A 121066-nucleotide genomic window follows, 5' to 3' on the forward strand; every position below is an offset into this window, starting at 1 on the left:
ATAATTTTTGGTTTTATTTATGAAAGTAAAATACAAAATACATTTGAACTGAAAGAGGGACCGCCATTGAATAACCGGAACGGAAATGAAAAATTAAGCCATCATGTCCTTATCATATCAACCTGTCAATTGGAAAATTAGTTCTCCAGACGACAACGAAGGCTTTCGGTGGCGTATCGTGTTTCCACGATTTAACACAGAGTTGACACTTCTCTCTAGTTAATTATTTTATGGGTTTGACGAGTGCGATTGCGCGATGATTTCTGACTCAACTGGCCAGCGCAAAAACAATAATGGTGGGTTCATACAGCCAAATAAAATAAAATAAGAATAAAATAAAATAAGAAATAAGGAATTCTTATTTGTGTGCGTTCATACAGTCAAATAAAATAAAATAAGAAATATATATTTGCTCACAAAAGTAATGATGAGGTTGATAAAAGTTAACTTCCTTTACGATTGTTTATAGTAATTTTACTATTTGGGTATATTTATTTATTCGTTGCCCACTATATTATACATTTTATTCTATGTGTGAAATTATAAAATAAATTAAACCCAAACTGAAAATATTTGTAGGTTAGAATTAAGCAAAACGCAAAGCCGTTTTCACATAAAATAAAACAAGAAGTTAAAAGATAAAGACTTCTTATTTTATTTGTTATTTTATTTGGCTGTATGAACGCATGTACGGTATCCCATATAACCAACTTTCTTATTTTATTTTATTTTATTCTTATTTTATTTTATTTGGCTGTATGAACCCACCATAATTCGACTTCCTCAATCCTTTGAAAAGTCTTGCTTTTGTTAGTTTGTCTATGTTTCGAACGCACCGTAACTACGAAATTTTTCTACGATTTCTACGACTAAACAATCTACGATTGACAGGACAAGTCAAGTGTCAAAAAATTGATGGCTTCTTTAACGCTACCCGAATATTTCTGCGGCATTTTAATAATATAATTGGAGTATATTTTTGACGACGAATAATAATTAATTGATTTGTCTACCAAATGTATTATAGCAATTTAAATAGTGATAGTTATTTGTGAATAATATGAGTAGCGATGAAAGTGAAGTGTATCCTCATAAGCGCAAGAGAAAAATACGTCGCTTGCCTGATGACAGTCCGGCGAGTACTTCCAGCGGAAGCCCTATCCTAGGAAGTACTTCTTGTAATAGGAGAAACAGGGCAGCCGTTTTAAATATTTCATCCGATTCCAATAACAGCGATATTTCTGAGCTTATCGCGCAAAAGAGAAAAGTAAATGTATGTAATTTCTATTCAAACAAGGTGCCCTTAAAGTTAAATGAACATTTTCAGAGATTAATTAGCAACTCAGATTCATCCCTAGTTGAGAGCGACTCTAGCCCTTTAATTTCCAAAAGAAGTAAAAAACTAAAAAAAGTCATAATAAGCACATCTGATTCTAGCTCTGATAGTGATTCTGATATTATAACGGTTAGAAAAACAAAAAATATTGCCCCATTATCAATGACCGATTCTGAAAGCGAAAGCGAGTGGGAAAGCGAGTCTGGAGATGAGGTATTCTGAGAAACAAGTAGAGAAATAATTTATAGTTAAATATATAATCTATATTTTTAGATCTCAAAAAAATCTGGTAATTCGAATAATATAGTACCTGAAGAAAAATGTATTGATTCAGATTCCAGTGATGGACAATCAGAAAAATGTCCTATTTGTCTATTGTCATTTCGATTGCAAGAAGTATATTTTGGAATATGCAATAATTTAATATTTTAATATGCTTTTATCTTTGTAGATAGGAATCCCGGAAAATTGTGAGCATAACTTTTGTTTAGAATGTATACAAGAATGGTCAAAAAATATGAATACTTGTCCAGTTGATCGGAAGGAATATAAGTAATTGAATAATTTTACCCCTCTATATAGTTTTTACAAGAACTATTATTTTAGCTTGATTATAGTGAAAAATTCTCTTGCGGGTAATGTAATTAATCAAATATATATTGAAAAACCGGAGATTCAAAATGAAATGAACATAATAGAAGATCCAACATTTTGTGAAATATGCGGTTCAAATGAACATGAGGACAGACTGCTTCTGTGTGATGGTAAAAAAAATGATGGTAAATAAGAATGAAAGAAAGTTATTTGTTTTTATATCTTAGGATGTGATCTTGGATTTCATCTTTATTGTCTTAATCCACCTCTTGATGAAGTTCCTGATGGTGCTTGGTACTGTAATGAATGCGGCCCTGGTGTAAATCTGAATATTGATATGGAAGAAGTTGCAGGTTTATATGAAGATGCTGAAGAACATTTTGGTCAAATTGTTATTGGACATCGAAGACAACCATCAGCTAGGTGAATTTTATGTTATATAAATTTAACTGTTTTAAAAAAGTTTAGTTGAAAAACAATTTTAATTATATACTTATAGACAATATAATTTGAAATGCAAATATATTAAATACGCATTAATATCAAATCTAAATGTCTGAAGAGTTTTCTCTCCTCAGAAATGTTTCTTATATGCAGATAATATCTATGATCTTTGAGGTAAAATTCGTTAATGCTTTAGTTAGTCTCCCTTTATTTTCTCATATTTTTTAGAATCCCTATTATTAATTGTTTATAATTCTTTTGTATTGTTTTTTGGTTACTACTGGTAAGGGTGTATATAAAATCTTGTTGGAATGTTTATTTTCTATGGTTCTATCTCCCTCTATCTCTACTTTTCTTTTTGAAGTTAATAAGAAATGACAATTCTAATTTTTGATAATGGCAATAGAAATTAGTAGAATAGTTCTTATGACAACTTAAATTATATAAAAGTGTTTTTTTTTCTATTTCTGCAAACTTGTCAGAGCTTATTTAGAATGTCCAAAAAGTGGAAGACTATTGAATGGATGTTGATGTCATACCTTAAAAACTTTCATAGTTTGTTAGTATGATACTATCATCTTCTTTTGTGAATCGAAGTATATGTGATTCTTCAAATACATAATTTTTTTTATTTGAATTTAACTCACCACTTATTTCATACTCTGATAATCAATTTATTTTATTTCTATATCTACAGTATAAAAAAATCTTATTTTTAATAAAAATTTCGCCACCAAGAGGTATAAAAATTTTATTACTTTCAAATTCAAATGCTTTTCAAAGATCGTAAGAACTTTTACAAGTCTGATATATGTATAATCAAATAGTTATATTAGAGATATGAAAATTTCAATTTTTATAACAATTTTCACATATATTTTAATATTTTTACACAGCTTGGTGATGATTCTTGACGATTCATTATAAACATTTTTAAAAGGAGTCAAGGTGCTTTAGAAAAATGACTGACATTACAATCTTCACTTTCAAGCGAACTCTGACGCCGTTTTTTAATTTTATTTATTATAGCGGGTGTGTCTAGAAAGTGGCTCACCCCTATAACTTTTTTATTTTTTCAGATAAAAAGAACAAGATTTGGCATGCTAGTATATGACATAAATTAGGATTGATTGAAATATTCAATAATTGTTTTCGGTCACTTCCTGTTTCACCGGAAATTATTACAACTTTTGATTTTTAATTGACACACTCGATATTTTTTACTTTATTCGGCTATTTTTTTTAATTTATTATAGAAAATGGCACTCTGAATAGAGCGACATATCATATGTCAACTTTTGACATTTTCGAATATGGTTTATTTGAAATTGCATGAACATGCCATTCATAATGACAATATTTGACACGAAATACCAAGCGTGTCGTAGCAAATTATTCATAAAAAAATGCTTTTTCCAAATATAATGAGCCACCCTCGTTCCATTTGAAAAAACTGAGATATGATTAAAAATACGATTTGTGCATCTTTAACTGACCAGGACAAGACACTAAAAACATTAGATCTATTCTATTTTTCCAAGGCTCCTTGATTAAAAATTAGTGTTTTTAACATAGCTATGGCACTCTAGATTGAAATTTAAAATACAATTTTTTATTAAGCGAGAATGTCAAAAGTTGACATATGATATGTCATTCTATTCAGAATCCCACTGTTTGTCTGAGTGATTTCAATGTTTTTTAAATTTATAAGTTTTTATTTTTTATATAAATTTACCTTTTATGATCAATGTAATAAGTGACAAAGGTGTAATGATTGTCTAAATTTTGTATTTTTATATTATTGACGTGTGTGTATATTTATTATTTTCACCAATAAACTTGATTTTGAATGTCATTTTCTATTGAATAAAGTAATAAAAAGCCGAAGGTGCTATTTAAAAATCAAAAGTTGTACTCATTTTCGGTGAAACAGGAAGTGACCAAGAAAAATTGAATACGTCAATCAATCCTAATTTATGTCATATACTAGTATACCAAATCTTGTTTTTTTATCTGAAAAAATAAAAAAGTTATAAGGGTGAGCCACTTTTGAGACGCACCCGGTATAGTTTGATTGATGTGCATTGTAAACGTACATTTTCCTGGAAAGAAATATAAATACAATAGGATTATTGTACTTATTACTTTTATATAATTTTTGATATGTTAATAAAAAAAATAATATACTGAAGAATTACAGAACCATTGTACCGTATGATCGAAAAAAAACGGCGTCCAGTTGGCTTGGAAATGACGATCGATGTCATTTCCCATATAATTTTAGATATAAAATGATAGCGATCTTCATTTCATAGCCATCGTTGACGCCGTTTTTATTCGATCATACGGTTATTATATACTGAAAAATTTGATCATGTATTTTTAGAGAAACAAAATGTTTGCCTTTGAATTGTTAATTTACTTTTAATTATTAATTATAATTAAGCTCTACTCTAGTTCTATGTTCTTAAAATCTACAATTAGAAGTTTTTTGATTTTTAAAATCTGCTTACTTTTTATTATTAAGATTTTTAAATTCTCCACAATTCACTCTTCCTTTAGTTTATTCAACAGTCATTTTTCTTAAACTGAAGAAAATATTTCCGCCATCGTATTTTTGCCACCGCCTCAAGGCAATGGCGAACTATCTTGAGTATTTGCTTAGTTAACCTGTCAATAGTGCCGTTCGGATTCGGCGATAAAATGGAGGCTTTGTGTATCTGTGATAAAGTGATTACATACAAGTGCATACGTCAGGTCACTGTAAGAAGATGAGAAGGAAATATTGAGAGGATATACACTCAGAAATGCAATAAAAACGCAACGGAAACGTTTTTGATCTAGTTTAAAGTTTTATATTTTTTTATTTTTAGCCCTATTTCCTTGATTTTTTTACCAAACTGTATATAAAATATATCAACTTTAATTTGTAAACTCAATTTACTATAAACTTTAATATTTGACTTAACAAAGTATTTGAGTATTTTTTTACAAGTTTTTGGTTATTTTAGTTATTACAGTTTTTTCAAATATCCTTAGTTCTGTTAGTGTTACTAATATTTATTAAAATCAAGCCTGTATCTTTACTTTTGATTTTTTTCAAAAGTTATTCACGAAATTAGTTTACCAGTTATGGTAAAAAACAATCCTTCAATTAACCCTGTTTAATAGGTCAAATACTAAAGTTTATAAAAAAACTGAGTTTATAAATTAAAATTGATAGATTTATATACAGTTTGCTAAAAAAATCATTAAAATAGGGCTAAAAGTAAAAAATGTAACACTTTAAACTTGACGAAAAAATTCTCTGTTGCGTTTTTTTTGCATCTGAGTGTATTTTATTTTATATATTGATGATAATTTTGATGCCCATCATCTCAGAAATTACGGGAGTTACAAATCGGTTTCACGTTCAGAAGTTGTGTCATGCTGAATGATGAATACTACGAATCGGGTGATTAATATCTCATTATACAAATTTAAAAACTCATTGATAAACTAAATTATTGTAAATATTTGCAGAGTGGTGCTACTCTATCCTCATTCATATTAGAGTGAATCATAGGGTTACCAGATGAAAACTTGTCCACCCCGGGTAAGCCTTCCCAAAAATGCGGACAAAATCGGGACGTCGCGTCGTGATTTTTTAGCGATATAAGAGTAACAATAGTATATTGTTTTATTAGGAGTAAAACGTTTGTACGTTTGACATACAGGCGAGTCTCCGACACTCTGAATAGCGCATGCTATTGTTTTTTTCAACGGCAAGTAATAATTTTTTAAACGATTTCAAACGTTTCAAATATAAATATTTAAAAGTAATACCTTGTAAGTAATTATATTATATCGAGAAACAATGGTTATGCTCGTTGAATTTGAGACTTTATCAATTAAATTATCAGTTAATAATATATATTCGTCATTTTGTGCTTAGACTTAAAAGTGCTTTACTTTTATATCTAGGCATTAAAATGACTTTTTTATGTTGTCAATTCAGGTCGCAAAAATGTTTACTTTTGTGACGTTTGAAAAAAAGTACATTTTTAACTTTTAAAACTTAGAACTTACGAAATAAAACAATGAATTTACTCTACTGAATTTATCGACGATTTTTTAAGTAACTAAATTTATTAAAATTAATATATTATTTTGCATTATTGCGACATTTCTTAATGGAACATTAAAATCCGGACGGTTATGAAATATTCGCCCGGATCCAACCGGAGGTAGTGAAAATTCGGACGTCTGGTAACCCTAGCGAATCATAATATAATAATATCATATTACCATATATTTCTAATTATCGATAATTTTCGGAAATCTAACAATACTGGGTATCTAACAATACTGGGATAAAATTCGGGTGATTGCTTAATAAAAATAAGGTTTTTTTTCCAGGGTTGGCACGATTTAAATCAAGTGATTTTTTTAATTTTAATCATGTGATTTAAATCAAAAAAATAATTTTATTGAAACTTTATAATAAATCAAAAAATAACTGTAAAAGTTATAAAAATCTTTCCTAGAAAACTATAAAAAATATTTCTATAACAGATAATAAATCGAAAAATAATTGTAAATTTTATAAAACTATATAAAAATATCTATTCATCAATTTAAATGTTGAACCGATTTTTGTAGTAATTTCGTGTGAATCCATAAGACCGCTAAACGCAGGAATTTACTTTAAAATTTATTTATAAGTGACAAAAATTCGCTTTTCGAATACACATTCGCCGACTAGTGCAGAACTAGGTTCTTCTGATATAGACTATATCTTTATTCCCTAAAAATCTATAATCGTTGTCAGAAAATATGTTGTTTTATATATTTTTTTTTTTGAAACGTTGGTATGTTTCCAAATTCTTACCGACATTTTGATTTGCAGTAAGTACTTTACACTTTGACATTAGATAATACTAATATCATTCTCGACTTAAGACTATTTCCGAACAATAGTGTATTGTTTTATTAAGAGTAGAAATTATACTTTTTTTGACGATGCTGTACATTTGAAGAACCATCATAAAACTATTCCGACGTTACAAGGAGGCACAAAAAGTACATTTTTACTCCGAATAAAACACTATATTTTTAAAACATTACAAATAATTTTTTAATCAATTTTAAACATTGCAAATAATACAACCAGTAATCGAGAAACGATTTGTACACTGGTTGAATTTGACACCTAATATCAGTTTAATAATATATTTTTGTACTTTTGTGCTTAGGCGTAACAGTGCTTTACTTTTATGCCTATAGCCGTTAAAATGACAGAAATTAATACTTTTGAGACGTTTGAAAAAAAATCCTTTTGATCTGAAGCGAGCGACTTTTTTGCGGAATATATTGGTGACCGATGTGGAAAAATGACACGGCCCCGTAGAATTGTTAATGTTATCGATATCGCTTAGAGTTATTAAGATTTAGCCATTTAGGATAGGACTTTAATTGGAAATAAGTCCTAGTCATTTGGAAATCTGATTTAAATATTGTTTTGAATTAAAATTAAAAAAATCTGATTTAAATCAAAAAAATCCGATTTAAATAAAAAGAAAATAAAAAATCAGATTTTCTTTTTTTTTAAAAATCATGATTTTTTCCAACCCTGGTTTTTTCCCTCGCGGTAGACATTACAGTTTGGGTGGTCGGACTATCTAGTCCAGAGATTGCAATCCTTTTTAAGACGTGGGTCAAATTTTGTTCATATTTTTTTAGTACTAGCTCTTAGGTCACTAATTTGTACGTATGACGATACAAGTGCTATTGAAGTCTCTACATTACGTAACTGAGCATAACCTTACAAAAGTGCATTTTGTCTGAAGAAAATGCATTAAATATAGTTATTTTCTTTGGTTTGTCGATTTTTTTCAACAAATCAACAAAAGATGTATGAATTATACACTTTATTTAGAGCTACCGCAGCCAAAAAAAAATTGCCGACAACATTTTATCCACCCAAATTAATAAAATATATATACAGGAAAGTCCACAGACTTTGAGACATCGGAAAATCAAGTTCATTTAGCGTGTGTCCAAATTTTGACAAGTTTTCAAAAATGACAGTTTTATTCATAGATAAGATACTATATAATATAAAATAGATAGGAAACTAAATACATTTTGTTCGGACCGAGCGGTGGCGCCATCTCGTGTGTCTAATAACGAAATAAAACATAAATTTAAAACGGGTAGTTTCTATGTTTTTCGGATTTTTCCATTTATTCAAGTAAATTAATTGATTCAAGAAAGAACCAATTTACTCAAATAAATGGATTTAAGTTAAAATGACAAAGGGGATATATCAAAAACACAAAAAAAACTATAGGAAACCATCTTTATTGAACTGAATATATTAACAAAAAAACAATACAAAACATTATAATAATAAAATATATCTAGATCTATAACAATTAGGGCAACCTATTTTACAATTAATTAACAATCTTACAGGAAGGGAAACTATCTTGGTTTATGCTATGTAACACGTGTTAACACTTACTATTTATGCATTTGGGCATCTTTTAGGTAATTCTTACAGCCAGTAACACAATACTTAAAAACCACTGTCTACGGTTAAAAAATATGAAAAAACACAAGAACAGAGCCATATAAAAATCAAAAACAAATTTAAAACGCGATCTACGGATAACGGGCAAAATAAAATATAAATTAACAACTGTTGACAGGTAAAATTTAAAATTTTGTATTTTTTTGCTAATTGCGCCCCCTCGTGCGTCTAGTACTGGACCTACGGCTACAACCTGTCACTTCCATTCCTAGGCATGGTTTTATTTAGACTGACGTTTAATTTCATTTTATTTATACTTGATAAGTTCGAAATTATTTATCTCAGATTCTTGAATCGCATTTAAAAATGGATGTGTATCACGTTAATGAAAAAATTCAGATAATTAAGTGGATTTATCAGAACAAGCCGATTGAAGAAATAAAATTGGGATTCAGACCAGCTTTCGAGAAAACATTTCTTTTATCCTGTGAATGGAGGCTTTTGAAGGCACCGGTCTAGCCTTCAAAAGCCTCCATTCACAGGATAAAATATTTTTTTTTAAAATATGGCTGCGTTACTCCCCACATGCATAAGAAACCAACAATTGAAGATAATTCTCGTGACGAAACAGAAGTCTTAATATGCGCTGCAGTCGAGGAAAATCCAAATAGAAGCTGTGTACAGTTTGCTGAAGCAGTAAATTCAAGTACAATAACAGTTAAAAGGGTCCTCAAAAAACATGGTTATCGTTCAAGAAAAGCTAGAAAGGTTCATGAAATTTTCCCCGACGATCAATTTCGCCGTATGGAGTTTTGCGAAATAATGATGGAAAAGGTAAATCTTGACGAAAATTTTCTTAGGAGAATTGTTTTTACCGATGAGTCGTCCTTTTCCTTATTAAATCGGCAAAACTCCACGCAAGTGCGATATTGGTCAAGAGAAAATTTGCATAGGTTTTATAATGTGCGAACCCAATATCCACAAAAACTAAATGTTTGGGCGGGTATTTTAGGGGAACACGTTATTGGACCATTTTTTATTGAGAGCATTTTAAATACTGCGGAATATTTGGATTTATTGCAACAGCAAATTGTACCGGCGGCGGCGATTCGACGATTATTTGGCGAGAGATTTGGTGATATTTGGTGCTAACAAGATGGATGTCCAGCACACAATGGTCGTATTGTGCAAGAATATTTAAACAATACTTTTGGCAATAGACTAATTAGTGGGCATGGAACTATCTTGTGGCCGCCAAAGTCACCTGACCTCTCGGTGAATGATTTCTTTTTATGGGGGTACATAAAATCTAAAATTTACGGCCATGAAGAAATTCAAAACATGAAGAAAAACAAAACAGAGCAGTTAAGGCAGAAAATATTTAATGCCTTTGACACTGTCACCCCTGATATATGTTATTCAATGTGAGAAGGAGATTTTATAATCGTTTGGGTTATTGTTTAATGCAAGAGGGGGCATTTTTGAACAATTTTTGTAATTTTTTGAATTTCATTATCCTGTTTTTTACCGTTTACCCATTACCTACCTTGACGAACATGGGAAAACAAAGGTCCTTTTCAGGACCACGAATGATTGAGAAATTTGTTACTTTAATTTTTTTTGGATTAAAAAAAATAAAAGTTGTTAATATAATACCAATTTAAATTAATATTCACCTTAAATGTGGAAATTTGACTGATACAATTTTTGAATTTGAATTGTTTTTAATGATACTAACAATTTTAGTTCAATTTTTAATAAAATTTATTTAATATTAATAGAAATCCAAGAGATTTGAAACCTCTTTTAGCGATTTATAACATTCTCAAATGAATTACAGGTGCCCTTATTTTCTATGAAAACCACACAGCTTTTTTCATAGCCGCTGCAGTTGCGATAAAAAACATAAATAAATTAATAGGGACACTCTTTATTCTCCTAGTTTCATAGTAATTGCGTTTTTAAAGAAAAAGTCACAGTTATAACTCGACTTAAGCTTAAGAAGACCTTAAATATCGCGGTGCAATTGGCCATACATTAAGGTCAAAACTAATTTTTTAAAGTGTAAAAATTGCGACACACTCTAAATGGACTTGATTTTTCCTATGTCTCGAAGTTTGTGTATCTTTCTATAAATAAGCCAGGTAAACAAACAAATAGTTGCCTAGCAATCGTGGATCGCTTATGGAGCGGACCGACCGCGCTGATTTTGTGTATTATTAAGGTCCGACGGAGTACTTTCGCCTGTGCGGTCAATCTGTGCATGTGAAACAACGTTTTTAATCATATAGAACGTCTGCGCGCTAAGTATAGAAGCAAGGGCTCGACGGATGGCCATCGGATGAAATCCGAATCACCCACTCCTATGTGAAAATATTCATATAAACTCATGTTCAGTGTGAAACTGCAAAACAGGTACAATCAGCGCAGACGATCCGCTCCATGTGAAACAGCACTTAAAAGCGTTCTTGCGTGTGTCACCCACGAATTATAGGTTCGTCATCACTGATGTAGTATATACAGGGTCGCTGGTTCGATCCACGAGTGATTGGTGTGCATTTGAGTCTGTCTTAATTTAAACGTTATAAAAAGTAGATAATTGGTTGGCTATTTTATTTTGATACACGAGACCATAAACAAGGAAAAAAAAGGAGATTTTTATATAAAATTTTGTGATGTAACGTTTCTCTATTAAAGTTATTTGTTTATACAGGGTCCGGCAATAGTGCGTCGGGCATCTGTAGCTCCTAAAATAAAAAAACTTGGGAATTTTCTTTAAGTGCAAACCTAAAGTATGTACTAGGATGTATTTTAGGAAAATATTTTAACTTCTATAGGGTGGCTCAAAAAAGTGTGAGTGGATCGAGATGATTTTTTTTAAATTGAACACCCTGTATATTATTGCATTTTTGGGTTCCTTTCAGATCGCTTTACATAATCCTAAGACATGAGTAAATATATTTCGATAATTTCAGAGATATTAATAAATAAATATAAATTATATATTTTTCAGCCTTTCTTAAAAAAATTATTAATAATACAAGAACTGTCCTGAAATCAAAACTATATTAGATATTTACTTTATATAGTCTGTTCTTACTTTGCTATAAATATGGAATTCGTAAATCATAGCAGGATGTTCAAAATTCTAGGCCAAACTTTCTAAAATATAAAATGATTTTTCTTTGTTTTTTTTAAATGGAACACCCTGTATATTATTTTCTCAATAGATGGAGAATTAAAAAATGAACATTTCTTGCGTTTAGAGTATTTCAAAATTTTTAACGGTTTCGCAGATATTCCCGGTTTTGTATTTCATATGGCATTTTCCACAGTAAATTTTTATCAAAGCCACCCAATAATTTTTCTCTCGTATTTTGCCATTGAAAGCGCCATATGAAATAATACTGCGTGTATCCGGAAAACTATTAAAAATTTTGAAATACTTTAAATACAAAAAATTTTCATTTTTTAATTCTCAATCAAATAAAAAAATAATATACATTTAAAAAAAACGAAGAAAAATTATTTTATATTTTTGAAAGCTTGGCGTAAAATATTGAACACCGTGTATGATTTACGATTACCATATTTATAGCAAAGTAAGAACAGTTCTTGTATTTTTAATATTTTTTTTAAGAAGGGTTGAAAAATATATATTTTTGATTTATTTTTTAATATCTTTGAAACTATCGAAATAGATTTACTCATATCTTAGGATTATGTAAAGTGATCTGAAAGGAAGCCAAAAATGCAATAATATACAGGGTGTTCCATTTAAAAAAAATCATCCAGATTCACCCACACTTTTTTGAGCCACCCTATAGAAGTTAAAATATTTTCCGGAAATACAATCTAATATCTCATACATACTTTAGGTTTGCACTTAAACAAAATTCTCAAGTTTTTTATTCTAGGAGCTACAGATGCCCGACGCACTATTGCCGGACCCTGTATAATATGGTTATACTAAGGGCTGGCAAAGGTGAGTCTTGGGTCGAGATTTCCGTATGTAAGAAGAGTACACTGCGTTTATAATGTACTGAACAAAGAGACATCGCTAAGAGACGTGGAAGGGGATATAGCAGATTTGTCGCAGTTGACCGGTCGACCCAATCAATACCTCTGTCGGTACTTAAAGTTCTAGGGAAAGGTGTGCGTCATGCGTTCAGCTTCACGATTTGATTACGTCTCCTGATACTTAATTTGTTTATTTATTAACGAGCCGTTGTAATTTTCCCTATAGCTTGAATTTTTTTAAATGCAAGCTAGAAACACTTGCATTTTTGGTAAAAATAAGTGGAGTTGAGTGGGTGTTCGATAGTGGTCGCGCTATTAGAACTCTGAATTCAAAAATCGATATCTCGAAATCTATTAGAAATAATAGATTATAGTTTTTTCAAGAACTTTGTTAATATTTCTGCTGTATTTTCTTTGTAGACAGTATGTGAAAATCTTTATCAATAAAAAAATTACACGATTGCTGAAAATTGCTATGCTCTAAAAGTAAATGGATGGATTGTTTACAATTTTTGAATGGAAAAAATAACCTTATCGAATTTTTCTTATGTAAACATATTGTAAAATATCCGATCTTTAAAATAAAAAAAGTTTCAATATCTGAAGTGGTTCTTGAGTTATGGTATGTTATGTGTTAAAAAGTTGAGTTTTTAAATTATCGCGATTACTGACGTTTTCTCGTTATAAAAAAAATGACACCCTAACGATATCCTTATAATTCCATTTCAGATGCTCAGAAACATGTCTAATGATTTTATCTAGTTATCTCTTGAAAAAAAAGCCTTTTAAAAATAAACGGTTTGCGATAGTGATTTTACTTTACTTGATAGGGAAAGGCGTATCGGCAACGCCGCAACAGGACTCCGCCGCGTCGCGTCGGTCGGTCGCATTTCTCTCACTCCGACTTAATAAGATCCCTATGCGATTTACTTCCACACATGTAAATGCCGACCCAAAAGTAACAGTTGCCAGCACGGTATAGTTTATATAGGGGAGGAAAATGACAATATTGTCGACTTATTTATTTCAAAAACAATTAGCACTAGAAAATTGAAATTTGTTTTGTGGATGGCACTGATCAAATTGAGTGTAGTGGGTGTTCAAATAGCTATACAATAATACTTCACTTGAAATATTATAGTATGCGTTTTTATCCCATCAATAATAAAAATTATTTTTAGTAATAACGTTATAATATGCAATTTTGGAACTTTTTTGTCTATGCACATTTCTTTCCACATGAACGGTTTAAAAGGATAAAAATAAAATATTAGATTACCATTAAAACTGCACTATAAAGCACAATGTTATCGATTTATTCCAAAAATCGTTTGCGGTTCAATTTTTTATTGGGGATATTATTGGGTGTTTTGAACATTTGATTTCACTTGCAATATTTTTTTAACTTCTGACTAATTTTATAATTAAAAATGTCTAATGTATGTATAAAGCCTAATTTGCATTTACGAGTAAATTGTATATGGGTGCTTGTATAGGAGTACGAGTTTATTTGCATTTAAATTTTGAATCATATGGTATTAAAGTAGGCAAAGATAGCGCTGAAACATAGTGGAACTAATATAATCCAATTAAAATTTAAAACATCTAAAAGCGTTTTATAATCAAAATAATCATTATTAAACATTACTAATAGTTCAGTCATGAGGCTTAAACGTCAATGTTAGTGGTGAGTAGTAACTGTAAGTTATATTGTTAATGGCTATAGCTGTTCTTTGAATCGATTCATTAAAAAAATTTATATTAACTCATTTTCATTCAAATAGAAACCCATTTTTTATTTAACAAAACGTTTTTTATTCTTCATTTTTTGACATAATGTTTCTATACCTCAACTAACCAATTTTTAAGTTATTTATGACCAAGTTTATTAAACAGATTGCCTCGTAACTTGACATTAGTCGCCACATTGCGCGTCAGCATATATTAAGTGTATTATACGACAGTTTGTGGTCACACTGTATTTTTTTGAATTTTAGTGTATGTACTTAAAGTCTTATACTTAACTAAATATTTTTTTTAAATCATTTATCAAATCGTCCTTTGAAATAGAGATCGTTCCCATCTATAATGTTCAGTATTGTTTTTGCTGAGTGATGTATACGTATAATAAAAATTAAAAATAAAAATATTTTTATTATGTTTCTATATCAGCAGTTAAATGGCAAAAATCCTTATATAATTGTATTATATACCTATACTGCAAAAAAAATGTTTTTCATTTTATAATTTGGCTTGCCGGAAAAAAACCTTTTTACTATCAATAGTTGCGCCTCGGTGGTACGAAAGTACTACCGTTGCACGCAGGCCGCTCTCTCCCGTGCGGGACTTAATATCTAACCGCTACTTTTCGACGAAAGTAGGAATTAGGTACTCTGCGCTGTGTTTGTCATTTTGTGATATCGACCCAAGCTGACCTGATGATGGAGTAGGGCTCCGAAACCGGTAGTGAGAGCAGGTTGATCCACATTATGACAAACACAGTGTGGAATTAAATTTCTATATCAGCAGTTAAATGGCAAGAATTCTTATATAATTTTATTATAAAAATTATTTTGACTAGGTTTTGATATTTTTACATGGTAAAAAGCTGAAACTATTTTTGTTCAGAAAAAATGAGAATGAGTTTTTTTAAATGTTAAATTTCAGCTAAATTAGAGAAAAATAATAAAATATTATTGAAGAACAATTTAACTTGTGTAATTATTATTATTATTAAACCTTTGTTAATGGTTATTTTACATATCCCACTAGCTGACGTAATGGCGCCAACTACTGTGAATGGTGCAAAGTTACGAGACAACCTGTTTAATAACTTTGAGTTAAGACTTAAAGCGTGTTTTTCGTCTATTTTAACTAGTTACCTTTGGCATACATTTGGATAGTTGACATTTAATGAATTCTACACTCTCAATGCTACTATCAACAATACTTTTTACTTTTGTAAAGAGTGTACAGTAGACAAACGAAATTGTTATACAAAACATGTATTATTCAATTTACAAGTAGAATGCTAAGATGCAATAATGATGTTCCATAAAAAAGCGATTATAGTTACGAGTAGATCTGACAGAAAACCACATAACCAACCAAGGTTTTTTACTGTAAGCGATTTTCGTGACCGTGACTAACCCTATATTGGATATTTGAATTTCTATTAACATGCTTAACGCGCGCGCGTGCATTATGATTATTTAACATTGCTAACGGACTTTGTTGACCATTATCAATCGCCAACCCGAGGCATTACCTGAATAATTTGTCCCTCTGGTTTTTAGACTCGTTCTGTCATTCACTATTTATTCAGAAAATAATTGACATAGCACCCTGTTTCATTGATAGCTCTGGGTTTGTGCGATGACTCTTTTTAACGATGAAATTACATACAGCCCAATTAGCAATTTTGAACACATTTTAGGTAATATTTGTAATAATCGTGTCTGTTTCTTGACACAAAATGGGAACGGTATGCCACAAAGAGGAAACATTTTCGATACCAATATATTTTATATGGCTTTACTACATGTGTTTCCAAGAAGGTGGCACTAGCCGTTTCCTGAAATGTTTCGATGTGGAACTGCAATTTGTGTCCAAGATGTTCCCGTCTTCAGCAGCAACTGTTTCTAAATGTGAAGAAACAAAATACCAAACTAAAATAGTCTATGTCTACGTGTGGATTTCAAAATGAAAACAGCCATTAACAATGTCGACCTCCACCATAATTTTTTTGTCTTAAAATCTTTGTTTTTTAGGTTTTCTCTCACAAAAAATGTCTGGCAAAAACAAATACATAGTTTAATTTATTAATGTACTTTAATGTTTTTAATGCCTCTTCTATATATCAGTATTTGTTGCTACAAAATATTTTTGTTTGAAATAAAAAAAAATATTTTTATTTCTATATCATGGTTTTGTAAATAGAGATATATAAATCAATGTAAGTAGAACGCGTTCTTATGAATTTAAAAGCTCAACAGCCGATAAAAACATATATTTTTAGTTAAAAACTCTATCACTAGCCAACATGGCGGAATTTTAATTAATTATTTTATAAAATTGACATGGAGTAGGACACAAATCATCGACATTATCATATTTGTATCTAAAAAGAGAGAAACTCGTGTTTCGAAAATGAATCGACAATTAATGGAAACCTTGATTCTAAAATGTTTCGATTTAGCGCTATCTGTGTAAAAATTTCGAACTAGTCACCTGTCAACAACGCCAATGAAAACTTCTGATCAAAATAATTAAAACATTTTTATTTACTTGTTATAACGCAATTAAAACATAAAAACATGTATTCCATTGTGAAAAAATGATAAAAAAAACGTTTGCTGGTAACATTTGTCCACTATATGTCCTTCCTTCTACTTTTTTAATTATAATACTATAAAAACTTGAAGAATGCTTAAATGCAAAAACTGCAGAACAAAATCCAAACAATAATGTAAGGTTATGTTATCATATTTGACCAATGACTAAAGAATATAAGGACATGTAACGCCCATATACAGGCTGCAGCAGAATTTGTGACCTTAGACGCCATTCTTTTGATGGCTAACAATGCGTCATCAGCTGGTCACCAGCGACAATTTTAGCGATTTTTAATAGTTTGTGTGTAGTGAACTTTGTATAAACTTTATTGCAATGGTGATTAGTTGTTCAGCTTTCAAGTATAAAAGCAGCAGCGATAAGAAAGAGCCAGGAGTTACGTTTCATAGGTAAATAAACAGTCCGCTCCACCTTTTTAGTGTTTTCTTATTGAATTTGATAATTATTTTTCCGATATTATAGGTACTTGATGTGTGCTATACGTCGATACTAGTTTTGTACCTTTTGTTAACATTTTAATACGTTTTTTTCGTAATTAATTTGTATGATACCACCGTATACACCATAGGCGTAGTCAAAACATTTATCAAAAAATATAAATATCTCTTCAAACAGCTAGGTTAAGAAAAATATGTGCCACGGCACTGTTTGGTGACATGGTCACAATTTGCTCTCAGGTGCTATTTGTCCTTGGATTCTTTAGTCATTGTATTTGACAGAATACCAAATAAATTATGGGAAATTTTCGATACAAAACGGGTACGAAATCTGTAAATGCGAGTCACAACTGTTTCTTAAGTTTCGAAAAATTTGTAACGCTAAGATCTTTATTGTTATAGCTTACGTAACGAAACCATATTTTGGAAAATGTTTCCAAACAAAACGCGATTTATGTTACGAAACATATGTATTAAAAATGTGACGAAACTGTTTCGCAATGTTTCTCAGCAGAGATTTTGTTTCGATTTTGTGTCTAAAAATGCTACTTGGGAGATATTCGCCAACGTAGTTATAATAATACATCTGATGAGTTATTGCTCTTAAATTTTATTAGATATCTTAATAAACCAAACTGTGAGGTTGATACTAACTGAAAATTATATTTATACTGTACATATAACTTAATGAAATGGCAGAATAGTGTAAAATCATGTAATGTGTTGTAACAGAGTGAAACAAAAAAGTATAGATATAACATGTTTCACCAAAAGCAATAAACATCATGAATAAGAGTAATATAATAATAAAGCTAACAATATGAGTTTAAAAAATAAACAAATGGGCAATTTACAGAATAAAAAATATCAATTATCTATTCTCACAGTGCTATAACTCTTACAACGCATTTTTTTGGTTTTCTTCGCATATTTAAAGTTTCTAGATATCTAGAGTACTTCAATTACCTTCGTTTTGATTCAGTTTAGGGGCGCGTAATATAAAAATATAACAGTATAATTCCTAAACATCAAACAAAATATATTTTCAACAATGGTAATAAGTCACAATTTACATAAAACATATAATACAATGTTATTTTTGTTTTTATTATCAATTATATTTTGCGTTATTAATACACGTGAGCTAATCTTGCTATTAGGGGTGGCAATGAAAAAAGTTTTTTCCTTTTTTCGCAGATTGATACCCCGAACAAGACAGTCAGAACGAGTGAGACGACGCATTCTGAATAATAGAAATGAGAGATACCAGCTACAAAATTCTATGGAAGAAAGAGCTTCTACATCAACAGAACAACTAGCTGGAAACATTGTATCTAGTTCAACTGGCCTAAACAGGAAAAAGAAGCGACAAAAAAAGAAAAGAAGGAAATCAAAGAAACCTCGATATCAGACGGTGTATGTGTTAGATAGTTTGACTGGTGAGGCAGTGCCAGTTAAAAAGTTGGTGAAACGTAAATCTCGAAAAAGAAGAAATAAAAGAAAGTCATTACCATCAGTTGAACTTCTGAAGAACACTGTCAAAAAACGTTTATCAGCACAGTTAGGCATATGTGTTCCTAAGAATGTTCCACAGTTTTTACCTGATGTTAAGATTGCAAATGAGGGTCATAACAGTATCAGACATAATCGTCATGTTGTTGGCATTCCAAATGTAGATTTGTTTGGTACTCAAAATAGGCTCGATAATTATTATTCACATTCAGACGATGAAGATATTTTTTATAGAGGTAGTGGTGGGGAAGTTTCTACATTATCGGCCAGAAGAGTTCCGAACGCCAGCGATGCCATGGCACTCCGACGAAACCTTCGTAGAAAAACAGTCATAAATGTCCCAACAGTCTCTAGTTCTACAGATGTATTGGGCAGTATTATGCAGTCACAAGAAAAAATGCTATCACGGAATTCAATTATGACTGTAGACTCAGCAGGAAAATTAAAAATTGAAAATAAGGGTGGTAGTATTTTAAATAACAATACATTTACCAAGCCAAACTTTAATTCATATGTAGTAAAAAAGACACCATATGGGAATAGCACTAATACTGGAGGAGGAGGAGGATATTCTTCAAACCAAGATTGGTCAAATTCAAGAATGTATCACTCTGTAAATTCCCAAGACACTTACTATGGTGCCTCAAGTTCTAATTATAATCAAGCCAGCAACGTTTCAGGTACTGACAGAATTAATTCTGATGATCAAACAAATGATGTACCACAAGATTATACTCAAAGGACTTTATGTGAGGCAGAGTTACTTCAAGAAGCCGAGGAAAAAGGAAAAAATACACCAGATGGTAGTACACCTATAAGCGAATCAGAACTAGATATTTATAGTGATATAGAAAACGAAACTGTATCTACTAGTAAAGTAGATGATGACTTTAAACCTCCATCTCCTCCTAATTCCCCAATATTTCAAACCTCTCATATGCAGAGTAAAACTCCTAATACGGATGAAGATAATGATTCAGAGTCAGGTATGGTTATTGATACCGAAAAAGTCTCGGAAGAAATTAAAGAACCTGTTACATCAACGGTAGAATATTCTGAACAGTTATATAGCCCTGAACAACCCACTTCAAGTCCTGGATATATTACTTATAGTCCTGGTGAGCCAACCGATAGTCCCACACAGAGTCTGAATCAATCTACTAATGAAGAGCCACCTGATGATACAGAAATACAGTCAGAGACTGTTCAGTCCACAGAACAAACTGATATTAATAGCGAGCTAACTGAAAATAAACCACAATTAGAGAAACCAGATGATGATGAAGATTCTAATGATGGTTGCCCCAATTTTAGTATTTATTCTCGAACAAGTAAAACTGTTGCATTAACTACAGATATAACACTAGCGCCATCTACTACAGATATAACAGCACCAAATAGCACAAACGAGAATATTATTCAAAGTAGTATTACTTCTGCGAATGAGAGTGTTACGCAACCTTTTGTAACCGATTCTACCGTCAATGACGAATCAAAATCAACTATTAAAGAGAGCATGGAGAGTCATTTACCTCTCAATAGTAATGTTTCATTAGAGAAAGCTGTATTCAGTGCAGCTTTCAGCAGTATTGGTGTGTTATATAGCGATTCTGAAGATGAAAGTGTAGTTAAAAAGAATGGTTCCTTTGCAATTTCTGATATTAAAGATATGACGGAAGATATTCTAAGCGAGGAAGAACGAAGTTATACGCCCTTATTAGATGAGAAAACAGAAAAACCTAAAGAAGGTCTAGAAGGGCTTGATACGGAATTAATCTCTGATGAGGATCGCAACGATTTTGACGAATCGCATGATCTTAAAACGATTTCTGATGGTGATGCTTTAGAAATTAATGCTAAGGAATCTGAATTGGACTTAAGACCAGAGGATTTTGAAGAAGGTGAAATTGTCGATAAGAACAAAGAAAAGGTATCTATACCAACAACTAGTTCAGATCCAGATCAAAATAAAGAAATAGATGAGGACGAGGGAAAAAATATAGATGATGATAAAAAAGAGGAATCAGTTTCAAAAAAGAAAAAAAAGAACCCAATTAAAGATGTGAATGATTTAAAAGATAAGAATAGTAATAAGGAGAATGAAAATAAGCGGTCGTCATTTAAAAAGCTTAGTAGGACTAACAAAGACAGAAACTATAGAGATACTTATAAAAGCAGAAGTAAATCTAAGGATCGCGAACTTACTGAGTTTCGTAACAAAAGCCCAGACAAGAATGCAAGAAAGGAAACTAAAAGAAAGAAAGAAAAGCGTAGAGAATTGGAAAGATATAATGTACGAGCTTTAATAGCAGATAAACCACGACCTCCACCAAAAGATCAGTTTGGCCGAGATTTACGTCACACTGTTTCGCGATCGCGCAGTCGCTCAAAATCTTATACACCCCCTATTGTTCATAGATCCCAATCTCCCTCTATTAATGAGATTCGTAGATCGTCCTCCAAAAGAAATTCTAGATCTACATCTAGAAAGAAATCAGTTTCAAAGGAACGCACACACAGATCGGTGTCTAGAGACCGCACTTTATCAAATTCTAAAGATAAAACTCATAAAAGAAAAGCGAGATCGCGCAACCGTAAATCAGAAAGTCGTTTGCGATCTAACTCAGGAAGACGACGGACGGACAGATCAAAATATAAAAAGAGAAAACGTTCGAGAAGTAAAACAAGAAAACGTAATAAATCTAAGGAGAGATACAGAACAAAGAGTAAGAAGAGGTTGCAAAGAAGCAAAAGCCGAAGTAATAGCAGAATAAGGTCTCGTTCACGTTCGTTGTCTACAAAACGAAGACGCCACGATTGGACACCTTCATTTTCAAGATCGCCTAGTTTACCAATACGACATATATCGCCTTCTTGGACGCCCCCTAGAGTTGATAATACCCAAGCACTTCGAAATCAGAATTTGACTGTAATTCTTAACAACAAAAACAACAATGCAGCTAAAAAACGAAAAAAAGACAAGCGTTCTAAAGAAAAGAAAGGTGCGACTTCCAAAAAAAGACGGAGGGATCGCGAACGTACCCCACCACCTTCTAAAGAGGTTTTTGCTTCTGGTGATAACATCCTAGTAAGCGTTAGTTTTAATAGCGAAAATGAAACCAGAGATGTGACAACTAGGGAAAGAAGACGAAAGGAGATTATATCAGAAGATCCAAAGAAAAATAAGGATAGAAGGGTACGAAATAAAAGAGATCTAACTGGTGTTAAACCCGTAGCAATTATTGATTTAGAAAGGTCACCATTTCAAGAAATTCTTGAGTCTCCTAAAGATATTATAGTATTAAGCGACAGTGATAATAACGAAACTGATAACAGGAATATTCAGAATATTTGCGATTCTTCTCAGCAAGTGGCAAGCCCAGAAAGAACTCCAACGTATAGCATGGGTCCAAAAACACCTCCTGAACCAAGTGTTAAGTTTTCTTTATTAGCAAAACCTCCTCAACTACGTGCAATTAGTAATCCTCTTCATGAACCTGATGAAGCAATAGAAGAGGATATGCAACCTGAAATGAGTAGTACAACTCACAAGGGTCCAAATACTCCTCCGGAGGAACCTCCCACCTCTCCTCCTAGTTCACCAGATGCATACGATCCTTATGAACCTACAAAAAGTAGATCACCCACACCAGAGCCTCTACAGCTACCCAATTGTTCTGGAAACGAGCAGTCTCTTCAAGAGAGCCTGGATAATAAAACTAACACAGATAATATTCTAGAAAAGACCGGGCAAACTCCAGATGTATTAAAATCTTTAACACCTCCTATTGCAGATATACAACCAGCTGATTCACAAAGTAGTATTCAAGAAATATCCGATTCAAAATCACCTGATCAGCAACAAAGGATAGGCGTTGTTATTAATCAGACTATTCAGCCAGCCAATAGTAAACCTGTTGCACAAACTATTCCATTTAGTTCAGTGCCAACTTCAATTGTAACCTCAACTCCTGTTTCAACTAGTCTGTCAACATCTAGAATAAATTTCTTAAGTTCAACGGTAATTACTCTGCAATCCAATATACCTCAAAGAATAGTATTACCAAACCAAGTTAAATCGAGTCCGGTAAAAATTTCTCCTACAAAAGCAGCTGTTAAGTCAACTCCTATCAAGCCAATGCAATTGAAGAGTATTAACAAATCCAAGAAAAACACTAGAAATCAAAACGGAACCAATTTAGAGGACGTGAATCTTGATTTTGATTCTCCGTATTCACCGGGCTCCAGTGATTATGACGATCTGTTTGAACCGCCTAGTGACCCACCTATTGCTGCTGTAAAGGCGAAGTCAATATCAAAACCAAAAAGTAACAGTTCCCAGAAGCATCAGTCTACATTTGATACCTTATTTGGTTCACCAAATTATAATAAAAAAAAGAACACTGAAAAAAGAATTCATGGTAGCAAGAAAAATGTTTTACCCACCAAAACAAAACAAATCGGTGTTAAAATAGATGAAGACAGTCTTAAAATTTTAGAGGACTTGCCAAATTCAGCAGTTGAAATGCAGGTAAAAGATAAGGTTAGTATATAAGTACCCCTCTTTCCAAAGTTAGAATTAATTGAACTTTGGATGTATTGTTTATATAATTCTTGATTTAGTACACACGCCCTTTCCATCTTTTGAATTGCTTCTTTTTAATATTCTTCAATAAAACATTAAAAGTATAGTCTGTCCAACGAGAGTATCCATGACAGCGACAGTTGGGTCAAACATCTTAATTCACAGGTATTTTCTCTCATTATTTACATGTCGTAATCTTCCCCGGTTTGTTGGACAGACTTTAGTTACAAAAACATCTATACCGGGTGCATCTCAAAAATGACTCACCCCTATAACTTTTTTATTTTTTTAGATAAAAAAACGAGATGTGGTATGCTAGTATATGACATAAATTAGGATTGATTGACGTATTCAATTGTTTTTGGTAATTGGCTGTTTTACCGGAAATGACTACAATTTTTGATATTTAAGTGGCACTCTCGGTATATTTATTCGATAGAAAAAAACACTCTAAATAGAATGACATATCATGTATCAACTTTTGACATTTTCGCTTAAAAACAAATTGTATTTTAAATTTCAATCTAGAGTACCATGGCTGTGTTAAAAACAATAATTTTTAATCAAAGAGCCTTGGAAAAATAGTTTTGATCGTCTAATGTTTTTCGCGTCTTGTTCTGGCCGGTTAAAAGATGCCCAAATCGTAATTTTAATCATAACTCAATTTTTTCAAATGGAATAAGTGCTCATTAGCATATTTGGAAAAAGCAATTTTCAAATAAACCATATGCGAAATTGTCAAAAGTTGACATATGATATGTCATTCTATTCAGAGTATCATTTTCTATCGAATAAACTAGAAATATACCGAGGGTGCCATTTAAAAATCAAAAGTTGTAGTCGTGAAACAGGAAGTGACCAAAAACAATTAAATACGTCAATCAATCCTAATTTATGTCATATACTAACATACCAAATCTCGTTTTTTTTCTGATAAAATAAAAAAGTAATAGGGGTGAGCCACTTTTGAGACGCACCCGGTATAATGTAACAGTTATAATTTATAAGGCTTATTATGAGTTTACATTTATTATATAGAAAATCGATCTTCTATATAATAAATACTAGTATATACCATACGATCGAAAATAGAAACGTCAAAGACGGCTGAGGAATGACAATTGATGATAATTTTGGCGAGGTCAAGCCCTAGATATTTTTAAAGCGCTTCCTGTCAGTTGACGTTAATAAGGTTGTATTTTATTTTTATATTGAGTAAAAATGTCTTTTAAATGGTGAGTAAAAATGATTTTTAATTTGAAAAAAAAATAATGTTTTAAAAATATATTTCTGTGTTAATCTTTCTATAATTAGTGTTAATTTTCGACAAGTTTTATATAAATTTTTAGTAAATGACGTCTATAGATTGACCTTGTCAAAATTATCGTCGACTATCATTCTCCAGCCATCTTTGACGCTTTTTTTATCATATGGTAGTAAGTAGAAAGTTATACTGATTTGTACGCTGGATACTCGATTCAGGGTTCCCTACCCGTAAGCAGTAACATTAAGATGTAAGAAATACACCTAAACTTTAACAATCAAAAAATGACCCAGTTCATATACAATATGATCGAAAAAATCCTTAAATTTGGCTTAGAAATAACCATTACAATCATTTTTTGTGTATAATTATATGGCAAATGTCATCGATTGTCATACCCAAACATAAAGCATTTTTTTAAATAAAAAGCCAACCATTCGTAATTATTTATGGTACGTCTTATTTAAAAGTGTGCTGTCAGGCAGTTTCGGTTGTGCTCGGTAACCTTTTCTACATTAGTATGACTTCTGTCACAGTAATGCGATCGTGCATGTTCATTTTAGTTAAATAATAATTGTATCAGTATAAATTAACAAATATATAGTTTTATTTTCCAAGCGTCACAACCGAATAAAATGGTTACATCAACTAATAGCTTACATTGCATCTTAATGTTACGGCTTTCGAAAAGGCGTCGTATGGTTACGGAGTACCGAACTTAGCTTTAAATATATCCAAAGAGTAGAGAACACGAAGAGAAAAAAGCCAGTAGAATTCCTCTCATCTTTAGTTATTTATTATGACCATACCCTTTTAAATTGGAATTAGCAGTGTTGCCGTCTGTTCCATTATTTCCAGAATAGCATTCTAGTAAAATATATTATCAAAATAGTTTTGAGAATCTCGTAACATTAAATGCCAATCTGATGTTCGTCTTTTACGAATAAATACGTGTTACTCAGTGCTTATTAAAACGTTTTTTTCTTCGTTTTTTTTCTAGTTAAATTTCTTCTAAATTTGTTTTTTCTGACTGGTACCTCTGTATTTTCTATTCTTTGGTACCGCTACACTACTAGTACTCTATATAATCAGTAGAAAGTTATATACTGTCATTGTCAAAAACATTGTAGTAGCCCTGTAGTATTATGACAAATAGTATTGATGACACCGACTGTAGGCATGTTCGGTCCTCCGGTATACCACTATTTTTAAAATATTCCGATACCGGTCTTCTCTCTTTGAAATCCAGTATACCTGTATTGGCACCGGTACTAGAAGACCGGTTCAAAATGCTACTGAATAACCGGTTTCAAAAGAGGAAGACCGCTCTAAAGCGGTATGGAAATCCAAAAAAGTTTCAAATGACTCTGGTACGCAAACCTGATTTTATTTGCTCCAACTTTAATATACTATATTATGTTTGTATTTGTATAAAACACTAGTTTAGCATTTTTATTTTATTCTTATTGATAACGACAACGCTTCTTAATTGTAAAATTTGTCGTATGGCGCATTTTGGTCCTACCGTTCTAATTATTGTTGGCATCGGTATACCGGTTGTAGGGCCGAACACCGGTAGTGAAATCTTAGGACCGAACATCTCCCTAACCCACTGTCCAAGAATGACACTCATGTATATGTTGTTATTCATTACGTAATTGATATCTAAAATCTCACATTTTAACCATTAAATTTGTCAAAATAATGAAATAATTATAAGTAATAATTCTTTAACCCGTTATGTAAAAATAAACTTAATTTTTAAAGAACAGTTTTAGAGTCACTGATTATAATGCCAATCAACATTTTTGATGTGGTTGTTTCGAAAAATAATTAGTATTTCCTAAATGAATAATCACAAAATGTAAGTACTTACAGTGTTGTATTAAAATCCTTCAGTCAATATTTGATTTGTTAACGTGCACGGTGGGATATTAATACCCTGAAATAATAGATATAAAGAAGTGTTAACTCAATGTTAAATCGCGGAAACAGGAACGCCTTGGTGGTCGTCAGGAGAACTAATTCTCTGATCGACAAGTTGACATTCAAAAAAAAGCCGGCTTCATTTTTATTTCCGTTTCAGGTTTTTCAATGGTGGGCCTTTTTTCAGGATAAACATATTTCATATTTTTTCTAATCGTAAATGAAACAAAACAGAGTGTTATTCAAAATATTTAATGTGTTAAAATTAGTGAGGTACTTTTAATTCCAAGCCATCTTAACGCCGTTTTCTCGATCACATGGTGTTTATATTCACTTATTTAAATCAAGTTAAATAACAAACGGCATATCAGTTTGACTTTAGGAAATTTTGAAATCCGGTGAAAAATCTTTTAAAAATATACACTTATTTTTATTTTGCATTACATAATTTTAGTTGTTTTAGCCTACTTTGCCCAATGAATAACAACATGTATGATTCCTATGTGTTAGTTTAGTGTGTTATATTTTGTCTAACCTGACACTTTACACATTTCCGCGTAATTAGAAATTAGATGTCAGATACTTATATCAACATATATTATATCGTCTTTTATTTGTAGTTCCTTAAAAAATTGAATCGACAAGAAAGGGTCGTCGAAGAAGTTAAATTAGTTCTTAAACCGTACTATAATAAAAAGAAAATTACAAAGGATGAATACAAAGATATCATGAGACGAGCTGTACCCAAGGTAATTTGGCCGCTAATATGTTTGAAGAATTGTTAATAGTAATTATATATTTTTAGATATGTCACAATAAATCTGGCGAAATCAATCCTATAAAAATAAGAACTCTCATTGAAGCGTACGTAAAAAAAATCAAACACAGCAAAAAAGTCACTTCATCAAGCTCGTTACCTCAGAAAGTAGTATAATAGCACATATTTAAGGTAATTTTTCATTCTCTATTGTATATAATTTTAGTATTTAAATTGATAAGGAAACTAGTAAATAGGAAATATTTATATTCATGATGTAATTATTTAATTAATATTATTGTAAGGATGTAGATTGGAAATAAATATGTATGAAAGTTTGCTCTCTTGCTACGAAATTGAATATTGCATAAACTCCCTTAACCCAAATTAGTTGTTACAGTAAGATTTAAAATGTTTCAAGAATCTTGGGGTGTGCGATTATTTTAAAAGTAGCCATCTTTATTATTTCTTTTAATATCTATAATAGAATTATCGAAGGGGACCAGAATAACGCCCATTTATGTTTTATGGTTAACTTCCATAAAAATTTTAAATGGGAAGCATTATACTTATTATACAGGGTGTCCCTGGCTGAGCTTACATTAGAAGTTCCTAGAGAACTGAAATATCTTATATAGTAGCCTTTTTGAACGTGGTGTTTCATAATGAGATCTCTCAATTAAAAATATTTTCAATTTATGGACACCGAAAGGAAGTACTGGATGTTCACAGCAAGTTCCTATTTTAAATGGTCACCCCTATTTTTCCTTTTATATTTAAATTCTCTATAAAATTTCACGAATTTTTATACTAACGAAAAAAAATTAGTGATAAAGTTTTGATAGAAACTCTGTACCTAGAATTTTGCGTTTTTGACAAAAAAAAGATTATTTAAAATTTTTAGAGGCAAAAACCAAAGAAAAGTCGTGGAGCTTAAATTTTTAAGTTAGTTGAATAAAAATACCTGAAACACATTCAATTATTTTACTTAACTTAAATCATTAATGAATGTTTTCGCCTTTGCTTCATGTTGCTTAAAATTCAGAAGTAATGAAATAATTTCACGACTTTTTCCAGTTAGCACTCGATGCTGTACTTTACTTTTTAATGGAATAATTAGAAAAATTAGTTTCCAATTAAAAAAAAATAAAAATATTTAAGCAGACCGTAGTAACGACTGGCTAGCGAGAAAGAAAATCTAGGAACTAGTGGGGTTGCAGTCGGAGGGGTTGGACTGAATTAATACACTTTGTTAATAGTCAAGCTTTCGGGATGTAGTACCGTATGATCGAATAAAAACAGCGTCAGCGATGGCTATGAAATGAAGATCGCTGTCATTTTGTATGTAAAATTATATATGGGAAATGTCATCGATCGTCATTTCCAAGCCAACTGGACGCCGTTTTTTTCAGTGGCGGCTCGTCAGGGTAGGCAAGGTAGGCGGCGCCTACCCTAAGATTTTGGCAGAATTTAAGCGATTTTTTAAGTAATTACATTACATTATTTACTATTAATGTTGCCAATACATAAAAATACTGTTAATACACGGAAGTGTGTTTTAATAATCAATATTATTTTAATATTTGTGGTCTTGTATAACATTATTTTATTTTTAACATATTCACTACCGCTGGCGTACGCTGATCGCTGACTGTGCCGCTGCGGTAGAAAACAAAATAATTTTGACCGTTGGAGTGCCGTTCTTCGGCGTTTTCTACATCGCCTACTATCAGAGGTGATGCACGACGTACGGCAGTCTTCTGTCTCTGTCTAACTCATCGAGCGGTAGCGACGCGACGTAAGTCGGGAGTTGTATCATATTAAGGCGGAACTTAGGCGAAATCTCCGGTCGCCTTCGCATGAAGTCGCGGAGGCTCGGTAGGCTTAGATGTAAAGGGGATATTCGGGATATTTCATAAGGAGATATATCACATTTCGTTAAGGGGATATTTCATATGATTCATTATACGTAGTAGTGATGGGCAAAACTGTTATTTTTAGATAACAGTTGAAACTGAAAATTTTTAGAAACGTAGCATTTAAAACTTTTATATGAAAATTCAAAAAAAAACGTTTAAAGCAAATTGGAAACATTTCTTCGGGCTTGTCCGAGATTATTAAAAGTGATATGACTGGTTGTATTTCAGAACACGCCACAGAAATAAAAGAATCCGAAATAAAAAAGCGCGTTATTTTATTCCGTGCAAGAAGACGATACAACAGATATTACAGAAAAGTCTCTGTGCTATTTCAATTCGATATGTTAATAAAAGCGGCAAAAAGTCAAATATCTTTGCGAATTTTATTTTATGAAATATTAGATAACATTGTGATACATTTAGAAATAAGGTTTGCTGATAGGTACTCGTATGTCTCAATTATTTTTATTTATCTCTTGCAGATCCGAAATTTGAAGAATCCTATAAAAATTTTCCATCGCATTTAACATCTAATTTAACAAACTTGTTATATTAATACATTTCCAACGCATTTAATAGTGATTTAACAAACAAAAAATGTTATTGACCAACATAAATTAATGAACAAATTGCAGGTATTAATAATAGATATGATAATTTCGAGCATAAAATAATTTAAGGAGAATAATCCTGGAAATATATTTCCAGAGGCTTTCAAATTGTTTGTTTTGGTTTGTTACTACACCATTTACAAGTACTTGGGTTGAGAGACATTTTTCATGTTTGAAATGCATTAAAATTTATAGCAGAGATTCCATGAAAAATAAACGTTTAGCGCCACTTGCCTTACTTTCAATCTAAAAAGATCTTGTCACAGCTCTTCAACAATCTGATGGTTTTACTGATATAATAATAAATAACACAGGCCGACAAAAAAAAATTTTTTCGATGTAACACAAAGCTCAATAGGATATTGTGGTAGAATGAACCTATCTAATCACGAAAGTGGCAAAAAAAAAGTCGTAACACGTAAGGTTTTTTTGTTACATTAATAAAACATCATTCAATATTACAATATTCAATATATTAAGATAGCTATTCAAAACATGATTTAAGAACTTCTTAAGCCTATATACCGATTATATTTTATAGTTTACACTCCTCAAACATTACTTATACCTAAAAAGTACAAAAACAATCGAAACGAGATCAAAACATAAACAAAAACTTTTACTTTTTCCTTTTATGAGGGACCGCGTCTTCTCTCTTCAAAAACCAACAGTAATCACCCATCATGGCTGGATCCCATCGTCCTTGATAACGATAATAACGAATTTCCATTGTCCTTATGTCTTGATGGAATCTCTCACCTTGCTCATCACTGACAGCACCCATATTTTCAGGGAAAAATGACAAATGAGAATGGAGAAAGTGAATTTTTAAAGACATTCGGGCACCAAGCGATTTATAAGCATCTAAAAGCTCATTAACCAATTGTTCGTAGTTCGCATCCTTATTGTTTCCCAAAATCCCCTCACTACACTAACAAATGAGGTCCATGCTCTGAGTTCCTGCCTGGTAAGCGTGTCTGTGAAATTTGTGTCGTCCAACAATTTCCTGATTTGTGGTCCAATAAAAATACCCTCTTTCAATTTGGCATCACTCAACTGGGGAAAGACTTGCCTTAGGTATTTAAATCCATCACCTTCTTTATTCATAGCTTTCACGAAGTTTTTCATGAGGCCAAGTTTGATATGAAGAGGAGGCAGGAGGACGTCTTTGGGGTCTACAAGAGGGATATACTTCACTCACTTCTTTCTGGCCAAATTTTCTGTACATAATGATGATTTACTGCACGACTGTCCCACAAACAAAGAAAACAGCAATATTTTGTAAATCCTCCCTGAAGTCCCACTAAAATTCCTATAACTTTCAAGTCCCCACATATCTGCCATTTATACCTGTTGTAGTTGATTCTATCTAAAAGCATGCGCATATTTTCATAAGTTTCCTTCATTGTCACTGAATGGGCAACTGGTATAGAGGGTTTTTAAATTTCCGTTATGCAATAACACAGCTTTTAGGCTATATTTCGACGAATCTATGAATAAGCGCCACTCACAGGGAGAATGTTCTATAGAAAGTTCCTGCATTAAGCCATCGATATCAGTACATGCACACAACGAATCCTCCATACTGTAGAATGCAGAGAACGGAGCATTTCTTTTCTAAAAGTGGTGATTTTTGTTTCATTGGCTAACAGATTCCATTCCTTAAGCCGGGATCCAAGAAGTTCTGACTGCTGCTTTGATAACCCCAAGTCACGCACTAAGTCATTCAACTCGCTTTGAACAATCAAATGTGGCTTGTCGGAACCGCCCTCTGGGGTAAAGGTAGGATCAGTACACTGGTCTCCAGAGCTGTTTGATTCAATATCTTCCTTATCTTCCAAAACAATACCTTGCCAGTCTAAGGGCGCGATCGGCACTGGGAGATCTGCACCATGAAGAACAGGTCGTATGGCAGACGGCAAATTGGGATACTCGATCTTGTGCTTTTGTTTTTGGAAAAACCTTCAGTTTTCGTCAGGCAAAAATAGCAATCGTCAAAATGGTTAGTTGGTTCTCGCCATACCATTGGAACCGCAAATGGCATTTTTTCCTCTTCCCTTTCATCCACTGCACAAGCGACACGCTACAAGTAACGCAGCACACATGAGGAGCCCACTGCTTGTCTTGATCTCCAACCAAAACTCCAAAATACTTGAAGTAGGCTTTCTTCACATTTTCAGAAAATGGTCTGGCTTGTGATTGCACCATAAATTCTCCACAAATGTAACAAAATCGATCAGGAGACACTTTACAACTGCGGCGCGTTTGACTTGACATTTTCGTACTATTTATCTACACGCATAGAACAACTCACGTCGAAAATCAACTGAAAACTGAACTCTCTTATGTTTTTCACAATATATTATAGTGCACAAAATGCGTCCCTTTCAATCATCCCATCATAAAATTTACCTGTATGTAAACGAATCTACCTAGACTTAATACCTGACATCTATAAAATTGACTACCTGCAAAAAAGAGGCGTAATTAGGCAACTGAAAAGTGGTACGTGTAGGAGCTTCAGGAGTATTTTTTCTGTTATTAGAAGCATATTTTTATGAAGAAATTCTGCAACTGACTCGTGTTACAAAAATCATGTCGGCCTGTGTAATTTTTCTTTGTTAAGAGACCGACTCATCAATTTAATATATAAAACATAATTATTCTTTCTCTAAATACCGTATGATCGAAAAAAAAACGGCGTCCAGTTGGCTGGGAAATGACGATCGATGACATTTCCCATATAAATTTACATATAAAGTGACAGCGATCTTCATTTCATAGCCATCGTTGACGCCGTTTTTATTCGATCATACGGTACTACCAATTTTTAAGTTTACGTAAATAAATAAAGATAAAATAAAATTCTATGATGTACTCCATAGTGACTCCACAATAATAAATAAAAAAAATAATAGATAAAATAGATTAATAAAAACAATAAAAACTATACTTATACATTATGTCAATCATAATGACATTACGTTGAATGCTGTTATTTTTGTTTTAGTTTTGTCCTAAATATTTTTGAGCTATATTTTTTAACCCAGAGATAACAAATATTTACAAACTGGGCTAGGGTATTATGTAAATTAAGGGGGGGGGACAAATAGAATAAATGAAACGCTAAATTTGTAAATAGCCCTACTTATTTTATTAAACGAAAGGAGTGCCGTACTCTGCATGGAATTCACAAGTAAAAAGCACGGCAGAGAAACCCTTGAACACTATTCCAAATAATCCAACTATGCTGTTCCGAAGTTTAATAAAAGAGAAATAATAATACAAATACTATTTTCATACCAAGGTTTGAAGTTTAAGACACTTAAAATGCACATACGCAATATTCAATTGCTGTGCACCTAGGGGAGGTTTTTACCACGTTGCTGTCATGAGGATGGAATAAATAAATTCCGAAAGTTTGACTATTAACAAAATGTATTAATGCAGTCCAACCCTTCCGACTGCAACCACTAGTTGACAGCGATTTTCTAAATATTTATCTATACTTTAATATATAAAATCCTTAAGTGACTGACATTCTGATTAATCACGATCCTGCTCAAACCACTCAACGTAAGAAGCTCAGTTTTGGCATACAGGTTGATTCTAGGGTGTAGAGGTTCGATAAAAAAGAGATTTTTCGAAATTCCAGTTCCAAGAGGGTGAAACCACCCCTCAAATATTACAATATTTTTTATTTAAAAAACGGTCAAGTTTATTCGAAAAAATGCTTAAACACGTATATTTTATTTTGTTTTTTTTACATATTTTAAGATTTTTAAAAAATGTGTACAGGGTGTTTCGAAAAATCTGGTCATTGATTAATCACAATCCTGCTTAAAGCGCTTGGCTTAAAAAGCTGATTTTTGGAAAACAGATTGACTTTAGGGTGTAGAGGTTCGAAAAGAAGGGATTTTCAAAACTCGAATTCTAAGAGGGTGAAACTATCCCTCAAATATTAAAATATTTTTTTATTTAAAAACCGGTGAGTTTTCGGAAAAACTCTTAAATACGTATATTTTATTTTGTTGTTTTACATATTTTAAGGTTTTTTATAAATTTATACAGGGTGTTTCATAAAATATGACCATTGAGTAATCACGATTCTGCTTAAACTGCTTGACGTTTAAAGCTGATTGTTGGCAAACGGATTGACTGTGGGGTGTAGAGGTTCGATAAGGGAGGGTTTCTCGAATCTCAAATTCCAAGAAGGTGAAAACGCCCCTCAAATATTACAATATTTGTTATTTAAAAACGGTTAGACTTTCGGGAAAACACTTGGACAAGCATAATTTATTTGGTTTTTTACATATTTTGAAAGTTTTAAAAAAATCATACAGGGTGTTCCAAAAGTTGGGTATTTTCTTAACCGCTATTCTGCTTAAACTGCTTGACGTAAAAAGCTTATATTTGGCAACCGGATTTTTCGAAGTCAAATTCCAACGAGATGAAACTACCCCTCAAATATTACCAAGTTATATAATAATATCGCCATATTGTTTTTTCTCATGCTGACATAAATGTGAGAACATTTTATCCAGTTTGTATGTTAATGGAAATTCTTGCTTTGCTTTATCATCACCATAACAAATGATTAATTCGACGCGAACGAAGTCGCTGGTACACGCTAGTATATGGTATATAAAAGTCGAGGGGTCTCACTGTTGGAATTACATGTACATTTTTTGGAAGTCGCTGGCAGTCATTGACAACAGTCGGGTATAATTATATGGCAGACATAGGCTATATTCTTTGCAGTCATTGGCAATCGCTTGGCAGTAAAAGTTTTTTTTTGGCAGTACATAGTACATGTACATTTTTTACCCAAGTAATAGACCGCTCGATAAAAGTAAATATCAAAAATTCGAAAGAACATATTTTGATAAAACAGTACTCTAACGCAATTAAATGTGAATTGCTGACTGCAGATAAAATGCCTTTGCTGACTATATGTATGTATACCATATTATACAGGGTGTTTCAAAGAACATGTGCCATCTCTCGTGGCGAGATTCCTCACAAATAAGTACTTATTAATTCTTTAACAAAAGATATGAAAAACCCCTATAAACAGGCGGATACAGGAATTTATTTTAGGGGGGGCCCAAATGAAAAGTAATCTAGAATATGCTTTTTAGAGCGCTATTTTTAAACGAAAAGCCTAATTATTAATCCAATTTATAGATTTTATAGATTTTTAGGACCCCATGCCCCCCCTGTATCCGCCACTACCTATAAACATGTGTATGGAAACGCATAGTTTTAGAATTACAGGATGTTAAAACTTTTAAAAATTGGGTTTTTTGTAATTATTTTAAATACCATTATTTTTTAGCCGACCATACCAATAGGTATGGTAGGCTATTAGGATCGGCAAAAAAAAGTTTTTTTAATTTCACTCAAAATGAGTTATTTGGGTCATAGTCATAAATGACCTAAATACAAAATATTTTCGTGGTGTCTGTCTGTCTGTCCGTCTGTAACACGATAACTCAAAAACCGCTGAACCGATTTTAACCAAATTTGGCACAAAGATATTGTGGCACCCGCGAATCTGGCTATTAGTTTTTGGTGGGGGTGGGGGGTTGTTAAGAAATTGCTGCCAGGTTAGACCAATAGTACTAATAACTAATAGTACCTAATAATATTTAATAACAAATTCGGTAAAATACATAATTTATTAATTTTATCTTTATTTTAATTTTTTTAATTGTGATTAATAAAATTGCGTTTATTTCATCAAAGAGGCCGAATTCGACAAAATATCAAGAGATAACTTTTAATTGGCATTAAACGGCCTACACAATTTTGATTATCAAAAAAAAAGTCAGTGGCGTTTTTTTTTGAAAAATATTCCAGTGATAACCCATATGCACGTCCCTGATGAATTTATCGACACTTTTTTAGCATTAAAATATGTAGCACTTATAGTACTAAACTTTTACCCTCAGTTTCGTTCGAATCACTAAAAGTAGGTACTTTGAAGAAAATTATATAATAAATCGAAATTATAAGACTTTGTAGCTACGAAACAAAGCAGAATCGGACCTATGTTGAAAAATATTTTTTTTTACGTGTCCTCTCTTTATTTTATGAATCTCTCCATGAGAGATGGCACATGTTTTTAGGGTTCCGTACCCAAAGGGTAAAAACGGGAACCCTATTACTAAGACTTCGCTGTCCGTCCGTCCGTCTGTCACAAAGGTCTATTTTATGAACCGTTATAGCTAGACAGTTGAAATTTTTACAGATAATGTACCTATGTTGCCGCTATAAGAACAAATTCTAAAAACAGAATTAAATAAATGTTTATAAATAAAAAAGTACTTTCACTAAACATTATCTTTTAAGTAAGAATTTTACATAGAATCTTTCAAGTCCTCGGTGGCCGCGTGGTTAAAGCGTTAGGACTTTACGCTGCTATGACGTTGGAGCCGTAGTAAGGCAGGTTCGAATCCTAGTCAAGGCGACTTTTTTTTAATCGTTTTTTTTTTAATTTTTACATATTTATTATTGATTAATACAATTTTTAGTAATGCGTTTCTTCACTTTTTTTAAATTACTTATACGCGCATTCAAATTTTCAGCTAAATCGGAAAAAAAGTTTATAATAATATAGTGTCTAATGTTACTATCTACTATTTAGAAAGAATATGATGAAACACGGCATAATTTAAAACCCTCAACTGGTAACACGCGTCTGAGAGACGCTCTTGTTTACATTTTTCCTCACAAACGCAGTGTCGCCTCACTTGGCGCCACCGCCGATCAGGGTATGCCTAACTCCAAGAGCGGATACAGGAATTTATTTTAGGGGGGGGGGCAAAATAAAATGTAATGTAGAATATGCTTTTTAGGGCGTCATTTTTAACCCAAAAGCCTAATATTTATCACAAGTCACAGATTTTAGAGGGGGCCCGGGCCCCATGGCCCCTCCCTGTATCCGCCACTGCCTAACTCACTTACTGGCCACATCATTCTGGGCGGTAACGGCTTTTTACATATCTATTTACAGCCGTGGGAAGTTTTTTATTTGAATCAACCCCGTTAAAACGTTTCGACTTCATACATTTGCTAGCAGAGAGCCTCATAAAAAAGCAGGTCCAATGCCGACTAACTATTCCTAATCTTCCAGACTGCCTAAAAAAATTATAAGGGATATTTTGGAAGATGTGGAACAACCAGTATCAGGCCCTAGAGATATATCGGACAAGCTTCCAAAGAGAAAGACATGCAGATATTGGCCTTACGAAAAAAGAAGACAAAGCTTACAAATGTACGAAAATGTATGAAATTTTATAAGACACATTCATGTTATATAGTTGTTGTTTTTTAAGAGACTTTTTCATACAAAAATTACCCTTTAAACATTTGACATTCATGCCGTCATCTCTCAGACGTGTGTTACTTGTAGCGTACTAAAATTTCATGTTACCAGTTGAGGGTTAAAAGGATACAATGCTGACGAATTACTTTTTTAGCCTTTATAGACTAAAAAAAGTAATTTGTCGCTAATAATATAATTTTTTAGTCTGTTTATAGACTAAAAATAGTATATTGTTTTATTAGGAATTAGGAGTAAAGGCAGGCGGCCACTGCGAGCCAAACTAAACTAAGTCAAGCGAAGATAAGATTTGTAAAAATCAGCTTCCATACTTTTAAATGCATCAGCGGCCACTTGAGCGAAATTAAACGAAGATTCAAATCGTAGTTTAGTTTCCTTCGTTTTAGTTTGTGACAGGTTCCAGCGAATTTTTCGCAGCGATTAATTCTGATAGTGGAGAGACAATACGAAAAGGCAGCTAACTTAGCTGACTACTAAGCAAAAATCGTTCCCAGTAGCCGATGAAACTTATTTTCGTTTAGACCGTTTCTTTTTATATTCTTAGCTTAGTTTAATTTCGCTCGCAGTGGCCGCCTGCCTTAAGAATACTTTATGTGGCGAGGCTAAACGACATTACAGGCAATTGTTGAATACGTGCTTCAATAGAAACTAAATGAAATAAACCGACTTGGTTCTACATGAGATATCACAACTTTTTGTAGTGGAAGAATAGGGTTACAAGACGGCATTTTTTATATTATATATCTTAGATGGGATCTTATTTCTTTTTGTAGGTGATTCTCCAATTTTTTTCTCGGGTAATGTATCGTACTTACGATCAGAGTCCAGGTATGGTTGTTTTTCACAACACATTATAGACTTTGATCTTTTCTGTTCGGGAACGCTTGCCATATTTTGGACCCTGATCATTTTTGCTGTGCATAGCATTGACCGTGCTCTGCAAAACTGACCGTGCTGTGAGAAAATTTGGATCGAAAAATACAAGATGGCGCTTTTACCCAAATTTTGTCAAAAGTGGTCTCTGGCCTCTTTTTCCCTGCACCCTTCATATGTTTTTCTTGATTTTTTCTAGTTACAGCTGGAGTATTTTAGGATGAGCGCTGATCTTAATTCTAAGGTACTATTAAAGGTGTCACAAACAAATTTTGAGTTTTAGGTAACATTTTATCACGGAAAGAAAAAATAAAAAATCTCCAAATATACTTATGGATTAAAAGTTACCTGTGTAGCCGCTACCGGTAATTGGTTTTCTATATAGTCGACTAAATGGTAGAAAACTAAAGTTAATCGATTTAATATTGTCTGATTTTATTTTTATATAAATGTAACAACAATAATTCAAAGATTATGAATTATTACTAGCCAAACTTCTTTAACTTCGGCACTGACTACTTACTGACAGAATTAATCGTTTTGATATTTATCAATAATTATTCAAATCTAATTATCGCTAGTCTAACTTCGTTAATATTATTTTGATATTGTGTAGTGGTGCTACATTTTTGATAAAAATTTAGCAAGTTATGAGAACTCTTTCTGGTATTTATTGCATGGGCAACTAGTTGTTAATCTTGTTATAAATAGAAATTTTTCAGATCCTTATTGAGATAATTAATATGAGTCTGTAAACTTTTAATTCGATATTCTATAATTTCTGGTGATTTTAAATAACTTTAAAACGGTGTACTTTAGATATAGTTAGAGCAATCAAGGTGCCTTGTAGAACAAAATCCCCTAAACCTGCGGAATAATAAAATTCTGTAAAAACGTTCTTAAGGAACTTTTTAAAGCACAATCCAGTGGCGTAGTCAGTTTTTTCTATGCTTGCTCTTTTTGTCAGAAATAATAAAAAATATAATTTTTTAAATGGAAATCATAGTTGGCTGTGAATTTAAAAAAAATGCTGGCGTTTTACCCTTTCCAACGATATAACGTTATGTGTTAAAAATTCATATACAAGGCTAATACTAATATAGAGTGTTAATTTACCTTTTCAAAAGTCTTTAGTTATGCAGATAAATAATAATATAGATTAAATTGTGATAAAAAAGAATTAGGCAAATAGGTCTACACAAAATAAAGGCCCATTTCGAAAAATAAAAAACCTAATATTTCTCTCGTTCTTAGAAATAGATACCCTTAACTTTATATCGTTGGAATGGGTTAAACGCCAGCATTTTTTTAAGTTCATAGCCAACTGTGATTTCCATTTAAAAAATTATATTTTTCATTATTTCCGATAAAAAGAACAAGCATAGAAAAAAACTGACTACGCCATTGGATGTGGTTAAAAAATGCCTTAAGAACGTTTTTACCGAATTGTATTATTCCGCGAAATACAAAAGTTATGGGCAATTTTCAAAATGGTAAAAAATTCAAAAAGACCATGCATCTCGGTTGGCAGTGAAAACAGAGAAGAACAATCGTAGAGAAGCGACAAAAACCGTCGGCACTATTGAAGTGAGGGGGACCAAGTTTTGTGACCTTCAAATTGGCGTACGAGAGAGATCGCATGTTTATAGCTATACTGAAAGAAATTCAATTAAGGCAAAAGAAATGAGAAAAGCTATACACTCAAAAACATGTGTTCAGTAAAAAGTATATTATAAATATTTAGGAATCATATTGAATAGTAACTATATTTTAAGATTTAACTGGTTTCCGCGATTTGTGGATTTACCGTGTTCTAACCATTTTCTAACCTATTCCTTTTAGAGGGGTATTTTCAAATCGTATCTGATAATATTGTTTGCTTGGGAATTATATTAGAAAGTGTTTTTTTTTAATCAAAATGACAAATTAAACAATTTTAAGAAAAATTCGATTATTTACCAGCTGTTAACACAAGCGTTACAACAAAACAAACCAAAAAAGTAAATAACATGATTAGAGTTGAGGGTTGGAGTTGGAACCGGGGTGCTACAACAGCAAAATAAAATACTAATTCACCACAATACACCAAAACACTTTACTATTGGTTAACACAAGCGTTACAACAAAACAAACCAAAAAGTAAATAACATGATTAGAGTTGAGGGTTGGAGTTGGAACCGGGGTGCTACAACAGGAAAATAAAATACTAATTCACCACAATACACCAAAACACTTTACTATTGCAGTGCATCAGCAGATGATTCAAATTAAAATGATTAAAAAACAAAATATCTTTATAATATGAGAACATACATGGTAGATTCAATTTACAAGAAAGAAAACCTAGAAAAGATTTAGCGGTTCTGAAAATGTAAGCAATTTTTTTTTAATTTTTAAAGAAACTCGGTTATTCTGGACTTTTTTTGAAAAACGGTAAAGAGAAAATATTATGCTTAATTTATCGAGATCTACCAGTCCTGAAAATATTTACACTTATTTAAGACTCACCCTGTATATTAAAAAAATCATATTTTACATAAAAAACATATTATATTAAAGATAACACAACTCAAATTAGCGTCGCTGATATATTATATATGCTATTAAATATTTCATTTTCTAATAGTTTTAATTTTCTAATTATTTTTTATTAAACGCTAACAAACCTGCATCTATTTTAAGTTTTAATAATATTTAGTTCTGAAAGTTAGTTCTTTCTTTAAGTACTAGTATAAGGTAAGGATAAAATATAGATAATTATGTACACAAATAAAAAATAGTAAGATTTCAGGACCTTATCATTAACAATGGCAACGCTGGCCATATTCCGAAAACATGTTGAGATGACAGTTAGCAGATTTACCTCCCACTCCAAATTTTTAGGCGGCATTCGATTTGTCGGTTCTCTACGATTGTTCTTCTCTGGTGAAAATATCAACAGGCGGTTTACGCCATTAAACGTTTCTCAGAAATTGAGCCCATGACATCTATGTCGGTTTTGCTCTATCTAGTCACGAAATAGGGTTTCTCTGTTAAAACAGACCAATTTCGACCACCCTGTACATTGTTTGTGAATCTTGAGACTGATTCCTCATTTTAAATTTGTGTTGAATGCCACTGGAAAAATCGATTTATACTGAATTATCGAGATCAGAAACTTCCCTCAGTTTTAATTCTCTAAATTCAAGAATATAATTTGCTTTAGAGGCCATGATTCTCAGCAACACAATCTATTTAAAAATTTGAAAGCTCGCTGCACGACACTTTTAATAAAATTTTGCCTTTATAGACACCAGTTTATAAATAATTTTAGCAATATTTTTCACAACTAGGATTTTTTACTTAACCGCATAGGAGATTAGGAGATATTTAGAAAAAAAAATGTGCCTTTAGGGGAGGTTTGCATGGTCGGAGGGTTGAAGACCTTTCGTATGTTAATCTGTACCACAAATCCTACATAACTACGAATAATTTAGCTTTAAAGCTTAAAATAAGCTTTAGCTTTAGCTATAAAATAATTATTTCTTGTAAACACTTCTGCGTTAAACCTAAACGGACGCTGCTTGTCAGAAGTTATGTTTACGGTAATACAAATTTGCCAAACAAAGCAAAAAAAAATGCTTAACGTTTCGGAAAGTTATCTCTTTCCGTCGTCGGAAGCAAAATAATACAAAGAATAAAGAAAAAAACTATTTAAATTCAACTATTCGAGAACACTGTACTTTTTTTTAAACAGATACGTCTACAAGAAACCGTTGACGTTCTGTTGAAAAAAATAGGATAATTATTAAAAATAATTGTATCTGTTTTAAAAAAAGTAGTCTTCTCGAATTGTTGAATTTAAATATTTTAAATAGTTTTTTTCTTTATTCTTTGTTTTTTTTTGCTTCCGAGGACGGAAAGAGATAACTTTCCGAAACGTTAAGCTTTTTTTTTGCTTTGTTAGGCAAATTTGTATTACCGTAAACATAACTTCTGACAAGCAGCGTAATTTATTTCGTAGATTTTCTTGCAGCAGTGGCGAAATACCCATACAGGATTTTTTTGGAAAGATGAATCCGCCACATAGGTATAGAAATTTTTTTAAATTATTTTTTATATACAGGCTTTGCAAGAGACTTATATTAACCAATATTTACATATCTAGAAGTGAATCGCTGAGAACTACATAATAATGCAACCCTTCTCATGCGTTTCGCATTCTTGCTATTCTTTGTTCAGTACATTGTGAATTAATTGTACTCGTCATAGACAATACACACGGAAATCGTCTTTGCCAACCGTGGTGATATTTTGTAGTTTTTATCCTATAATCATATAGGATTCAAAGTAATATATCAAGTAGTAATTTAACTTTTATTATCTTTCAATCTATAGCTTAAAAATCTAGTTATACAGCCAAAAAGAACTATAATATAATTAATAACATAATTAACCCCGTTTTGCCGTAGCAAAACCGACACGGTTATTGCCAGCATCAAACTCAGTATAATATTTTCCAATAAAAACATCACCTAAAATCCATAATGGACCTGCAGGGGCTGGTACATCAAGTCCAAGAAAGCCAGAGATGCATGTCACTTGACCTAATTCTGATACCTATAAGAAATAATTAAAAAAATATAAAATAATGACTTAAAAAAAGATAAAATAAATGAATTGTTAAAAGTTTATTAATTTGCAACCAAAAAAATTGATGTATAGTGTTTAGTTAAGTTAATAAATGGCCATCAATTGTCTTTAACTTGACATAATAGACTCTTTACTAGTGATACTATACTAAAAATAAATTATTTTCTTAATTATAAAAATTTGGATACCAAAAATACATGAATAATATATACAGGGTGTTCTTTAAGAGTCCATTATGCTGTACTGTTCGGGTCGCTCTCAGGGGTCGGGTAAAGCGGGTTTGTGGCTAAAGGAAATATATATTATATTTCAGAAATCTGCCTAAGGCTTAGCCCGATCCTTTCGTGTTAAGCCACACCCAAAATTCCAAACACACGTACTTTGATTAAGGTTTGCAGAGCTTCAGCGTTTGCCATAAAATAGCGAGTAATTTGTTATAAAATCATATAAATTATATATCACTGTAATCACAAAACTTTTTCCGGTTCAAACGGAAATCTATTTCCGTATTGTAACGGAATTTTAAATTGTCTTTATTTTTGAGAAAATTTAGTCCAAACATAAGGAATATTTTGTTGATATTTGACCATCAAAATCTTAAAAATAAGAAGTTGTCTAAAAACGTGCTACAATACGGATATAGTCCTAATCCTTTATCTTTAATTTCCTTCTTCATTTGTGTAAAAATACCTAGCCAGATTTACATAAAACATTAAATGCCGAACGTTTATTTTGCTACTTTTTCAGACTAATGAAATGGACTCTTAATGATATGCTAATATTTAAGATGATTCTAGGGTCTATTCTAAGAGAAAAACTTTATATGAATGTATGTCCTAAATCCTAAACATCTTAATTTCTGAGATAGAGGATGGGTAAATTTTTCTAAAAAAAGTGTTTTATAACCGTACGTACGGGTTTTACATTGAATATTTTTGGAGAAAAAAATGGTACACCCCAACTTAAAATAAAAATTATTTTCAAAATCTTCATTCATTTCAGAACCTTTTTTATCTCTTAATTTTTTTCGTCCGACGCATAGTATTTGCTTAAAAAAATTTCAAGTCAGTTTATTTCAGGGTCAAATCGCAAAAAAATATGATGCAGTGCATTGGCGTAACAACAGGGGTACCAGGGGGTATACAGGTAGTACCTGGGGGGTGGGGGAGGGGGTGCACTCCCCCCCCCCAAAGTTAATGCTGGGCGCCCCCCAGAGAAATCCTGAATTATGACTCTTGGCTACGTATTAATTTTTATTGCTTGTGATGCAGTAAAAATGACGTTTTCTAGTTTTGTTTAGTTAATATTATTTTGTTGTATTCAAAAAATGTGTTAATTTTTATTTTTTTTAGAAAATTTGTAGATATTTAAGTAATCTACGGGAACACGGTTTGATAACCATGTCTATGAAATTTATTGATAGAGAAATTCATGGAAACGTTTTATTCAAAAAAAAAATGTGTTTTTTTAATTATTTTTCGTTAAAAAAAACACCTATTCCCCCCCCTGCCCCCCGGCTCAACCCCAGGCCCCTCCAGGCCCACCCCAGGATAAATTGCTAGTTACGCTAATGATGCGGTGACTGTTGAGTGGAAATCATTTCTGCATCGGTTGGAAGCAAATTAAGAAATAAAACATCTTTTTTGTATATCAAAATAAGCATTTTGATGCATGGAAGACGTGTATCAAATATATCATCACATATATTTTGAAAAAAAATAGAAAATTTATCCACCCTGTATCTGAAACGTTAAAATGTTTAGGACATATATTCACATGAAGTTTTTTTCCGAAGAATAGGTCCAAGAATCACCTCCTTAAATATTAGCATGTCATCAAGGAACACCCTGTAAATATAACATAGGCTTTTCTCGTTTACAAGTAACGATATCAACAACATAAAACGTGTATTTCCGTTATTTTAATAACATATTATTGTTATTTTGTAAAGTGTATAAAATAATTAATGTATTTTATAGTGTATTTTCTGAAAATTTATAATAGAATAAAATAAATTTATCTTACTTTTAGTACATAATCTTCACCTTCCAAGGTAAATAAATTACCGCCTAGGGTAATGTTAATCTTTGGTAAGGATGAAATACTATTACAGTCAACTATATATTCTCCACCAACAATAGCGGAAGCACCAATAGCTTTATTAAGTGCTGCAATTTCCTCCGTTGGTCCAGCAATTAGGCTAGTTCCTAAAATATAATAATGTTTCACACAATGGTTCATTTGCTTTAACATGAACTAAAAGTTGTTCAAATTCAAGTCATTTATATACCAAACGAACCTTATTATATCATTTATATACGACCATTATTGCACAAAGTTCAGTAAAACTTAGTTACAAGAGCCTATATATATCGGGTGCGTTTCAAAAGTGTCTCACCCCTATCACTTTTTTATTTTTTCAGATAAAAAACGAGATTTGGTATGTTAGTATATGACATAAATTAGTTCCTGTTTCCCCAGAAATGACTACAACTTTTGATTTTTAAATAGCACCTCGGTATTTTTTTACCCTATTCGATAGAAAATGACATTCTAAATAGAATGACATAATATATGTCAACTTTTGACATTTTCGCTTTAATCAAAATTGTATTTTAAATTTCAATCTAGAGTGCCATGACTGTGTTAAAAATACTAATTTTTAATCAAGGAGCCTTGAAAAAAGAGATTTGATAGTCAATGTTTTTATTGTCTTATACTGACCGGATAAAAGATGCCCAAATCGTATTTTTAATAATATCTCAATTTTTTCAAATGGATCGAGGGTGGCTCATTATCATATTTGGAAAAGGCATTTTTTACGAATAATTTGATACCACACACTCGGTATTTGAGTCAAATTTTCGTTATGAACCGCGATGTCATTCTATTCAGTGTTATTTTCTATCGAATAAGGTAAAAAAACACCGAGGGTGCCATTTAAAAATCAAAAGTTGTAGTCATTTCCGGTGAAACAGGAAGTGGCCGAAAACAATTGAATACGTCAATCAATCTTAATTTATGTCATATATTAACATATTAAATCTCGGTTTTTTTTAAATGAAAAGTAAAAAGTTATAGGGGTGAGCCACTTTTGAGACGCACCCGGTATATACAGGGGGTGGCGCACCTCATTCGACTTGGTTGATTATACAGAAATGGAAAGATGTAGAAACAAATTTGTCTATGCGTATATGTGGGGAGAAAATGTGAATAATTTAAAATTATTTTGAAACATACTGGGTGTTTCAGAACTAAGATCCACATCAAAATATTTTTTTACGGAACGCCTCATATTTTAATTTTTGGATCATCAGACCTCAAATGTATTTATTATAAGTGTTAAATAATATGTTCAAAAGCTTTAGTTTTTAAGATATTTATATATATATATATATATATATATATATATATATATATATATATATATATATATATATATATATATATATATATATATATATATATATATATATATATATATATATATATATATATATATATATATGCATAATAAAAGATTGTCAACAACCTGTAACCTGTACTTTTCAGAATTAATTATTGTGCTGAGTTTGAAGCCAGAGAACCCTTACTGAAGAATTTGATTGCTTTATAAATATGTAGGGGGAATCAAAAATTGCTAGTCTATTTTAAACATATATTTTACATCAAAACCTTGTTATTTAAAATGAAACAACCTGAATTTTTTAAAATAAATTGAAGGGTATTAAAATGCTCTTTCAAACTGTATTAGGGTTTCTTATACCTTATAGCTCAATAAAAAGCCATTTTTCAATAAAAGACAACAATACTTAACAAATTATTATTTTATAGTATTTGGAGGAAAATTATGCTCAAAATATTCTATGAGAGATCTACTTTTGGGTGAAGCGCAAATGTTTTTTTTTTCAATATAAAAAATACAGGTTATCCGGGTTATCCCATTAAAAAATAACTTTGTGTAATTAAATAATGACAAAGAATAGCAAAAATCTGATAACGCCACTGGATTTTATTTAAAAAAGAAACTATTATCAGAACCAATTTTTAGCTCTTTGATATTGAAGTTGAATATTGATGCTGAAGTTGAATTGTTGAAACTATGTCAACAGGAATGTATGGAATATATTTATATCCATTACAATATAAAAAACAATATTCAATTGATATTCTAGCATATCTACATTCAGATAAGGTTTGAATAGTTGAAGAATAGATCAGCATTGTTTCCATTTTTTTTATCCGATATTTACTGTACAGTTTAACGCTTACCGGTATCAGCAATAGCTTCACATCCGCCTTTGCACAATGATTGATCAGCCACTTGTACACTATCCATTTTAAATTGCCAATACGCTTGACGATCTACAGGCAGATAAGTAAAATCTCCTTCATAATAGTTAGGATCTGATCCGCCCAAAATAATTTCGCCTCCGGTTTGTGCGTCAGGGTCTCTATAACAAATAATTATGATGATTTATGCGTTAATGGATAAGTTAAAAGTTTTTATTTTCTATTAGTTACATAATATTTTCATTTATTATTATTGGTATTAATTTAAAATTATTGTAAAATAAAATAATGGGGTCTTATTACGAAATATTGAGACTCATCCTATAGGCTTGGTGCATTTCAGTTGATTTCAACAAATTCCGACCGCAGCGCTTCAACGGCAGAAATCAGAAATTATCAGTATGTATTTCACGCCGCCGTCGCGTCATGTTGATTGCATTAAAATAATATTGAAATCGTGGTTTTGTCATAATATTTAAGTATTTTAGTTTTTTTGCTAGTGCCAGTAGTAGACTATAAAACACTCAGGTACGAGGTTTGTGTGATGTAACGCTGTTTCGGGTAAAGTAAAAAATAAGTGAAGATAAAGAATTTAATAAAGAATTCGAACTAGGCGTCGTGTTGTGACAATTTCAAGTGTTAATAAAATTGCCGAAAAAAATGTTAACGCGTATAGGAGAACATAATTAAGGCGTTGTTGGGTGCAATAACATTCAATAATTCTCCCGAAACAATTTTTTATAGCTTCATAGTTTCTCACACCGATTTGATGAAAAGCAAAAATGGATTCAAGCAGTTCGACGAGACAAGTGAGTAAACAAAGTGCTCATTACATAATCAAAAAATTAAATAGACATAAGAGGATACTATGAGAGGATAAGATATAATTTGCAATATTAATAGTATACTTTTTTTAATCAACTAGTGATTAAATGTTTTATGAACATATCTTCTAAAATTATAATTATGTACCTTTAAAAAATTTCGTTATAGCCGAAATAACTCCAATTATGTCCCACCAGCAAAACCGGCAATTAAAACTACGCTCGCTACCATAGATGAACTCATATAAAAAGTTTTTTAACTTGAATAATAAATGATAATACAAGTTAGACCTTCTGAAGATATAAAAATATTTACTATTGTTTTTTATATTTAGAATTTTCACAAATTATACTTCCTAACACTTTTAGAGTAACTAATTAATACATTTTTCGCATACTCGCTATTTAAACCCGTGTATTTGTATATACTAGTTGTTTACCATATTCTCCGATGGTGGCAGCACCGGCGGAGAATGCACCAAGCCTCTCTAGGGGATTTCAATTTTAACGTGTAATATATTGGCAGATACACCCTAATTAAACTTCAAACATGTTAAAAAAAGACAAAAAGGTTTACTTTTCAAAGTGGACATTTCTTCTATTTCTTTTATGGGCATCGCCGGATTTTAGTAAGTCCGTTAAGTTTTAGTTTTAAATCGTGCAAGAAGTGAGCGTTTATGCTGACACCCGATGATATTGTTCACAATCGTGACAAAATTAGCATATCAAGACAAAACCAATCGAGTGTAACAAAAAATTACTGGAACTAGAGCAATAGGGACACAGAACTAAAAGGAACTGTGAACCACTATCTCTGCTCATATATTGTCTTTACATTATGTACCGGGTTATCATTTTAGTTTGACCCGCTTTCAAAAGCTTATAACTTTTTTGTTTGTTGGCTTAATTCATTCAAAAAGCATGTTGTAGCAGTTTCAGCCAAGTTTTTGCGAGTGTTGTCAAAAATGACAGTAGGTGTCACATGTCAGATTTTTGAAACTAAAAAAAACTTTTTAAATGGGACACTCTGTATATTAGTAGCGCATTAGATAGTCGCATTTTCTCCGAATTCAAAAATGTATCACACATGTGCATTCTTCTTCTTAATTTCAATTGAAGATTGACAAAAGCATGTAAAAACAATTAGGTAATTAAACGAATCAAGATATTTATAAATGGTTTTGTTTCCAAATTATGTTTGTTATTTGTTTATCAATGTAGCACAACACATTAACGAACAATAACTAGCTATAGAATTAAAAACAGTTATAGGTTATTCATTTTCATAATCTATATTGCTCTACATGACCACCTTTTTCGATGCATTTCCGAAATATTTTCTACAGGCTTTTCATAATATGACGTTTATAATGTTAATGTGTGATACATTTTTGAATTCGGAGAAAAGGGGACTTATCAGCTTTGTTCGGGTTCTTGTTATTACCGATTCTGAACCGTCCTAGAACTGTGATGCTTCTGCGTAGAAGGAAATATGAAGACATTATTTCATTTGCGCATGTGTTGCAGAGTTCTAGGATGGTTCAGAATCGGTAATAACAAGAACCCGAACAAAGCTATCTAATGCGCTACTAATATACAGGGTGTCCCATTTAAAAAGTTTTTTTAGTTTTAAAAATCTGACATGTGACACCTACTGTCGTTTTTGACAACACTCGCAAAAACTTGGCTGAAACTGCTACAACATGTTTTTTGAATGACTGCTTTAACCCGACAAACAAAAAAGTATAAGCTTTTAAAAATGGGTCAAACTAAAATGATAACATGGTACATATATCAATCCTGTATTTCTTTACTACCTACAGCGTCTGTTTTTTGCTTTCCATATTGGGAAAAGGTATGTAATAAGTGATAAGAACTATATTCTATGTTGCAAATGAGTCCTGTATTTACTGTATACAGTGTCACAGATAAAGTCCGCATCATATGGTCAGAGTTTTATTTTATTTATTGTCATAGATTACTCCAACAATAGTTTTTTCTTGAAATTGGTTTAAAAATGGCAAAAAATAACCAGTTGTTCTTGGAACCTCTCAAAATTAACATTTAAATAAATAAATGGCGAAAAATGGATTTCCTGATTGAATTTCAAAAAACTTGATTTTTTTTTTAAATTTCAACTAAGTGTGCCAAAAGCAGTCGTTTTTCGTGGTAGAAGCGAAAATAACTGATGGTAGCCTGTTTGTTTGCCTAATGTTTATCTATTAGTCATAGATTTAGTTAAATATTTTGAATAAGTTAATAAATTTTGATGAAGCACATTTTGTTGTAAAAAATGTAATATATAATAGTGTTTTATTGAAAAATATACAAATAAAAATAAAATACATTTTTTTTTCATTTTCCACAAAACTGACATTTTTTCAACAATAAAACACAGGTGGTGGTCACAGAAACCTGCACAAGGCTGGTTTGTGTGTGACATACTGAAATCTTAAAAAGTAAATACATACAAATAAAATAAAATCAAATAAAAAACAACAATACACACAAAAAAAAGCAACAGATCACTTTAATCGCAAAAGAAAACCATTATTAGAGTTATCATTATTATTAGATCACAATTAGAGATTGCAATATTTTCTTTTTTAGTTCTTATTTTCGATAACATTGTGAAATACTTGTCTTCCCGTATTAATTACCCATTGTTTAATTATTTTCTTGTAACTATTTCTATAAAAAAATTTATTTCTATAAAAGTTTTCTATCATGTGTGATGACATTTACCGTGGTGACACATTCCTATATACTTTTTCCCTCACTCATCTTTTAAAAAATAAGACCCGATATAGTAGTAAATTAATTAAAAAAAATTATAATATTTAACAATTTAATTATTTAACTAAGAGAAATATTTAAACTAATTTAATTATTTAACTTCAGAAACTATTTGAGACAGAGTTTACCAAAAATGCTTTTTATAACTACTACTGGGTAAATTAATTTCTGGTATAGTATGACTTTTTTTGAAACTTTAGTTTCGGAGATATAAATTTAATCGGACCTTTTAAAAAAAATATTTTTTTTTCAGAAACTATTTGCGACAGAGTTATTAACAAATTAATGACGTAAATTTTTCTGAATTGATTTGTATTGTATGATATTTTTTATTATCAGTATATTTTTTTGTGCTTTTGTTTATTTTGCAAATGCTTTGTCGATGAAGCTATTTTGGCTTTTTGTACAATAAAGCGTTGTTTATATTTATATTTTTAATCTGATTAGAAACGCATAAGAGAAATTTATAAAGAAATCAATTTTATAAGTAGGCTATGAAAAACACATTTTGACATTAAGTATTGTGCAAATATGTGCAAATGTGTTTCCAGGGTGTACAAATCTAAATTTCAGGATGTCATCTCGCTAAGTGGCGAAGTTATTCATACTTTACACCCCTTAACTATTTTTTTAAACTATTAATTATTGAATCAATAAATTTCACTAAATATATTTTTACTAGACAAATATTTGACCGAGAGACAGCTGCTAATCAATAAAAAAAGCAAAAAAATATCAACTCGATGATTGAAAATCGGTGTAGTAATGTAAAATCAAAAATTAATAACTATTTCAAATAGTTTAAAACCCCTGTTTTAAACTATTTGAAACTGTTTTAAACCCACTAACCTATTACCACACTATTACTGTAAATGCCAAATTTGAACAGATACCTGAGAGGAGCAGGTCAAGTTCTATAATGAAATTTCGTTTAAATATCAGATAATTAAAATCTCATATGATGCGGACTACGTGAACTCTAACGTCACGTCATATATTGTCGAACCCTCTCAATCACTTGCCAGCCAGATGAAAGAAATTGGTGTCGCCATTATGGCATTTTGTAAATTACTGCATATTCTTTAGACGACACTAAAACTCACCATACCCTAGACAAGGAAAGAGAGTCTCTCTTTCCTTCTCTAAGGACAAAATACTCGGAAGCTGAACCGCGCAACCGCGGTATACGTCAAACTCAGCTGAACTTTGCCGTTGATGGACTTTGTAAACAACGGCACTTTTATAATTATCAGAGTAAATATGGCCCTATTTAAAAACAAAGTTAAAAACTCAAAATAATACAAAAAATACCTACTAAAAGCATTTAAAGAAGATTTACAATTTGTGAATGCGTTTTGGGGATCCAGCGATTCATAGAACTTTGATAATTAATATTACAGACTGGATTATTTTTTAATTTGTATTGTTTCACTTAATTTTGTGAAAACACTATAATAAGAAGAAACGTATTATTTGCCCACTGTGTACTCTAAATATGGTAGTCTGTATATAGTTTGTGGAAGTTGCCGTATATTGCAACAACATTTGAAGGTAAACACCATGAAGTAAAATTGGAAATGGAAACACATAACTTTGCCTATGACTTTGATACTAAGGAAAGCTATAAACTGTGGTATGAAAAACAGAAGATCAAGATAAATTATGCATTCGCCAAGAAAATATAATGAGTATGTGGAAAAAAAACTTACAATTATTATCGTAATCATAGGTAAAATAGATTGGGTTAGATATAGTTCAGTAAAAAGACCATATAATGAGCCATAAAAGGAAAATGGATAAGCAAGAATTATTCCCAACAAAGTGAAAGAGGTTATTGGTTTAAGGCTTTATTTCGTTTGTTTTTGGTCTTACTTAAGTAAATATGTATTGACTGTTGGTTAAGGGTTTTATATTTATTTTGTACTACTTATGCTACTAACCTGTATAATGTGGTATTGTTTATTGTTAAAATTATTGTATTGTATTGTTGTAATTACTGTATTTTCTTGACATAGAACAGCCATAAGTTTCTGATAAGAAACTGCAACATTCTAATAAAGTCTGTGATTATTAGAACTATAAATGTTTTTTTATTTCTAATATGTTACAGTAATTAAGCTAACAAATTTTCCCAAAATGTTTATTTCCCCATGAAAATGTGATTCAATTTAAGAACTGATATTTTAATAAAAGATTTGAGAGTAGAATCTACATATATAAAATGCTAATGTTTATCTGTGTCGTCTCTACTGAAGTAATGACTTGCTCTAGAAAGTTGCTATTTTTACTAAAAGATAGCTAATTGACTCTTCTAAAAACTGTCGTCGCCGGACTTTTTGTTTTTCATTTAATTAAAAAAAAATAAAAAGTATTTTTTTCTGATGTCGTGGCGGATGCGCCAGGCTTCAACCAGTTTGAGAATAGTGAGCTCTCTCCAAGTAAAGCTATGGTTCTCACTTATGCATCAAATTAGATAGTGATTATGCAATCTGCAAATGAAACAATTTTTAATTTACACCAATAATCAATGCAACTTTGACTAAAATCACTTTAGTAAGGCTAATCACTAGGCTTTATAGGTATATTACCAAATATCAGCCAGATATAGATCAATTTTTAAATATAGCCATATTTCTAAAAATAGTCAAAAACTATAAAAAACAAAATGACAACCAAAACAGTCAACTACTGTTAACAATTTCGCATAATAAAATTATTGTCTGTGATTACTGTTCGATTCTCGATTATTCATAATGTTCAAAATTCCCGCAAAGCGCTTCTCGCCGAACAAAACCGAACTCTCCGTGTAAGATCCGAATGCTTCCGAGGTTTTGGTGAGTTTTAGGGCGGATTTACCCAATTCCTTAATTGCTATTCCTTAATTCTTATTTCTTATTCGCTAAATTATAAAAAGATAAAATACGTGTTATGCAGTTAGTTTGGTTATACAATGTCTTAATCCTTAATTCTTAACCACGGTTCGTAATTCTTTATTTTGAAAGTTCCCAACTTTTAACTTTTTAGCGATTAAGGAAAACGTGTAGATGCGCATACGTGAAATTCTGAAATGTTAATTTTGTGTGTATTTTGTGAACTGTTGTTCGTCCCATTCCAAGGAAGGCATATCTTGTATTAGAGTTCCAAAATTGCCTTCCATGTCCTTTCTTCTATTCATGGGGCGAACCCCAAATCACCTACAACCTCGGTGGCGATTCACGAGAGTAGCGACACAACAAGCCGTGGTTATAAACAAACCCGAAAGTGCTGCAATTTTTTGTATGGACCTCATTGCACACAATAACACAGCGAAACAAAAACGATTTGATTTGATCTACTAGTGTCAGTTTTAAGAATTAAGAAATAAGGATTAAGACATTGGTTAACTGTCTCTAAAAAAAGGAATAAAGAATTGTGTATTAAGAATTACAAATTACAGACTAAGAAATAAGAATTAAGGAATAGCAATTAAGAAATTGGATAAATCCGCCCTTAGTGTCGTCTATATTCTTTTTAGTAATTGTCATTGTCATTTGATTTGAGGTTATAATTTTATTGACATCGATCAATGTCAAAATTAAAATTTGATTGTTGCTGTAAAACAAAATTAATTTTTTTTTATTGCAAAAAATGCCTTAAAGATTTAACCAAAACGAACAAGAGTTTATTGCTAAGTTTATAAATATTTTTTCTCATGAAAGAGATGCTAGTAGAACATTCTTGCTCGTGGACGCCGTATATGAAGTAAGTATAATGCAAAGGTGTAATTCCTATGTAAAATACAAACTGATGGCGTTTTTAAATAATATAGCGAGTTGCTGATGCTTTAGTAATAGGAATTTCAACAGTCCAAAGAATTGGAATTAAAGGGATTGAACTGATGAAGAGTTGAAAAAATGAATAAATGCCCAAAAAACGGAACTCGCTCTATCAATAATATAGGAACGTACTTAAAATTCTCTAAACAATATAAACTGATCTCAGACACACCCTAAAACTCCTTTTTGACAAATAATGATAACGGTGAACGATGGCTGAACAGTCTTTATCTGTGACGCTGTATAAGCCATTATATAAAATTTTAATATTATATCTTTACCTGTTCAGATAAAAACTAAATATAGGTGCAGCAACCAAATTTTGATTAATCATGTTATAAAATACTGGAGTAACTCCATCGACAGAAATTCGAGGATAAGCCATGCCGAGAATACCATCAAATTTGGCAGCAATAAACGTTAAGCCAGGCTCTTTAATAGCTTCTCCAAAAGTTTGATCTCTCACTTGAACAGAACCGACCTAAAAGATTTAAAGATAAATTTAACATGCATGTATTTCTACATTGTTCAAAAATATAAATATACATACACTAAGGGAGTCAGTAGACAAATATCCAGAAAGGCTGCCAGAACCATATGTAATTGCAAATTCGGTTCCATTTTCCTTGTACGTAGAAGATTTTGTGGCATCATACTTGTTATGAAGAACTGTAAGAAAAAGTTTGAATAAGCCATACTTCCAAAAGAAGGGTACAAATGAAAGGCGTTCTTCATCACAGTCCATATAATATCAAACGATCGAACATAACGGCATTAGAGGTGATATGGAAATTAAAACTGTTGTAATTTATCTAATCTACATATACAGGGTGCTACAAATTCGAGGTACGACCATTGGTATCTCGGTAACGTAATAGATATGAACATGGTTAAATTAGGGCAAAGTTGCGTAGGTATTGGGATGTTCACCAAGATGCCATCAAAAAAGTTTTAAAAATTTCAAGGATTGCTGAGTTTTTTGGAAAAAAAATGATTTTTTTGAATATCAATTTTATTTTTTCCTGTCGTTACTTTTTAGAAAATCAAAAAAACTAATGGCACATTCGCGTAGCCACTTTATTAGGGCTATCTGATAGTATTTTTAGATTTTCAAATTAACTGATAATTTGTGAGATACAGAGGCCAACTTAATTTTTTTAAATACGAACCTGCATTTTTTATTTCAGGTTTTGAAAGAACTCGGTCTCCTAAATACAATTATATGCCACACTTTATACTTTTTTTGTTTTGGGTACCTTAACAACAACAAAACTATTTAATTATTAAAAATAATTTCAGTCCGACTCTGGTTCCTTAAGTTATGAAATCTGATTATATTCATCGCAACAATATATTAATAATTAATATTAACATTTAATACAACGCGCTAATTAACATTAAATAAGGAAAATCGAGCCAATTGGAAGATTCAAATAAATAACAACCAGGTCAGAAATTTAAAGATGTTATTTTTAACTTTTTTTTATTGTGAATTTGAAATACCAGTGTGCGATCTAATAATATGTATAATAGTAATCGTAGTTATTATAAATAAATCAACTTCTACAAACTATAGTAAACGCCACGAATGTTTGGGAGCGATTCATCGGTCGCTACCATGTGAACTAATCTGTTCAAGGTCACATAAAACTTAATTCCAGTGCCGCGGTGTTTCAAGTCATACAATAATCAATATATAATCAGTTGTAATTTGTTGTTTTAACTATCAAAATCTTGTCAAAACATATATTTGGTTATAAATATAAAATGGAATGCCCCATTGGTCGCACTGCAAGCACACCAATGGACTGACGCAAAAAAACGAATCAATGAAAGAAACGCGATATAGTATCGTCTTTGTCAATCACGCTAACATTTTAGAATAAGTAGGAAGAGTGCAGGCAGATGATTAGACCGGGCCTTTAAAAACCTACGTCTGCGGTAAAAATTTACGTTTTTAATGTAAAAATGATAGCGCGCGTGTCGATTCTAACTTCATCAAGCGATAAATCACTCCCAAACATTCGTGGCGTTTACTATAGTCTCTAATGTTCTACATGTTCGAAAGAGTTACCACTATGGTTACCACCCTCCCTATTGCGCAAATTTATTTTTTGTTCAATTTTATTTATAGCTCTTGAACTTTCTTCTTATACTTCCGAATGCATTTTGTACTCTTCAAATGACGTCAGGTAATGTAGCCTCTTGGCGATAGGTCCAGGAACCTCGCTGGACATTTTACTGCTCTACCATTTCCAGTCCATCTTCGCAGGAAAATGATTTGATTGTTTATACTATATTATATTTATATTAATTATTTTCCGTATTCAATGGTTTACCCCACGTCATTGTTAAGTTTGAATGCTAATCAATATTGTAACGATGAATAGATTAAATATTTAAAAAACAGCAGAGCCGGACATGAAATTAGTTTAAATAAATTGTGTTCAAATGTCAAAACAAAAAAAAAAAATTAAGTGTGGCATATCATTGTACTCAGGAGACCGAGTTCTTTCAAAATCTGAAATAAAAAATGCAGGTCCGTATTTAAAAAAATTAAGCTGGCCTGTGTATCTCACAAATTATCAGCTAATTTGAAAATCTAAAAATACTATCAGATAGCCCTAATAAAGTGGCTACGAGAATGTGCAATTAGTTTTTTGATTTTCTAAAAAGAAACGACAGGAAAAAATAAAATTGATTTTCAAAAAAATCAGTTTTTTCCAAAAAACTCAGCAATCCTAGAAATTTTTAAAACTTTTTTGATGGCATCTTGGTGAACATCCTAAAGCGCCACTTTGCCCCAATTTAACCATGTTCGTATCTATTACGGTTGCCGAGACATCAATGCTCGTACCTCGAATTTGTAGCACCCTGTATAAAATGCTAATGTTTATCTGTGTCGTCTCTACTGAAGTAACGACTGGCTCTAGAAAGTTGCTTTTTTTACTAAAAGATAGCTAATTGGCTCTTCTAAAAACTGTCGTCGCGGGATTTTCTGTTTTTTATTTAATTAAACAAAGACTAAAAAGTATTTTTTTCCTGATGTCGTGGCGGATGCGCCAGGCTTTAACTAGTCTATTATAGGGTCTACTAGAAAGCTACTAGGGTTATTCGCCACATACGACACGAAGTATTGTAGCCAAATGATTTGATTTTTAAAAATTGTTAGTTATGGGATCGTTGGAGGTCTACTAAAGCTACAATTTAAAATTATTTTCAAAAGGTACAGAGTGTCCCAAATAAAGAAAAAATATCAAAGTTGCAACACAACACAAAATTCAAATAAATAGAAAAACTTCAGTACAATATTTGGTTTGAAAAACTTAAACACGCCTAGAGAAATGAATAATTAAAATTGCTACCGCATTTTCACAAAATTGAAAATATTTCAAAAACGGTAAGGTTTAAGTGGGGTAAACCATTATTTTAATCGTAGAAACTAAAAGTGTTATAACATACAGGGTGTTACATTTAAAAAAATACAACTTTTATATATTATATAGATATTTTTTCTTTATTTGGGACACTTGGTAACTTTTTAAGATAATTTTAAATTGTAGCTTTAGTAGTCCTCCAACGATCCCATCACTCACAGTTTCAAAAAATCCAATTATTTGGACATCACTACAATACTTATCTTGTCATATGTGATGAATAACCCTGTATATTATTTTTCATTATACTCGTAATCATGGCAAAATCTCATACGATACACATATGTTAGGTCCTATTACCGATATTACCAAATATTACCGAAATTGTGGGAGCGAATCGTGATGCGGCAAAAACGCATAGTGTAAAACTCGACTAAGTAATAAATTATTGTCGAAATTATTATAATCAAAAATATGTCATCCCATTTATTTTATAAATAAGATCTGATGATACTCGGAGTTAAGGAGTATGCTATAAATAATGAATAAAATACAAATCCAAACGTCGAAGTTTTATATTGCAGCAAAAATACAAGTCATAAGTACACTACTCAAAACAATGATCGCATATATTTGAATAAAAGTAATTATTAGGTACATATTTCTAAATGAAGCATGCATTTTTCTGCCTTTCTCTTGTCAGTTTTTTAGGATAATTAGGGTACGCACTGACATGTAATTTTTAGTCGGCCGATTATTTAGTTGCAAAAGTGAAAACAATACATTCTTATGGAGCCGAACGGCCCAATATTTGATTACATTGCGTAGCCTGAGGCTATGCGCTGACAAGCAATTTTTAATCGGCCGACTATTTAGTTGTACACTTGTAACTGATATATCCTTATGGAGCCGCGCTCACATGCAATCAGATAGTCGGCCGACTAAAAATTACAGGTCAGCGCATAGGCTTATTGTATCGAATTTCCCTTTACAGTGTCCATACTATTTAAGATCGTAAGTCAGGGAATTCAAGTGTCTTATTATTAATATTTTTTTTAGAAAATATGTGATAATTATTTTGAGTAGTTTATTTCTGACCTATGCTCGTTTTTGTGTTTGTGATGTGCGTAAAACTACAGATTCATAAATAACAGCGTTTGTATATTATTATTTCTATTTCATTTGCCTTGTTATCAGCTTTTTAAAAATATAATATATTCTGTACTTATTTTCATAAACCAGGTAAAAAATACATTATTTAACTTTTTAATAAGTAATCAAACAATCGAATAATTCACACAAAGTCAAATTTTGGTTATTCCACGCTAGTGTCTGTGTGTGAAATTATTCAACAAGTGCATAAAAAAATAAATTACTCTGATTGACACAAGTGATATCTAAAAACTGCACAAGTCCATTTTCAGTGCAGTTTAAGATAACACGATGGAAAGCAAAATTATCTGCTTAAATTAAATTAAATAAAGTAAGAATATGTTACAGTAAAAGTTGGAAATCAGTGATTGTTAACAATTACTAGTAAAAGCTCACCATTCACTGATTTGCTAAGACCTGAGACTACGCCAGTAAAAGTTGAACAGCGATTTTTGGAACCAACTTTTACTAGCGAATGGCGTGAATGCTAGCAGTGAGTTTGAATAATTCAGTTAGCGTGGTTGCCACATGTATACAGGGTGAGTTTCCTACGATGTTCTCTATGGGTATCTCGGAAACTACTGGAGATAGAGAGTCGGTTAAATGGGGAAAGAATTGAAGTTTTGTGGGGTCATAAATATGCGCCTTTCAGATTTTTTAACAAGTTCATGGCTTACTAGATATTTCGAAAAAAAACAAATTTCGGCTATTTTATAAGTTGTTCCTAATTCCATTATAAGCTATTTTAGACAAAATGTTTTCAGATAAAAGTTGTAGAAAATCACATTCTTAATGAGAGTGTGTCCTCCGTTTTTTTCTAAAGCCTGTCATTTTTGACATATGATACGAACATATGTTTTTTTAAATGGAAACCATAGTTGGCCATGACGTCACAAGAAGCGCCATATTTTAAGCTTTTCAGCGATATAAGCTATAATATGTTTTCTTCGAAAAATTACTGAGTTATAGCCAATTCTTACCATTTTTAAACAATTTCACTTAGTTAGCCATGGAAACAAGTTTAATCGTCTTTGCTCTAATAAATGCGAATCTGTCCCATCCAAATTTTGTAAATTAAAATAAACAAAAATTGTAAATATGAATTTTTCAAATGAAGAAAAGCGTGTAGGATTATTGGTTCAACTTTTCTTGACCATATATTTTCGACGATACGTTGACCGGTGAATGTTACGTTTTTTATAGAACGGTTTTCAAGACATGTTAGAGAAGTTAAATTTAGTTATAGTCAATTCTTATTTTTCTTGACTAATTTCACTTAGATTGCATGGTATTCTTATTCTGTTATGATTTATAACTTATAAAAAGTCAGAATATATTATACCAAACGGTTCTGTACAATTTACATTACACAAACTTAAACTTAAAAAAATGATATCACTACATACACTTTAAGTTATTTTAGAAAACGTTAAAAAAATCCGCCATTGTTTTGAGTTGCATCTTTTTAAAACTGAGTTTCTACCTATTCTGACAGAAGGACCGGTCGGCTTAACTATCGACTCGAAGTGGCGGTACGAGAGAAGTTTAATTCTTTCGTACCGCCAGTTCGAGTGCCTCTTTTAATTCATATTTTTCTTTTGTAAACCATACCGCATAAAAAAATCTTAAATGGATTTCGCAGTCAGGTGATCGAGAAGGTCCATGCATTTGGTCCACCTCTTCCTATCCCTGAGTTTGCATAATTATGATATAAATAATTTTTAACATTTCTTTCATTATGGGGGGTCATAATGAAAGTCATGTTGGAACCACTCTATTGATGCGCGAGTACACACGTTTTTCTTCATTTGAAAAGTTCATATTTACAATTTTTATTTATTTTAATTTACAAAGTTTGGATGTGACAGCTTCGCATTTCTGAGAGCAACGGCGATTGAACTTGTTTCCATGGCTAACTAAGTGAAATTGTTTAAAAATGATAAGAATTGGCTATAACTCATATAAACATATTATAGCCTATATCGCTAAAAAGCTTAAAAACTGGCGCTTTTTATGAAGTCATGGCCAACTATGGTTTGCATTTAAAAAAAACATGTTTGTATCATATGTCAAAAATGATAGGCTTTAGAAAAAAGCGGAGGACACAATCTCGTTAAGGATGTGATGATCTACAACTTTTATCTGAAAACTTTTTGTCTAAAATAGCTTATAATGGAATTAGGGACAATTTTTAAAATAGCCGAAATTTGTTTTTTTCGAAATATCTAGTAAGCCATGAACTTTTTCACAAATCTGAAAGGCGCATATTTATGACCCCACAAAACTGCAATTCTTTCCCCATTTAATCGACTCTCTCTCTCCAGTAGTTTCCGAGATACCCATAGAGAACATCGTAGGAAACACCCTGTATAGGCTTTATATACAGGGTGGTCCGAACTGTATTCCTGTTTGTAACATATTGTGCAGATACAAATAAGTAAAAAAGTTGATATAAATGTATGTCCTAAAATGCTTAGTTTCGGAGATACAGGGTGTAGAAGTTTCATTTTTATTTCGATTTGTTCCAAATAATTTCTGAAGTAACGTCAATATTTTGATGAAAATTGGTGTCTGGGAGTTTTTTGACATGAGAAATTTGATTTTGATATCAATATGACTCCTACTAGTAGAGGGCGCCACCTACATATTTTTTAACTGGTTTGAAGAGTAATAACATTTCGTCTGTACCTGTATAAAAGTACTGAGTAAAGAAATATACATTAACGACGTTTTTTACGTGAAAAAGGTCTCTTGGTAAAAATCGCTACGAGTAATGGTTTTCGAGATATCTGGAATCGAAATTATCAATACCTGTCATCATTGACATAAATTAAACATGTTGACTAAATAGTTATTAGACTGAAATCATAAATTTAAAATGTTTTTGTGCCAAAAGCTTAACAGAAACTGTTTTATCATCATTTTTTGCAGAAAAAATTATGATTAATTTAAAAAAAAAATTTCCCAAATTTACGATATCAATGAAATAACTATCTACTTAACGTGTTTATTTTTCGTCAATAATGACATGTTTTGTCTATTTCCATTCTAAATATTTTAAGAACGGTTGCTCGTAGCGATTTTTACAAAGAAAAAATTGATTTGGAAAAAATTGAAATAAAAATGAAACTTCTACACCCTGTATCTCCGAAACTAAACATTTTAGAACATACATTTATACGAACATTTTTACTTATTTTTATCTGCAGAATATGCTGCCGAAGTTTCCGGAATACAGTTCGGACCACCTTGTATACAGGGTGCTACAAATTCGAGGTACGAGCATTGGTATCTCGGTAACCGTAATAGATACGAAGATGGTTAAATTGGGGCAAAGTTGCGCCTTGGGATGTTCACCAAAATTCCATCAAAAAAAATTTTCAAATTTCAAGGATTACTGAGTTTTTTGGAAAAACCCGATTTTTTTGAAAATCAATTTTATTTTTTCCTGTCGTTAGTTTTTAGAAAATCAAAAAACTAATTGCACATACTCATAGCCACTTTATTAGGGCTATTTGATAGTATTTTTAGATTTTCAAATTAGTTGATAGTTTGTGAGATATACAGAGGCCGACTTAATTTTTTTAAATACGGACCTACATTTTTTATTTCAGAGTTTGAAAGAACTCGGTCTCCTAAGTACAATGATACGCCGCACTTTATACTTTTTTTTGTTTCGGACATTTAAACATAAAATTTATTTAAACTAATTTCAAGTCCGGCTCTGTTTTTTAAATATTTAAATTATTCATCGGTACAATATTGATAAGCCTTCAAATTTAACTATGACGTGGGGTAAAACATTGAATACAAAAAATCAAATTCAATATAAAAAAAATAATTGCATTACTTGACGTCATTTGTAAAAGTGAAATCAATATTTTTCAACATTTACAATAAAGAGTACAAAATGCATTCGGAAGTATAAAAGATCGCGCACACTATACCTGCACGGACCGGCACGGACCAGACCAGTAAAATCTACCGGTGAAGGTGACCGTGTTATTTAATAGAGTAGAGCACACTAGACCAGTACCAGCACGTACCGCCACAAGCCACGACCGTCAAAACAGGTCGTGTCGGTCAGGGACAAATATGACCGGTAATATTTATGCCTGGTCGTGCTGGTCCGACCTAATGTGCGCACCGACGAACCAGCACACCTCCACAAACATGCAAATATTGAAGGGTTTGTCAGTATTTCGAGTACGCTAGGTGGCTCAAGTCGCATGATGTAGGTTAGATTTCGTTTATTTTTGTTCGAACCTTTAAATCGTTTTAAATATGAATGAAGAAAAGCTTATTTTACTGGTACAAAAGTATCCAGAGCTGTGCGATACGAGCCAAGCATTTCATATATAGAGACCAAGAAAGAAAAGATGCAATATGAGAGTCGATAGCAAAAAAAAATAATCAAATTTGATTTGTGACATTCGAAAATATTGGAAAACTTTTCTTCGAATCTTTTTAATTCAGGAAACAAATGATGAAATTCGCCATATTGCTTTCTCTTTTGATTTATAGGGTGAACCCAAAATCTTCTTTTTTTCTTAGCTTCCTTCTCTTCCTCCTCTTCTTCACACAACATGGCTAAAATAATAATTTCTTCCTCTGAACTACTCATTTTCAATACTTCTATGTTACACGCTCTAGTAGTTGAGCCTTGACAACTGTACTTTTTTCAAAACTCTCGCTTATGTTGCTGGTCTGTGGCGGTAAAGTGTGCGATGTCATGCAGGATGCAGGTTTGTGCTGTGCTGGTCCGTACTGGTCCGTGTAGGTATAGTGTGCGCGATCTTTAAGAAGATATGTTCAAAAAGCTATAAATAAAATTGAAAGAATAATAAATTTGTGTAATAGGCAAGGTGGTAACCCTTTCGAACATGTAGAGCATTAGAGACAAGTTTGTAGAAGGTGATTTATTTATAATAACTATGATTAATATTATGCATATTGTTAGATCGTACACTGAGAATTTCAAATTCACAATAAAAAAGTTAAAATAATATCTTTAAATTGCTGAGCTGGATAATTTATTTGGGTCTTTCAATTGGCTCGATTTTCCTAATTCAATGTTAATTAGCGCTGATCAATATTGTTGCAATGAATATAATCAGAAACCAGGGTCATAACCAGTCATCATAAATATTTTAAGAAACCAGGGTCGGACTTGGAAATATTTTAAAAAATCATTATAAATAGTTTTGTTGTTGTTAAGGTACCCAAAACAAAAAAAAAAGTATAAAGTGTGGCATATAGTTGTACTCAGGAGACCGAGTTCTTTCAAAAACTGAAATAAAAAATGCAGGTCCGTATTTAAAAAAATGAAGTCGCCCTCTGTATCTCACAAATTATCAGCTAATTTGAAAATCTAAAAATACTGTCAGATAGCCCTAATAAAGTGGCTATGAGAATATGCAATTAGTTTTTTGATTTTCTAAAAAGTAACGACAGGAAAAACTAAAATTGATTTTCAAAAAAATTCGTTTTTTCCAAAAAACTCAGCAATCCTTGAAATTAAAAAAAAAATTGATAGCATCTTGGTGAACATTCCAAGGCGCAACTTTACCCCAATTTAACCATCTTAGTATCTATTACGGTTTCCGAGATACCAATGCTCGTACCTCGAATTTGTAGCACCCTGTATAGGCAATATAAGGATAACATCTGGCGTAAATTCGCTTTGTTTTTTGTGGTTATGTGTAATTGTTTTGTTATCGTTGTAAAGTGCTGTGCGGTATTTTCCCTATGGAAGAACTTTTCTGTGAAAAATTAAGGTACCTAAACTAGGCACTCGCAAAAATGTAATAGTGCTTGTTTATCATTTTTGCAATATAATGAAGTCATAGCAAAAGTTAAGCGCACAAGAGAAAAAGATATTAAGGAATCTAGTGACTATGAACTTATTAAACGTTTCCATATGCTTGAAGTAGCGAGTAGCGGGTTTGAAAAAAACGAATAACTCCCGTTGAAGAAAATTCGGGCATACTTTATTTTATCCACGATGAAGAACTTTATTAAAAAATATGTATTTTTTAAATTGGATTAGGATCGAAAGAAATCAACAGAAGTCCTTTGTTTTAAATTTGTCGACGTTTCACAAAATTTATTTGCATCTTCAGGACAATTTAAATGCAAATAAATTTTGCGAAACGTCGACAAATTTAAAACAAAGGACTTCTGTTGATTTCTTTCGATCCTAATCCAACTTAAAAAATACATATTATATATTATTGGATGGACAACAATAAAAATTAGATTTATTAAAAAAACCTCGTACCAATAAGTAATGTTTATGAATGTTGTTTTAAATTGTTTTGTACGCTTTAAAATGTTTACTATGTTTTCCCTTTTAATATTTAGAAGTTAGAAGGTTATTCGATATTTTCTATAATTTTTAATAAATATACTAAAGAAGTAAATTGTAATTTTAAGGTATGTGGATCACCTTGAATATTGAGATGATCCAATATTCTTAAAAGGTTTATTTGTTCTAACTTCCACCAACATTCTTCCTCACCACACTCACCCTGTGCAATAGAATAACTTTTACTGGCAACCTTTAGTAAATGTTACTGCCACCATAGTAAATGTTAGAAATTACTAGGAAAAGTCGACAAATCTATTTAAAATACCACATTCACTGGTCCAATGCGTAATCATATAATATATGATTATATAATAAATCACTGAATTTCCGATTTTCACTGTAACATGCATATACAGGGTGTCCCAGGTTGAGCGTGCATTAGAAGTTTCTAGAGAAACACAATATCTAGATCGGAGATTTTACACATTTTTGCACATCATTGTTTTACAACGAGATCTATCGATTAAAAATATTTTCAATATGGCGGCACTTCCGGAAATACAGGAAGTTGACTACAACTTTCTTATTTTAAATGGCCGCCCCTATTTTTTATTACATACTTACATTCTCTGTAAAATTCTATGAATATTTATGTTAAACACTCTATATCTAACATTAACCGTTTTTGAGAAAAAAAAAATATTTAAAATTTTTGGACGAAAAAAACTACCTGTCAAAAAATTTGTATAGCCTAAAAGTCAAATTTAGTGATTGCCTTAGCTACTGTGACATAAAGAGAAGACATGTAGCTATCTATTTCAAAAATTAAATTGTTCAAATGTCATATGATAATGGCGGTAGCTGTCATGGAATTGAGTGATTAAAAAGTTATCATAAATCATTTTTTTTTTCAAATGGAAACCTACTTTTTTTATTTCACTAGTGAAAAGATTTTACAATTCGTTACTTTTTAACTATACATGTTCCTATACCAAAAATAAATCGTTTTTAAGTTATATAAGATTTAGTTTGAAAACGTATATTTTTCTTGATTTTATCTAGCTTCCTTTGAGTGTCAAAAAGTCAGACAATTTATTTCCATCTGTCAGAAAACAAATTATTGGAATATCCTATATTGTAAATACTGTTGCCTTAAAAGTTTAAAAAGTGTATATATAAAAATATATCTCGTATTTTCGCTCCTTAGTGATATCTAATAGTTGATATTATTAATTATTTTAATAATGTACTGTATCAACCCCCAAAAAAAAACGCAAAGTTGGCTTGCAAATGATGATCGATAACATATACTGCTTTTTGAACAAACTGTCACAATACGACATGGCCAGATCTATTGTTTTACATCACTTGACGTTTAAAGTAATAGGCTACTTGTTAAAATCAAGAAAAATATACGTCAAAACGTAACGAATTGAAAAGCTTTTTCACTAGTGAAATAAAAAAGTGGGTTGCCATTTGAAAAAAATGATTTATGATACTTTTTTAATCTCTCAATTCCATGACAGCAGCCATTATTACATGACATTCAAACAATTTAATTTTTGAAATAGATAGCTACATGTCTTCACTTTATGGCACAGTAGCTGTGGTAATTACTAAATTTGACGTTTAGACTATACAAATATTTTTGACAGGCAGTTTTTTTCGTCCAAAAATTTTAAATATTTTTTTTTCTCAAAAACGATTAATGTTAGGTATAGAGTGTTTGATATCAAAATTCATAAAATTTTACAGAGAATTTAAGTATGTAATAAAAAATAGGGACACCTATTTAAAATAAGAAAGTTGTCGTCAACTTCCGGTATTTCCGGAAGTGCCGCCATATTGAAAATATTTTTAATCGATAGATCTCGTTGTAAAACAATAATGTGCAAAAAATCTCTGGTCTAGATATTGTAGTTCTCTAGAAACTTCTAATGCACGCTCAGCCTGGGACACCCTGTATACTCCTTTAAAGTAGGTTTATTTTTGTTAAAAAGTTAAATAACGCATTTTTACGTTTTTTTAGAAAAATAAATAAAAAATATATATTTTTAGAAAGTTCATGAGAAGGCAAGTGAAATAAAAAAAATAATATGTATACAGGAAGTCCCATATAAGTTTGAGTCATATTTCACGAATAATAGCTCCCAACGAAAAACTCTATGGGACTCATTTTCGATAAGTTATAAGGTAATCGAGATACGAGGAGCATCAAAAAATTAAACAATTTCAAATTCGCCCGTTTATTTCAGGACCCAGGAGAGCTAGGACAAATAAGTTTAGTGTGTAGAATTTTTAGTTTCATAAAAAAGTAGCAAAGTAGTGTGAAAACCGCATCTTTGTACCTCTATTCATAAACGAGACGTAGAGACCCTGTAAGACACGAAAATAGGATACCCCCTGTACTACATTCTTGATATAATTATCTTCAGTTCGTAATTATAAACATATACTGTGTAAACAAACTAATATTTTCTTTATCAATTTTTTTGAAACTCGTTAATGTCAACAATTATTATTTATTAAAAACAACTATGTGTGTGTGTATCTAAGAAAATAACTTTATATGATACTTACGACAAGCTATATTCAGCAATTCGCATTTCTTAGATGGCACCCACAAATTTGATGATCCAGTGTCAAAAATTACGTTAAAATTTTGAGGCGGGGTACCAATGGAAATAGGGCCGTAATATTGAGCCTGTAATAAATAAGAAAACAATTTGTTATATTTTAAAAAAATATATAAATTTCAATAAAAAAGGCAGCAGTCTACATTAAGATCTTTATCTTTTTTATATTGTAGGCCGATCAAGTTTAGGTTTAGATGTGACTGGCCGGCCGTGGCTCCAGCAGTTCTGTGTTGGGAGTTGCTGTATGAGTGTCCAGTGTCACAGGGTGTCCCAATATTCCGTGGACATAGAACTACTACGTATTTTTGGAATCAAAATAAGTTCATTGGACACAATTTACCTCTATACAAAAGTGGTTAGTGTGTCTGCTAGAGGGAATCAGAGTAGAAATAAACACATTTTTTCATAAATAGTACTGAAGCTGTAGTTGGTTCCTTGTGCAACATCGTTGAAATATTAGTATTTTAATAAAACACGCTTTTAGATGCATCAAAAAACTTTTAATAAGAGTAACTTTAACCTCTACATATCTATATGTTTCGGCTTTGTTAGGCCTTTTTCAATTCTTAAAAAACTCTTGAAAAAGGCCTAACAAGTCGAAACATATATGTAGAGTTACTCTTATTAAAATTTTTTTGATACACCTAAAAGCGTGTTTTATTAAAATACTAACATTTTTTCAGATATTTTAAGAACTGTTATTTTGATTTGAATGATATTTTGGGTGTCTATGTTTTGCTAAGTGCTTTAGCATTTGACTTCCACGAAAGTCAAAAAAAGTACGGGAAGGGCGAAAACTACCCCCATTCCTACATAAATTTTAGTATAAATATTTTCCAACTCCACCGACGACATATTTTCATTTCGTAAAATAGTCCCTCTAGTATTTACTACATTTTTTATCTCTTAAAAAAAAACGTCGCATTGCATAGTTTTTGAGAAAAAAAAATTGGAGAATTTATTTTTCCAAAGCAGACCTACAAAATATACAAGGAGTTGTGAAAAAATAATTTATTAATATTCTGTGGACATAGAACTAGATATTTTTTGAATCAAAATAAGTTAATTGCACATAATTTACCTTTATACAAAATTGTTTCGTTTGTCCGTTAAAGGGCATCAATCTAAAATAAACCCGAATGTTAATTAATTTAAATTTACTAATTTTTTTAAGCTTTTTATGAAGCTTATTATCAAATATAATTTGTGATACAAACAAAAAAATCAATTTTTTCGCCAAATAGATTAATAGAGCATAAGAGATTTTATGCGCCTCCATAGCTTGATGTGACAAAAAACATTTTTGGAATTTGGAAGTCAGCTTCGAAAAAATATGTTTTTCCTCAAAAAGGATGCGCGGTGGCATTTTTATACAAGAGACAAAATCGTATGTAGTAAATACCGTATGATCCAATAAGCGATGGCCATGAAATGACGATCGATGACATTTCCCATATAATTTTACATATAGAATGACAGCGATCTTCGCTGACGCCGTTTTTATTCGATCATACGGTACTAGTAGGACCATTTTACGAAAAAAAATCAGTCGTTGGTGGAGTTGGAAAATATTTCTAGTACAATTTATGTAGGAGTGGGGGTAATTTTCACCTTTCTCGAACTTTTTCTTGATTTTTGTAAAAGTCAAATATTAAAGCGCTTAGCAAAACATAATCACCCCAAATCTCATTCAAATTGGAATAACGGTTCTAAAAATATCTTAAAAAAATCTGTTTATTTTTTTAAAGTTTGATGCCCTCTAACGGACAAACGAAGCAAACGAAGAACTTATTTTCATTCCAAAAATACGCAGTAGTTCTATGTCCACGGAATACTGGAACACCTTGTATAGAGAATTTCGGTCTATTTGCACAACTAAGTACCTTTACCTTGAAACGTTCAATTGATATTCCCAATAGCCGTTAATACACGCAAGGGATTTTTTAAAGATTTGTTATATTTGTTGATAAAAATCGGATATGTGGCAGTCCGATAAATTTCGCCTTAATACAAATGATTTTGTCATTTACAGCGAGGTTAACAACCACGAGAATCGGATATGAAAGATCACATGACGACCGAGTCGCCGGATATGAAATGTCATATCTGGACTGCGGACTGATCGCTTAAAAATCCCTTGCGTGTATGGGCGGCTAATCTTAATTAATGTTAAAATCGTTTATAATAAATCTTGTCTTACCGCAAAATGCATAGTGCATAGGCGGTTTAAGAAAGGAAAATTTTGCCAAATGCTGCTCCGTTTTCTTTAGTTTTGTAGGCTCATGGTAGAGAAGCAATTTTCCCATAGAGGAATTTATCAAATTATATTTTTATACCAACTGATTTCAGTTTAAAAAAAAGGAATAAAATTATCAGACATTTCCAATACTTCTGTTTACTGAGATTTTAAAATACATAACTTTAATCGAATTTGTTTATATTAGATTAAAATGTACTTGAAGCGTGACGTATAATTTTTATATCTGTATTTACCACTGATATACTTTTTTTTCTTGCAAATTACTGATAACGAAATATACCTGTTAAAAATGCCGCTGTTTTAAAGAGTAGAAAATACAACGCAAACTAAAATTATGTCAGTGTAAATTTATTAAGTACTTAATACTGCTGGGAAATAACAATCGACCTCGTCAAAATTTCTAGACGTGATTTACTAAAGTCGAGATTCAATCAATCATTTATTTATTTCCATAAAACAATGTACAATTGTATAGGAATAGTCAATAAATTCTTAAGGCTAATAACAAATATATAATACAAAATATACAAAAAAACACAACAGATTATAATAAAATTATCAAAAAATTATCATATACTCCTAGGTCTCATATTACAATTTGAAGGTATTCCTCCACACTATAAAAGTTCATTCCCAACAAATAATTTTTTAAATTTAACTTAAACTTATTTAGTGTATTACAGGATTAAATTTTAATAGAAATATTATTAAACATATAAGGTCCTATATTGTGTGGTGATCGATAAGCCACCTTAGATTTACAAATGCTTATATGCTTCTAGTACTAAAACTATGTACGCTACAATTTCTCTTAAATTTATCATAGTTGAGAAAAACGTATAGACACGCTTCATATATGAACAAAGATGGAAGGGTTAAATTACTAAATTTGTTAAAATAGTCCCTAGAACTCTGTGAGGGCAATATGCCTGCCAGAGACCGTATACACCTCTTTTGATCAATGAAGACATCTCGAGAGAGAAGTTGACCAACCCCAAAAACACCTTATCTCAGTCTTGCATCGACATTCGCAAAATAAACTTGTTTTAATTGATCGTGATGTTAGAACTCATTTTAGTTATCTTAAGACAAAACTTTGGGACCCTATTTTAGGTACGAGTTGAGCATAATGTGTTTTCCAGTTAAGGCTGGAGTCAATGTAAAGTCCAAGGAATTTAGTAGTCTCACTAAAAGCTATATTTTTATTATCTAATTTGACCTCCAGTTCACTAACAGACCTCTGTGCATGATGAAAACGTATACGCGTTGTTTTGGTGGGGTTTAAATAAAGTGAATAATCAGAAAACCAACAGTCAATTGCTTTAATTAAATTATTACAATTTTGCTCTAAAGATACTTCGGACTTGTCTGATATTAACAAATACGTTTAAATTTACATATACCGCGGCCTCCCCATAAGAGCAATGAGAGAATTTATGTCCCAGAATTGAAGGACAGAAGATCGAGTTTGACATAAGTCCATCCTTGTTCAGTAGCTGGATGTAATGCACATGCGCCGAAATGCTACTTTTCTATTGGCCGAATGGTGTCGAGATGGGTTATCGATTTATTTTTGGACGCGTCGTCGGCGTGGATTTTGTTTTCAGTTTGGACGCCATTAGTGTCATTAGTGTTTTCTCTAACTTTCTGTGTTTTCCACGTGTACTGTGTTTTCGTTTGTATTTTAATCTTTGTGCGTTTATTGACAATTTTGTGATTTAGTTTTAAAGACTTTTGCTGTAGTTTAATTAATAGAACAATGGGAATGGGCTACTGCTTTTTGTGTGGTAGAAGCCAACTAACAAAATCAATAATAGAAATTTTTCTCGATGTTCGTTTGTATCATGAAAGCAAAATCAGAAATAAAAGGGATGTTAATATAAGACAAAAATATACGAAACTAATTTTATTCAAAAATCAATAATTGTTAAAAGCATTATATTTAGTCTTACCATTTTAAAATAAAAAAGACATTATAATGTAAAGACTAAAAATAGAGACTACATAAGGCTAATTATAATGCTTACACAGTTACACACAGACTGTCTTATTGTAAATTATTATTGTTTTTTTTTTCATAATATAAAAGAGTATTTACAATGCAACAATGTAAATAATTATATTTTTTGTATCTAGCTTGATTTATGTATAAACTTAATATGTACATACTTTTAGTTATATTTGTTTAATAAAAAATATGTTAATAATAAAGAATTACTTTTGTTTCATTTTAAACCAGGACTGATGTTGATTATTGATCATAAATACCATGGGCAGTAAAAGAAGCAATAGACAGTAAAAATGTACTGTTATACTTTGTTTTGCTGCAATTTTTAAGTCGAGTAAAATAGATATGCAATTTGTACTACAAAGTTTGGTATACCCAAAGTTTTTAAGACAGTTCCATTGACAGTTTAATTGAGGTTTTACTAAATTATTTTTTGAATTTTAAAAAAAGTGAAATAGATATGCAATTTGTACTACGAAGTTTTTAAGACAATTTCTTAATAATTGTGGTTTTACTAAATTATTTTTTGAATTTAAAAAAAAATATCATACCTGTGACTTTTTTTCATTCGTTTTATTTAATAATAATTGTCTAACACAACAAAGTCTACTTAGAACGATATGATATAAATATAAATGAGTTCATTAAAAAATGGTCTAATTAAAATTAGTACCTAAATAAGCAAAAATTATCCCCTCATAAAACAAGAAATTAAGGAGTTCAGTAAAAGGATTGCAACTATATATTTTATTCAGTAAATTTTCATAATAGTAAGTATAAATAAAAGCACAATCTCTAAAACGACAATATGAATAATGTATATTAAGATTTAACTCGAGTTTCAGTGAAAAAACTATATTGATATTAAAATATTTTAATACCTTCAGAATACTAATTACATACCATAAAATAGGAGTTTTTACGATGCGGGAAGCCTATCTAGAAAAAGAATTTTAGAAATCAGCAATGGGATTCTGTAAGCTCTGTAGCAAGAAATTTCCTATCGAGCCTATGCTATTTGTATACGATTGATGAGTCACTAGACAGGGAAATGTTTACAGAATCGCACTGCAGATACCTATTACGCTACTAGGAGCCCCCCATTGTGAGACAGATATAAAATAATTTTTATATACCTATTCCATAGCCTATTTTTTTAAATGTCTGTAATATTTATAATAAACTTATTTTAACGAGTAGAAGTATTGCACCAGCATCAAAATTAACACTACTTGTAAAAAACTGTTGCTCCTTGAGTTTGTAATAGATATAAACAAAATAAACATTCGAAAATAACTAAATCGAAGATATCTGAAAACTTTTGGTTGAAAAAGTGTTTTGCCATAACATGTTGGATACGATTAAAATATCTCAATTGATAAATATGCGCATAATGTTACATTATCAAATTATTTGATTTCAGAATATTTAACAAAAGTTTCCAATTTTTTCGAAAGATTTAATTCAATTATTAGAACGTCTTTAACCTCAACTTAAAATAAATAAAAATAAAACCAAAACAAAACATATCATATGATTTGGAACTGTCCAATCAAAGTGCTTACAGGTCGAGCAAGCGCAGAAAACCTCCTCCCGAACAAGGATAGACTTATGTAGGAAATGCATTGACATTCTATAGCCATCCTTCAACATCGGGACAGGAATTTAAGCGGTACCCTCCGTATATTTTATTTGAACGTATTTGGATATTAAAGATGACACATCGTCGGCAAAAGCCGTAAAAACGCTGGCATCATAAAGGTCGCGTTCATCAGGACGTAGCGCTACCGCAGCGATCACTAATTTTCTGCTGAACGCGCCGATTAGTTGTGAGCGCTCTGGAATCAGTCGCCATTTTTTCCATCAGATTTCAAATACGCTACGCTACCGATGCATGATGGATTAAACGTCACATACGCCAAATGTCACAAAATGTTTTGGAAAACGAAAACAAAGCATTTTGTTTATTGTTCTCGGTTGACTAATCCCCTCGATTTGTGTGCCAAAAATGGGTGAAAACAATTTAATATGCATTACTTATGATTTTGATCTAAAAAGCACGTTCAGCAGGACAACCAATCGATGGTACATCGCTCACTGATCAACTTGTCCTGATGAACGCGACCAATATATTTTATCAAATTGATTTACATATATATAAAATAAAAATATTGGACCCAGGATTGAACCCTGGGGGATGCCAATGGAAATGTCAATAAAATTGGATGCAAAGTTTCTAATGTTATTTTTAGAGTCAACATTTTGAAGAAAAACATATTGTTGTCTTTCAGTTAATAAAGATTTGGCTTATCGATTTCTAGACGTTATTTACTAAAACTTGTCAAAAATTAACACTAATTATAGAAATATTAAAAAAGGATAGAACGTTTCCCGATACACAAATCTATTTCCAAAAAAATGTTTTCTTGGAAAATTTCAAGAAAACATTAAAAAACCTAACCACACAATTTACTCAATACAAAAATAAGTTATAACCTTCTTAAGCGCTATTAAAAAATAAAAAAGAGCAGGTACGGGCCAAGTAATGACGTCTAGGGCTTGACCGCTCCAAAATTATCATCGATTGTCATTCCCCAGCCGTCCTTGATGCCATTTTTTTCTCGATCGTATGGTATTTGCTACTGCGATAACTTTTCTATATGACAGATTCTATGTTTTACAAACATATAATAACGCTATAATGTACGTGATAACTGAGTAGGTATGATTATGATAGGAACGTTTGTCGTTACATCAGCAATTTAAAAGAGAATTAGAATTTAAAATTAACATATTATTATTTTCTCCATAAGAGAGAAGTAAAAAAAGAAGCCCATCTAAACAATACGTTTCCTTATTTTTAAGTAAAATTATCATTCCATTTTGAATTTGTATGTCTTTAATGCCACTAATCAGTGTTACTGAAAGCTGTTTAAGAACCGTTCTCAGAACTTCGTACTATCGCCAGCGATACGTAAAAGAACCAATGAGATTTGTACAAAATTCAACAGCTGACAATTTTAAACTTAGTACAGCTCTCTCATTGGTTCTTTGCAGTGTCAACCAGTATCGCCAGCAACAGAACGTAGTTCTGAGAACGAAGCTTTTTTTCTGAGAACGAAAGTCCATTTATATAACAATAAGAATATACAGGGTGTACCCAAAAGTTCGCAACAAATTAAAAAAAAAGAGAAAGTTTTTATGGATTTTCTTCAGCATGGTCCAGTAATGCAAAATTTTTTGACGCATATGGCATGCGACTGTCACTAACAAAATAATAAGAGTCCAAAAATCAAAATAATAATAAATGATTGATCAGACACTAAAATAATAGAAATAATATACATCCATATTAATTTTCTTCAAATATTTTCAGAGATTTAGAAAATAAAAAAAAACTGTGCCATTGTTATTTTCGCAGTTAGGAACGTTATTACAATTTACATATTATATGTTTTAACTCTAAATGTGAGTTTATATGCATCGGTAATGCGTCGTCCGTCGTTCCGTCTCATTCCAGTCATGTTAAGTATGAACTGTCATTTTTAAAATACAAATCTGTATAAAATCTACGAAGGACGACGCATTACGGATGCATGTAAATCCACCTTTACTGTGGCAACTATAAAGACTTGAGCCTGGGCTGAGATCATAATAAATAGAATTCTATTTTGCCGACGTCATTAAAATACACTACAAAGTATTTTTTTGCGACGATCGTCCGTTGCCAGGCAACGTGACGTCACCAAAATAGAATTCTATTTGTTATGATCTCAGCCCTGATTTCTGGTGTACATAAAATTGCACAAATTCTCAACATGTTCTCAAAATATCGATCTATTAATAACTTTTAATAATAATGTTAGATATTAATAAAAACTAATTAAAATGGTTCCACCCATTGTTTGTTGCGGAACATGTGATACTAATATAATTAGTTAGAATATGGTATATTTCTAGATCAATTAAAAACAATCAACAACAGTACTCCGATTTATAAAATAAAGGCGATAGGAATGATTTAATTAATTTTAAAACTCATTAGTCGTCTTCTGCCACGTCCATTCTAAGCTTAATTTTTCGAATTTTGTTATAATGTCAAAGATAGATAAATGTATGGATGTAAAAAATTGTGCTTAGGATCTTCAAGGCAACATATTTATGTCCGTTATATACAGGGTGCAAAAAAATCATGGTTTAAAAAAAAATTAAAAAATTGATTTATTTGATTTTTATCAGATTTTTTTGATTTTAATCAATTTTCTAGTCCTATCTTAATGGCTAAATCAATTTTCTATTATTATTAGTCCTATCCTCAATGGCTAAATCTTAGTATCTCTGCCCGATATTGACAATATTAACATTTCTACGGCGCGTGTCGGTTTTCCATATCAGTCACCGATATAGTTTATTCTGTAAATTTTGCCGATGCCCCTATTTCCGCCAAAAAAAATCAGCCGCTTAGATCAAAGAAATTTTTTTTTGGAAATAGTCATGACTGTCTTAAGTCGAGAATAAAATTAGTATTATCTAATGTTTAAAGTGGAAAGTGCCTATTGCAGAACAAAATGTCGGTAGAAATTTGGAATGTACTAGAAGATAAATTATAAATAAATAAATAAATAAATGCCTTTATTGTCAAAAAATTTTTCAATTTGTGGACAAAGTAAAAAAAAACAAGGTACACTAACAACAAAGTAAAAAAAAACAAGGTACACAAACAAACAAACAAAAGATAATACAAAACATTATACAAATAATTTAAAATTAGGAAAGGCGGAAGTTAGCTTGATCAACATTTAGCTGTTTCAAAAAAGGTACCGTATGATCGAGAAAAAACGTCCAGTCGGTTGGGAAATGATGATCGATGACATCTCCCATATAAATTTACATAGAAAATGACAGCGATCTTCATAGCCATCGCTGACGCCGTTTTTTTCGATCATATGGTATAAAACAGCCTTGACTCCAGCTTATCTTTTGACATTGATTAGTCCTCGGAAATAAAAATACAACCTGACATCAGAAGAAAATAGTTCTGCGCTAGAGTTTGCGAATGAAGTGTATTCAAATACCGGATTTCTGGCACTTCACAATTTCAAAATAAACCTCTGCCATTTAGTGTGGCTGCAACGACGTCCCGTAATCCTGCGGTTAAAACATACCAGCTGGTTTTTATATTATATAAAAACCAATTGTTTTGTTTTAACAGCAGGATTACGGGACGTCGCGTTGTTGCAGCTACCCTTAGAAGTGTAATGAATTCAAACGAAATAACTTCAAAAATCGGTCCAACATTTTAATAGATGAATTGCTATTAGGGATATGTGTTATGTGTATATATCTTTTACAATTATTTTTGATCTATTTAGGTATTTAAACGTTACAACAGCAAGTGTAACTTTGTACTTATTTGATGAATAGGTATAGGGTATATTTGATATAGGAATACTTTTTTATAGCTTTATAGAAAAAGTTTTTATAATTTTTACAGTTATCTTTCGATTTATCATAAGTTTTTAAACAAGTTGATTTTTTTTATTTAAATCAAGTTGATTTAAATCATTGCACCCTGTTTATATACAGGGTGTCCCAGAAATAAGTGTTATCATAAATTTTTAAACAAGTTGATTTTTTTGATTTAAATCAAGTTGATTTAAATCATTGCACCCTGTTTATATTGTATATACATACAACGTGTTCCAAAACGTTCGGCATAAATGTAATTTTTTTACAATTGCTATTGAAAAGCGTTTTTACCGAATTACTTCAACAAACAAAAAATCTTAAAAAAACCTTGATAAAAGCCAAGAGAAAAGTTGTTCAGAATTTAATTTTACGTCAAGTTTCATAAAAATATCCAGGGAAGAATCGTTGTTAGTTTATCGATTATTTTTTTAGTTTAAGATAATAGAGAACAACGGCATACGGTCGAGTCGGCCGCTGCTGACACGTATACGTAGACGTAAAGAATCTTCTACGTGTATAAAAAATAAGAAATATCAGAAATGCGCATGCGTACGTAAACGTTTACGTGTTTGTAGGCCGACTCGACCGTATGCCGTTGTTCTCTAATAAAAGAGTATGCAAAGTTAAGTTCTCAACGTCCACTTCGACCCGATTCTTCAGTTAGATAAGTGGTCAAAAATGATTTTTAACGTTGTATGGTGGGTTCACACCATATACATATAACTATACTCAGCCTAATCTCTAAAAAGGGAAGCCCAAACAGTGAAACAGAAATATGGAATTTTGCATAACCCTAAGAAATTAACCTTAAGAATTTAAGGAAACGCCGTTCATATTTCTCCTGCTAGTCTTAAGAATATTCTAGTATGCGCTTGCTCATATGAAACATGTTTTAAAACTGACCTAATTTGTCAAATGTTTTGAGTATTTCAACTACTAGAGAGACTAAGTTTTACATTTTAATTTCTAGAGCAAAAAATAAATAATTTACGATAATTTATTAACATTTACAAACAGTCAAATTTAACATGTCAAATATTATTTGGAAAATAACTTCTAGTTTTGAGCATGCGCAAATAAATTTTGAGAGAGAATTAGCATTAACCCTAAGAATATAAAACATCTCATATTTCTTAGAACCAGTTAGGACTAAGGCTAACATTAAGATCGATGCGTTGGAAGCATGAACGCTAGTCTTCGTTAACGTTGATTCATATTCTTGTTATGTTAGGATTAAGATGGGAAGCATGACCCACTATTAAAGTTTAAACTACTTAATATAGGTTTAAGCCTTATAACTTCAGTTTTTTTTTCAATTTATCAGGAAATTATTGATAATAATAGCTCTTAGAAAATTCTGGGCAGAGTTAATCGTCTTTATCGCGAGACCTACTCTTGGACCAAATATAATAGTAATGCTTAATGACCACCAAGATGACCACCTAAAGAATTACAATCAGTGGCGTAGCTACCTAGGGGCTAGGCGGGGCAGTGCCCCAGGGCCCTCAAGCTCAGGGGGCCCTCGAATCTTTAACAGAAATCTTGATCGAACTGAACTTTTGGAAATTTCTCCCATTTTCAAAATAAATATGACAGGTTGCAACCCCACTTTAATCATGACAACTCAGTTGAGAGAAATTCAAAAGTTATACCTAGGGAATTCCCCTAAATTCTTTCTGTAGGTTGGCAGTATTGTCAATTTGACAGATAGTGATATGTGCGTTTTATGTGCAGTGTATTGAACGACATCAATTATGCATCCAAAACTTTACAAAAATAAGACATCAATTTGGGCGAGGCGAGTAAAGTTTTAGCAGAGACCAAAGCAAAGTTGCAAATTTATAGAAATGATTTCGAATTGTTCAAGTGCAAAGCCAGTGAAACTGCAAGAAAATATGGTATTGATACCCATTTTCAAGAAAAAAGAAAAGTTAAAAAACATTTTGATGAATTAGCTGCTGATCACCAATTTCCAAACCGAGAAAAAATATTTAAAATTGAGATTATGAATAATGTATTAGACACAGTAATATCTCAATTAGATACACGTTTTATTGGTATGAGTGCAGTCTGTCATATATTCGATTTTCTAACACTAACATTTTTATTACATATTAATGAAGCAACTTTATTACAAAAGTGTGACGAATTCCAAAGAAAATATTCAGATATAATAGGCCCTAGTTTTTCACTTCAATTTACTAATATTTACCACCTAGTTTTACCTCAACTAACTCAAGCATGCACTGTTCACCAATTATGATTTAGAATAGGAAAGAATGGTATGTAGAAAGGAAATAATGAGCAAATATGGAGTGCCAGAATGCGACCTAACGGAAGTATTTACAGCAATGTTAAGCATATCGCGCACTTATGCGAAGCGCGGCGCGGCGCAGCGCGGCGAATTTTTGATGGGTCCGCTAACTTATGCACGGTTTTGCGTACGCGGTTGGTATTTAAAGTTGTTTTGAGCTGACCGTTTTAATTTTAGTGTTATCTCTATGACGGTTTGATAAAGGTGTGTTAAAATTTCATTATGTGCTCAAGTTCTAGCAGCAGTTCAGAGGGAGATTTTCTTACTTTATGTACAATAGCTGAGGAAGAAGAAATGCGTGAGAACAAAAAAAGAAAATCTTGGATTCATAATATAAATATAAAAAGAAATACGTACGGAGAATTCCATCACCTTCACTCAGATCTTCTGGAAGACGAAAGAAAATTTTTCAAGTATTATAGAATGACCCACGAAAAATTTAGTGAACTTCTTTCTTTGTTAAGACCAAGTATAGAGCGTCAAAATTCTAGATTTCGCTGCTCAATTGACGTTATCGAAAGACTTTCAGTTTGTCTCAGGCAAGTTTTTAATATTGTCTAAATAAAATTAATAGAGAATAATTTATATTATTTTATGTAATGCATGCTTTTTTAAATGGATAGATTTTTTCATTATTCTAAATTAAGTAGTCTGTACATTGGTAGAAAATACTTTATTTTATATGTGATGTACAAATAGCAATACATAAATAAAAATTACTTTTGTCCGGGTTCATCGGGCGAAAAGCTGTTATAACTTCGAGGTGGTTCATTGAGAGAAAAGCTGTTATAATTTTTCTTCAATTTCTTCCGCATTTTCTTCAATTTCTTCCCAAATATTGTCCCTTCTCAATTGATTATGATAATTGGGATCTCCAATATCATATATCTCTTTATAACTTTGTATAATTAAAATGAACGTTTCATCATCCATGATAAAACAATAATTAAATTACAAGTACTAAACAAACTCAAACGAAACAAAACGGCTCTTGATTAAACGTAACCTAAATGCCAATTAGTAATACATTAATCGTAGAATCCTTCATCCGAAGACACCCGAAATAGATTTCGAAAATGACCGAAAACAGAGATAGTTTCCGCAGACCACCGCGCACTAGGGCACGCGAAGCGCGCCGAAGAGAATTTCCTCGCTTTGGATTCCAGGTCTGCAACGAACGGCGCTTCGGCGCGCGGTGCAAGCGGTTGCTTCGCTTGAGTCAGCGGACGTGCATTATATAACACAAATTTAATCCGTTGCACGGTTTTTCGCCGCGCTTCGCCGCGCCGCGCTGCGCATAAGTGCGCGGTATGCTTTATTATTCTTTACAATTCCTGTCACTTCTGCAGCAGTTTCCTGTCACTTCTGCAGGTCATTTAGCAAATTAAAAATAATAAAAAATTATTTAAGAAATAATATTGGCCAAACTCGACTCCAACATTTATCGCTAATAGCAATTGAAAACAAAACTGCATCAAGCCTGGATTTAAATGAAGTCATTGATACTTTTGCGAAAACTAAAGCTAGGAAAAATTGTAAATATAATTGTTATTTAGTCAGTTGGTAGGCCTGACCTTTATATAATAAACCCTTGAATCTCCTCTATTTCGTTTTATTAGCCAAAGCTACACCAAGTATTAATTGTAATTTATGTTGTTACTGTTTAATATTTTTATTGCCTGCCCTGCAGTGCACAAAAAAGAGCTTAAGTAGCTTAGCATTTTTAAAGTATTTGTATATTTCATATTTTTATTTGATAAAATGTAATCAGTTTACATAGCAGTGGAGCCAGGGCCCTTGGTTACCTAGCTACTGATTACAATTTTCATTTGTGTACAAGTTATACAAAAAAATATATATATATCTAAAAAAAATTACTTACATCCAAATAATTAGTTAGAGGCTCTGGAGAAGGATCAACAGAAACATATCTCAACTTTACTTGCTGGACGTGAGTACCTACATCTCGAAGAGTGTTTCGAACAGACTTTCCTTTGGTCAAAGATACTCTAAAAAATTAAACTATTATGTATAACAATTAAACATGACTTTATGCCGTTTTAGCGTGCACTTTCTCTTTTTCACAGATATTCAAATACATTTTCTATATTTATTTTATATTGAGACCTCGGCCAATGTAAAATTTCGCCAATTATTCTGTCCTATAATAGTAGCTACAGACGGGGTTTCATATTAATTGTTGTATTGAAATATTCAATATAACAATTGATATAGAGACTTCACTTGTCACGAAAGAAGCATATAAGTTGCATCAAATTGTAATATCAGCCACAGTATCCAATACTGATACAAAGTAATAAATCTGATTGCACAATTAGGTCTAGGGTTCCCAACTTGAGCATCGGCGATTCCGGGACAATTATTTTTAAGCTTTTAATTAATTGAAGCAAGACATTAAATATTAGAAAATAAAATATATTATGTGTGTAGTACACATTTTTTTAGTTTCCAGGTCCCGGCCAAGGCAAAACTTTCGCCGGGACAAACTTTCTGATTCCTGGTTGATCCCGGCTAAACCGGGACGGTTGGGAACCCTAATTAGGTCCATTTTATTAAGCACCATGTGTAGAAGAAATAACAAAAATCATACTGATAAAGGCAATAAAAAATATCTAAATATTTAAAAAAATATGTAAATATTAGTACTGTGTGTATGAATATTTATAGGACATTTCAAAGGGTACATTCCACTTTAGGAAATGATAATAGAGTGGCTCAAATTAAGGAAGAGACATACAACTATCCTGACAGCCTTCCTCTGTAGTCCAAAATTCCTAACAGCCTCGTCTTAAATGAGTGGAATATTGAATGGATGATAATATTTTTACTACCTGCACAGACACACACTCCACCAGCTTCAAGTACAAAAATGGCACCCAACCACAAGATGATCAAAAATGAGCACTCCACTTCAGGGCAACACATTTTGCAAAATACCAAATATTACAGGTAACTATTAAATGGTTTATTGTGGGAGTCATTAACAAGCAACTTTAGCCAAATTTGTGCAACCCCTTCCTCGTACCGTTTCCGAGATCCCAATGTTAAGAGTCAAATTTGACTACACTAATAATTAAAATTAAAAATATAACAGTCTAAAAATATATGTGTATCTACTTAAATTCTTAATTGAAATTCTCATGGTTTATTCTTTAACTGCAATGTTTTGCATCAAATATGAAAAACTGTAGGATTACAAATTTAATTGGATTAATTAGTGCAATAAGTCAAAACCGGTCAGGTCCATTCTTTCCAAAAATCACTTTCAATATTTCAAGTATACTTGGGACGCGAAAATAAAAATGGAACAGTTCCATATATGTACTTACTATTTAAATTACTAATGATATAAATCATAATATTCTTTGTCATACAATTAGTTCTTTACGCATTTATTTCACAAGCTAATGCCAAAGACTCTAATGCAATATTTTGGCATCAAATATTAAAACGTTTAGTGAGCTTTTAAGGGATATACTTTTGGAATAAAATAAACAAGAATTCATTAAATAAAAACCAAGAATATTAAGAGTATTTTAGTATTTAATTCATATAAAAATAAAATAAAATAAATACCTGACAAAATTTTCACAATTGGCTGCTGAAAGAACAAAGAATAACAAACCAAGTTTTAAGTGAATCATCTTGAACAGGGTTCAAAAGAGAACTGCGATTAAACAAACACTTTTAAAATAAATATACGGCTATTTATTCCAACTTTATTTTTATCTCTAAATAAATTTGTTTATCATCAAGAAGGAATGTCAACGACGCGATGCCGATAACCCTACTTCTTCTATCAGATCTTCTAAGCTAAAGGCTGGTTTACAATCATGACAAGGACGTATATAAAAAATATAAAATGTATTTTAAATACGTCCGTGCGTCATCCGTGTACAAGTCATCGAGTCCGATATCCTAGGTTACTTATTTTCTTGTCGGGTACCGGTAGCATCCAGGTATAATAGCATCTAGATGGCATCTAGCCGATCGGTGATCGGTGATCTAGCCAGATCTAGCCATGATCTAGCCGCTGACTATCTCCAGAACTCCAGCAGAGCTATCTCATAACAGTCATAACTGACTTGTATCATGTATCCTTGCATGTATCCATTCCATTTTTCTTTGTATCATGTATCCAGTCCATACGAAATTTCCACGAATGAATTTCGATTGTTTTTGTGTGGGCTTGCAGTTCTTATTCATATCTCTGTTCATATATTCATATATAAACATGAATTATGAATTAAATTAAATCCGAATTAGATTCGAACAACAGTAGAATAAATGAACTAAGAACTAAACGAAAACGAACTAATTTTTGGAACTATTCACTTTTGGAAATCAGTAAAGCGAACTAAATTTTCCATCTCTATCCAGGATAAATTTTTCTGAAATGAAAATAGGTAATTGTGTGCTTTAGGTCGCTGACTATGAACATCACCTTAGCGTCGTCATTCGGACATCTTCGTCATTGCGCCCAGCGTTGCCAGAGACTTTTCCAAAATTGTACTATTCTGTGCTAAAAATGTACCAGATTTTGATCGATTTGATCGAAAATGTACCAGACAAATCGCGCATCAGTCAAAGTCGTCTCGGCACTGTCAGCCACAGATAGAAAAAGAATTCTTGGCAGGGTTGGCAGAATATAGTTTGACTTATATTTGATAGAGGGCGATACCGGCGATGTAGAAAACGAAATTAGTGATGAGCGGTATTAGGAAAAATTGTCGATTTTTTTGAACTTTCGATATTTGGAGTGTAATTTGCCGATTTTTATTCAAAAAATTATTGTTGTAATCAATGTTTACTGTTAAAAAATGTACCAGAAATGTAAAAAATGTACTTTGGTACAAACGGTTCCAAAATGTACCAGATCTGTACAAATGTACCAGCTCTGGCAACGCTGATTGCGCCATTTACAAATTCTTGTCCAATGTTGCCAATCATCAAATTTTATCTTATTTTTAATTATTAATACAATTTTTAAGTTAATAATTATTATAAACAATACCTGTAATTAAACTATTCATAATATAAATATTACATGTTTTCACGCCATCCATTAAGCTATTAACAATATGTGCTGTATTTTATTAAAGAAATATAGGTATATTACTTTCTTTAAAAATCACTTATTCATTATAAGTTGCTTTATTTCATAATAAAATTGTATTTGGAAATCTTGTGAATTACATTAACAACTTATACAGGGTTGTTCACCACATACGACACGGAGTATCGTAGCTAAACGATTAGATTTTTGCAAAATGTAATAAGTTTTGGGTTCGTTGAAGGATAATTAGAGCTACAATTTAAAAATATTTTTATAACATAGAGAGTGTCCCAAATAAATAAAAAATATCAAAGTTGTATTTTTTTAAATGGAACACCCTGTATATTATTACATTTTTAGTTTCTACGATTAAAATAAAAGTAAATTTGATTAAGATTTACCGCATTTTAATCTTACCGTTTTTGAAATATTTAGGTTTTTGTCAAAATACAGTAATAATTTCATTATACGTATTAAGTTTTTAAAAGTAAATATTGTACTGAAGTACTTCTATTTACTAAATTTTGTGTTGCAATAATAAAAATTATATATACTCTACCTTATACAGAGTGTCTAAAAATTTATTTTAAATAATTACTAGCTTTAAACGGCAATAACTTTTTTAATTTAAACGGAACACCCTGTATATTTTGTGAGAATCAGATGCATAATTTTATTGTCTATTAGATTGTATCATACCATTTTTTACCTATCTCTTCAAGTTTTCGTAGAAAATGCATTTTCTTATAATTTAGACCTTATTTATCAATATACCCATAGAATATTGACATGTTAGATTATTTTTAAAGATGTAACAAATTTTTAAAGAGTACAGATACTATAATATTGTCGATATAGTTCGTTAATTTAAACTCGATGGTTTCATTAAAAAATATAAATAAAACTGTTTAAATATTTGTTAAAGAGGACCAATTAATATCATTCCAGTATTCAAACTACATTAATTTACTATTTGCATTGATTAATAATAATTGCTCCAAATACTAAAAAACTGAATTTTGTATGTGTATTAGACAGTGTGGTAAAATGTAACACCTTAAAAATTTTATTTCATTTTTTGACGAATGCTTATTTATAACAACAGAGACGTTCATTTTCATAACTTATTATTATATTGATTTCTGATTCAAATTCACATTTATTAATTTAGGATAATTTATTAACTAAGACAATTAAGTATGTAATTAATTAATATTTGAGTGGAAATAATTGTGGTATATTTAATTAATGGTATTCTCTTTTATAAAGATTTAAATAGTTTCCTTTTTGTATACAAATAGGCTAGTAATATTATCGTTTTTATTCCATGGGTATGTTGATAAATGAGGTCTAAATTAAAAGAAAATGCATTTTCTACGAAAACTTGAAGGGATAGGTAAAAAATGGTATAATACAATTTGATAGACAATTAAATTGTTCATCGATTCTCCTAAAATATACAGGGTGTACCATTTAAATTAAACAAGTTATTGCCGTTTAAAGTTAGAAGTTATTTAAAATAAATTTTTAGACACTCTGTATGAGGTAGTATTATTTATATTATTGAGCACAATAACTGATCAATAAATAAACTTCAGTAAATATTTAGTATTAAAAAGTTTGATACCCTTGGAGAAATGAAGTCTAAATTTTTACTGCAATTTCACAAAATTGAAAATATTTCAAAAACGGTAAGGTTTAAGTATGATAAACCTTAATCAAATTTATCTTTATTTTAATCGTAGAAACTAAAAATGTAATAATATACAGGAATACAGGGTGTTCCATATTTAAAGAAATACAACTTTGATATTTTTTTTATTTATTTGGGACACTCTGTATCTTGCAAAAATATTTTTAAATTGTAGCTCTAATAGTCCTTCAACGAACCCAAAACTTACAATTTGTAAAAATCTAATTGTTTTGCTACTATACTCCGTGTCGTATGTGCTGAACAACCCTGTATATTTAGGTATATAATTAGCTTCATACGCGTTAATACTAACTTATCTAATAAATAATAAGTCAGTGTATAAACAATGTTTTTTAATTTATTTATAATTTTTATTTTGGTTCAGATGATTTAATAAGTTTTCTGTTTTTAAATTAATATTTGCAGTCAGGCCTACTAGCAGACTAGATATTCCATATGAGCGTACATCACTAAAATTTAGTCTGGCGATCAAACGTCATCATAAATTGTCATAGAAACATTTAGAGCATTTAAAAATGGTTTCAAATAAGTTATTAGTTACTATTGAATTCAGGAAAGCTAAAGGTCACTTGGTAATATTCCAATAATCTATATTTTATAATACATCTCATATTAGTCAGAAATTTGTAAAACTCATTAACAGTTATAGTAATATTACTTATTGCTATATTGCCAAAGCTGCTAATAAATTGTACAAATCTTACGATTTTGACCAATAAATTGTACTCCAAAAATCTATTTTAAATCAAATTCTGTATGTGTTAACAAAATAATAAAAGTCAAAATTAATACTGGAAACTAACTCTTTATTGCCATATACCACTAATAAAATACAAATTTGGTTTGTACTATGTGGCATAAATGCAACTTTCAGATACATTGAACAATAGGATAGAGACTGTTATTTGAACTCTCAAACTTTTCCTTAAAATATTCAAAAACACGTTTTAGTAAAAAATAACTTAATATTAAAACCACCCATTAATTTCATAAGAAAAGTAAACTTTATTTGTATTACAACAGTGTAACAGAATTAATTTAATTTTTAAAATAATCCATATAGGAACAAACTAAAAAATATTTTCTTAACAGTTCCTTTAAATTTTACGTTAAAATATGTATATGAAAAACGACCATTATATATTTTCTGCTGAAATACTGGATGGTGTATTAGAATAGCAAAAATTAGTACTATTTTATCTTGATATGAACACATTTAGAACCTGTTAGTGAGGTTATGGCAGAGCTGGCTCTGAGATTCACAATTTTTGTATTAAGTAGAACTATTAAATATTTCTAGAACTCATTTTTCACGAGTTATATATAATACATAAAATCACAACACCAGACATGCCCTTTAGAGAAACTTTCTGTTAAAATATAAAATTAAGGGACATAGAGATAAGTACACAATCGCACCACTAAAACTTTGGCGTTTGTTATGACAAATACCACATAAAATATCAATACCAAGTTATTAAAACTTGATACCAAGTTATTAAAACTTGAATACCAAAATCATTAATAAAATGCAATTTTCAAAATTAAATTGTCATTTCTTGCATTTTTATGTCTAATGTTAGGGTCATATTTTCAAATCGAAACAGACCATTACTTTGTACTCTCAAAAGGTTAAATTATACATTGGAGAAATTATATTGCATTAAAGAACTTAATGTTATTATCCTGGACTAATGTAGCCAGCCTCTGCAATGATTACCTTAACCCTACCATTATACATGTACAAAACATAAGTTTAAAATAAAAAAGGTATTAACAAATTAGCTTTAGTTTGGCTAAAAATTAAAGACCATTTGGCATATTGGTCTCAGTTATTTAATCAATCAAAAACTAACTTGTGAAATAGGAATTCAAAAATTAGGCTGTAGCTTCAGCTTCTGTTACTTCACCATTCGCCTTGGATTCGATTACGGCCTCATCAAGCTTGGCTTTCTTTTCTGGAGTTGTTTCTTCAGTTTTAGCATCCAAAGAATCAGTTCCGGTTGATTTCCTTTTTATAGAGCATTTATCTGAAAGCACATCAAAGTACTAAATATTAGAAATTATTTTTATTAAAAAACAGATGATCTATTAACGTATAAAAAATAAATAGTTTAATTACAGTTGAGGGTTGGAACCTTAGGTGTTACACAGCAAAATAAAACACTAAATCACCACAATACACCAAAACACTTTTACTTTTACACTGGACGCGCGTTTCGCTAACCATGTTAGCATCATCAGCAGATGATTATAAACTATTGATTGTAAAGCGCGTCCACTGTAAAAGTAAAAGTGTTTTGGTGTATTGTGGTGATTTAGTGTTTTATTTTGTTTTGTTTTTTTTAAATAGTTTAATGACTATCAAATAGAGTTATTCTTAGCCAATATGTCTTTTTATTGATGGGGAATGTTTAAATCAACCACTTAAACCATCAATTCTTAACGTTAATTTAATTTATTCAAAACATTCATTGAAAATACAAATTATACAGTTACTGGTTAAGTTTTATTGCATGTTAGCAGTCATACTGTCAAATGTCCCAGTTATTGGTATAAATATATTTTTTAAATGGGACACAGAATATACTATTAGTGTAAAGAGTAACGAGTAAACTTCGTTAAAAAAAAAACAGTTTTTCTTCTGACCTCTTAGAAATATAACACATCTCCTCTTTTTAAAAGTTTTATCTAAATTTGATAAAATATACATCATATTAAAATGCTTATTGGTTTGGTATGTAGATGGACATATACATAGCTAACATATTATTATTATTAAAAGGCATATACCGTATGATCGAGAAAAAACCAGCGATGGCTATGAAATGAAGATCGCTGTCCTTTTATATTGTTACGTTTTTCGTCGGTTCCGTATGGATAGAAAGTCACAATTTATTTAAACACTATTTATTTAACACTAATTATAAAAACAATAACGGTAAAAGACTTAAAGAACTATTTACAAATGATTTATAACCAAGAATTTATTTTTTGAATTTTAGCGCGTCAACTGCACTCGTCTATTTATAACTGCCCTCTGTAGGCCACAGCCGCCGGCTTTTATACCGACAGCTAAAGATCTCTAGAATAGTCCATAGATCGTTAGGTGCATAGAGAAGGTTTCGATTGTTCTCGTATGTACTACTCCATTCTAGTGGAACTCGATTCTTCTCGAATCTTCGATGAATTATTACGGTGTCTATTCTTTAATGCGATGTTAAGGTCATCCGAGGGCGGGCCATATAGTTAGGTTAGGTCGAGTCCACACCGGTCCGCAACAATATGTAAATTTATATGGGAAATGTCATCGATCGTCATTTTCCAGCCAACTGGACGCCATTTTTTTTCGATCATATTTAGGGTATTATGCAAATACGTTTAAATAAAATATACGACGGCCTCCCCATAAGAGCAATTTAGGATTTACGTCCCAGTATTGAAGGAGGACAGAAAATCGAGTCGAATGGTTTCAAGACATAGGTTCATTCTTGTTTAGTCAAACCTCCTACAAACCAAGGATAGACTTATGTAGGAAATGCATTGAAATTCTATAGCCATCCTTCAATATCGGGACAGGAATTTAAGCGGTACCCTCTGTATACTTTATTTTAAACGTATTTGGTATTATGTGATATATTTTTAAAATTGGAAAAAAATATGCTATCTAATAAACGTCTATAAAGTATATCCCTGGATTGTTTTTACAAGAGGAAAAACTTTTTTATTATTGACATTTTGAATAAAACGCATTTTTCATCAAAAATTTTGCTTGTTTTAAAATGGTTAATCCCATTTATACTTTAAAAAAAACATGAAAATACGGTTTTCTAAGTCCTAAAAATCAAAAGGCGTTTCTATGGTAATAGCATTTCGATTTTAGTCTTTCATAGATGGTTCTTATTAATTTTGAATAACGCCCATATTTCTTGCTGTTAGAGTTTCACATTTTCGGATAACTATTATGACCCTTAGCATTGAACTAAATAATTTTGTGCTTCTTTATGCCCACTTGCACCGTTTGTATAAACTTTGTTTAAACAGTGATTAACTATATATTTTATTATAGATCACTGTTTAGCCTTTAAACAAAGTTTATACAAACGGTGCAAGTGGACATTAATATTTTAAAACAGCAAAAAATATGACGTTAATTAAAATTCTACCAATAACAATCATAAAAGAATAAAAATGAAATTATATTACCATAGAAACACGTTCTGGTTTTTAGGTTAAACTTTCAGGAAAAAATGAGCAACATTTTCATGTTTTTTAATTTTCTCTAAAACAGTATTTGGAAAAGTTTAAACGGGATTAATCATTTTAGAACAAGCAAAAATTTTTATGAACAATGAATTTTAGTCAATAATAAAAAACCTTTTCCTCTAGTAAAGACAATCCGGGGATATACTCTGTTATATGTTCTTCTAATGTTTTTAGTGTCTTGTCCTGATCAGTTAGAAAATGCTCAAACTGTATTTTTAATTATCTCTCATTTTTTTCAAATAGAACGAGAGTGGCTCATTAGCATATTTGGAAAAAGCATTTTTTTATGAATAATTTGATACAACACACTTTAATTTCGAGTTAAATTTTCCTTAAGAACCGCAAGTTATAATTTCAAATATACCATTTGGAAAATGTCAAAAGTTGACATATGATATATGTCATTCTATTCATTCAGAGTGTTATTTTCTATCGAGTAAAGTAAAAAAATATAGAGGTTGCCATTTAAAACTCAAAAGTTGTAGTCATTTCCGGTGAAACAGGAAGTGACCGGAAACAATTGAATATGTCAATCAATCCTAATTTATGTCATATACTAACATACCAAATCTCGTTCTTTTATCAGAAAAAATAAAAAAGTTATAGGGATGAGCCACTTTTGAGACGCACCCGGTATATCTAAAAAAGTTAATTAGCTTTTTATTGGACAAATTTGTGAACTAAAGGTAATGTAATGAATATAATTTTATAAACATTTATTCTATCACCGAATAGAAAAGTTATGTTGTTAAAATTAAAAATAAACAGAATTTTTAAATGTTAATTGTTTTCTAAAAGATTCTTCTAAAATAGACATATTTTTGTTTTCTAATTTCCAATGAAGTTTGTTATTTATAATAGGTACTAACCAAACTAATATTAAAGTGAAGTGCTGATTCCAATTAATACATCTAATAACAATTTTCGATATACTTACTTGGAAGAGTATGGTGATTTAAAAATTATAACAAATTTATATTTGTTTGTTTAATTCATCCAGTGTAATTTACATTTTAGATATTTTTTTAACACAGATATCAGTATAAATTCTGTGAATGCAAATATTCACAGGGAATATTCGTTACATCACTAATACCGTATGATCGAAAAAAAAACGCGTCCAGTTGGCTTAGAAATGACGATCAATGACATTCCCCATATAATTTTACATATAAAAGGACAGCGATCTTCATTTCATAGCCATTGCTGATGTCTTTTTTCAATCATATGGTACCAACTACCAACTAACAATAGTTTTGTGATGTCTTCCATAATATAATAGTTTCAATTTTAATGAACATGTTCCCTCAGCTCTCATAATCATTAGCACAGAGGACACCAAAGTTATTAAACATATAGCTATGGCATATCATTAGCTTGGCATCTACCAATGTTTAAAACCTCACTCCTAGCATTAATTGTCTCATCATTGGGAACATTAGAAGATAGTGAATACACATAAACAATAAGCTATTAAGTACTATGCATTTAAAGGAATTTTGTAAAATAATAATTTTACCTTTAGGAGTGTCATCTTTAACTTCTTCACTTTCCTCTTGCTCTTTGCCATTTTCCTCACCATTTTCTGTTTTCTTTTCCTCACTTTCAGACTTCTCAACTACTTCTTCAGTTTTCTTCTCAACTTTCTCCTCATCAACAGTGGATTCAACTCTACAAACATATTCAAATGTTCAATTTTTACAAATGAATAATTACTATCAAAACTTTCAAACTATTATTTACCAGCGTTAATAAAATAGTTTTATAACTAAATTTCATTACTGAGGTATGACCTGAATTTTTATTTAAATAAAAAAAATTAAACTAGAGGTAATCATTATAACACTCATATATTTTAAAGTTAAAAATGTATAGTTAATATATTTACACGTGTACATATACAAAAATATATGCAACTGAAATGTTAAATAAGACCTCGTTTTCATTACTGTTAAATGTAACCTTACAATTAATAAAGTAACATTACACCTGCACAAATTTAGAAATTAATGAAAATGAAATATAAGAAAACCACTTAGAGCATAGTAGGTAAATAAGAACTGTTTAAATTGCTTTACCGGCTTTTTCTAAAAAAGTTAAGCCGCCATTTTGCTATAGTATGCCGCCAAAAATGAGTACAATTAATGTCATGGTTATAACGAAAAAAAAGCCAACATAGATTGATAAATATAACTCACTTTTTTTGTGCCTCGGTATCTGCCATTTTAGACACAAATTTTTTGTTTTTTTTTTCGGGAAATTACCAAAAATAGCTTAAAAAATACGGAGCGTGCAGACCACCGTTGTTAGTTTATCGAGCAAAACGACGAAAGGAAGATAAAGCGAAACATCGAAAGCAGATCGAAAGTAAACGAGACAGGAAGCTTGGCTTCCTAGTTCTCTGATTGGTTTATAATTTCAAGGTAAATATGTTCGAGTTTGCTCGCTACGCATGGAAAATTTTAAATTTTAAATAGAGATTTATTATTAAATATTTAATTTATGGTTTTTTATTTATACCTATAGGTCTAGTTTAAGGGTCTAGTTACTTATTCTATTCCTATAGGTATATGAAATTTTAAAGTTTTATATTTATATTCTCTTTTATATGTGTATCTACTAAACAGAAGTATTTTAAAATGTAAAAAGCATATACCTACCTACGAATCCAAAAATACCTACCTAGGTATATAATGTTTTTTAACCATCTACAATATGATTGAAAAAAAACGGCGTTCTATGAAATGAACATCGCTGTCATTTGATATGCAAATTTATACGGGGAATGGCATGGATCGTCATTTCCAAGCCAACTGGACGCCGTTTTTTTCGATCATACGGTATTAACCAAGTATTAACATACTATATACTATAACTATTAGGTATGTTTATTAATGAGAAAAAAGAATGAAGAGTTGTGTTTACTGCAAATTTTTCATCATGTTATTTACAATATGTGAAAATAATAATATACCATATACCGTTAATACCGCATTTATAACTAGCGTCTACGTCTCACTAGTCCTCTCAGGCACCCAACGATGTTGCCGTTTGTTGTCCCTTAATTTCATGTGTGATTTTCAATAATTAAGTTAAAGACGTTTATTTTGGGAGGTTTGATTGTTATTTGGTTTATTTTGTTAGAACGTTCTTAATAGCACAGGTTAGGTATTAGGTATATTTATATTAAAAGTGATCAGAATACTAAAAAAAAAACAAAAATAAAAGTGCTTCGGAAACATGTTAAAAAATTTAATCCTAACCAGATATAGGAAATTGCACCTTTACTTAGACTTTACTTTAGCAAAACTAAAATATCGCATTGTCCTGCGAATTCTGTATCAAAAATTTTAGTGCAAAGAGTTTAACAAGGCATTTAAAATCACATGCACATGTGGTACAAGGTAAATGACCAAATCATCAAAGAAGTAAGGCAGAGTCAAGTGTAAAAGGTCGATGCACATTATTATACACGTAGCGTTTCCGTTCCAGCGACCGAACTGTGCATTCACATATGCATACAGGAAGCGTTTGAGTTTGCTTTAGTAAACTCAGAGATAACTAGGTAAGTTGTCTCTGGTAAAGTGATGTTTTTCCATTTTTCTCGTAAATAACATGTGCAATTGCTCTTCTGCTGGATATAAATTAAACAAGACAAGCTTCTATTGGACCAACATTAAAGCTACACGCACACTGGTGCGATCACGGCCGCGATCACGATCACCATCAGGGTAGCGATAACATGAGCGATCATTCTAGCACACACCTACGCATTCACGTTCACCGCCGTACCTATATGTAATGAGCTATCTTGTAGGTATACATAGGTATAAATTAAAAATGTGAATTATGTATACCGAAAAAAAAAACATTCTTAAATTCTACATTCTTAAATTCTTCATTCTTTACATTTTACAATATTTAAACATGAACAATAAAAATGTACACATATGTAATGTACTATCCAACTCCAATTTTGTTTCAAACTTTTTATTTTTAATTCTATTATTTTTGTAACTTGGATCGGATAAATCATATAGAATTTTGTGTATTTTTACAGCCTTAATTAGCTGCTCTGTTAACTCCATTTCTAAATTGCAACAAGAAAAAAAATAAAATAATTGAAAATTCCTATCAGTTGGGTCGCGATCACGCGATCAAACTCGACAAGTTGAATCTGATCGCCATCGCAGAATAGAACGCCGCCAGGCCGCACAGTGGGGTATTTGACACAGATAGTTGATCGAAATTTTTTTATGCAGACCTTACATAAATTATTGCTATTTTCAATTAAAGAGGAAATAATATGAACAAAATAAAGGATAATTCGTCGATTCTAAAAAAAGAAAGAAAAATCACTCTTCCAGTGTTTCCACGGTCAATGCCACTAATGCCAGTAGTAATATCGCAACTAATACTACTAATGCTACGACTGATCCGCGAGCAATGCCCATACCACTAAAGTCGCTACTAATGCCAAATTGTGCTATACTGCTAATGGCACTAATGCGATCGCTTTGTACACAACAATGTCATCGCGGTTTACACCTCGCATTAGTATATCACTGATTGGCAAATTAGAGGAAACCAAGAATGTTTTTCTCATTTTATCAGCAAAGTCGCAAAAATTCGCAGTATTTTATTTTACTGTATGAAAGCCCAATGTTTACTAAGTAAAACGTATATAGACAATATGCTGAATTCTTCGAAATGCGCAACTAAATCTCTAAGTATAATAAAAATGTCACAAATTTAATCAAATTTTCTGAACGCCTAACTTTTAGTTGCAAAAAAAATCGTTGGTATAGAGAATATCAAAATAAATAATACGTTTTTGTAGAATACATACCTGCAGCTTGCTGAGCCATTTTCAATCAAAACTATAACATAAACGTAAAAAGAGCACAAGAACAACAACAATTTATAATTTTAAACATAAAATTTAGCCATTTACCTCTTATCTGTGAGAAGTAACAACTTTGACGTTTCGTTGAAACAAATGAATGCAACTAAACACACCCATAGCAACGCCATTCATGGCAGAGATGATTTAACTTATCATTTATCTTTTTTTGGGAAATCTTAAACACATTTGCTTTTTCGAATTTCGATCACCTTTTTCATGCTAATCACCCACCGTGGGCCGCTTCGTCTCCAAAACTCGATCGCGCCAATGTGAAACGGCTCATATGTATTCTTCAGCAACTTTTGGCCGCGGCCGCGTGGAGATCGTGATCGCTACCGTGATCGCACCAGTGTGCGTACAGCTTAAAAGCTCTCTAGTGTATAGCAGTGGCGGCTGGTGACCCTTGTGACTGGGCAGGCGACAAAATTTATTTTAGTTGCGTTTATTGCCCCCCCCCCCTAATTTACATAATAATATAACCCAGTTTGTAAATATATGTTATCTCTGGGTTAAAAACATAGCTCAAGAATATTTAGGATAAAACTAAAGCAAAAATAACAGCATTCAACGTAATGACATAATGATTGACATAATGTACAAGTATATGTTTTTTTATCTATTACTATGGAGTCACTATGGAGTACATCATAGAGTTTCATTTTATTTTTATTTATTTACGCAAACTTAAAAATTGGTAGTATTGAGAGAAAGGAGTCGCTCTCTTAATAAAGAAAAGTTATTTATTATTATATCAGTAAAATCATCAGATTGTTGAAGAGCTGTGAAAAGATCTTTTCAGATTGAAAGTAAGGCGATTGAAAGTAAGTGACGATAAACGTTTATTTTTCATGGAATTTCTACTATAAATTTTAATGCACTGCAAACATGAAAAATGTCTCTCAACCCAAGTACTTGTAAATGGTGTAGTAACAAACAAAAGAAACAATTTGAAAGCCTCTGGAAATATATTTCCAGGATTATTCTCCTTAAATTATTTTATAATCGAAATTATCATATATATTATTAACTTGCAATTTATTCATTAATTTACAGTCCGTTCTGTGGCTACGGGGTATCTGTGAGAGGGGAAACGATATTCTCTCGATGTTTTTCGTAAAAAAATAGACGACGCGTCCCATCAATAAAAATTCGACAAACTTGCAAGTAGCCAATAAAATGAGTGGGCGGAGCAATTTGCGGTGACGTACCTACTCGTAAAGTCGACGTATAAAATATATTGCTGTTTATTTAAATGTTTTTTGTCCGCATTCCTTTCATAGACACAGATCCAGCAGACGAACTGTACGTTGGTCAAATACATTTTTTGTTTGTTAAATCACTATTCAATGCGTTGGAAATGTATCAATATAACAAGTTTGTTAAATCAGATGTCAAATGCGTTGGAATTGTTTTTATAGGATTCTTTAAATTTCGGATCTGCAAGTCCGCAAGAGATAAATAAAAATAATTGAGACATACGAGTACCTATCTGCAAACCTTATTTCTAAATGTATAACAATGTTATCTAATATTTCATAAAATTAAATTCGCAAAGATATTTGACTTAGCCGCTTTTATTGACATATCGAATTGAAATAGCACACTGAGACTTTTCTGTAATATCTGTTGTATCGTCTTCTTGCACCCAATAAAATAACGCGCTTTTTACAACCGGTTTTGAATAATCTCCAAAAAATGTCTCTTGAAAAATGTTTCCAATTTGCTTTAAACGTTTTTTGAATTTTCATATAAAAGTTTTAAATGCTACGTATAATGAATCATATGAAATATCCCCTTAACGAAATGTGATATATCCCTTAATGAAATATCGGGAATATCGTCTTAACTTCTAAGCCTACCGAGCCTCCACGACTTCATGCGAAGGCGACCGGAGATTTCGCCTAAACCCCGCCTTAATACGATACAACTCCGACTTAAAGCGTCTCTACCACACGATGAGTTAGACAGAGACAGAAGATTGCCGTACGTCGTGCATCGACTCTGATAGTAGGCGATGCAGCAGTGGGATTCTGTAAGCTCCGTAGCAAGAAATTTCCTGTCTAGCCTATGCTATTTGTATACGATTGATGAGTCATTGGACAAGAGAAGTTTTTACAGAATCGGGCCTCAGAAATCGCCGAACAAAGGCACTCCAACGGTCAAAATTATTTTGTTTTCTACCGCAGTGGCACAGTCAGCGGTCAGCGTACGCCAGCGGTAGTGAATATGTTAAAAATAAAATAATGTTATACAAGATATATCAAATTAATATTGAGTATTAAAACACACTTCCGTGTATTAACAGTATGTACTCTGACGGGCCGCCACTGGTGTATAGATAGATCTTTGATAGAATATAATAAAGAACGAAAAGAGTCTGGCAATAAAAATATAATATAATCGAAAAAAAAACGGCGTCAGCGATGGCTATGACATAAAGAGCGCTGTCATTTTATATCTAGTATTATATGGGGAATGCCGTCGTTATTCATTTCCAAGCCAAACGGGACGCCGTTTATTTTTCGACCATACGGCATTATTTAAAACGAAAACTTTTTAGCACAAAAAAGAAGCTTAGATAAACCCTTTGATAAACCCCAGAAAACTTATTAAACCATCTGAACGAAAATAAAAATTATTATAAAAAAAATTAAACAACATTATTGTTTATACATTGATTTTTAATATTTATTAGATAAGTTTTAGTATTAACGCAAACAAATCACACAAAATTTTATTCATAAGCATTTTTGTATTCTTTGAGATTTTCATTTTTAGATAGTTTGTTTAACGTTACTCTGAATCAGTGGCGGCTCTGGGTTAAAAACATAGCTCAAAAATATTTAGGACAAAACTAAAGCAAAAAAAAATTGGCGCCGGGAGGCACGTATAGCCGCCCATACTAAAATGTGTTAATATCTCGAAAACTGCGACTTTGACTGATTTTGATGTTATTACAAATATTGTTGCAAATATTATTCCTAATCTTAATTTGAAAACCGCGTTTCGCTAGCTACTGTAATTTTGGAGTTACGATTTAGTTGAGACGATTTTTTAAAATTTTTAACCCCCTCCCATAGCAACCCTTACTAATCCCCCACCCCCACCAAAAACTAATGGCCAGATTCTCGGGTGCCACAATATTTTTGTGCCAAATTTGGTTAAAATCGGTACAGCGGTTTTTGAGTTATAGTGTTACAGACGGACAGACGGACAGACGGACAGACGGACAGACGGACAGACGGACAGACAGACAGACACCATGAAAATATTTTGTATTTAGGTTATTTACGACCCAAATAACTCATTTTGAGTGAAATTAAAAAAACTTTTTTTTGCCGATCTTAATAGCCTACCATACCTATTGGTATGGTCGGCTAATAACAACATTTAATGTAATGACATAATGTACAAGTATAGTTTTTATTAATCTATTTTTTATCTATTACTATGGAGTCACCACACTATGAAGTACATCATAGAATTTTATTTTATTTTTATTTATTTACGCAAACTTAAAGTTGGTAGTATTGAGAGAAAGAATAATTATGTTATATATATATATATATATATATATATATATATATATATATATATATATATATATATATATATATATATATATATATATATATATATATATATATATATATATATATATATATATATATATATATATATATATATATATATATATATATATATATATATATATATATATGATGAGTCGGTCTCTTAATAAAGAAAAGTTATTTATTATTATATCAGTAAAATCATCAGCTTGTTGAAGAGCTGTGAAAAGATCTTTTTAGATTGAAAGTAAGGCAAGTGGCGATAAACGTTTATTTTTCATGGAATCTCTACTATAGATTTTAATGCATTTCAAACATGAAAAATGTCTCTCAACCCAAGTACTTGTAAATGGTGTGTACAAACAAAACAAACAATTTGAAAGCCTCTGGAAATATACTTCCAGGATTATTCTCCTTAAATTATTTTATGCTCGAAATTAGCATATCTATATATTAATACCTGCAATTCATTAATTTATGTTGGTCAATAACATTTTTTTTTGTTAAATTGCTATTAAATGCGTTGGAAAATTTTTATAGGATTCTTTAAATTTTAGATCCGCAAGAGATAAATAAAAATAATTGAGACATACGAGTACCTATCTGCAAACCTTATTTCTAAATGTATAACAATGTTATCTAATTTTTCATAAAATAAAATTCGCAAAGATATTTGACTTAGCCGCTTTTATTAACATATCGAATTGAAATAGCATAGAGACTTTTCTGTAATATCTGTTGTATCGTCTTCTTGCACTGAGTAAAATAACGTGCTTTTTTATTTCGGAAACTTTTATTTCTGTGGCGTGTTCTGAAATACAACCGGTTATATCATTTTTAATAATTTCGAACAAGCCCGCAAAATGTTCAAATGTCAAAATTATTTTGTTTTCTAACGCAGCGGCACAGTCAGCGGTCAGCGTAGGCCAGCGGTAGTAAATATGTTAATATACAAGACCACAAATATTAAAATAATATTTGTTATTAAAACACACTTCCTTGCATTAACAGTATTTTTATGTATTGGCAACATTAATAGTAAATCATGTAATGTAATAAATCGCTTAAATTCTGCCAAAATCTTAGGGTAGGCGCCGCCTACCTTGCCTACCCTGACGAGCCGCCACTGCTCTGAATAAAATTCAGTGAAAATGTAAATCTAATACTTTATCAAAAGTAATTATTACTAATATATCTTATATTTTTTTAACAAAGTATAATATTTGAATTAAAAAAAACAGTAAAAATATTTTATAAAATTATAACTTTCACTTTGAATGTAGTAAAAATTCAGATCTAGTACTTGGCAACATTGTTCGGTGCCCGAGTAGACTAGTAGGACGTAGATGCTAGTTTGTTGGACTTGCAGGAATGCAATGTTCGCCTCTGGTGTCCTCTATGTATGACGGACTAATACCAGGATAAAATCTGCTAAACACTTTTTAGGAGAGCAGAAACCTACTATTTTCCAGCTTAATCGGCGCCATCTGATATCGATATCATTTATTATTATTAAACGTAGTGGCGTTGTAGTGGTCTATAACTTCTATAAGGGTTCGATCTCTGGGACAAGGTCAATTCTTTTTATTAGTTATGAATAAACAGATATATTTGCTATATTTGTGGTTTCGCATGTACTTTATACTCTAGGATTGTTTTGGAAGAGTAAAAATTGGTCAAGTTGTAATAATAATTATAGTAATAATAAACTTGCATTTCGGAAAAATGTATTGTTTCCAAGATAGTTTTATCTACTATGTCATAGAGGGCACTTCTCAGTATAGTAAGAAGTGACATCTGGGTCAGACATTTAGAAATCTATAATTGACTAATCGGTTATTCGAACTTGCTCCTATTTCTAGAAATTGTGGCAAATGAACTGAAAATTTGGCAACTTGGGTATAACGGCGCGGCCATTTTATTATTGACTTGTAGAAAGGTTGGATATTTTCCTTCATTGAAGTTTGTTATTAGTGGCTGTGATACGTGTGTTTTCACCTTCTTTGTAATTTGGAGTATTCTTGGTTCGTGTGACTTTAAATTGTAAGAATGATCGGATCAAGTGTGTGTTGACATCGCGGACAACTACGATTGTTAGTGTGACGTTCGTATCCTCCGCCGCTGTTGCAACCTGCTTGGTGCTTTAGGCGGAGTGTGCAAAGGAAATTCGAAGCCCTGGAAGGTTTAAAAGTTCAAACCATGGGCAACAATGCCGCTACGGCGAACAAGAAGGTCGATTCTGCGGAGTCCGTCAAGGAGTTCCTGGACCAAGCTAAAGAGGACTTTGAAGAAAAATGGAAGAAAAATCCAACAAATACAGCATCTTTAGATGACTTTGAAAGAATCAAAACATTGGGTACAGGTTCCTTTGGACGAGTTATGATAGTACAACACAAACCTACAAAGGAATATTATGCTATGAAAATTCTTGACAAGCAGAAAGTCGTTAAATTGAAACAGGTTGAACATACTCTTAATGAGAAACGTATTTTACAAGCAATCAGTTTTCCATTTCTTGTTAGTCTGCGGTTTCATTTTAAAGACAATTCTAACCTTTACATGGTATTGGAGTATGTGCCAGGTGGTGAGATGTTTTCTCACCTTCGGAAAGTGGGTCGCTTTTCTGAGCCCCATTCGCGGTTTTATGCCGCGCAAATAGTGCTTGCTTTTGAGTATCTACATTACTTAGATCTGATATATAGGGATCTGAAACCAGAAAATTTACTGATAGACTCGCAGGGGTATTTGAAAGTAACTGATTTTGGTTTTGCCAAGCGTGTTAAAGGTCGTACTTGGACCTTATGTGGAACTCCTGAGTATTTGGCTCCAGAAATAATTCTCAGCAAGGGATATAATAAAGCTGTAGACTGGTGGGCACTTGGTGTTTTAGTTTATGAAATGGCTGCTGGTTATCCCCCATTTTTTGCTGATCAGCCAATACAAATTTATGAGAAGATAGTTTCTGGCAAAGTTCGATTTCCCTCACATTTTGGTTCCGACCTGAAAGATCTTCTCCGCAATCTTTTACAAGTAGATCTTACAAAGCGTTATGGAAATCTCAAAGCTGGTGTTAATGATATCAAGGGTCATAAATGGTTTCAATCCACAGATTGGATAGCTATATTTCAGAAAAAGATTGAAGCTCCTTTTATACCTAGATGTAAGGGTCCAGGAGATACTAGCAATTTTGATGACTATGAGGAAGAGGCATTGCGTATATCATCCACTGAGAAATGTGCAAAAGAATTTGCTGAGTTCTAAGGATTATTTATGTGCGTAAGTAGCCTTGCCAGTCTTAGGCCATGGGCGTATATAAATTTTATATCATTAGGGGTCCATTTGTATCTAGTTCATCTAGAACACCAAAAATAAATCAGACTGGAATAGGTGTATTGGTTATATAATTTTTTATTTTTTTTTAAGGTTTTGTTGCCCCTAATATCTAGAGTTTTGATTATCAAATGAATATAAAAAAATAAAACATTTCAAAATTAATTCTTTAACCATAGCTGTAGATATACATAATCAGCATAACAGATTTTTTCTAAAACAGGTTTCATCCAAAAAATTATGTTTCAATAAACAGTAGATTTCTGTTGTAGAACACTTAAAGAATTTTAATAATCTAGCATAAATAATTATCTAGTATTCAGTAGTTAAAAATCTCTAATTGTAATTTCAGAATTCTCTTTAAATACGCCCAGGCTAGACTAGATACTCAGACTGCCGTATGCCATGGTTCTTCCAAAAGAATCTGCCCTGTGCTTAAAGGTTGTGGGATACTCTGCATGACACTGCACTTCATCACATTGGGGTGTTAGGATTGATAAGTTAATAATTTTTATGGATATACCTATGTTGCAAATTATACAGTACTGAATATCTGACATAATTGCTACTAAAATTCATTTAAAAATTTAGCTATTGCTATTTAAAAAAATACAAATAGGTATATATATTTGTATGAAGGAAAATGTTATAACTTATCTCAGTTATAAATAGGGAATTTGAATATTAAAGAAATGAGAAAACAAAATGTAAGTGGGAAAATTATACTTGCTTGTGATGAAGATTTTTAGTGTATTATATTTTAAATGTATTTTATTTATTAGTGTTAATGTATATATTGTACTATAGAAAAATAGCACGTAGCACTATTTACATTAAATAGCGCAAGCCAGAATATACTTCATGTCAAGTGCAGAGTGTCCATACAACAACATATAACATTAGTGAACATTAGTGAAATTATAATTTTAAAAATCATAATCATTTTCTTGGTATGAGCTTTCTACTTCCAAAGGTTCTCTTGAGTTATTATTTTTGTTTATAGAGTGAGTTGTGCAATTTTTGGAAGTATTTTTAATATTTTAATGCTCACTATTTTACACGTTTAAAATATTGTCAGTAAGACTGACATGTTATCAATTACTTTTTAAGTCATTTTTATCCTAAATAAATGTATCAAATGTTGAGCATTAAATAGAGAAATTTGTATTATGAAGTGTAGAAATCCTAGTCAGTTTATTGTTTTTTTTATTAATTAAGTATTGAGTAAAATGTTTTATTAGTGTGTGTAAAAATATGACTTTAAAAAGGTCAAATTTAAATAATATAGTTTTGTAAATATAAAGGTATTATTCAAGTTAAATACTATTTGATTTGTTAATAATTGTCTCTAGCTATATGTTTATCATATTCTTTATCTTTTAAGTAAACATATTCTATAGTCAATGAGGGAATGCAGTAATTAAAATTTGGACTCACTTTTTGAAATAGAGTGAGGTAGTAAATTAATCTGAATGAATTATTATTAGCTAGTTTTTTTATTACCAACCATTTATCAAAAACAAACTTTGAAATACCTTATACATTATTTTTTCAGTTTGTATGAATTTGTTTTCACATTTTTGCAGGGACTTACAGTGGTGAGATTTTCCAGCATACACAATATATAATTAACACTAACGTAACACTTTTGATAAATTACATGTTTTTTGTCTGGCGAATATAATATTAGCATTCTAACAAGGCAGAGAAATTATCTTTTTCTAAAAAATAAAAAATTTATTCTTTTCGGCTTATAAAAATGTTTATTGATCTTAATCTATGTATATAGATAATTGACCCTTAATCTATGTATAGTATCTAGATAATTTGACCTCATCATTCAATCATATATTTATTTTATAAAATGGATCATCCACGTCCACATCATCCTCACAAAGCAATGACTTAAGAAGACTTAAAAATAAAAACCTAAGATGTTTTTATTTTTAAATCTATACTTACGTGTATTTTTATAGATGATACAATTTCATAAATTTAATATAAAATTTATTAAGTTTACAACCCTAATTTTATCAATTGAAGATACCAGTTGTTTCTGCTAATTGCAGTTATTAATAGTTCTTTTCTTATTTTCACAATATTTAAATTTGCATCGTATGGAACATGCGCTTTACAACACATTAAAAGTTTCTTTGATTAAATACTTATTGTACTGTTATGAATATCAAAGGACATGTTAATTAATTTGTTAATATATAGTAGTGCTTTTATAAACTGGTATACTAGTTTATAAAGGCACTTGTATTATTTTGTATGTTTATTAAAATTATAATTGTAACATTGTAGGTACTGATAATGTATTAATCCATAATTCTATGATTTTCATATTTAAATCATATAATTATGTATTTTATTATGTACAGCGCCCACAAGTCAGTTAAAAATAATCCGTCTTCTCAAAATAGCTAATAATAATCACATTCAGTTTTTAAATAGCGCGGGGATTATAGTTTTCAATTTTAAATTCTATTAAACTGTAATATTACATATCTTTAGCTACCTAAATATTGCTTATGTACAATATTTTAATAATCTCTTCTGTATTTTTCATTTGCCAAGGTATATATTTCATTTTATGTGTGCAGTGAGGTTTATAATATTTTAAAATTTATTTGCATGTATGTTATAAGCGGTATGTGTTTATGTTTATTTAAAAGTTTAAAAATGTGGTTTTAGAATGCTCTGTGAAGTAAGTCTTATAATGGGTTTATTTACAGCCTTATATTCCAGCTAGCTTATCAGAGTGTACTAACTATATATGAATATAATTATATATTTCTTCAACAACTTGATCTTTACGTTATCATATGTATTAAACTACTATCGCTAGTTATTAGAGATATTTTGTTGCTCAAAAGTCATTTATTTATATGTTATGTTTGACTTAATCAACTAGTAAAATAGTGAAATGCAGTTATAATAATTGTGATAAATTTCAATAAAGTGATTGGTGTAAAACGTAAATCTAAATTTTTATTTATTTATTCGGGGTTAAGTGGTAGAATAGCTCTCTAGCTAAACTTCGCCCTATAGGGTATACCGTGTGTTTCAATTTTTGAAATTAATGAATAAAGACGTTTTATTATTATTATTATTATATTATTCCATTTTTTATCACCGTGATATTAACACCGTAACTCACCGGTTGATTCACCGATCACTTGAGAGCCTACCGTATTTTGTTTCCGGTTTATTTACGTACCGGTAACTTGATCGTTCAATGAAAAGTTATCGGTAGGTCTTTACCGGTTAATACCGGTGTGTTTACTGAATGCGCCCAATGCCAAGGTAACTCACCGGTTGTGGTCACCGATCACTTGAGAGCCTACCGTATTTTCTTCCCGGTTTATTTACGTAGGTACCGGTAATTTAATCGTTCAATGAACAGTTATCGGTAGGTCTTTACTGGTTAATACCGGTGTGTTTGCTGAATGCGCCCAAAATAATAACCATTGATAAGCATCTATCAAATAAAGATATCTAAATTATATTACCATAGAAATGCCTTTTGATTTTTACAACTTTTAGGAAAAATTCAACCATATTTTTATGGTTTATTTTAAATTTTCTCTAAAGCGGTATGGAAATTTGGAAAAATGTAAACGGGATTAACCATTTTAGAACAAGCAAAAATTTTTATGAAGAATGCATTTTTTTTAAAATATTAACAAAAAAGTTTTTTTCTCTTGTAAAGCAGTGACATGTTCGTTTTTAACAATCCGGGGACTTACTGTATTATACTTATTTTCATAAATAGGGTAAAATATGCATTATTTAACTTTTATATAGTGATGTGAAAACTAGTTATGGGAAAAACCGATTAATTTCAATAATCGAGTACTCGAGTTTCAAGCGATTTTAATAATCGAGCGATCGCTCGAGCGAAATATCGCTCGTATTTAAAAATACGGTTTTTCGCCCGTCGCCCGACGTGTCGCGTCGCTTGTACGCGTAACGCCAAGCAGTAAGCGCAGAGCACATATTCTTTCGGTGATGAATGCAAGTAGCAAGCGTCGAGTAATTTGCTTAAGTTCAAAGCTTCTATTTTTATTTCATATAACGTCGTATTTGCTACCTGCAATGTATATAGAAAATTCGCTCGGCTTTTTATCGAGTATGTCAGATTAAAATCGGATTTCAATTTATTTCATTCTAGGATCGCTTGCGTTCGTCGCTCGTAACTCCTCACTTGCATCGCTCGTTCATAATCCAGCGATGTCGGTTATTTCAATAATCGAGTACTCGAGCGAATTTTCGAGTTATCCCATTACTAGTGAAAACCGCCTCTTTGTATCTCTACTCATAAAATCTAACCCAACCAAACCAAACCCCGTAAAACACGCACATGGGACACCCTGTACAGGGTGATTAAGTGTTCGGGAAAATTAATTTTCATGTTTTCTATCTGGGATTTTCACTTCAATCTTTCTTATAAAATACACGGACAATAAACTTACCTAAATAATTTCATTTATATACAGGATGGTTCAAATATATTATTACACTAAATTTGTAGTTTTTAAAATGGAATGATGTATATTTTTGTCTCGCTCACTACTACTACTACTACTACTACTACTACTACTACTACTAATACTACTACTCTACTACTCTACTACTACTTTTGTCTCGCTCAGTGACTTTGTCATAACATCCACATTTCCAAAAATTCTTATTCTCGTATTTTGTACCGATTTGTTTTTGAAATACGACTAAGTATTTTATAAAATACGATAAAAATGGATAATTATTTACTTTTAATTAATGCAACTGAAAAAGTAAGCTATGGTAGTGCTAATTTCTTCTTGATAACTAATTAGGTAAGTATAGTAAAATTGTGACTAAATTGCCTGGCATTAGCGTGTCTCAAAAGTGGCTTACCTCTATAATTTTTTTTTTCAGATATAATATAATTTCAGATATTTTTCGGCCACTTCCTGTTTCACCAGAAATTACTACAACTTTTGATTTTTAAATAGCACCCTCGGTATTTTTTACTTTATTCGATAGAAAACGACACTCTGAATAGAATGACATATCATATGTCAACTTTTGACATATTCGTTTAAAACAAAATTGTATTTAAATTTCAATATAGAGTGCCATGGCTGTGTTAAAACACTAATTTTTAATCAAGGAGCTTTTTTTTTCCATAACAAGGGGCCGTCCTCTGCCGGAAACACTGCGACCTGTGAGCTCCTATCCCTGTGTCCTGTGCCAAACCAAACCAGAGCCTCGCAATGACATATTATGTGCTCCGCTGTTTCAGGATCTTTATCGCAGAGTCTGCAGCAAAGACTTCCTTGATACAGGTTGAGCTTGTTCAGATAACACTTGACAGCCATGTGTCCTGTCAAGAGGCCTGGTGTAATCCGCACTTTATTCCTGCTAAGCATTAGCAGTTCTTTTGCGGTTTTAGAGCTAGGTCCTTGGATAAAAGCCTTGCTGTGCCTGTGCTCCTGTCTGTTTCTCCAGTGGACATTGTGCTTTTCCTTGATCCAGAGTTTTAGTGCACTACGGGCCATACATTTGGGTATTCTCAGTACTGGCTCTGGACCAAGATAGGATGCCGATGATCCCTGCCTAGCTAGCTCATCGGCTTTTTCATTGCCTTGGATGCCGTTGTGGCCCGGCACCCAGAATAATTTAATTCTGTTCCTTCGTGCCAGAGCTCCCAGTTCACCCAGGCATTCCCAGACGAGTCTCGACGATACCTTTGGGTTCACAAGCGCCCCAAGTGCCGCCTGACTGTCTGAGCATATATTGATGAGCTTACCTGAATAAGCTCTTCTATTGTTTTCTCTTGTACATTGTAGAATGGCGAAGATTTCTGTCTGGAATACGGTTGAGTGTTTACCCAAGGAAAAGGATAAGCTTGCCCCTGGTCTTTCCCCAAATACTCCAGCTCCTGTTCATTCAGCGGTCTTTGACCCGTCTGTATACCAGGTTAGTCCATCCTGAAGGAATGTTATATCTGTCCACATTCCTCGATCCATTTTGTTCACCTCGAATGGTTTGTGGTAGTGATAAAGAGGGGTCATTTGGTCCGATCTCATTTGGAGTAGAGATCCTCCGATGAGATTCTATCGGAGAATCTTTAAGTGTCCTGTTTCTGTCCTATTTCCCGGAGACTAGACACTTTGTTGTCGATAGAGTCCCATTCTTGCCTCCGACTGGATCACTATGTGAAGAGGCGGAAGGTCCAGAATTGATGCAGTGGGCGTTGATTTCATTGCCCCTGTTATGCTCAGACAAGCAAGTCTTTGCACCTTACTAAGGCTGAGCATTGTTGTTTGTTGCATTACCTTAGGCCACCATACCAAGGATGCATATGTTACTGAAGGCCTCACCACTCAGTGTACAGCCAGTGCACCATCTGTGGTCTGAGGCCCCAGATTTTTCCATGAAGTCGTCTGACTACCGCTAGTGTAGTCACCGCCCTCCTTGTGACATTTTCCAAATGTCGGTTCCAGGTCAGTTTGGTATCCAGCATGATTCCTAGATACTTGACCTCCCCGAGAGAGGAATCTCATCACCGCAGAGTCTTAGAGGTCCTAGTCCCTCCAAAATTCTTCGTTTGGTGAAGGGGATTATTATGGTCTTTGTAGGACTGATATTTAGTCCCTCCCGTGTCACCCATGATTCCACAATCTTCAGGGCCCTTTGCTTTCGCTCCCTTGCTGTTGTGTTAAACTTACCTCTGACTAACACGACCAAATCGTCTGCGTATCACAGAGTGCTGAAACCAGCCCTGTTGAGACTATCAAGCAGTCCGTCCATAACGAGATTCCACAGCAGAGGGAAGAGAACTCCACCCTGCGGGCATCCTCCCGCCACCCGGACTGCAACAGTCTCATTTAGTAGGGTGGTATATGCCACTCGACTTTTGAGCATGCAGTCTATCCACCTGCAGCAGGTCTCCTCTAATCCGAGGTTCCTTGTAGCTCTCGTCAGTGACTGAAATGGGGTGTTATCAAACGCCCCTTCTATGTCGAGGAATGCCCCTAAAAGCACTTCTCTTGTTTCGAACGTCGACTCCTCTTTGCTTACTATCTTATGGAGTGCGGATTCGGTTGATCGTCCTGCTGTGTAGGCATGCTGGTCTTGGTAAAATGGTCTTTTTCCCATTACTTCATCCCTAACATACCTGTCCATTAGTTTCTCAAGAGCCTTTAGTACAAACGACATAAAACTGATGGGCCTAAAGGCCTTCGCTGCAGAATAGTCCAGACGCCCATTCTTGGGTATAAAATCTACCCTGGCCAGCCTCCAAATTCTCGGTATATATCCTAAGGCCAGACTAGCTCTTAGTAGTGTGTAAAGTTTACTCGTCAGTAGGTCTGGTCCTTGCTGGAGCATTATTGGACAAATACCGGCCGGTCTCGGTGATTTGAATGGCTCAAATGAGCTTATAGCCCATTTTATCTTTGATTGGTCAATCACCCTTTTGAAACCTGCCAGTCTTCCCTTGAGGCTCTTCTCGTGAAGTTCTCAAGTCCACTACTCTTCCAGGTTTCTGGGGATTGCTCCAAGGCTGTTGATCTGGGAAAGTGTACCAGAAAGAGTTCGGTCAGCGTTTCTTTCCCAGTGAATGTGTATTCTCCTGCACTAGTTACAAGAGAGTTAATTGAGGTCTGAGAGTCCTTAGAGAGTATTTTTTGAAGTCTGGCACATTCTCCAAGTACCTCCTCCAAGATAATCTCTTTGCTCTCTTCAGTTCCTTGTTATATTCGGTCAAAGAGGTCTTATATTCCCCCAATCGCCGGATCTTTTTGCCCTATTCCAGTTTTTCCTTACCTGCCTTTTCCTTGCCTCTAGCTGGACGGTCCACCAGGGTGTTGCCCGTTTGTGGCTTCTGACAGTCTGGGGGCAGTTTTCCTCAAAAGAAGAGATGATCGCGTCAGTCAATTGCTCCGCGACCAGTTCCATCTCAGTCGCATTCCGTACCATTGATTTGATACTCGTCAGTTTGCTAGTTAGGTCTGCCCCAAAGGCTTCCCAATTTGCGTTCCGAGGATCACGGTAGGTTTCTACTGTCCTTTATGTGTTTGTGGTCCGAGCAACTCTCCTCCTCTGACACACTCCAGTTTTTATGAAATTGCTAACAAAAAGTGGTGGCTAATGTTAGATCTATAACTTCCTGCCTTTGTGGTCACAAAAGTAGGCCTGTTACCTTTATTCATTACGTCTAAATTATTTCCCATAAAGAATTGCAGCAGAGCTTCGCCTCTAGGGTTTGTGTCTGTGCTTCCCCAGAGAGTGTGGTGCGCATTTGCGTCCGAGCCAATGATCAACTGAGATCCATTTCCTCTGCAGTACCTCACTAGCTCTTCCACAGTCTCTGGTGGTGGTGGATCAGGGTCATCGAAAGGAAGATAAGCCGATCCGATTATAATGTCCTTCGGCCCTTCTCCGTTCGTTTTATGTGTACCGCTGTCAGATCCCTGTTGCAGAATTTTAGTAAGGGCAGTACTTTTATGTGTGTTTTAATTAGTATGCAGGTCCTAGGTCTGTCAGAGGTTCTACTGTATATAAGTTCCACCCCGACTCCCTTTAGGCCTTTTATTTGACCCTGGTTTATCCAGGGTTCTTGTATCAAGGCAATGTCACAGGTCTCCATTACTTTACAGAGGACCTAGGAAGCTGCCCTACTGTGGTGCAGGTTCGCCTGGACGACCCTCATTTCGAGACTCAGCGCCCGTCAGTGCCCGGAAGAAGACCCGTCCGAGCTTATAGTAAGCCTTGAACTGGGTCTGCTTAAGGGCACTAAAAAGACGCTAAGTCGATGGAGAAGGCGATGGTTTGGCCATTCTTCTCCACCTTCCTGCTTAGTATAAGCCAATCTCCCACATTCAGGCTAGGGTTTTGACGCCCAAGCCAGGTTCTGACTTCACTTTCCTCGACTGTCTCTGGTATCCAGACGAGGACTTTTGGTCTCTTAGGAAGGTCCTTAGAGTTGACCGTAGTCAAGTCCGCCCCTTCCCAGAGATTGTTTAAGCCGGCTACAGTATGCTACTTTGGTGAGGTCGTTGGCACATTAGATCCAAAGAATCCCTCCCACGTACCTGGTTCCCCAAACTGCGGCGGACTCTGGCTCCCTGAAGGAGTTTCAGTCAATGCCGCCAACAGCCTCGCTTGAATCAGGTCCGCTTGCTCCTGACTCAGTGTTGTCTCGGAATGGCGTCTGGAAATCACCGCCATCTTAAGTTCCCTTGAGGCGTCACTGTAAGAAACACCAGTCTGCATTTCCGTGCTCCTGGGTTTCTTCCTCAGACTGGCTACAGGGGTCTGGAGGAGTCCGAGTGCGGTCTTTTTTTGCCCGTACTTTCCTCCTTTTTCTTGGCTGGAGTGGAGCTGGTTGACGGTCCGTGTTTGTCCGTTTTCCTCCTCTCTTTGCCCTATTTTTTCTTAGCAGGGTTCTCCCTTGTCCAGGTTCCCTCTGCTATTTTTAGCTTTCAGGATCCTCTTTTTCTGTGCTCCTGAAATTCTCTTGTTCCGCAGGCCTATGTTTCCATGTCCTGTGGTTATATTTGACACCTCGGCAGGCTGTTTCTCACGATCCGCAGACGAATCTGCCCTCGTTGTACTTGGCCCAGCGTCGGTGTCTGGTTCTGCTCCAGAGTCTTCCCTTTCGGGATTCTCCGGAACATTTGTTGAGGAGTCACTCATTTCTGAGTCCTCCTCGTTCGTTTTTTTGGTTTTTTTATGTCCTCTGTCCATAAAGTTCCCACAAGTAGGGGTGAAAGAAGGTCAACGCCTGCAGAGCACCCAGTGCAGACGCAAGGCATGTTACTATGGGAGATTGCCCGGTATCCCATAGGCTCCGTTTGAGACACCCGTTTGAGGCACGGGTGCCATTCATCCATCGGCACGGATCGCGTGACACCTTGTGTATGTATGTGTGAGTGTGTTAGTGAAGTGTGCTTTGTATTCTTTGTCTGGCCTCTCCTCAGAGACCTGTTCGGCATGGGAGACCCTACCAGTAGTTACCTACCGGCGACATAGCCCTCCGACTCAAGCCCCACTGGTCCGTCAAACCGAGAATACATAGGTAGGGAATCAAGGAGCTTGGAAAAATAGATTTGATCTTCTAATTTTTTTAGTGCCTAGTCTCTCAGTTTTTCAAATGGAACGAGGGTATAGTTCAGTAGCATACTTGAAAAAAGCATTATTCTACGAATAATTTGGTACTACACACTTGGCTTTTTCAGTCAAATTGTCGTTATGAATTGCAAGTTGCAATTTCAAATAAACCATATTAGAAACTGTCAAAAGTTGACATACGATATGTCATTTTCTATCGAATAAAGTAACAAAATACCGAGTGCACGAGTGAATAGGTCTGTTCCCAGAAGAATCCCTGACTAGTCAGCACGTTTCTCATTGGGTAAAATGCGTAGAAACCTGATTGTTAGTCTGGTTTCTACACATTTGAACCAATAAGAAATGCGCTGACTAGTCAGGGATTCTTCTGAGAACAGGGCCAATAAAGTAACAAAACAAAACAAAATGCTATTTAAAAATCAAAGGTTGTAGTCATTTCCGGTGAAACAGGAAGTGACCGAAGACAATTGAATACGTCAATCAATCCTAATTTATGTCATATACTAATATATTTATAAAATCTCGACTTTTTATCTGAAAAAATAAATAACTTATAGGTGCGAGCCTCTGAAAAAGATAAAGTGTTCTTGAATAGTTGTATTTAGATATTCTAAATTGTTTTTTTTTCTTTGTACTTTGTGTTTTTTTTTGCTTCCGACGATGCGACGGGAAGCATTTATACATTCCGTACACGTATATACGGCACCTACCACAATCCCATTGGTCAGATTTGAATTTTAAACCAATTAAACTCCGAGTGCCATAGATACGCGAGTATGGAATGTAAGACAGTGCCATATGCACTTACGGAATGTACATAGTAGTTATGCTGCAGCACAAACACGCCAAGGCTCATATGTAGGTAGGTATATTTCAGTCATTACTATTAGCGCTTTGTTATAGCGCATTCCAACCAAAACCAAACCAACCCCACCAAATAGCTAACCCTGTGAGCTAACCTAACCAACGCAATCAACCTCACCAAATAACCATCTTAACCAACGCAACTAACTTCACCAAATAATTAATCTAACCCCACCAAAAAGAGTGAAACCAACGCAATCCGTATTTTGATTGCTATTAAATATTTACAGCTTTTTTTAAAAAATAAAAACTATAAAAAAATAAAATAAAAAGTTAGGGTCTGGCGCATGGCGTGAGATTTGAACCACGGACCCCTCGTTCACGAAGCGATGGCCTCAGTCACGGAGCCACAGCTACTCTTGCAAGATTAGCTATAGCCAGGCGTTACTTTCTGCAAGCATAATTACCAGGTACATTTCGTAAGTGCGCATGGCAGTGTCTTACATTCCCTACTCGCGTATGGCACTTACTCGCGTATGGCACTCGGAGCTTAATTGGTTTAAATTTCAAATCTGATCAATGGGATTGTGCTAGGTGCCGTATACATGTACGAAATGTATAGATGCCGACGGGAAGAGATAGACTTCCCGAAAACGTTAAGCATTTCTTTTGTCCGATAGGCAAATTTGTTTATTAGTAAATCACTGCTGACAAGCTGGTCTCTGGTCTCCGTTGGATTAACGCCAGCAATGTGTACAAAAAATAACTATTATTTTGTAGATTTTCTTACAGTGGCGATATACCTATAGGACTTTTTTTCAGTAAATATGTATTCCTCCGCTCAGTGTTGCCCACTTTCTGAAATAGAATTTCCCACGAAGACGGTCAAAATTTCCCGTTTTTTCTACTAAAAAACTACACTACTCAAAACTATTATCCCATACATATTTAAAAATAATAATATACATCTTGGTGCAAGTCCACTTTTTAAAATTTTTCAGGAGAGGATAAAAACGTTTCATTTCTTTGTAATATAAATTATTCACGAAAAAACAAGCAATATATGTTTATTGCAAACTAAGTAGTAAGTTTTTTACGATTTTTAGGCAAAATTGCTTTGAAGTGGGAGAAAAATGATTTCGACAAAATGGAGTTGCCTTCTTGCACCAAATAATTTAAAAAGAAAAAAAAACTGTAAGTTTTAACTTTTAATACATTTATTAAATTATGCAAAATTAACATTTTTATTAAAGAAATGATGAATCTGTTTCATTTCCCTCGTTGTCTTCTTCTGTTTCCAACTCAGGATTTTGCTCAGCTTGTAAATCACCAAACGCTGTGCTGTAATATCTTTGGTAAGCCATGGGGACATATTGTGAAACCAGGCTTTTACAGTCAATGATTTTCTTGGGATTTAACGGTTTGGGATTATTATATGCAGGTAACATCGGTAATGAAATTTGTTGCACTTCTTTTTTGATGGAAAACGTGGAAAAACTGCCAGGTTGGAGCTAACTAAACACTCAATGGAACTTGTCTTGCTGTTGTATTTAAAAATTCTATATGTCGAAATAGCAAAATTCACTGTGTTCCAGTTATGTTTTTTTGTAGATATTTTTAAAGTGTTCAGTGTAGTTTAAAATCATTTTCGGGGGCACATTAATAACACACGGAACTTTTTTGATGTGTTTGTCACCAAATTGTGCCATTCTTCAGGAATATACATATAAACTCTTTCCTTCCTTCGCTTTTTTTTTCAATGAGCCCAATGTAATTTCAATCAGGGTTGGCATGATTTAAATCAAATGATTTAAATCATGATTTAAATCGTGATTTAAATCAAGTGATTTTTTAAATTTTAATCATGTGACTTAAATAAAAAAAAATATTGAAACTTTATACTAAATCAAAAAATAACTGTAAAAGTTATAAAAATGTGTCCTAGAAAACTATAAAAAATATTTCTATAACAGATGTAACAGAAAATAAATCCAAAAATAATTGTAAACGTTATAAAACTACATAAACATATCTATTCATCAATTTAATTGTTAGACCGATTTTTGAACTAATTCCGTGTGAATCCATTAGACCGCTAAACACAAGGATTTATTTTAAAATTTATGTATAAGTAACAAATATTTGCTGTTCGAATACATATTATTCGCAAAGTCTAGTTCAGAACTGGGTTCTTCTAATATAGAGACTATATCCTCATTCCCGAGAATCTATAATCGTTGTCAGAAAATATGTTGTTTTATATTTTTTTTTGAAACGGTTGTATGTTTCCAAATTCCTACCGACATTTTGATCTGCAGTAAGTACATACTAATTTCATTCTCGACTTAAGAAAATTTCCGAAGAATAGTGTACCTTTGAAGGACCATCGTAAAGCTATTCCGATGTTACATTTTTACTCCGAATAGAACATACTATTTTTTTAAACATTACAAATAATTTTTTAATTAATTTGGCAAAACATGGCAAATAATATAAACAGTAATCGAGCAACAATTTGTACACTCATTCAATTTGACACTTAATGTCAGTTTAATAATATAATATTTTTGTACTTTTGTGCTTAGGCGTAACAGTGCTTTACTTTTATGCCTAGGCGTTAAAATGACAAAAATTAATACTTTTGAGACGTTTAAAAAATCCTTTTGATCTGAAGCGAACGACTTTTTTTGCGGAATGTATTGGTGTTGACCGATGTGGATTGGTGTTGACCGAATGTTGACCGATGTGGAAAAATTACACACCCCGTAGAATTGTTGATGTTATCGGTATCGGGGTATATATTTAGCCATTTAGGATAGGACTTTAATTGGAAATAAGTCCTAATCATTTGGAAATCCGATTTAAATATTGTTTAGAATTAAAATCAAAAAAATCTGATTTAAATAAAAAAAATCTGATTTAAATAAAAAAAAAATCTGATTTTTTTGATTTTTAAAAAAAATCATGATTTTTTTCTAACCCTGATTTCAATGAGCCCATTAGTAATGTTCACACACACCGGCAAAATCGGAGCCGGTGCCGGTTTTGCACACGTTTCGACAGGTATATTTAATTCTATTGAATTTGCCGGTCCACGACTATTTTACCGGATCGGAGTATATGGGAAGGAGCTAATTTATTTATATTGCAATCGATTTCACCACCGGCACCGATTTTGCCGGTATGTGTACAAGCGCTCTTAGAGCGCATTTCAATATAAATAAATTAGCTCCTTCACATATACTCCTGTCTGGTAAAATAGTCGTATACCGGCAAATACAATAGACTTAAATACAATTGTCGGAGAGTGTGCAAAGCCGGCGGCGGCGCCGGTACCGTGCCAACTTTTCACACGTTCCCACAGTTATATTTAATTCTATTGTATTTGCCGGCCTGACCATTTTTCAGATGAGAATGAAGTAGTTCAGCAGGGCCGTCTACATCAATAAATGAATTAAATGCTAACTGATATAATGACCGGTCAGCTTTTTTAATATTCCGTTTGGTAATACTTGAGAGAGATATTTGAGAATTATTAATAAGAAAACGAATAACTATAGAGAAATGGCCATTTTGTCATTAGAAACTTGCCATGCGTGTCATTAGAAACTTGCCATGTTAGGCCAGAGAAAAAGTTAGAAGAGGAAATGGTGAGATCAATATTCGAAAAAAGTTCCATATGCAGAACTTAAAAAGGTTGGATCGTTATTATTTTCATTTACGAGACAAAGGGAAAGGTCCTCTAAAAGTTTTTCATCCAGATTACCTCTTGGGTTGAGGTTTGGTATAGAGAGTTATGAGCATTGAAATCACCCGTGATTAGGAAATGAGGAGGGAGTTGAGAGATGAGATGTTGTTGACGGGATTCAGGAGGAATATCGGAATTAGGAGAGATGTTAGATCAAGATTAGTTCTAACAGCACAGGTCTCAAAATCAGGAACGAGATTTAGTGGATTATACGAAAGGGATTTGTGAATTAAAATTGCTGAACATCGGAGGTTCTGGTAGCATTTATTCTATCCGCTCGATGGATATTAAATTGTTTGACGGAAAAGTTATCATTAACAGATATATTTGTTTCTTGGTAGGAGATATTAGAAGAGTTGTGTATACCGATTAGAATTTTCAAGTCATCATAACGAGCCTTGATACGTTAATATTCCATTGAATTATTTTTGGATTGAATCTGACGATCTAGATGAGTTGCTACCAATATCACCAACAATACTACCAATTTTTAGTATTGTTTTCATCTCTAATATGCCATTTAAGTTCCATTTCAGAATAGGATTCAAGGACATATGATTAAAATTTAGCATCATGAAATAGTTTATATTAAAATTTACTAATTAGTTAGTTTGATTGGCTTATGAAGAGGTGGCTGATCTAGATCTATGCTTTCTACAGAGGAAGAGTGACAAGAAAAAAGAGAGCGAGTTGATGAGGATGAATTTGATTTGAGGAGAGGGAGGGAGTAGTTTGGATTATTTATGAGATGTCTGTGTTTGGAAGGAGGGAGTGTTGTGGGGAAACTAAGAGGATCGAGTGAAAGATATTTTAGGGGAGGTTTGGAAGGCTGAGAGAAGGAAAGGGGTTTTGAGGAGGAACAGGTTTTAGGGAAAGAAAGGGATTTAAGAGAGGATGTTTGGGAGGAAGATGACTGGGAAGAGTTGGAAGCAGGGACGGTGGAAGATGTGGTGAAGTTATTATGTTACTAGACTGAATTGTCTTTTTGTTCAACGGACTTGGTTGTAATCAGGCGGATGAAACTGCCATTTGAATTTTGGAAACACGGCGGAGTTTCTGCCAGTAGAGGGATAGATGGCGCTGCGTAGAAATTTCATCTAAAGTCCCTAGATATTCATCTAGGGACTTTAATTTCATCATGATTTTGTCAAGTCATCCACAGAGTATAGTTTAATTAACAATTCGTTTGATTCTCTGTGGAGTAATTGGAGTAGTTGGAGTAGTTGAAAAATATAAATATTTATATAAAATGTTGATAATTTAACAGCGATGTGCTTTGTTACCCTATGAATAAACATTGATATGAAGTTGCTTTCGCCAGAAACAATTATAATTAAATAATTTAATAAAAATTTAATTTCTAAGTGACCCGGATCAGTTAGATCAGTAAAATAAATTGAAAAATAAACGTCATTCCATATTTGGCAATGTCTGTCAGTTTCTGTGAAGTGGAAGTGAATTGTGATTTGTTTTTATGGGAATATTTTACGGATTTTGCGAATTTAGAGTATTTTGGACGATAGGATTGTGAAATTTAAAAGCCAAGTAGTTTAATATATAAGATTAATTAATCCCTGTGATAATTTTTATGAAATTTCTCATAATCAAAACAAATTCTTTCAACAAAATGGCTGTCTCAGAAATTTGGAAGATCATTAATTTTAAAGTTTTATTTAAGTGTATTTATATCGAATCAAGAATTTGTATAACATATTAAAAGCTTAATTTTAAAGGTTGTGCAGTAATTTATGTAAGTGTACGCTTTTAGATAAATATTAAATATACAAATTTGCAAAGACAAACAAGTAATTTTAAAAAGATCATTTATTTATTTAAACGAGTATAATCATTAATCATTAGGTTGAAAATATATTTGTATTTACTTATTTATATATTTTCTATACCCTTGTATTATTTATAAGCCCTATATGTCCTGTTTTATTTGAAAAAAAAATGCTTCGAGTCATCGAGAATAGATTTAATAACAATTTTGTCCCTTGGCTTTGTGTATTATATAATGTGAATTGTAAGATGTTTCTATTTGAATAGGTCATTAAAGTTGAGATTAAAGTTATACCAAATTATATTCACGGTAACTATATGTCTTTTATATAATGAATTATTTATTTATAATTTATAACCTTTTTTATAATTACTTATAACTGATTGTATAAATTCTGATAACTTTTATATATACTTGTATAGTGTTGAATGTGTTATATGTAATTTTATTACAATGTTATAATAAAATAATCAAGTTACAAATTTTTCGTGTTTTATTCTAATTTCAGGGATAATTTCAACCTAGATTATTAATTTATTTGTATCAAAATACATTATTTTTATTTTGTAAAATGTTTTGTTACAAATAAGTTCATAATCTAGATTGAAATTACCAAATATAAGTAAAAAACTTATGAACTGGCAGTAAAGGTCCATTTAAAAATTTGGCGCGAATTTTTAGTTCTGCCAGTAGCCCGCTTGGATCGCGTCGAGCGCGTGTTTCCAGGCTTTAACATAGGAGTTTTCATTTCTTTCAGTTAGTTATTCTATGGTTGTAATATATCACACTGAATCGATAATAATTTTGCAGATACATACTTTCTGCAGAGGAAGAGTGACAAGAAAGACGAGATTTAGAACGAGAGCCAGTTGATGAGGATGATGAATTTGGTTTATTATTTATATAAATTACTGAGCAAATCTTGGGAATTTTCAGTGATTTTATTGTTCAAAACGTCTTCTATATTAACTACTTTGTTAATGAAATTATCTTCTAAATTTCCCAAAATAAAACATGCGCAAAATTGATAAAAACTTGATAGAATGGTTAAATCATAAATTCGTTATATTGAAAGCTGAAATTTGGTTTATATGTTAAGGAAAGTCGATATATTTGATCTGTCTAAATCAACCGATTGGATAAAAAATAAGGAGACAAAAAATATTTATTTCCATTTGTTATAAAATACCTCAAATCATTGTTATTTAAAGTTCAAACCTATGTATATTATTTAAAAAATCGAAACACAAATAAAATTGCTTTTCAACGATATATCATATTTCTATACCTAAACCTTCTGGTTTTCCAGTAAAGCCATTTTAGCGAGAATAATTCTATTACAATTGTTTAAAGAAAATCGTT

General features: G+C 32.0%; 4 protein-coding genes across 6 annotated transcripts; 2 read left to right on the plus strand and 2 right to left on the minus strand.

Annotated features, from left to right (window-relative positions):
- The first annotated feature begins 882 nt into the window (after positions 1-882).
- Positions 883-28098, plus strand: LOC115891330 (PHD and RING finger domain-containing protein 1). 3 transcript variants are annotated; one of them, XM_030911776.1, is made up of 9 exons: positions 883-1273; positions 1328-1549; positions 1610-1732; positions 1788-1888; positions 1943-2100; positions 2158-2353; positions 18896-23753; positions 27606-27734; positions 27791-28098. In XM_030911776.1, exons 1-9 carry the CDS (start codon positions 1061-1063, stop codon positions 27917-27919), a joined length of 6129 nt encoding a protein of 2042 aa, XP_030767636.1. In that variant the 5' UTR covers positions 883-1060; the 3' UTR covers positions 27920-28098. The 3 variants fall into 3 exon arrangements, with proteins under 3 accessions (XP_030767636.1, XP_030767638.1, XP_030767637.1); XM_030911778.1 differs by having other exon boundaries at positions 18896-23741; XM_030911777.1 differs by having other exon boundaries at positions 888-1267.
- Positions 28099-42830: 14732 nt separating this feature from the next.
- On the minus strand, positions 42831-84238 carry LOC115891327 (lysosomal aspartic protease). The gene is made up of 8 exons (XM_030911771.1): positions 83977-84238; positions 82262-82388; positions 68273-68396; positions 55404-55522; positions 55135-55334; positions 47398-47579; positions 45151-45332; positions 42831-43092 (listed from the first exon to the last, which is right to left on the minus strand). Exons 1-8 carry the CDS (start codon positions 84042-84044, stop codon positions 42925-42927), a joined length of 1170 nt encoding a protein of 389 aa, XP_030767631.1. The 5' UTR covers positions 84045-84238; the 3' UTR covers positions 42831-42924.
- A 3717-nt stretch (positions 84239-87955) lies between these two features.
- LOC115891328 (FK506-binding protein 3) lies at positions 87956-93812 on the minus strand. The gene is made up of 3 exons (XM_030911773.1): positions 93635-93812; positions 92956-93107; positions 87956-89200 (listed from the first exon to the last, which is right to left on the minus strand). Exons 1-3 carry the CDS (start codon positions 93658-93660, stop codon positions 89049-89051), a joined length of 330 nt encoding a protein of 109 aa, XP_030767633.1. The 5' UTR covers positions 93661-93812; the 3' UTR covers positions 87956-89048.
- Positions 93813-101731: 7919 nt separating this feature from the next.
- Positions 101732-106229, plus strand: LOC115891254 (cAMP-dependent protein kinase catalytic subunit 1). The gene has a single exon (XM_030911682.1). The coding sequence runs from the start codon at positions 102114-102116 to the stop codon at positions 103173-103175; it is 1062 nt and encodes a 353-aa protein (XP_030767542.1). The 5' UTR covers positions 101732-102113; the 3' UTR covers positions 103176-106229.
- The last annotated feature ends 14837 nt before the right edge of the window (positions 106230-121066 follow it).

Source organism: Sitophilus oryzae, unplaced genomic scaffold (assembly GCF_002938485.1).
Source record: "Sitophilus oryzae breed Bouriz unplaced genomic scaffold, Soryzae_2.0 scaffold_980_pilon_pilon, whole genome shotgun sequence".
Taxonomy (NCBI): Eukaryota; Metazoa; Arthropoda; class Insecta; order Coleoptera; family Curculionidae; genus Sitophilus; species Sitophilus oryzae.

Excerpts from the sequence above, each read along its gene's own strand:
- LOC115891330 (XM_030911776.1), top strand. The coding sequence starts at position 1,061 with ATGAGTAGCGATGAAAGTGAAGTGTATCCTCATAAGCGCAAGAGAAAA. Across the intron at positions 1,274-1,327 it reads CGCAAAAGAGAAAAGTAAAT|AGATTAATTAGCAACTCAGA; the intron begins GTATGTAATTTC and ends GAACATTTTCAG. Across the intron at positions 1,550-1,609 it reads AAAGCGAGTCTGGAGATGAG|ATCTCAAAAAAATCTGGTAA; the intron begins GTATTCTGAGAA and ends CTATATTTTTAG.
- LOC115891327 (XM_030911771.1), bottom strand. The coding sequence starts at position 84,044 with ATGATTCACTTAAAACTTGGTTTGTTATTCTTTGTTCTTTCAGCAGCC. Across the intron at positions 68,397-82,261 it reads CTCTAACTAATTATTTGGAT|GCTCAATATTACGGCCCTAT; the intron begins GTAAGTAATTTT and ends TATTTATTACAG. Across the intron at positions 55,335-55,403 it reads TGTCTACTGACTCCCTTAGT|GTCGGTTCTGTTCAAGTGAG; the intron begins GTATGTATATTT and ends TAAATCTTTTAG.
- LOC115891328 (XM_030911773.1), bottom strand. The coding sequence starts at position 93,660 with ATGGCAGATACCGAGGCACAAAAAAA. Across the intron at positions 93,108-93,634 it reads GATACCGAGGCACAAAAAAA|AGTTGAATCCACTGTTGATG; the intron begins GTGAGTTATATT and ends ATATGTTTGTAG. Across the intron at positions 89,201-92,955 it reads TAAAGATGACACTCCTAAAG|ATAAATGCTCTATAAAAAGG; the intron begins GTAAAATTATTA and ends ATGTGCTTTCAG.
- LOC115891254 (XM_030911682.1), top strand. The coding sequence starts at position 102,114 with ATGGGCAACAATGCCGCTACGGCGAACAAGAAGGTCGATTCTGCGGAG.